Source organism: Puma concolor, chromosome E2, assembly GCF_028749965.1.
Source record: "Puma concolor isolate L17-30 chromosome E2, mPumCon1.1.hap2, whole genome shotgun sequence".
NCBI classification, from domain to species: Eukaryota; Metazoa; Chordata; class Mammalia; order Carnivora; family Felidae; genus Puma; species Puma concolor.
Genome location: NC_141681.1, coordinates 52,200,118 through 52,332,573, shown reverse-complemented (window position 1 = coordinate 52,332,573; position 132,456 = coordinate 52,200,118). Strand labels below are relative to the sequence as shown.

The 132,456-nt window shown below is 52.3% G+C and overlaps 3 protein-coding genes and 1 long non-coding RNA gene across 13 annotated transcripts; 1 reads left to right on the top strand and 3 right to left on the bottom strand.

The window, feature by feature from the left end:
• Positions 1-39,766: 39,766 nt before the first annotated feature.
• Positions 39,767-63,399, bottom strand: PPP5C (protein phosphatase 5 catalytic subunit). Its single transcript, XM_086690173.1, has 13 exons — positions 63,196-63,399; positions 57,163-57,404; positions 48,817-48,964; positions 48,014-48,135; positions 45,127-45,192; positions 44,711-44,809; positions 43,806-43,911; positions 42,841-42,983; positions 42,620-42,707; positions 41,797-41,837; positions 41,530-41,708; positions 40,486-40,567; positions 39,767-40,293 (listed from the first exon to the last, which is right to left on the bottom strand). The coding sequence occupies exons 1-13, from the start codon at positions 63,314-63,316 to the stop codon at positions 40,231-40,233; spliced, it is 1,500 nt and encodes a 499-aa protein (XP_086546299.1). The 5' UTR covers positions 63,317-63,399; the 3' UTR covers positions 39,767-40,230.
• Positions 63,400-65,833: 2,434 nt separating this feature from the next.
• Positions 65,834-96,634, bottom strand: HIF3A (hypoxia inducible factor 3 subunit alpha). 8 transcript variants are annotated; one of them, XM_086690168.1, is made up of 15 exons: positions 96,562-96,634; positions 91,174-91,364; positions 90,019-90,164; positions 88,260-88,344; positions 87,887-87,999; positions 87,258-87,466; positions 85,553-85,659; positions 85,191-85,338; positions 81,137-81,255; positions 79,924-80,114; positions 79,281-79,385; positions 74,219-74,490; positions 72,502-72,619; positions 70,919-71,000; positions 65,834-68,110 (listed from the first exon to the last, which is right to left on the bottom strand). In XM_086690168.1, the coding sequence occupies exons 1-15, from the start codon at positions 96,585-96,587 to the stop codon at positions 68,013-68,015; spliced, it is 2,010 nt and encodes a 669-aa protein (XP_086546294.1). In that variant the 5' UTR covers positions 96,588-96,634; the 3' UTR covers positions 65,834-68,012. The 8 variants fall into 8 exon arrangements, 7 of the variants coding, with proteins under 7 accessions (XP_086546294.1, XP_086546297.1, XP_086546292.1 ...); XM_086690171.1 differs by lacking the exon at positions 96,562-96,634 and adding an exon at positions 95,203-95,419; XM_086690166.1 differs by lacking the exon at positions 96,562-96,634 and having other exon boundaries at positions 91,174-92,445.
• A 7,062-nt stretch (positions 96,635-103,696) lies between these two features.
• On the bottom strand, positions 103,697-132,041 carry LOC147573680 (uncharacterized). Of its 2 annotated transcripts, XR_015244962.1 has the most exons (4): positions 131,863-132,041; positions 128,823-129,059; positions 116,007-116,077; positions 103,697-103,876 (listed from the first exon to the last, which is right to left on the bottom strand). It is a non-coding gene; the product is annotated as an uncharacterized LOC147573680 (long non-coding RNA). The 2 variants fall into 2 exon arrangements; XR_015244963.1 differs by lacking the exons at positions 103,697-103,876; positions 116,007-116,077 and adding an exon at positions 125,431-126,057.
• Positions 122,270-130,946, top strand: LOC112851394 (insulin growth factor-like family member 3). 2 transcript variants are annotated; one of them, XM_025914932.2, is made up of 4 exons: positions 122,271-122,408; positions 129,937-129,990; positions 130,127-130,394; positions 130,580-130,946. In XM_025914932.2, exons 1-4 carry the CDS (start codon positions 122,390-122,392, stop codon positions 130,611-130,613), a joined length of 375 nt encoding a protein of 124 aa, XP_025770717.1. In that variant the 5' UTR covers positions 122,271-122,389; the 3' UTR covers positions 130,614-130,946. The 2 variants fall into 2 exon arrangements, with proteins under 2 accessions (XP_025770718.1, XP_025770717.1); XM_025914933.2 differs by lacking the exon at positions 129,937-129,990 and having other exon boundaries at positions 122,270-122,408.
• Positions 132,042-132,456: the final 415 nt, after the last annotated feature.

Below are 132,456 nucleotides of genomic sequence, written 5' to 3'. Positions count from 1 at the left end.
GGGAGCCTCCAGAAATCAGAGGGCGAGAGGAAAGGGCAGCTTTAACCCCCCATGAGGTCCTCTAACAAAACCACAACTCCTGCCAGCTCTTTTGGCTACAGTTCCCAGGTTCCGGAAATATCCAGAAACTTCTAGAAACTCCCGGCTTCTGCCCACACGTGCGCTGCAGGCCTGGATATAGTGCCTCATTTGCCTTGCTGGTTTCCTCAACTTGCTGCCCAGGGGCAGCACCTTTGTTGTTAGTTGATGAAACACTCCTCAGTGACTCTTAGAGCGGCTGTTTCCTGGTCAGGCCCTCGCTGACATATCTAGAATGCTGCTTACTGGCTGTGCAGTCTCGGACATATTGAGCTCTCCAAGCTCCTTCCTCTTCTCCCCAAAGGAGTATCAATAAAAACCACCCTGACCTGGAAGGGATATCATATGTGATGCATGCACTGAAGTACAGTTTGGGCCTGAGTATTCAACTTGAATGCTATTTGAATCCCATTTTGGAACTGGCCTTTGCAAGACCAAATAGCCAAAATGCGTGTTCCACTCATCTCTAGCATCCCTGAACTTGGGTGGGATCGATACCTTGATGTAGCAGTATGTGTGTGATTGCCCCAGTTCCCATGATGTTTCATGCCAAAAAAAAAAAAAAAAAAAGACCTGTCATTCACATTGTTAAATCTGAATATCACGTTCCAATAAACACTCAAGCTATAACTAGAGTTTAAAAAGCTCATGCACTTTACCTGTTGGAGTTCTATGAATCAACTGAAGAATGAATGTATTTCATCATGCAGCGGCTTTCAAACACGGCCATAATTCTTTGATGTTCCTGTGGAAAAGTGGTGATCTCTGTCCTTCTTACTGAATCTGAGCTGGCTTGTAAATTCTTTGACTAATAAAGAGTGTGGTCAAAGGGAAAAGATTGAACCAAGAGTATCATGGAAGGAAAACCATGTGACTTCTCAGGCTATGTTATAAAGGGCCATGCAACTTTTTCCTTGTTCATTGGGACACTCATTCTTGGATCGCTGAGCTCCAAGGAGGAAAGTCAACTTTCCTCTGGCTTCCATGTTGTGAGGAAGCTCAAGCCAGCTGGAGAAGCCACATGTGTGTGCTCCAGTCAACAATTCCCAGCTTAGCCCCTCCTGCAACTGATCACAGCCCAGGCACCAGACAGGGGAGTAAGGAAACTTCTAGGTGACTCCAGCTCCCAAACGTTTGACTCACTCCCCAACCATTGACATTTTCCTGGTGGAGACCCAGCCACCATGTAGCAGAAACAAGCCATCACTGCTGTAGCCTGTGTGAATTCCTGACCCAGAGAGTCAATGAGTGTAAGCAAACAGTTGTTCGACATCACTACGTCTTAGGATTGCTTATTAGGCAGCAATCAATAACTTGAAGATACTGCAGAGGTGGAATGTGGCGAGAATCAATGACAATTGACAAACCATTACTATAAAAGAAAACATGGGGCGCCTGGGTGGCTCAGTCGGTTACGCGTCCAATTTCCACTCAGGTCATGATCTCGCAGCTCGTGAATTCGAGATCTGTGCTGACGGTTCAGAGCCTGGAGCCTGCTTCAGATTTTGTCTTCCTTTTCCTTTGCCCCTCTCCCACTCTTGCTCTCTCTCTTCCCCTCTCTCTCAAAAATAAATAAACATTAAAAAAGAAAAGAAAAGAAAACAGAGCAACAATCTTAAAATAGGGGCGCCTGGGTGGCTCAGCTGGTTAAGCATCTGACTTCGGCTCAGGTCATGACCTCACTGCTCTTGAGTTCGAGCCCCGTGTTGGGCTCTGTGCTGACAGCTCGGAGCCTGGAGCTTGCTTCGGATTCTGTGTCTCCCTCGCTCTCTGCCCCTCCCCTGCTCACACTCTGTCTCTCTCTCTCCTTCAAAAATAAATAAACATTTAAAAATTTTTAATTACAAAAATAAAATTGTGATACAAATTTAAAAGTTTTGATACAATTTCAGATTTATTCCTATATTCCCTAAAGTTTATTCTATAATGGCGATCTTTGCCTGTGACCAAATAGCCATTCGATATTTTGTTAAAATGTGTATTTGGTCCTAACACAGAGCGAGCTGTTATTATTATTGTAATGGCAAGAGTTTCCAGGGGCCTCCCCAGTGTTGAGCAAACTTCTTTTAGGCTCTTTCCAGCGACCCGGAGTTTGTTCTGGGATGGTTGAACCAGTGGGTGCAACACTCTTCCTAATAGGTAGAATCTAGAAGCTATCCAAATGCCAACAACAGAGGAATAGATAATTGTGACGTGTTCACACCATAGAATACTAAGTGATTAGAAAACTGATCTACAACTACGCACAACATTATAGACGAATCTCGCAACTATGATTTGTTTTTAGTTTATTTATTTATTTTGGTGGGTGGAGGGGCAGAGAGAGAGAGGGGGAGAGAGAGAGAGAATCCCGAGCAGGCTCCGCTCTGTCAGTGCAGAGTCCGATGCGGGGCTCGACCCCACGAACCTGTGAGATCAAGACCTGAGCTGAAATCAAGAATTGGACAACAGGTGACCGACTGAGTCACCCAGGTGCCCCAAGAGCCAGTCAGTTCTTTGGGATGTGCAGGTTTGCACAACCCAGGCCTGCCGAGTTAATCCTTTACTGCACAGATGCCTAGGCAGTATCCATCAGGAATCAATCAGAGAAGCAGATTGCTATGGGTTAATTAGGCATTCCAAAAGAGTGAAAGATAAATATTGAAGAGATAAGAATTTTAAGCTTGTTTATACATATCAAAAGGGATATATACATATATATTTGTAAATGTACAATGATGTGTATTATACATGTGCATGTATATATGTGTGTGTGTGTGTGTGTGTGCGCGTGTGTGTACGTGGGTGGGTGAGCGTGTGTGTCTGTGTGTGTGTGTATTAAGTGGAGTCAGCCACCTGATTTCTCTCCAAGCAAGGAGCCACCCTGATTACCAGCAGATCTAAAAATAGTTTTGAAGCGCTCTTGACGGAAGCCGGTGCTGTGGTTTCCATGACAACACATCCCCGCAGCCCAAATCCTTCGACCCATCTCTGCACTTCCGGTCTGGGGGTCACCTTTCCATCGTCTTCCTTTCTGTTTCACCTTTGGGTGTTTATCTGGTGTCCGGGCCCTCGGTTTTATTTATTCACTTATTTATTTTTGAAGTTTATTTATTTATTTTGAGGGAGACAGAGACAGCATGAGTGGGGGCGGGGCCGAGAGAGCGAGGGAGAGAGAGAGAGAGAGAGACCGTGCTGTCAGCGCAGAGCCCAATGTGGGGCTCGAACCCGTGAACCAGGAGATCATAACCTGAGTGGCAGGCAGTCAGACGCTCAACTGACTGAGCCGCCCAGATGCCCGATGGTTCTAGGTTTAAAAATAAATAGATTTAAAGATAAATAGCCATAATCTCTCTTAAAAAATTATTGTCAAAATACTCCAGAAAAAAAAAAAAAAGAGAGGTAGAGATGAAATGAGATTGGCCCTGAGTTGATCATTGTTACAGCTGGAAGCTACTATACTGTTCTCTCTGCTGATGTATATATTTTAAATTTTCCATAATGAAATTTTTTTAAAAAAAGAAGGGAAGAGGTGCCTCTGTCTTTGGGATTTTCTTTTTCTTTTTGCTAACATGGTTTACAGAGTGACATACACCCCCCCCCCATGATTTTATTGTTTTAATCCTAAATCTTATAAAATGTATTCCATCCCGTAACTTTTTTTTTTTTTCAACGTTTATTTATTTTTGAGACAGAGAGAGACAGAGCATGAACGGGGAGGGGCAGAGAGAGAGGGAGACACAGAATCGGAAACAGGCTCCAGGCTCTGAGCCATCAGCCCAGAGCCTGACGCGGGGCTCGAACTCACGGACCGCGAGATCGTGACCTGGCTGAAGTCGGACGCTTAACCGACTGCGCCACCCAGGCGCCCCCATAAGGGCACCTGCGTGGCTCAATTGGTCAAGCGGCCAGCTCTTGATTTCTGCTCAGGCCATGATCTCACGGTTCATGGGCTGGAGCCCCGAGTCGGGCTCCTCGCTGAGAGCCTGGAGCCTGCTTGGGATTCTCTCTCTCTCCCTCTCTCTGCCCCTCCCTCACTTGCACTCTCTCCCTCTCAAAATAAATAAATAGACTTTTTTAAAAAGTAAAATTTATATTGTTAACTGACAAGAAAGAGGCACCCCCATCCCTCCTTATCTTATTCAAATAGTTAACCAAATGAATGTGTACTGGGTTCTCTATTCGAACAATTATTCTGAATCATTTTTGAACACTGCCATTATCAAATATTTAATTCGATGAAGAAAGGTATGAATAATAACAGCATGAGCACCTGGGTGCACGCTTCCCCACCCACCTGCCTCCCCTGCTTAAGAGTGGAAGCATTTCCTGGTCACTTAGGTCTTTCTCAGCCATGATCTTCTGTGCTTCTTACCTTAGGATGTTTGCACTTGCTGTTTCCTGTGCCTTTCGTGTGGTTCCTTTCTTGTCATTTCAAACTGGTCCAAATGTCACTGCCTCTGAGAAGTCTTACCAGACCCCACCTACCAACCACAAAAGTAGTTTTCCCCTCACGCACACTCACAAAAATCATTATCACAGTACATTGGCTTATTACTGTATCAGTTAGCATTCGCTGCGTAACAAACAGCCCCCAACCAAAGTGGTTTAAAGATGGGGCTTACACTACCTAAAATTGTAGTCCTCGTGGCGATGGAAGCCACCCAAGGGTAGACACCTTCTCTCTCTTGTTCGTTGTTACATTCCCAGTACAAAAGACAGTGTTTGCCACAGAGAGACGTTTAATCACTATTTGTTGAGTGAATAAATGAATGTGTCCACTGAGTTGGAAATGGAGCAGGCCACTTGGACAATCACTGTAATTCTAACTAAAGCCAGAGAGTGAGATGCTCTTTTAAAAAAAAAGAAGAGAGGTGTCTAGGTGGCTCAGTCAGTTAAGCGTCTGAGTCTTGGTTTCAGCTCAGGTCATGATCTCACTATCGTGGGATTGAGCCCCGCATTGGGCTCTGTGCTGAGTATGGAGCCTGCTTAAGATTCTCTCTCTCTCTCTCTCTCTCTGCTCCTCTCACCTGATCATGCATGTTCTCTCTCTCTAAAATAAAAATTAAAAACTAAAAATAAAAAAAGAAGAAGAGGAAAAAGAAAGAGAGAAGGTTGCCTGTGTCTGCAGCACTGGGAAAAAAGCGAGAACAAAGGGGAGCTTATTCATCAGTGTAGACGGGTAAATAGTAAACTCCACGGGAGAAACTCCTGCCCTCCCTCTGCCTTGGGAGGGTTTTTTTTTTTTCCCAGTGCCAGTCAACGAGGCCAGTCACTCCAGATGGTCACGAGTCGTGTGGGTGGCCATTCTCGGGAAGACGTCCAATCTGATCTCTCTCTACTGCCTCTCCCTACACTTAGGTCCCCTAGGCACACGGAGTGTGCCATTGATGGCTACCAGCTCCCACCCAAGACACGCACATTTTCACAAAACTCCATCGCTTGTATCTGGCCTTACCACAAACATTTATTTTTTTAGCCTGGTGAACTGGTGAGAGGGATTTCTTCAATTCCCTCTCCCTAACAGTCCAGATGGAAAAAAAAAATCGCTAGATGGTAAGAGCCAAGGAGAGCCATCTTCTAGGAAAATGTTGGCCTGGCTACAGGGTGGGCTAGGATGCAGAGAAAGGGAGGACTTGAGTTAGGAGGGTAAATCTTGGATGGGGCTGAGATCTTGAATGCCCCTAGGGGCTCTTGAAATATTTATCACCATCATCATCATCACCATCATCACCACCATCACCATCATCGTCACTATCATCGTCATCATCATCATCATCACCACCATCATCACCATCATCACCATCATCATCATCACCATCATTGTCATCATCACCATCATCATCACCATCATCACCACCATCATCATCATCACCATCATCATCATCACCATCATTGTCATCATCACCATCATCATCACCATCATCACCACCATCATCATCATCACCATCATCATCACCATCACCATCATTGTCACCATCATCATCACCATCATTGTCATCATCACCATCATCACCATCATCACCACCATCATCATCATCACCATCATCATCACCATCACCATCATCGTCACCATCATCATCACCATCATCATCATCACCATCACCATCATCGTCACCATCATCATCACCATCACCACCATCATCACCATCATCATCATCATCACCATCATCACCACCATCATCACCACCGTCATCACCATCATCATCATCACCATCATCATCATCACCATCATCAGTATATTCATATATTCAGATAGTGTAATATAACATGACTGCTATTCTTTTTTAAACATGGTTCTAGCACTGAGGATTCAGCCGTGAGCCTTTAGTGGAGGAGACAAACAATAAACAAATAAATGGAACGTCATGCCGGGGATGAGAGGCGCCATGAAGAAGTATGAGGCAGTGGAGAGTGACGAGAAAGTCTATTTTCAACAGAGTAGTCAGAGAAGGCTTTTCTAAGGAGCTGACTTCTTTTTTTAATTAAAAAATTTTTTATGTTTATTTATTTTTTGAGAGCGAGAGAGACAGAGCATGAGTGGGAGAGGGGTAGAGGGACAGGGAGACACAGAATCCGAAGCAGGTTCCCGGCTCCGAGCTGTCAGCACAGAGCCCCATGCAGGGCTCGAACCCACGGACCACGAGATCATGACCTGAGCCAAAGTTGGACGCTGAACCGACTGAGCCACCCAGGTGCCCTGAGGAGGTGACTTTTAAATGGACACCTGAATGAAGCGAGAGAATGAGCTTTAGAGATGCGTGCAGGAAGGGCTTTCCAGGTGGGGGAAACTGCCCGTGCAAAGGCCCTGAGGCTGGAGCTTGTGCGACGCTTAAGAAGCAGCGAGGAGACCCGTCTGGCTGGTGCAGAGCGAGGGAGGGGGCGAGGGAGGGAGAGGTAGTCAGAGAGGGAACAAAGCAGGGTTTTGTAGGGCTTTGGGAGGACTTGGCTTTTTCTCAGAGGAACACAGGAGCCACTGGCCATCTGAGCAGAGGTGTAACCTGGTCTGCAGAGACTGAATAGAGATTATGAACCCATTCTATAGATGAGGATACTGAGGCTCAGAGACTACACATCCACTTTGTACCGTTTGTATATAGTTTGTATAGATGCAGGATTCGAACCTGCATCTATCCGGCTTCCTGTGCCCCTAACTGGGGACTTGGGCCCCAAACAAAGGGAATAAAGTCAGCTTGGTGACACTGGCTCTGGAACTGAGCAGAGAAGACAGGAAGAGCGGCCCAAGCAGGGCTGGGCCTGATACAGACAGACAGCTGCTGTCATCGAGATGCTCCTCTATTCCACCACCCGCCAGTCTGAGACCAAGCCTCAAAGCCCAGGCCTCAAATATGTGATTACTTAGCGTAGTTCTGGAGAGGCTCTGGAATGTTCTTCTACTGTTTGACTTGGACGTTTACATTTACTGTAAATTTTTGAAGCCCCTTGGGCCTTCTCTCTGTAAAGCATTGGTCACTCTTGGCCCGGGTCACATCTCCTCGCCCTTCAGACCTCAGCTTATGTACCTCCTCCTCCAGGAAGCCCTCCCTGACCACCCCCAAGCTGGGTCCGGCGTCCCCTATAGGTTCCTTTGTCTTATCTCTACCCACTCTGGGCCATCACTGTCGGAGGATGGGTCTGTCTCCCCCACTGGACTGTGAGCCCACGGAGGGCAGGGCCAGGACGGTCACCGGTTGCCTCTGTGTCCCCAGCACAGGCTGGCCACAGAGAAAGGGCTCAGGGATTCTTTTCATTGGATGGATTTGCCATAAATTCTCCAAAGACACAAATGCGAGCAGGGAGGAGGTTTAAGGTGACGGCCAAGACAACCTGCTCAAGGCTCAGATTTGCCTCTGGGCTCCGTGACGTCAGAGGTTGTGAAACTTTGAGCACACCGCCCCATCTCTCCGAGCCTCAGTCCCTCTGTCTGTCGAACGGGGCGTTGGGGGGTTCTGGAGACAACGTGAATGAATCGTGGGGCCTGGCATGTGCCAGAACGGGGCAGTTTTCACCGGTATTTATTATCCAAGATGGGGAGAGAAACGATACGAATGCTCTTCGCGACAAGCATCCGGTTTTTTGTCTTTTCCTGATTTGAGGGGGGCGGAGGGAAGCAGGTATGAATAGCATTTTTGTCTGATTATAGAATACCCAAAAAGAGAGCAAGGTATACCTGTTATGAAGAAGTGACAAAAAAAATAACCGAAGAGAATACAAATCTCTCACAAAGCCACGTTGCCCGGAGAACTTCATTGTCGTGTTTTTTTAAGTAGACATCACGCCCAGCGTGGGGCCCATTGCGGGGACTCGAACTCATGACCCTGAGATCAAGACCCGAGCTGAGATCCAGGGTGGAGAGTCGGACGCTTAACTGACTGAGCCACGCAGGCGCCTCTGTTGCCACTTTTTTAAAAAGTGGGGCGCCTGGGTGGCTCAGTCAGTTAAGCCTCTGACTTTGGCTCAGGTCATGATCTTGCGGTTCGTGGGTTTGAGCCCCGTGTCGGGTGATGTGCTGACAGCTTGGAGCCTGGAGTTTGCTTCAGAGTCTGTGTGTCCCTCTCTCTCTCTGCCCCTCCCCTCTCTGTTCACACTCTGTCTCTCGCTCTCTCAACAGTAAAACATTAAAAAAAATAAAAGTTGGGGCGCCTGCGTGGCTCAGTTGGCTAAGCATCTGACTTCAGCTCAGGTCATGATCTCATAGTTCGTGAGTTCGAGCCCCACACTTGGGATCCTCTTTCCACCCCCCCTTTCTCAGCCCGTCCCCTGCTCTCTCTCTGTCTCTCTCTCAAAAAGAAATAAATATTAAAAAAAATAAAAAATAATAAAAGTAAAATGAAACAACAGAAGACCAAATATCTGTATTCATCTCACATAGCAGTATTTTAGGAAGCTTGGGTGTGTGTGTGTGTGTGTGTGTGTATCCTAGGTCACAATAAAATGCATTTCTTTTTTTTTTTTTTTTAATAAAATGCATTTCTTACCATGGATTGGTTCATTAGCTCCCCCCCCATGGATGGATCTGCAGGCTTTTTTAAAATTAAATAATTTAATTAAATATAACTAAATATTTAAAATTAAATTAAAAATTAAATAATTTAATTTATTTATTTTGAGAGAGACAAAGTACAAGTTGGGGGGGGGCAGAGAGAGAGAGAGAGGGAGACGCAGAATCGGAAGCAGGCTCCAGGCTCTGAGCTGTCAGCACACAGCCCGACTCGGGGCTTGAACTCACGGACCGCGAGATCATGACCTAAGCCAAAGTCGAACACTCAACCAGCTGAACCACCCAGGCGCCCCTGTAGGCTTTTTTCCAGTTCTTCGCCATTTCAAATGAAGAGCTGACATTTGTTGGTGGGGGGGCCGGTGCCCTTAACTTTCTATGTTGTTTGCATTCAGAGGTGGGTCTTTAATTTGTTTGAAATGATGATTTTTTTTTTTTAAGGGCTCCTGGGTGGCTCAGTTAAGCGTCTGGCTTCAGCTCAGGTAATGATCTCAGGGTTAGTGAGTTCAAGTCCCGCAACCAGCTCTCTGCCCCTCTCTGCCCCTCCCCCCACTTCTCTCTCTCTCAAAAATAAATATTTCAAAAAAAAAAAAAAAAAGGAATGATGATGTTTTTAAAAGACACAGCGTCTGGTTTGTACATTTTTATATCATTGCACAGAACAGGAATCTAACATACAGCCTCATGCTTCATTACCACGGGCCCTATGTCCCCCGGGGGGACCGTTCTGAGTTCTTTCTCTCTCCCTCTCTGGAAATAACCACAAAACCTTGGGATTCTGCGGAGGGAGAAGAGAAGCACTCTCTTCCAAGCTGGGCTCAGGTTACAGCGGCCAGCTGCAGGCCCTGGCGAAAAGTCCCCTGCGGTCGCCTCCACCCTGCAGCAGGGGAACGGGGTTCCAAGCGAGGAAACGTGGCCAGGAAACCCAGAGGCCCCACGTTCTTTTTCTCCGCTTAATTTATTTTTCCTAAAAAACAGCCGCACGGCAAAATAATCTGTAGGGCAAGATTGCATTAACGTGGGGTTCAACACAGTCAATTCCGCAGTGTTGAGAAATGCATCGTGTGGCAATAAGGATCCATCTCTCTGGAAAATCAAGTTTTTGTTTTTCCTAAAACAGGGTATTATTTACCCTGGGGGAGGGAGGAGTTTGTGATGAGCAGGACACATGAGGCTCTTCTGAGCTATTTCCTGGTGGGTTGAGTATCATGGAATTCGCTATATAATTATTTGTTACAGTGTATGTTTCCGTGGGGGGCACATTTCCATATGGGTGCGACACAGTCCACTGTGTTTTTTCAAATGTTTTTTAAAAAACAGTCACACACTGAGAGAGCGGCAGTGAGAAAATAAATGCTCTATCTATTTTCCAGAATGTTCCGCAGGCGAAAACCTGAACCCGGTGGAACAAACGTGCATTTTGAAAAGACTCCCAAACAAAAGGCACAGCAGAGTCAGGTGAAGCTTCTCTCGTTTATGTTATGGAGGCTGATCATGTTTCTTCCTGGTGTCTGGAAAGTGTCACGTGGGCGAAAAAGCCTTGGCTGGAGACTAATCCTGCTTTTTGTCCGAAGCCTTTCACCGAAGAAAAAAGAAAGAGAATGAACTATTTCACTTAATTTTTATTTTAAACATTTTTTTTAAGGTTTATTTTTGAGACAGAGACAGAGCGTGAGTGGGGGAGGAGCAGAGAGAGAGGGAGACACAGGATCCAAAGCACGTTCCAGGCTTCGAGCTGTCAGCGCAGAGCCCCTCGCGGGCCTTGAACCCATGAACCGGGAGATCATGACCGGAGCCGAAGTCGGACGCTCAACGGACTGAGCCACCCAGGCGCCCCTATTTTGCTTAATTTTTAAAAACAAGATGTGGATTATGGTCTTTAAACTCTGTGTATTTATGTTGGACAAAACACTGCAGAGAAACAAACCAGTAAACCAAATTTAATAAACATAATGAAGAGAGGGTCTCTCTGCCATTTTTGTAATTAAAAATATTTATGTTTATTTTGAGAGAGAGAGCATGCGCGAGCAGGGGAGGGGCAGAGAGAGGAGGAGACAGAGAATCTGAAGCAGGCTCTGCGCGACCAGTGCGAAGCTCAGGTGGGGCTCGAACTCACGAACCGTGAGATCATGACCTGAGCCAAAGTCAGAGGCTCAACCGACTAAGCGACCAAGGCGCCCTTTTTTTTTTTGCCACTTGTTAAGGAAAGAGATCATATTCTCTTGTGGGCCCAGAAGATACGTGGAGGGAACAAAAATCACGTCTATTTAAGGCCTAAACGTAAAGAAATATGCAGGATGTTAGGAAGGGATTGTCTTGCTGAGGAACATGCCTGTAAGTCAGGAGATTTTATTCCAACTGAAATAAGGTTTACACAGAAATAAGGCTGCACTCCGGGGCCACCCACTCACACACTGGGAAGGTTTCTAGCTTAGAGGTTGAAGGGAAAAATGAATCATTTGTACATATTTCTTCCTTCCTTTCTTTCTTTCTTTTTTTTTTTTTTTTTCTGGCTAGAGGTAGCATTTCCATTAAAGTGCTCCGTCCGTCCCGCCATACTTTGCTTGTTTTGGACTTTTTCCCCCAGTGCTGTTTATATGGACATTCCTCACCGGCCTATAAAAGTAATTACGATTGCTGCAGAAAACCCTCAGTAAATATGAAAAAACCACCCATCATCTTGCCCTACATATAACTAACCTTTTACTGCGGAACAATTTAATTTTACTTTTTTTTTGAGAGAGAGAGAGAAAGCACACACATACACACACGTGTAAGTGGGGAAGGGACAGAGGGAGAAAGAGAATCTTTTTTTTTTTTTTTAAGTTTATTCAAACAGGCTCCGCGGTGTCAGCACAGAGCCCGATGCAGGGCTCGATCCCACGAACCATGAGATGATGACCTGAGCTGAAATCAAGAATCAGACTCTGAACTGACCGAGCCACCCAGGCACCCTGAGCATTTTGCTTCTTAAAGTTAGAATGCTGGTTTTAATTCGAAGAGTATGGAAGACTTAAAAAATTTTTTCTTAACGCTTATTTATTTTTGAGACAGAGAGAGACAAAGCATGAGTGGGGGAGGGTCAGAGAGAGGGAGACACAGAATCTGAAACAGGCGCCAGGCTCTGAGCTGTCAGCACAGAGCCCGATGCGGGGCTCGAACTCATGGACCGTGAGATCATGACCTGAGCCGAAGTCGGCCGCTTAACCGACTGAGCCACCCAGGCGCCCCAGAATATGGAAGCATTTAAAGTAAGCCATTAGCGGGACTCCCATGGCATATTAACAACGATAATAGTAACGTCAGGGTCCAGGGGTGACATGTGTAATACAAAGAAGGTGTTTTTTAAAAATGTTTATTTATTTTTGAGAGAGAGAGAGAGAGAGAGAGAGAGAGAGAGTCCCAAGCAGGCTCCACGCTGTCCGACGTGGGGCTCCAACCCATGAACCATGAGATCATGACCTGAGCCGAAGTCAAGAGTTAGACGATTAGTGGACTGAACCACCCAGGCGCCCCCGTGTCCTGCAAAGAAGTTTCGAGTGGGAATCAAGACTCCTGAGTTCTACCCCCTCTCTGTCACCCATGTGCCCTGTGACCTCAGCTAATTCCTTCCCCAATCTGGCTTCAGCTTCTTGCCTAGAAAATGGGGGGATTGGAGTAGAAATGGTTTCTAATGGTCGGCCACACCCCCAACCAACAGCTTCAAACTCTGCGGGTCCGGCAGGGCATCCCAATTTCTTAAACACTCCCCAGGGGATTCGAACGTGTAGCCGAGGTTGAGAACCACTGTCCTTTTCTGGGGTTCTGAGTCAGTAGTTTCTGCGAAGAGGGGTACCCAGGCCATTGCCGCTGCTCGGGGGAACACACTTTGAGAACCTCTGCCTCCCCTGTTAGGTCACTGTTTCCCTGCTATGACAACCCTACAAGTTCGTGGGTGTCACACGACCGGATTCTTGGGTGAGTACAGGTTTTTCTTTTTTTTTTTCTTTTAAAAATTTTTTAATGTTTATTTTTTTCTCACTTCTGTAGTTGCCTTTTGTTTCGTTTTGTTTTTACTTATAAGTCAAGTTTATTTTTTAATATGAAATTTATTGTCAAATTGGTTTTTTTTTTTTTAATGTTTATTTTTGAGAGACAGAGAAAGAGAGAGTAGAGAGGGGCTGCGGTATGTGGAATAGAGTCCTCCAACGTTCGTGTCCACCCAGAACCCCGGTTAAGGTGAGCCCATCCTGGATTCAGGGTTGGCCCTGAATTCGGTGATCAGTGTCCTGATAGGAGAAGAGACACAGATACACAGGGAAGAAGACCACGTGATGACAGGGCACATGACGATGATGTGGCTCTGAACTGAAGGGTTCTCGGGATCGTGGCCAATACCAGATGCCGGCAGAGGCAGGGGACAATCCTCTCCCAGAGGAGCATGGTCCTGCCCACACCTTGATTTCAGATTTCCGGCCTCCGGAACGTCAAGAGAACACATTCTGTTGTTTTAAGCCACACGGTTTGGGACGGGGCCTGAGTCCATCTCTGTGATTGGCTGTGGCCAGCACACTGGCTTCTGATGGCCCCAGTGTTCCCAGGCTCATGGCTGCATCACTCTGTTGGGTCTGTACTTCTGTCTCCACTGGCCTCTCTTGTCTGGGTTTCTCTCGCCCCAGTATCCCTCTCTTTTCTTTTCTTTTCTTTTTTTTTTTTATTTCTTTATTTTGAGAATAAATACAGAGAAGAGAAGGAGAGAGAGAGTCCCAAGCAGGCTCCACACTCCCAGCAGGGATCCCCACACAGGGCTCGAACTCATAAACCATGAGATCATGACCCAAGGCAAAACCAAGAGTCCAATGCTTAAACAACTGAGCTACCCAGGCGCCCTTCTACTTAGCTTCACACATATAACTTTACATGACTAGGCAAATGTTATCACATGGATGGTGATCTTTTATGGTCTTTGTAATCTGGATCCACCTCCCATCCCCCCCACAAACCCCATCTCCCTACATAACCAGGTTAACTTCCTGCATCTTGTATTTATTGAGTACTTACTGTATGCCAGGAGCTGTTAGAAGCCCTTTACATCTTGCAAAGCAGATATTATCATCTCCATTTTACAGATGAGGACACTGAGGCCCAGAGAGGTCACAAAACCCAGCCACGAAGCCAGGATCTGGCTGTTCTCCTGCCCTTGAGTCCCTCTTTAGCCCCACACTGCCTTCACATTTTCGCTTTGTTCAGTAAAGCCTAATATGGACACATACAGAGATACAGAGGTTATTTGGGGTATAGTCTTTTTTGACCAGAAAAGGAGACCATACTGCATACATACAACTTCTCTGGCCTCTCGCCGTGTTTACTAAAAAGGACCCCGTGGAAACTATCCGTGCTGCATGGAGCCCATGGGCGGCTACACCCTCCAATCAATGGGCAGCCCCAGGCGGATGGACGGTCTGCCCCGCAGGTCAGCCGTCCTGACACTCCAAACCTGAAGCCAGAGCCAACCTGCAGTGAGCTGAAATCCTTACTCTTTCCTGCGGCCCACTGATTGTGCACAGCAGTAATTGTGTCACCTGACGTGTTTATTTCCGCTTTCGCTTGTTACACGTAACTGATCAAATTATACCACCAGGTATCTTGTGCTCAAAATGTTTCCACACGTCTTCATTTTTTTAATGCACCAGGAGACGTTTTTTAAAAGTGAAGTGATCCCGACTTTTCTGGTGGGCTACGAGGGAGCCTGGAGAGTCACCTGAGCCTCCGTGTCCAGGGTTTTTATTGGGGGTGGGTCCCGTAGGTATGGAGCACCCACGTGGTTGACCTTAGTGCCTCAGCCTTCGTTCCCTCCAGCGGGCAGATCGATGCAGGGAGGCTGGAGGCGGAAACAAGTGTTCAGCATAAATCACATTGTTGGCGCAGGTGACATGTCTGGCCCAGGGCCCTGGGTAAACAGACTGTTATCAGGAGGACATTCCTTCCGGGGACTTAAAGGTTCCCTCCCAGGGGGCCAGTCTGGGTTTTTTGGCTTTTTGGGGAATGTGCAGGAGCCTCGGTTACCTCTTTACTGCACAGGGGACATCTGTGGAGCTGTCTGTAGAGAAGGCTTGGGTGCCTGGATGGGGGCAGGGAGGGTGCACTGTCGGCCACAGACTAAGGAGGGCTCACCTATTTGGGGATCTGCAAGGTGGGAGGGGATGGGAGAAGCCGAGATAGTAGGAGACGCTGGGAAGAGTCCAGAGAGCCAGGAGGCGGACCCCCGCCCCCACCCCCAGGGGCTCAGCGAGGACCAAACACTATGGCGTTTTCCAATAAACCTTGTTCAAAGCCAGCTGCGTGTGTCTTCCTGTCCCTTGGTCACTTGAGCCCACCCTTGTTACTATTTTTTTAATACTTCTTTAATGTTTCTTTATTTTGAGAGAGAGAGCACGAGACGGGAAGGGCAGAGAGAGAGAGTCCCAAGCAGACTCTGCACGGTCAGCACAGAGCCCAACACGGGACTTGAGCTCATGAACCATGAGATCATGACCTGAGCCGAAATCGAGAGTCAGATACTTAACTGACTGAGCCACTGAGGTGTCCCCCACCCTTGTCATTCTTGCAACTCCCCGACGAGTCTGCTTCTGAGTCTGTGTCTCCTTGAGGAGACCGTTCATACACACACACACACACACACACACACACACACACACACACACAGAGGCATGCGTGCAACTCACACACAGGGTTTTTATCCTCAGACCCCTGGTGGGTAGCCCTGAGACTTGGGACAAGTTTGTTTTCTACTGAGTCTCAGTTTGTCCCTCCCTTGAGTGGGCACAGCCGTCTCTGCCCTCCCTTCCCCAGAGTCCCCAGCACGCAGCCCCAGAAGCAGGAGGATGTTTGGGTCACCCGAGATGGTTCTAGGGCCGTCAACATTATTTTTAACTTGAGGGGGCTTCAAATGGTGCCTGCAGGGCTCAGTCCCCAGATGCAGCCTGCTGGCGTCTCCAGCATTGTGATTTCAAATGTTCCAGGATTTCCAGGGAGGATTTCCAGGGAACCTAAACGGTCCTTTGTCTGGAATAACCCAGCTGCCCTCGACCATTAGCAAGGAGGAAAACACTGAAACACGGAGGAGGAGGGGAGAGATGCCACCCCATACAGATGGGGACCCCTTATCAGACCCCATGATGGGGTGACAAACAGGGACCCATTAGGGGGACAGGGCGAGGAGGGATTTGGAGCCCGGATCACCCCCCCCCCCCCCCACCCCGGCCCCCAGCACTGCCATTTACAAGCTGTATCATTTTCAGCTGCTTACTTAACCTCTCTGTGCCTGCAATCAATTTATCTTCCAAGAGGGGGGATTATAATAGAGCTTTCCTCCCAGGGCTGGTGAAGGACTGAAGGAGATGTAATGTGTTGGAATTCAAATCCGCCCCAATGGACATCATCTGTCCTATTCCTGTTACACACCAGAGGCGGTCAGTTCCTCACGAGACATCTCAGCCCTGATTGGGGCCCCGGGGACGGTGGTTTCCCCATCCTGGCTGGTGTGGAATGACCCGGGAGCTTTCAAACACCCCCGCCCAGCCCTCGCGCTCAGAGACGCTCACCGAACTGGGCAGGTATGGCTGGGGCATCCAGAGCCCTAAGGCCTCCAGATGATTCCACCGTGCACCCGGGACTGCGAACGGATCCCCCCAGGGCTCCGGGAGATAATCAGACCCCACAGCAGGCCCGGCTCAAGCTGGGCGTGCATCAGAATCATCTGGAAGGCCTTCTAAGACACAGACTGCAGGATCCCAACCCCAAGTCATTCCTTCCGTCTGGGGTGGGCTCAAGGATATGCATCTCTAGCTCCAGCGTTGGCTGATACTGCTGATCTCGGGACCTCCCTTGACGGGCCGCTGCCTGACGTTCAAAGGCCACGTGGAACTTTGGCCCTTTAAGGTCCTGGGCCAGTGGCTGCAGCCTCCGGCGCCCTCCGGGGGAGCCCGCGCCGCGCGCCGTTAACCAGCGGTCCTGGGGCGCCCCCTGGCGGGAGGCGCGGGAGCCGCAGGTCGTGCGGGCTCTCTCCCCTCTGGCGAGGGGTGGGACGTGGGCAGGGGGCGGCGCCGGCCGGGCCCGGAGCCCTCCACCTCCACTCCGGAAGATGTGGGAGCCGACCCCATTCCCAGGAGTGCCGGGACCCGAGCTGGCCGACGGGGCGGACGGGTCCGGCCCGAGCGTGCGGGCCGAGGTGGGGTCGGGGACGGGGTAAAGGGACACCGCGGCCACGTGGTCTGGAACGGTTCCGCGGTTCCGCGAGGGAGCCCCGGAGGAGGACGAATCCGGGTTCGAGCTCCCTTGCCCCGCCCCGGAGCCTCCCTTTCCTCGTCTGGGAAATGGCAGTGAAAACCTGCCTTCCTCCAATTCCGCCACGCCTGTTCTGTGCGCAGAATCCAATAAGGACGCACACGACGGCCCGAATCTCTCCCCCACCAACTGACCCCGCGGGGACACAAACAGCGCGGGAGGCTGGCCCCGGTGGGGACCGTGATCCCACGTGAGCGACCCCTAGATTCGCGCCTCCCGAAGGAGCCTCCCTCGGGCACCGGCCCGCCCCAGCCCTCACCTCTTGGGGTCTTCGCTCAAAGGTCGCCTTGTCAGCAAGGGCTGCCTGGCCCCCCGCCCCCCGAACTAGGCGCTAGTTGCAAACCCTGCGCCGCGCATGCTCGTCCCGCGGCCTCCCGGTGTGGTGCATCAGCGTGCACTTCTCCGGCAGCGTCTTTTGTCCGTCCCCGGGCCCACGACGCTCCGCAAGGGTCTGCACTTGGCGTGCGTCCTGCCGCCGCGCCAGCGCCGAGCACCGGGCCTGGCTCCGGGTCCCGCGCGGCCCGCCCCGTCCCTCCCGCCTCCTCCGGCCGCCACCGAGAGGTGTCCTCGGGGCCGTGGGCCCTCGGGCGCGGGGGACAGCGGGAAGGCGGGGGGCGGGGGACGCTCTCCGGGAGCCGCTCGCGCTGCGGCGTGGGCGGCAGGGACGCGGGCCCGGGACTCCCGGGTCCCTCCTCGGGGAAGTCTGCTGCTTGGTGGAACCCTTCAGCGTGGCGACCTGGGCTCCGGGCTGCGGCGGTACCTCCCCCGGGGGCCCCTGGGCCACCTGCCCTGTCCTTCTGCACTTTGGCCCGCGATGGCCGCGTCACCCATTCCCTCCACGAACCCCCCTTCCCGACAGATACAGTCAGTGGGTCATCAGGAAACACGTGGGTGTGGCAGGTGGCTGTCAGAGCTCTGAAAAAGGGGGCATGTGAGGGGCGGGTTACAGTTTTCGCGGGGTGGTCAGGGAAGCCCTCCCTGGGACAGGGACAGTTGAACAAAGGCTGGAATGAAGTGAAGGATGGAGCCGTGCAAACATCCTGGGGAGAAGCACTCCAGGCCGCGGAAGGGGTGGGGGTGGGGTGGGCAGCAGGTGCAAAGGCTCTGAGGCAGGAACAGGTCCCCAGTGTTCCCTGAACAGTGAGGAGATCTGGGTGTCTGAAGCCATGGGAGAGTGGTGGGCACTGAGGCAGATCACATGGGGACAGAGAAGCCGAGCGGTGCTGTCCAAGAGAACTTTCCGTGATGGCAGACATGTCCTATACTTTCCCTGCGATGGTAACCAGCCGCCCCATGTGGCTCTTGAGCACCTATAACATCACTGATATGGCTGAGGAAGTGCATGTTCAATCTTACACTTAACCAATTCAATCAATTCAATTTTAAATTGTCCCGATTGCCCAGTGGTGTTGGACAGAACATGTCCAACCATTATGAGTTTTGCTTTGGCCTTTAGAGATCTAGGAAAACATCAGAGGGTTTGGGGAAAGGAGTGATTGGGTGGGACTTGACTTCTCGGTGAAACCGAGTCAGAAGGCCAGCCCAGATTCAAACGGAGCAGAAAAAGACCCCACGTCTCCATGTGGAAAGGACCAGGCGCTTGATGGCAAGTGAGCTGGCAAGTGGAGGGGGAGAGGCCATTTTGGAGACAGATGGGGGCACTTTCGGTCCCCCATCCTTACGGGGTCGGGGGGAGCAGGGCGAGATGCTGAAACGATGCAGCAGGAGTACAGGTGTTTGGAATGGGGCTGCTGGGGGTCACTGCCACTCTCTGCCCACCCTCCGCCTGACCCTCGGCTGGTTACTGACCTCGCAGGGGGTCTCGGTTGACCCACCTGAAAATGGGTATCATGTTCTCCTAGCGCCCTCTGGCGGGCGGGAGAGGCGGTGAATCGCTCCTTCTTAGAGAGCGGCGGCCCTAGGCTGAGCTGGAGTCCCCTCCCCCTCCCGCCCCCCCCCCCCCCCCGCCGGAAGCGAGTCTCACCCACAGGCGGCATACCGGCCTCTTCCTGGTGACTCAGGGCCCTCCCGATCTATCCCAGCTCACCTCAGGCAGCACCCCTAAACCCCCACGCTTTCCCCCTTCCGCGGGAAACCTGCGGGGGGTCGGGTGGGGGGGGGACCCCAAGGGAGAAACATCACGGATTCTGGAGTCACACAGATGTAGACCGCCTGCTTTCACACTCCTGCGCCGTGTGACCTTAGGCAAAATCATCTACCTTCTCTGGGTCTGTTTCCTCATGGGCAAACTGTGAACAGTAAGGGCCCAAAGCTGCACGAGGACGATCTGAACGTAACCGCCACGACACGGCAGGAAGCCGCGTGTCCGGCCAAATGTGTAATATACATACAATGGGATAGTCTTCAGCCTTAACAAGGAAGTTAATTCTGCCCCGCGCTCCAAGTGGATGAACCCTGAGGACATTACGCTCCAGGCAATAAGCCAGCCACGAAAAAGGCAAACGCTGTCTGACTCCACGTAGATGAGGTGCCGCGAGTGGTCAAAATCATAAAGACAGAAAGTATATCGGTGGGTTGGAAGGGGTAGGGAGGGCAGGGAGAATGTGGAATTGCCGTTCAACAAGTCTAGAGGCAGATTTACAGCTGGAAAGTTCTCGGATGGACGGTGACGACGGCTCCACCACAGTGTGGATGTAAATACCACTGAAGTGTACAAGTAAAAGTGGCTCTGGAGGTCAAGTTTGTGCCACGTGTGTTTTAACCAACCAAACAAAACCCCTAAAATAAAGGTAAAAAGCATTTGGAGCACTGCACGCGGTACCTGGAATGTAGCAAGAGCTACAGAAGAAACAGCTGGTGCTATTTTTGTCATCGGTGTTGAATCTCAACCCCAATTCGGAGCCGAATCGATCCTGGCACGGAATTTCGACTGCACCCCTGCGCGCTCCGAAGCCTCCAGGGCCAGCGGCCAGGGAGCGCCCCCTGGTGGGGATCCCGGGAACCGCAACTTGCGTGGACTTGGCGTCCGGGATCTTGCAGGCTGGGGGAAGAAGGGTGGCGGGAGGGGGTCGCCTTCTACCCCCAGGAGCCTCATTTGGTCCCTCCGGCTGTTCTGAGACCTGGTCGCACCCCCAGGAGTCTCGGAGCGCCGCACCGGTTGGTGAGAACGCGCAGAAGCCTGAAGGAGCTGAGTTAGGAAGTAGCGTCTGGATAAATACGAACGTGGATTTCCTGGGAAAGAATAGCTGTCTGAGATCATCACCACCCACCCTTGGGCTTTGTGGTTTTCGGTCTTCACAGGGCTTGTGTTGCTATGTTTGTTTCTGTTTATTTTGCGGTTATTTGCTTTAGGAGCACAGGAGTCAGTGACCCTGTACTTGAGAATCTCCAGGATGCGGGGGATTACAAGAGGGTGACGTCTAAACGCTGGGAGCCGGTCAGGCGGTGCAAGCTCCCAGTGGCCCCTCCTCTCACAGACGCAGGGAGGTTTGGGGACTCCAAGGTGCGGAGTAGGCTCGTGTCCGCTTCGTCGCAATCACACTAACACGCTCACACACACAGGCTCACAAAACGCAACCCACTCATAAGATACCCACTCGGTCACAACTCACACTTTCTTTTTTTTGTTTGTTTTTTCAACGTTTATTTATTTTTTGGGGGGAACAGAGAGAGACAGAGCATGAACGGGGGAGGGGCAGAGAGAGAGGGAGACACAGAATCGGAAACAGGCTCCAGTCTCTGAGCCATCAGCCCAGAGCCTGACGCGGGGCTCGAACCCACGGACCGCGAGATCGTGACCTGGCTGAAGTCGGACGCTTAACCGACTGCGCCACCCAGGCGCCCCAACAACTCACACTTTCTAACAGACACCGAGGCGCATTCACGCTCTCACATATACACCAGCCCACCCAGGGAGACACAGAGCCCGGCTCCTTCCTCATCATGGCCCAGGAGGTCTGGAGAGGTCTGGCCTGTATTGTACCCGGGTCTCATTCCAGCCTGACGGGCCTGGACCCCATCAGTCAGGTGGCCCCTCTGGACTGTCACTAATGTCTCAGCCTCTGAACTGTGAGCCCCAGGAGGGCGGGCCCAGGACTATTACGGGCATTAATGGGTCTCCAGCACCACCCCGCAGGCAGAAGGGGTTCCAGGAAGTTCGCTGAATGAAGGAACTGGATTAATTCTCGCCTTAAACGTAGGTTCCATATTCCCTTTCCTTGAGCTGTGGTTTCCTGTGCCCACCAGAGGGCGCTCTGACCCAAAAAATATCTAATTCGGCGTGTCCACCTCCAGCCTTGAGAGAGGAGGAACAATTATCAACCATTGCTAACTTCAGCCCCGCTGCCTGCCAGGCCCCTGCTCAGCGTTCCACACACCCGCCCTTGGCATCAACAGCGAGATGAGACCTAACTAACCAAGATGGATGGAGGAAAGCAAGGCACAGAAAGACTGTTTCATTTTCCTAAGTCACACAGCATCTAAACTACAGATAAGCTTCCAATCCGGCCTCTGTGACTTCACAGCTCTTTACTCTGCTGTTGGCCAAGGTTCCCAAAAGAGACGGTAGCGACAAGGTGCTGTTCCCCTTAATGAGAATGGGGGCAGAGACCTCCGGCCAGGCAGACTTCCCCCCACCCCCCAGCCCCTAACAGGGCCTTCAGGCCATAAGGCATGTCCTTCACAGCCTTAGATGCTGACCTATATAATTCAGCAGCTGGGGATGTGGGTTCTATTATTAACCCCGTTATACAGATGAGGAAACAGCTTCAGGGAAGTTGAGGGACATGTCCAGTGGAACCTGCCCAGGGTGACAGGGTCTGGAGGTGGCAGAGCTATGACACCAGAACTGGGAGGAGGAAATGGAAGTCCTTTCTTTCTTTCTTTTTTTAAGTTTATTTACTTATTTTGAGAGAGAGAGAGAGAGAGAGAACTCGAGCGTGAGAATGGGGAGGAAGGGAGAGAGAGAGGGAGAGAGAATCCCAAACAGACTCCAAGCTACCAGCACGGAGCCTGACTCGGGGCTGGAACTCACGAACCACAAGATCATGATCTGAGCCAGAATCAAGAGTCCCTTGCTTAACCGACTGAGCCATCGAGGCGCTCCAAGGAAGTCCTTTCTGAGAGGAAGAGAAGTCACTAAAGGGTGAGGGTCTGAGGGGAGAAGGAGAACCTATTTTAAGGGGGAGGCAAAGCAATCCTTTGTAAGTCTGCAGCAAAGGTTCAAGGGAACCCCAGGAAAGTTGACTTCTCTGAAGTTTACTTTAAAAAGAGCCTGAAGTAGGGGCACCTGGCTGGCTCAGTCAGTGGAGCACGCAACTCTTGATCTTGGGGTGGTGAGTTTGAGCCCCACGCTGGGTACAGACATTTACTTAAAAAAAAAAAAAAAAAAAAAGAACCCAAAGGATGCAGAGTGAGGAAAAAGGAAGTAACCGTCAAACTGCACAGCCACTGGAAAGAAGAATCTACGTCCTTTAAGGGCTGACCTGGAAAAAACGTCCAGGTAATATTATTAAGTGAAGAAAACAAGCCATTGGTGGCAATATGAGTGTTGAATGACTCCATTTTGGTTCACGAAAGAAATAAATTTATAAATCTGAAATCCATTGCCTTTAACGACATGCCGGGAATGGTCTGAGAATTTTACCTGAACTTGTCTCGTTAATTTCCATCACCTTTATGATTCCCGTTTGATGGGCAAAGAAGTTCCAAGAAGTCCAAGAGTGGCAAGGGGAGGCTGCAGACATAGGTCTTCTGATCCCAGAACCCCAGCTCTCAATCCCTGTGCAGCCCCAAACTTGCTCTGGGCATGGGCTCTTAATGTTTCGGTCATGTTTCCGTGGTGCCCCCAAATAAATACCTAACAGCTTCATTTATTATCCAGTTCGGTCCAAACAACCTGGTAAGTCCTTATGTCCTAACAGCTTAGTAACCATATGAAAAGAAATAAATATATTTATATATAAGTTGAAAGAAAAAGCCAGTATTTTAATTTCATTCTTAAATAAGCATAATTATTTACTAATGGGATGTGTGCGCCGGTGGGGGCACTGCACAACTTCTCAAACCTTGAGATCGAACTGAGCACCGCCGCTTTCGTTCAGTGTCGCATTGATCTTCGCCCGGGGTTTGCTTTTTACTCTCTGCAACCCAGGAAAACGCAGCTTCACGAACATATGACGTCATCGAAAGGCCTGGAGCGAAGCGGTCAAGCCGCAACTACCTGAGCTGGTAGTTCGCACAGTGTCCGACAGATGGCGCTGTGTTTCAATAAAAAATTCACAGTAGCTCCTGGTTTGGGAACCACAATACTGGTGCTTTTTAAGGTATAAACAGATAACTGTCAGAGGAGGTTTTTGTTTGAAAAGCGCAGATGGTTCACAAAAAGATGAGTAAATATATTTTATTTTATAATAATAAATTAATATATTTATTAATTCCCTAATTAATTAAATTAATATATTTATATCATGTATAATATATAAATAATAAATATAAACAATAAATAAATATATATAATATAAATATAAAATAAATAGATTTATATTATGTATAATATATAAATAATAAATACAGTATAATATATATTATATATTTATATTTATTAATTCCCTAATTAAATCAATTAATTAATATATTTATATTATGTATACTATATAAATAATAAATATAAATAAATATATTATACATAATATAAATGTGGTTATATTATGTATAATATATAAATAAAATAAAAATAAATAAATATAATATATATTATATATTTATAATAAAATATATTTATTAATTCCCTAATTAAATTGATTAAATTAATTAATATATTTATATCACGTATCATATATAATAAATATAAATAAATAATAAATAAATATATTATATATAATATAAATATAAAATAAATATATTTACATTATGTATAATATATAATTATTATAATATGATATATTTATATTTATATTATATTATATATTTATTAATTCCCTAATTAAATTAATTTAATTAATTAATATATTTATATTATGTATAATATATAAATAATAAATATAAGTATATTATATATAATATAAATATAAAATAAATATATTTATATTAAATAAAATATATTAATAATAAATATAAATAAATAATAAATATAATATTATATATTATATATTTATAATACTTATATTATAAATACATTTATTAATTCCCTAATTAAATAAATTAAATAAATTCCCTAATCAAATCCCTAATTCACACTGCTCTGCACAAAGGTGGACTCTAGAACTCTATGCAAACCCCGCCCCCCTCTCCCCCCCCCCCCAAAACCATCTAGCTCAGAAGACTAGGATGCAGGGAACTATCCTGATGAACTTGGGGATTTGGGGTAAGCAAGAAGTACATCTTAAACAAAACTTCAAAATATAAGCCATCAGGCAAAATCCAGGTGAAATCTGATTATATCAAAATTAAGGGTTTCTAAGAGAGTAACAGCTCTTAAAAGTTTTCACCACACACACACAACAAAATAAATGGTAACTATGTGAAGTGATGGGTGTGTTAACTAACCTTATTGTATACACGTTCTGCAGTGTATACATATACTAAATCATCCCATTGCACACTTTAAACTTACACAATGCTATATATCAATTATATCTCAATAAAGCTGGACAAAAATTCTAAAGATCAAGCGTTTCTGTTAATGTCTCATTATAGACACAGTAAAGGCACAGAATAGAAGAGGAGCACCACAAATTGCTACATGTTGGGAACACACTACAAGAAATGTACATGGCATTCATGCAAATCAAGGAGAAAAAGAAGGCAAATACAAGACAAAAATGGGTGAGAATACGAACAGGCAATGTAAAAGAGAGGGCAGCTCAAAGGCTCATCTGAACATGGTTAGATGCTCAAAAATCATTGAAATTAGAGATATATGAAAGAAATAACAACGAGCTATTGCTTTACACCTGTGAGACTGGAGAAATGAGAAAGCTGGGTGATGCTATTAATACACCCATATTCCAGATGACAAATCTGAGGCTTGGTAGGGAGAAGGGTGGGGGAGCTTGCCAAGTCCACTAAGCTGGGAAGTGGAAGGACAGGAAGTCATGGGTCTCACATACTCAAACTCCAAACTCTTTTTTAAATTTTTTTTTTTTCAACGTTTATTTTTATTTTTGGGACAGAGAGAGAGCATGAACGGGCGAGGGGCAGAGAGAGAGGGAGACACAGAATCGGAAACAGGCTCCAGGCTCTGAGCCATCAGCCCAGAGCCCGACGCGGGGCTCGAACTCACGGACCGCGAGATCGTGACCTGGCTGAAGTCGGACGCTTAACCAACTGCGCCACCCAGGCGCCCCATCAAACTCCAAACTCTTAAAAGTCATGTCAGGCAGGCTTCAGCAGCACCACTCCTGCCATTCGTTGATTCATCGAGTAATTAATTCATTGATTCTTCCATCAGTCCGTCCATCCATCCATCCATCCATCCTTCCAAGAGAGCACCCACCATTGGTGGACACCACTGTGATGTATATAGGTCTGGTTTCAGTTGACAATGTTAATCACAAAAAAAAACAGCTGTTTAACTATAGCAGTTTAGTTACTACCTGTAAACTCCATGGACTGTTGCATGACCATTAAAAAATCATGAGCTGGGGGGCGCCTGGGAGGCTCAGTTGGTTAAGTGCCCAACTCTTGATTTCAGCTCAGGTCATGATCTCAGTTTGTGGGTTTGAGCCCCGCATTGGGCTCCATGCTGACAGCTCAGAGCCTGGAGCCTACTTTGGATTCTGTCTCCCTCTTTGTTTCTGCTCCTCCCGCCTTGTGTGTGCTTGCTCTGTCTCTCAAAAATAAAAAAAAATAAATTTAAAAATAAATAATAATAAAAAAAAATAAAACAACCTTGGGTCCCTGGGTGGCTCAGTGGGTTAAGCATCTGACTCTTGGTTTCAGTTCAGGTCATGATCTCATGGTTCATGAGATTGAGCCCTGCGTGGGGCTCTGCACTGATAGCACGGAGCTTGCTTGCGATTCTCTCTCTCTCCCCCTCTCTCTCTGCCCCTCCACCACCAGTCATAGTGGGTTAGGGTCCACCCTACTGATTTCATTTAACCACCTCTCACTTTCCCCGTTTGCTCACATTCAGAGGTGCTAGGGGTTAGGATTTCAACATACGAACTCGGAGGGGTCGCAAGTCAACCCCTCACATGTGGTAAGTCTGTTTTACCTCTTGGGGAACTGCCAGACTCTTTTCCACAGCAGTATTTTTATTTAAGTTTGGCTCTGTTTCTCTGCAGTCACCCTGCCCTCTCAAGAATTCTTGCGGACTGAGGCAAAGCTAACCTAAATTGTTCTCAAATGTAGAGACATGTAGGCATATTTAATGGTTACTTGACTGTCGGGCATTTATTATTTTTTTCATGTTTATTTTTGAGAGACAGAGAGAGACAGAACACGAGTAGAGGAGGAGCAGAGAGAGAGGGGGACAGACGATCCATGCTGACAGTAGAGAGTCCAACTCGGGCTCAGACTCAGGAACCGCGAGATCATGACTGAGCCAAAGTGGGACGCTCACCAGACGGAGCCACCCAGGCGCCCCTCACTGTCAGGCATTTAAAGGAGCATTCACTAACTTTGCTTTGGTGGTTTCTTTCCCGATTTAGGGAATCCATACTTTTTTTTTTTTCTGGCTTACACATTTTGGGGAGGGGCTCGAAAAAGTTGCTACTGTCCACGGACCTTGCGGACAAAGTAGTAAGGCAACGCGGCATGAACATGTTAAGTTGTCAATTTGGGTTTGATCCTTAGAGCCCTGGGGAGCTCAGCATCCCTCCTGGTGGCTGAGAGGAGAACATTGCCATCCTTCCTGCTACAGTTTAACTTTTTTTTTTTTAATGTTTATTCATTTTTTGAGAGAGACAGAGTGTGAACAGGGGAGGGGCGGAGAGAGAGGGAGACACAGAATCCAAAGTAGGCTCCACACCATCAGCACAGAGCCCGATGCGGGGCTCGAACCCACGAACCGTGAGATCATGACCCGAGCCGAAGTCGGCCGCTTAACCGACTGTGCCACCCCGGTGACCCTGCAGCTCAACTATTAATAAAGTCATTTTGGATAGTTCCTGGCACGCAAAAATAATGACAAGATGTTTATTTTGTAGATTTCACATATTCCTGGTTTTTTTTTTTTAATATTTATTTTTGACAGAGTTATGAGTGGGGGGAGGGGCAGAGAGCAAGGGAGACAGAGGATCTGTAGCGGGCTCTGCACCGACGGCAGCGAGTCTGATGTGGGGTTCGAACCCACCAACGGTGAGTTCATGACCTGAGCTGAAGTCCGACGCTAAACCGCCTGAGCCACCCAGGGGCCCCTCTGTTGCTAATTTTTAAATTATGCTTTTGGGCACAGGAAAAAGAAATGTGGCGGTACCTACATCAAAATGTTAGCGGCGTTCCTCTCCGGGTTGGGGGGTGTGGGGGGGGCGGCATACGAGGGTCATCTGTTTAAACTATCCATAACCACCAGCCAAAGCTTTGGCCTTGAAACAGTAATGATTGTTAACAATCGTATTTACATGACCCAGTTATTACCCAATTCCAACTGGGTTCACTGGGTGGTTCTTCGGTGGGTCTCACCTGTGGCTGCGGTCAGCTGGCGACGGGGTGGGGGCGGGAGGGGGGTTGCTGGTGGCCAGCATGCTCGAGCTGGGTCTCCTCCACCTGGTCTCTCTCCCTGCAAGGGATCTTTCATTATTCAGTCTGGAAGCCCAAGCTGCCGCGCAAAATGGCAGCTGGTTTCCAAGATGGCAATGGTAGGAGTGGCCAGGCCTGGTAAGGCCTAGGCCCCACGTTGACATAGTATCACTTCCGATATTCTTTTGGTCAAAACAAGTCACAAGGAACCTCCCAGAGTCAAGGGAGGGGAAATAGACTGCCCCTAGTGGTAGGGGGAGTGACATTCGGGTACTGGCCAGGAAGGACTTGTTAGCAGCAATGTTTGCGAGCAGTGGAGAGCACTTTCTGTATTTTCTAGGGCGTCTGCACTGGGCCAGTATTATATTTTATAATGGGAAAGGTGTTTTCTAAATAGTACAATAAACTGTGGGAAGAGCTTAGCTTGAATAAGATTCTGTAGACATAGATAAGAATTCTTGAGTGCCTGGGTGGCTCAGTTGAGCGTCTGACTCTTGATTTCGGCTCAGATCATGGTCTCACAGTTGTCAGATCAAGCCCCCCCTCCACCCCTTTCTTAAAAAAAAAACAAAAAAACAAACAAACAAAAAAACAACCAGGGGCGCCTGGGTGGCTCAGTCGGTTAAGCATCCGACTTCGGCTCAGGTCACGATCTCGCGGTTCATGGGTTCGAGCCCCGCGTTGGGCCCTGGGCTGACAGCTCAGAGCCTGGAGCCTGCTTTGGATTCTGTGTCTCCCTCGCTCTCTCTGCCCCTCCCCTGCTCATACTCCGTCTTGCAAAAATAAATAAACGTTAAAAAATTGCTTAATAAAGAAAATAATAAGAATTCAGAAACAAAAACAATAACAACAACAAAAAAAGAGGACTATAGGCCACAGCAGTAAGGTCGCTCTGATGAAAAGCTGGCAAATCATCTCCCGTGAACCGCTCTGTTCACATCTTCGACCAGGCAGCTAGCAACTAAAGGATATAATGGACAAGAAAAGGTGGATTTGTTTCAAAACTCTTCTGTTGGTTCCATTCGCCTGGAAGCCCACGGTCTCTCATTACCATGACAGCGTCTCGTCAAATTATTTTTTTCTTTATATTCTTACTTGACTCCCCAAGCTCGCCCCTCTAAGTTTTGTGTAGATGATGGAAGAAAGTGTTTGCTGACTGAAGCCAGAGGGGAAAACTAGCCCCGACTTTCTTCAGGGGTTAACGGACCGCTGTTGCCAAGCGTGTCCCACGACAGGAAAATGACAGTGACTGTGGACTCTTTGCTCTCGCCCTACGAGCGCTGGGCCTGAGACCAGACTCCCCATCTGCAGAAGAGGCGTGGGGAAGAGGGTTTCCAAGGAGCTGTGAGCGCCAGCTCCTGGGCTGAGACCCAGCAGGCTTCTGGGAAGTCTGACCAGATCAGAGCAGATGCTTTGTTACTTGAATCTCCAAACACTTATTTGAATTTTTACAGATATTTCTGATTGGTGGGGTTGGGCCACGATTGGTACCTCGCGTTTAGTTTTGGCCTCATTCATTTCTCTAGCTTTATTATTATTATTATTATTATTATTTGTATTCTTTTTTGAGAAAGAGAGAGAATTCGAGCTGGAGAGGGGCAGAGAGAGAGACAATCTTAAGAAGGCTCCACGCTCAGCAAGGAGCCTGATGCGGGACTCGATCCCACAACCCTGGGAATCAGGATACTCAACTGGAAATCAAGAGTCAGATCTTCAACCGACTGAGCCACTCAGGCGCCCCAGCTACTGTATTATTTTTTAACGTTCAGTTTGGTTTCGCTCTGAATTTGATGGATTCCACGCACCCCCTCTCCCCCATATTTAATATATCCAAACACATGCCAATGGACACGTGCAATGCAGAGTATTTTTTTTAGAGCCTAAAAACAAAATAAGCTATAGATATAAAAGACTCAAGTTATTGAATTTAGCTATAACCGGGGTTAGGGGGTTTGTGGCAGGATGAGGCCAGACTGTGCCCAATCCTTCTGAGCTCTGCTAGGGGTTTATCCTGAGCACACCGTGCAGGTTTCTCTGTATTCCTCAAAAGAGTGACAGATTTCTTTTTTTTTTTTTTATTACGAAACGAACATATACTCTTCGAAAGGATTTCGATAAACACAAAATCATAAAAAGACAAATCAGCTAGGATCCTTCAACCACAAATAAGATAATTCCTCTTGTTATTTGATTGTATACTTATAACCTTGGTCACATAGACACAGGGATATAGATACAGATACGGGTAATAATGTGCATATAGACAAGGATAGGCTTGGAGATATGAATACTGCTGTAGATGCGTATTTGGATCCAGATAAGGATGTCACAACGGCTATAGACATAGGCATATATATTACAGTGGGTTGAATGATGATCCATGCCCCAAACATACATCCACATCTGTTAGGTTACTGACCCCTCGAACCCGCGACTGGGACCTCATTTGGAATAAAGGTCTTTGCCAATGTAATGAAGGATCTCAAAATGAGATCATCCTGGATTGTCTGAGTGGGCCCTGAATCCAGTGACAAGCGTCATCATGACACGGAGAAGAGAAGACACAGAGGAGACAAAGACAGAGGCAGAGGTGGGAGCCAAGAAATGCCAGGAGCCGCAGAAGCTGGAAAAGGCAAGGAAGAATGGTCCCCAGAGCCTTGGGATGGAGAGTGGCCCTGCTAACATGATTTCAAACCTCTGGCCTCTAGAATTGGGAGGGAAACACACACACACACACACACACACACACACACACACGTCTGTTGCTTCATGCCAACCAGTTCGTGGGGATTAGGTAGGGCAGCCCCAGGAGATGAACACAGACGAGTCTGGAAGGCGGCAGGGGTGAGGGTATGGCCGCAGACGTGACATGCAGGGTAGAAACGGAGCTAGATGTCTATGGACACATAACGCGCTGTGGCTGCGGACACAGAGACAACATGGACCTCGAGGGAAGCCCCGATGAAGGTACAGAGCCAGCACGGGTGGACTGTGGGCTGCCACCAAAGTGAGGCCACCGCTGATGTCACCCGCACAGCCTCCCCTAAAATGCCTCGCAGCTGAACCTGCGAGGTTTTCTGGAAAATCCTAAACATCCTGTAAATTGTTTTCATGCCCCCAGCAAGCCGGCTCGTTCCTGGCTTCTAGATAATCATTTTGTTCCCCCCCCCCCAAAATGTAAAAACAAAACCCTTTCCTGGACTGTTTGCAGGTTTCTTGCTTTTTCTTTCTCGTTTCTTTTTATTTTTTTTAAATGTTTTTTTAATGTTTATTTTTGAGAGAGAGAGAGAGAGAGAGAGAGAGAGCGCGCGCGCGTGATTGGGGGGAGGGGCAGAGAGAGAGAGACACTGAATCTGAAGCAAGCTCCAGGCTCTGAGCTGTTATCACAGAACTCCAGGCAGGTCTCAAACTCATGAACCATGAGATCATGGTCACGCTTAACCCACTGAGCCACCCAGGGGCTCCTCCTTTCTCATTTAAATCCTGTTTTGGGAATGCAAACTGGTGCAGCCACTCTGGAAAACAGTATGGAGGTTCCTCAAAAACCCAAAAATAGAACTACCCTACGACCCAGCCATTGCACTACTGGGCATTGATCCACGGGATACAGGGGTGCTGTTTCGAAGGGACACATGTGCCCCCATGTTTCTAGCAGCCCTATTGACAATAGCCAAGTACGGAAAGAGCCCAAATGTCCATCGATGGATGAATGGATAAAGAAGATGTGGTATATATACACAATGGAGCATTACTCGGCAACCAAAAAGAATGAAATCTTGCCATCTGCAACTACGTGGATGGAACTGGGGGGTATCATGCTAAGCGAGATTAGTCAGTCAGAGAAAGACACAAATCATACGACTTCACTCCTATGAGGACTTTAAAAGAGACAAAACAGATGAACACAAGGGAAGGGAAACAAAAATAATATAAAAACAGGGAGGGGGACCAAACAGAAGAGACTCATAAATACGGAGAACAAACCGAGGGTTACGGGAGGGGTTGTGTGTGTGTGGGGGGCTAAATGGGGGAGGGGCATTAAGGAACCTACTCCCGAAATCATTGTTGCACTCGATGCTAATTTGGATGTAAATTAAAAACAATAAAAAGGGAAATAAAAAAAAGTCCTGTTTGCCTTGGCGCTTGATAGTGGTTCAGTGGCCACCTCCCTCCTCTCCACGTGTGCATAACTGTCTTAGAATCGGGGCTTTGGAGCCCAGGAACGAGGAGAGAGCCAGAAAGGGCTAGAAGAGAGGGCGGGCGGGGCCAGTAAGGAAGGAATGGAGGGGAGTGTGCGCACTGCCATCTGGGATCCAGCAGCCTTTACAGCAGCTTCACGCTCCAGAGAAACCGCCCCACGTGCGTCAAAGGGCAGCTGTGGGAAAGAGACCCCTGAAAACTCCTTTCAACATCCCTGTCTTCCTGATGGGAAGACTGAGGCCCAGACGGAAGGGGCAACAGAAAAGCGTGAGCCCCAAATGCTTTGAGTCAAGATTAGTTAAAATTGGTAGGTGAACCAAGTTACACAAATTAGAAATATGTGTTCCTGGGGCGCCTGGGTGGCTCAGTCGGCTAAGCATCCGACTTCGGCTCAGGTCATGATCTTCTGCTCTATGAGTTTGAGCCCCGCATCAGGCTCTGTGCTGACAGCTCAGAGCCTGGAGTCTGCTTTGGATTCTGTGTCTCCCTCTTTCTCTCTCCCCCTCCCCTACTTGTGCTCTGTCTCTCTCTCAAAAATAAATATTAAAAATGTTTAGTTTTTTGTTTTTTTTTAAGTAGGCTCTACATCCAATGTGGGGCTTGAACTCACGACCTTGAGATCAAGGGTCATGTGCTCTACCAACTGAGCCAGCCAGGTGCCCCCGGGGGAAATTACTTTCTAAGAGTTGCCTGTTAAGAGGAGGAAACCAGCCAGCACTGGTGTTGGGGGTCCTTGAAGCCCTTCCCTCAGGGAGGATGGAGTGAGGTGGGAGGGAGCCCACGGGACTCACCGGGTTGTCATCCACCCAGGGTCTCTGCAAGGCCAGGGGGAGCGGTGTTCCTGAGCTGCCTGACTTCCGTCCCCCAATGTCTTCATCCTATGTCCCTGTTTGTTTTTTTAATTAAAAAAAATTTGTTTAACGTTTATTTTTGAGACAATGCGAGACACAGAGTGCAAGCAGTGGAGGGGCAGACAGAGGGAGACACAGAATCTGAAGCAGGCTCCAGGCTGTCAACCCAGAGCTGGACGCAGGGCTTGAACTCACGAACCGTGAGATCATGACTTGAGCCGAAGTCCGACGCTTAACCATCTGAGCCACCCAGGTGCCCCCTACATCCCTGTTTTTAAGCGCATGCCTGTTTTGGTTTTTGCAAATGCCGGCCCCATGTGTTTATTTTTTTATCATGGCGAAATACACATAAAATTTACTGTGTAAGCCATCTTACTTATGTTATTATTTTTTTAAATTTTTATTTATTTTGGGGGGGGGGACAGAGAGAGAGAGGAGAGAGAATCCCAAGCAGGTTCCGTGCTGTCAATGCAGAGCCCAACGTGGGGCTTGATCCTACAAATAGATCATGACCTGGGCCAAAACCCAGAGTGTCCGGGACCCTTAACCGACTGAGCCCGCCAGGCGCCCCTCATGCAAGCTGTTGTAAAGTGCACAATTTGGGGGCACCTGGGGGGCTCAGTCAGTTAAGCGTCCGACTCTTGGTTTCGGCTCAGGTCACGATCTCATGGTTGTGAGCTGGAGCCCCGCGTCGGCTCGAGGCTGGACGTGGAGGCTGCTTACGATTCTCTCCGTCTCCGTCTGCCCTTCCCCGGCTCACCCGGGCGTGCGCTCAATCAATCAAGTGCACAATCCGCACGCGTTTAGTACATTCAGAATGTTATACAACTATCAGATCTTTCTACTTCCAAAGCATCCCCTGGCCCGAAAGAAACCCTGCCCCATTAGCAGTCACCCCCGTCATCCCCTCCCCGAGCCCTGGCCACCCCCAATCTGCTCTCTGTCTCCAGGGACGTACCTGTCCTGGGAGTTTCCTACTACTGGGATCCTACTGTATGTGGCCTTCTGTGTCTGGCTTCTTTGCTTAGCGTGCTTTCAAGGTTCACGTCGTAGCTCGTGTGGAAACTCTGTGCCTTTTAGTGGCCTAGTTCATAGTTCCCGGTCTGGATCCACATTTTGTTCACCCGCCCACCACCGATGCTGTTCGCCTTGTGCCGGCCTTTTGGCCACTGTGAACAGTGCTGCTGCGAGTGTTCGAGTGTTTGCATGAACACCTGTCTTCACTTCTTTCGCACAGTCACCGGGCAGTGGGGCTGCTGGGCGTCAGGAGCTGCTAAGCCAGTTCCCAGAGGCGCTGTGACAGTCCTGCTTTACCCCCCCTGCCCCCCCAGCAGTGTCTGAGGCTTCCTCGAGCTCCCCAGGACCCTGGAAGGTTCATCCTGAGGTAGACCCTCACACTCTGCACCCTCTCCCCTCCCCCCTCCCCGTTCCTGGCCACCGCTTCCACCCACATTCATTTTCAAGTTCCTCAAGCTGGCTCCTCTCACCCTTTGGGCCTCTAGCCTTGTGGTTGTTAACCTGGATTTAGGCAGACCTGCGGCTCAAATCCTGACTCTGCTGCTGTGTGCCCTGAGGCGAATGGCTCCACCTCTCTGTTTCCTCAGCTGGTACACACAGAAGGCTGTGGAGAAGCAGGGCCATGCCAGAAGGAGAGCAATCTGGGGCACGGATCACGGCAGTGACTCGTTCTCAAGCAACACTCGTTCTCATCCACACTGTGCTGGGGGCTGTTCCAGCACAGAGGACACAGCTGTGGACAAGACAGAAAGCCCTTGCCCTTGGAGGCCAATGCTCTAGTCGGGACGCAAGCCACAAACGTGAGCAGCAAACGTTGGACAGTATGTTGGAAGGTGGCGAGGGTGGGGCACTGTCGCCGTTTCAGTTGGTACAATCAGAGCAGACTTCTCTGAACAGAGACTGAAGGACAGGGGGGAGATATTTAAGTAGGTGAGAAAGAGCACCGTGGAAAAGGACAGAACAAATGCAAAGGCTCTGAGGCAAGCGTGCCTGGAAGGTTCCAGAACACCAAGGAGCCCTGTAGGAACCTGGCTTTTACCGAGATGGGAGCTACGGCAGGGTTATGAGCAGAGGGCCCCACAGGCGCAGCGTGTGGTGGTTGGGGAGCGGGGGCGATCTGTCACTTTGGCTGCTGAGCACCTGATGTCCCCTGACATCAGCACATCCCACCCACCCTGTGCTGTGGGGGCCAATAAACTTTCCTTGTCCCTGGTGGCCAGAGCTTGGGCCTATGACCTAATCATGCCTGTGACAGATGGGGGTTGGGGGAAAGGGAGGAGTGAAGGGGAAGAGAAGACAGCTTGAAAGGAACCAAGAGAAAGAGAAACACCCAGGTGCTGTCACCTCCTAGTCTCAACTCTGTCCAACGGGGCAGCTGCCTGAGTCCGCTGCGGCCAGCGGGGGTGGGAGGCTTCTCCTTTGCAGCCAACCCCCAGTCCGGCGGGCCCTCCTCAGGTAGTGAGGTATCTTAGGGGCCTCTCATTCACGCCCATGACTCCAGGGGCCCCACCTTTGTTCCTGCTCAAACCCCAAGACCTTCCAGTGGCCTCTGACATGACCACAGGTCACGGTGTCTACACCTGACCTCAATGCCTTCCCCCTCCACCACCCCTGTGTGCCTCCCGTGTCCCCAGCTCGGGGACCCTGACCGAATCTCTAACCAGAATCTCAGCATCTGCAGCCCTGCGTCTTAATTACTTGTTTTCATGGGCATCTATTGGCCAAACTCCTTTTCAGAATTTAGACATTGGTGAGTTTTCTGTTGTTCAACTAACTGCCTTGAACCTCTGCAGACCTCATATACATCTGTCCCTACTGATTCCTTAAAATTTACAGACTTACTGGGGCGCCTGGGTGGCTCAGACAGTTAAGTGTCTGATTTTGGCTCAGGTAGTGATCTCACAGTCCGTGAGTTTGAACCCCACATTGGGTTTTTGCTAACAGCTCAGAGCCCGGAGCCTGCTTTGGATTCTTTGTCTCTGTCTCTCTGTCCCTCCCCTGCTCGTGCGCTCTGTCTCTCTCTCTCTCAAAAATAAATGATTAAAAAACAAACAAACACTTATGGACTTCCTGAGATCTTCCCCCAACAACACATCTCTCCTCTGTCCTTCCTGCTGTCACAACCCCACCTCTGTCATGCTGATGTTTACAGCTTTAGTTCCTGCTGTGGATGTATCTCCTGATGTTGCTCACTGGATCACTGGATCTTCCCATATTCCTTGCAGCCTCTCCTGAATTGGTTTCTTTTTTCATTTAAAAAACTCCTCTCATAGCCACTCGGAGAAACGGAACACCCCACATCCAAGAATAAACTCCAAAGAGACCCGAGATCCAGATGTAATATATGAAGTTGTACAAATATTAGAAGAAAGCCATGGGGATTTCTGTGAGACCCGGGTGTAGAGAAAGTTCTAACCCTGACTCACAATGCAGAGACAGTAAAAGGAAAACCAATACATTTGATTTCCTCAAAACAAACTTTTGCACGGCAAACGCACCCCAAAGTCTAAAGGGAAAAGATTGGGATATAAACTGAAATATGGTTAAGACTTAGAAGTTTTATGTTCTGGGTAAAATTTTAGCACAATAAAGAGAGAGAGAGAGAGAGAGAGAGAGAGAGAGACCAGGGGGAAATTATTTGCCAACATATTTGACAAACACATCGTCTTTCGGCACGTCCCTTCCATGCTGTTCTAGCTAGAGATCCACAACCAGAATCTCATGAAGAAACACCAGACAAACCCCAGTAAACATTCTTTACAGGGCAGGATGGGGGAAGGATCGTATTCGTCGTGTCGATGTCATCGAAGACCAAGAGACTGAGGGAATATTCCAGATTGAAGAAGACCAAAAAGAGGACAGCTAAGTACAACATGGGGCATGACTGGGTCAGCCAACACACACGGATATGTACACAGCGGGTGGCCGTTAAGTACACACATCCCATCGCTGTGAAACTGAAGTTCCACAGTAAGTGAAGTGGGGTGAGTGGTGGCTACGTGTAGTGTGGGTCTGTGAGGATAACCTTATTCTTGTAAGTTTATTTTTATTTGAGAGAGACAGAAAGAGCAAGTTGGGGAGGGGCCGAGAGAGTGGGAGAGAGAGAATCCCAAGCAGGCTCTGGGCCATCAGCACAGAATCCAGGGTGGGGCTGGAGTTCATGAACGTGAGATCGTGAGATCGTGACCTGAGCGGAAGTCAAGAGTTGAAGCCTGACCAAGTGAGCCACCCAGGCACCGCTCCCCACCCCCCACCCCTGGCCCTATTGAGACAACCCTTATTCGTAGGAGAATCACACGGAACCACACCAGGGTAAAGGCCCATGACGTATGTGCGCTATGCAACTTTCTCCCAAGTAGCTCAGGGACAAAACGGTGCGCGTGCACACAACACACACACATAGTGTCAAGCCCACGGCACCCAATGGTTTGTGCGTAGGTGAATCTAGGTCAAGGGTATACAGGCGTGTTTGCACTTCTCTTGCAACTCTTTGTTAAGCTTAAATTCGTTTCCAAATAAAAGGTTAAAAAAAAGGAAAAAAAGGAAAGAAACCAAGCAGGATTTCATGAGGAATGCCAGTAATACACAATCTAGAATCGAGCCACCCTTAACATATAAAGCCAGGAAGCAGACACATGAAAGAGCTAGCTATGGGCGTCTTTCCACAGGAAAAACTGCATCTCTGGGCTTAAAGTTAATTCTGGCATCTTGAGCTCAACCAAGAAAACCTACTTTGAATAATCAGGCATTTGCATAAACAAATGCATTTATTTCTATTTCCCTGCCCCCTTGTATCTGGGTCGGCCTTAGGGGCTTGACGGCAGGCAGAATGCGGCGGCAGCGACGCAGGGCAGCTTCCGAGACCAGCTCACGAAGACGTGTGGGCTTCCACCTGGACCCGTGGGGTGCGCGCGGCCCCGTGGGACCCGGCCACCATGCCACGAGAAGCCCAAGCCACGTGGAGACCGTGTGTGGGTGGTCCAGTGACAGGCCCCAGCCGGCAGCCTACACTGGCGGCCAGGCCTTGGAATAAGCCACCTCGGACGTGCAGCTAGGCTGGTCTTCGGGTGACGGTAGCCCCAGATGTCACCTGACCGCAAATGCCTAAGACTTCAAGTGGAGAACCGCACAGCCCAGCCCCGTCAACCCACAGAACCGTGGCAAACACATGGGCGTCTAAGGCCAGTAAGTTGTTTGTTGCACAGCTGTGCAATAAAGGACTCACCTTGCCCGAAGAAAGGTTTGGCCCTTGCCCAGCTCCCGGGAGGGGATCTTGAAGCCCTGGGAATGTCCTCCCTGATGAGGGTCTTTGTTTACCCAGGGCTTTGGGCCACTCGAGGTGGCCTATACTTACATGTGATTTGTGTTTGGGGACCCTGGGACACGGGACATCAGCTTGTGTCTCCCGAGACTAGGGTCAGTCATGGGGGCGAGGCAGTGAACACGACCAACCCCAATAAAGCCCCTAGACACCAAGGCTTGAGCGAACTTCTGTGCTGGGTGACTCTACCACGTGGAGGACACCTGTGGGCTCCGGGCCGGTCCCTCCTGATCTCCCTCCGTGCGCCTCTTGTCTTTGCAGATTTTAATCTGGGCTGTAATAAACTGGAACCACGATAACTTTTCTGAGTCCCGTGAGTTCTTCTAGCACAGTATTGAACGTGAGGGGCGGCCTGGGGACTCCTGACTGCAGCTCTCAGCGACTCAAAGCCCCAGCGCGCCTGCAGAGGGCAGCTTCTCAGCAGGCGGGATCCCCCCCGCAGGCCTGCAGGCCTCCCACAACACAGCCCATGGGACACCCCTGGGGTCGGCAAACGGGGATTCACGCCTACCTTCCTCGAGATATTCTAACCCCCAGTGCTCGGCCCCCAGGAAGGGCATTCATATGCCACGATGCTGACTTCCTTCAGAGAGAGGATCCTACCGCGGGGCCTTCCCAGATGTCACTGTGGAATTAGCAATGCCATCTGCTCATCTCTGCCCTGGGGGAGGCAACCCAGGGGGTCAAAGTGCTCACAGGACTCAACCCTCCTACTGTTGTCACCTGCCCGTAGACAATACCCCAGGTCTACATCTCCCTGGAAAAAGGTGGGTCCAGAGGAGTTCAAACCTGAAAACAGGCCTCTCTCCATAGGCCCAGGGCCAGGCAGAGCAGCTGGGGTAAGATTCGATATTAATCTTTGATGGAGAAGGAAAGCAGAGCGGTAGACGGTACCTCTGGTCTTCCTTGGTGGGGGAGTCGGCTCCATCGGGTGCTGCAGGAACCAGGGTGGGGTCTGCCCTGGCGGGCTGTGCGCGACAGAAGGCAGGCTGCAGACCCAGCATACACTCACTGACAGGATCGTCGGTGGGGGGGGAAGGTGGGGGAGGCGGGAAGAACGAGTCTCCTCCAGCTTCTGCTCCCGCCGGGCCTCGCCGGCCCAGCCGGCGCTGTTCCCCGGAGCGCACCCTGTGCCGCTGCCCGGGGCTCTCCCTCCCAGGCGGCAAGGGTGGCAAGTCGCTCCCTCAAGAGCCCACCGTGAGGGCAGACACTAGGGCAGCTGGGCTGGTCGAGCCCCCAGCCCCAGGGCACCCCAAGGAGGTGGGAGATGAGGGGGGTGGAGCTTCGAACCCCCCCCCCACCCCTCTGGATGATGTGGTCATCCCAATCCCAGCAGCTCCACCATCTGAGACAAGCTGACTTACAATAATGACTTTATTTTAACATATTTAATTACAGACATAAAATAGCTGGGGAAGGGGGTGAACCCCAGCCTAGCCCCGTCTCGGGGCCGCCAGGAGGGGGAGACGCAGGCGAGGCCTCCCTGATGACCCTCCTTCTGGGGGGGGGTCTTCCTATGGCGGGGCCCTATTGCTTCAGGGGGGAGGGGCCATGCAAACGAGGGAGGCGGGGACGCCTCTGGGCCCCGCCCACCCCACCCGCCGCGGCCTCCCTCTGCAATGCCCGGACGTGCCCCAACCCTGGCCTCTCCACCTCCTTTCTCTTTCTCCAGGGAGCGGACCCTCTGGCCGGCCCCCCACCCCCTCTGCAAACCTAAAGGGGAATAAATACAAACTTTACAAAGTAAAAGGGGGTCCAACGTTGCCCTGGGCTGGGCCTGGGGTCAGATGGGGAGCAGGCCCTGGGATGCGGGCCTCATATCACATCATCCCTAACTGCAGCAGCGTGCTGGCGTAGGCCATGGGCTTGACGTCGGGATGAGGCTGGGACACGAGAGCACACACACACGGCAAGGGAGACAGAAACAGGGCAGCTTCAGGGAGGTTGTCTGAACACCAGATGCAGAGACCAGCCCTCCCCCCAAGAGCTGCTGAGCACTGCACTCTGTCCTCGACTGGGCCTCAGCCTTGTGCTCCCCAGGCCAGGGACAGCAGGGGACAGAGGGGGTGACTCACCACTGCTGTGAACTGGTGGAACTGGGGCCGCAGGTCAGAGCCCCGGAGGTGGATATAGGAGGCTTTATTCCCCATCTGGTCACTGTGGGGACAGGGGCAGAGCAGCTGGTCAGGGGTGGGGAGCAGGGGGGAAACACAAGGAAGGGCTGGGGAGGGGCCTGGAGGGAAGTGACCCAAGGAGACTGGATGGCAGAAAGTCCCAGTGAAGAGGGAGACACAGACGGACAGAGCCCATCAGAGACACTGACAGAAGTGGAGTCAGAGACGTTGAGAGCAGAGAGAGAGAGGCATGGACACAGACAGCTCCAGACACAGAAGTGAGAGAGGCCAACTGGGAAAGGCAGGAATCCAGGGGAAAGGAGGGGGGCCCAGGAGGTTCAGGTAGGAGGGGAGCAGAGGCGGAAGGGGAAGCAGGGGACAGGTGGGGGGCACATGTGCCCCCACGGAGGCAGGACGCTTGCCAAAGCCTGGACTCTGACCCAAGCACACCCTGGCTCTAACCACCAAGAAACAGAGGATAGAGGAACATGGTGACCGGCACCCGCAGGGTGTAGGCGGCCTGGTCCAGAGCACAGGCAACTCTGGGGGACAAGGGGCCTGGTTTCTTCAACCAAAAGCCTACAAGTGACAGGTGAGGAGGGACAGGGAACCGAAACACCAAGAATGTGTCCCGTTACTCGGAAGAAATCAAACCAACAAGAGCCATTTTTGAGAGACACGAGGAAACGGGACTCTGCGTTCAGGTGATCCCATCTGACACTTGACAGAGTGACAGTGGAATTCCGGTTGCACGAAAAGGTTCAGGGGCACCAGGGGGTGTCGGAGCACGGAAGTGGTGATGCCCAGGGTGGGGGTGGCCGGAGGCCGGCCCGGGTTGGCAACTGCTGAACCCGGGTGACGAGGACGTGGGTGTTCCTTGTACGATTTTACCTGCTCTCGTGTGTCTCTGAAACTTTCTACCGCAAAAAGTTAAAGGAAAAACCAGCAACACAAGCAACAGCGGGTGGGGAAGGGAGGCCCGGATGGGTCGGAGGCGGGACCCACCAGTAGTTGGGGGCGGAAAAGACGGTGACGCAGCGGCCGCCATGTGCCACCTCGTAGCCCTCGGCCTTGACCTCGTGGCTGCGGATGATGTAGTCCAGGTGGTTGTCCTCCAGGAAGGCCTTGGTGACGTCGGGGCCAAACTGGCAGCTCACGCCCCGCTTGCTGACCGAGCGTCCATTCTGGGGAGACAGGGGGCTCAGGGTGCCGCCCGCCCCACCCCCTCTGCCCACAGCCCGCACCCGCCGGCCCAGCCTGGGGAACACTGACCTGCGGCTGTGGGTCTGACCAGAGCAGGTCGCACATGGGACCTGGGCGGGGGAAGGAGAGGGGACATCAGCGCAGTTGGGCTGGAGGCCGGGCAGGGGCAAGTGAAATGGGGTTCTGAGCCCCGTGACCGCCCCGCCAGATCCAGCCAATGTATTACGGCCCCGCAGGGGGAGGACCCTTTAACAGTGCTATTCGGATCACACCCCTCTGCTACTCAAAGCCTTCTGGGGCTCCCGCTGCCCTAGGAACAAAGCCCAAGCTCCTCCCCCAGGCCTCTGAGGCTCTGCAGGGCCTCATCAACCCCCTTTAAGTACATCCCCACTCACCCCAAAACCACTGCCCCGCCAGCTGTTCCTCCCGTGTGCGAAGCTCACACCTGCCTCAAGCCCCTCTGTGCTTGCCCGGGGCAATTCTGCGTGGCGGGTGCCTCCTTCCCAGTCAGTCCTTGGTGTGACTCCCTAGAGAGGCCATCCAGACCCCCAGCACCCCACCCTCCCCATGCCCTGTGCAACACTTCCCACAGTCGTGCGTGTGTGTGTGTGTGTGTGTGTGTGTGTGAGTACTCGGCCACCTGTCCTCACTAGCACGGGAACCCCGGTAAGTCACTCTCCAGAACTCACAAACAAGTGACCAGAGCGCGCCCCACGTGGTGTGCGAGAACACTCCCTTGCAGGCACAGCCCCGTGGGGAAGTGCGCCAACCCGAGTCACAGGCGAGGACGCAGAGGCTCAGCCCTGCCATCCTCGCCAAGGGCAGGAAGCCCACGCAGGAGGTGCCGCGGCCCCAGGAGGGAAGGGGCTGTCACCCGGCCCACCACCCTCACCTGAATCCGGGGGCTGCCGGTTCCGCTCAATCTTCCTGATGTCGTCCAGGGTGACGCCATCTTCACTGAACAAGCCCCCGTGCATGATCTGGGGTGTAGTGCGGGGACAGCTGTGTGAGCGGAGGCACCGGCCACACCCCAACCCTCCAGCTCGCTTCAGGGCGGCCCTCGTGGGCGCGGGCGCGGGAAGGGGCCCGAGGGGTCCCGCCTGCCGCCCTCACCAGCACTTTGCCGTTGATACACTGGGCCAGCGGGAGCCACTCGAACACCTCGCTGAAGAGTTCGTACATCTGGGCTGTGTATTTGGCCTTCACTTCGCCCTCGAAGCCATAGATCTGGTTCATGTTGTCCGTCTCATGGTTGCCTGGCCAGGAGCAGAGCGAAGTGGTCAGCACCCCCTGCACGGGCACCCCCGGGCCCGGGTCCAGGGGCCTGAGGCCAACAACACACACGCACGCCAGAAACCCAGTGAGGTGGAGACACTGTTCTTAGCCCCTTCTCTGAGAGGCACACACTGGGCAGGTGGCCACAAGGCCTAGGCCTGGCCCAGCCTGGAGTGACCATGGGTATGTCCCTTGCCCCCTGGGCCCTGGGCTCCTTTCTGGAGAACCTGCGTGCCTTCCAGGCTGGAAGGGCGCAGGTCGGAACAAAAAACAGGCCCCTCCAAGATGCCTGCCGTGGGCCCGCCCCTCGCTGTGCCTCTAACTTCCCGCACACAACCTCGTTCTGCCCTCCCGGGACTCCCAGGGCTCGGGGCAGACAAGGAAGCTGCCCGGGCCCCCGTGTCTGCCGAGTCTGCCAAGTCTGGCGTCATCAACTCTTTTGCTGGGGCTCGCTCTTCTCACCTCCCGCAGGGAAGCCCACAGCAGACAGTCACCGAGCACCTACCATGTGCCGAGCGCTGACGCTCAGGTCCCCGGGAGCCCCCAACCCAGCCCAATTCCCCACCTCTCAATGGAGCCCCCAACCCGGCCCCATTCCCCACCTCTCAATGGATCCCCCAGCCCGGCCCCATTCCCCACGTCTCAATGGAGCCCTCAACCCAGACCAATTCTCCACCTCTTAATGGACATGTGCCCCTGCCCACCCACCCCCCCCACCCGCCCCCCAGTGGCCCTTGTTCCCTGGTGAGCTCATCTTGCACCAGGCCACACTGACCCCAAGCCTTCCTGCCACCCAAGCTCACCTCGAAGCAAGTGAAAGTGATCTGGGTACAGGAGCTTAAAGCCAAAAAGGGTGAGGATCACTTCTACGGAGAAGGAGCCGCGGTCCACAAAGTCGCCATTAAATATCTGCTCTGCTAAGGAAAACAAGGAGTGGGGGGCACTGCTCCTTCCCCAGCCTCCCCATGTCCCACGGCTCCTGCCGGTGCCACCCTAGGAGTGGGGATGTCAGCGGGGCTAGGGGATCAGGGCTGTGGTCTTCTTCCTTGCTGTTGGCTCTGGCCCAGCCGCCCAGCCTCTTGGAGCCTCAGCGGGATGGTCCTGACATCCCCAACCTCACCAGTTTCTCAGGGAAGTGGACGGTGGAGGGTGACATGAGGCGGTCAGTCTGCCATAGGGGCAACGGAACATGGACCGTCCCACCCGATATTCACAGGCCTGGTGGCCATTCATCAAGCAACGGTCATCACATCAGCAATCACTTACACAGCTCTGACTGTGGGCCACGCAGCTCTTCACACAGATGAACCCATTTACCCATCTCAACAACCCAGTGAGTCAGACCCCATTATCCCTATTTTGCAAATGAGGAATCTGACGCACCAAGAGGTGACGTCACTGCTATGGTCACGCAGCTGGGGAGTGGCAGTGCCTGGGGCCGTTACGTGTCTGATCTTGTAGCAGCCCCATTTCAAGATGAAGAGAGGCTGGGGTCCAGAGGGACTGAGCCACATGCCCCGGGCACACAGCGCAGGGCGACCTGCCCTGGCCGCTCTGACGCTGGCCGGCCACTCCACCCACATCCCCGTGCCTGAGCAACTGTTCAGGCTTCTCCCTTCGCGGGTTCCCACTGTGCTCTCTGGCTGCGGTGCCTCCCCGAAATCCAGGTGGAGGGACAGGGAGGGTCTGCTCTTCTGAGGAAGGATACATAGGGGTTGGTCTCCGAGGGTAAACCGTTGAGCTCAAATATATTGAGGAGGTCATAGAACTGGCCGTGGGTGTCCCCGCACACCGTAATCTTCTCTGTCTGGAAGAAAAGAGGCCACCGGAGAGGGAGGGGCCCAGAGAGAGACGTGGGGAGGGGGCAGGGGTGAGGGGAGGGGCAAGAGGTCATGGCAGACCGAGAAGAACCATGCAACAGACACAGGCAGGGGACACAGAAATGAAAAGGGTGGGACAGAGACCAGGAGAAGAGAGGGACATCCAGGGGAGAGACACAGGGTAGGGGGAGAGGGAAGGCAGACCAAGCCAGGTGGGCCTGTGAGTTTCTGAGCTCCACAGCCCCTCCCCAGCCAGGGAGCCCCCCACCTCCAGCCCGTCCACACACCGCCCCACGGCACGCACCTCTTTAAGCGTGGTCTCCACGAGTGTGCTCAGCTTGGAGAGGACCTCTTTGACCTGTACCAGAATCTGGAAGGCAGGGTGGGCTGTGAGTGGGGCCTGGGGGAGGGCCTGCTGTCCGCCCGGGCCCCGGAGAGCCTGGGCTGACCAAGAGACACTGCCGAGCGGAGGGTGAGGGAGAGGCAGGCGAGGAACGGGCAGCAGAGGCCAGACAAGTGAGCGCTGGCAGGAGCCACAGCATTTAAACGTTAGAATTACTGGGGCGCCTGGGTGGCTCAGTCGGTTAAGCGACCGACTTCAGCTCAGGTCATGATCTCGCGGTTCGTGGGTTTGAGCCCCGCGTCAGGCTCTGTGCTGACAGCTCGGAGCCTAGAGCCTGCTTCGGATTCTGTGTCTCCCTCTTTCCCTGCCCCTCCCCTATTCTCTCTCTCTCAAGAATAAATAAAAACATTACAAAATTTAACATTTGTTTTAATGTTTATTTATTCTTGAGAAAGAGAGGGACACATAGTGTGAGCGGGGAAGGGGCAGAGAGAGAGGGAGACACAGAATCTGAAGCAGGCTCCAGGCTCTGAACTGTCAGTACAGAGCCTGACGCAGGGCTCTAACCCACGGACCGCGAGATCATGACCCGAGCTGAAGTCGGACGCTCAACCGACTGAGCCACCCAGGTGCCCCAAAACATTAAAAAAATTGAAACATTACGATTATTATTTTTTTTAAAGCTTATTTGAGAGTGAGGACATAAGTGAGGGAGGAGCAGACAGGGAGGGAGAGAAAGAGAATCCCAAGCAGGCTCCACACTGTTAGCACGGAGACCATCTTGGGGCTCGAACTCACGCACTGTGAGATCATGACCAGAGCTGAAGTCAGACGTGTAACCAACTGAGCCACCCAGGCGCCCCTAAACATCAGTGTTATTTTACATGGAAACAGAGATTCTGGGTTCCTCTTAAGATAATCAGCATCATGAAGAAACATAGATGAATCCAGATGTGGCACATTTCATAAAACAACTGGCCTGGACATGTCTAAAATGTGTCGTGAAAGAGTCTCCCCAAAAGGGCAGGAGACCGTTCTAGACGAAAGGAGATAAAAATGCAGTATTTGATCCGTCAATGGATTCTGGATTTTGAAAAAACCAACAACACAGGGGCGCTTGGCTGGCTCAGTCAGCGGGGCATGTGATTCTTGATCTTGGGGTCGTTTAGTTCGAGCCCCATATTGGGTACAGAGATTACTTAAAAAAAAAACAAACAAACAAAAAAAAAAACTTTAAAACAACAAACAAAAAATCCCACAAAAAAACCAAAACCACAAAACAGGTAATTTGGGGAAACCTGGGTAAGCTAAAGAGTTAAAGTATTTGTCTGGAAATGTAGATAATACTAGTTTTTGCTATGTGAAGATTAAAGATGACCTTGACCTTGTCATATAGATTTGTCAGTGTTTCCAGATTTTGTGGATGGCCTGTGGACTGTCTGCATTGGTCGGTATTACTTTATCAACGCTAAATTTCTAAGGTGAGACACCTGAACTGTGGTCACATAGAATATCCTGGTTTTAGGAGATACAGGTTATGATGCAACTTACTTCTGGCTCATGAAAAGAAAAGAAAACCAAGAAAAGAGAAGGAAAGAAAAAGAAGTGTGTGTGCATACACACACATATGTAGAGAAAGAAAGTAAACGTGTCAAAATGTTAATTGGTGCAATTTGGTGAAGGGGGCAAGAATATTAACTATACTGTTCTTCTGATTTTTCTGCAGGTTTGACAGTTTTCACAGGTAAGAGGTAGGGGGAAAACCCCCAAATGTTAAACAAAGCAGAAGGCGTCCACTTCTGGTCAGAATGGAGAAAGCTGTAAACTACGGTCATTCTTGCGCTAATGACAACAGGCCCCGAACCCACAAAATCCAATCTTACGAAAACCATCTGAGAGCCGAGCATGCGCTCAAATCTAAATCAGTCAACGGCAGACAGCAACCTTCCCTGGGGCTTTTATCCCGGCAGTGCGGCAGGAGGGCAAGAGGCCAAGGGGCGCCGAGGCCCAGAGTGAGGGAAGCCGGCGGTATGTTGGTGACAGCGGACAGACCGGAGAAGCCCCCGCCTCCGAACGCCTCTCCCCTCACCTGCCAGCTTGCTCACACGGCCGTCGCGGAAGGCGGGGTGCAAGGCAGCACAAAAGTGGGGGCGGAAAGGGAGAGCACAGAACTCCCCCGGCACACCAAAAATCTGGCCGCGAGGCTGAAAATCAGAGAGCTCTCCCACAGTTCCAGAAGCTGGAGACGTCACAACGTCAAGACATCCCTGGAATTTTGCCAGGGCTAAAGGGAGAGTCTCGACTCCAGTCTGAAAACACCACAAGCCCGTGGTGGGCTAACTCCAGCAAAATGCCCGAGACGGCAGATCAGACGGACACAGCCCCTCGCGCCAGCGGCCCGATGGAAGAAAGGGCCTCCATCTTCCGTAGAAACTCCTTATTTAGCTCAGTCTCTACTGTTCTTTTGCACAAGATGTCTGGCATCCAACAAAAACTGGTGAGACACGTGAGGAACAGACCACAGAAGCAGACCCAGAGATGACCCAGATGGTACAATTACCAGAGACTTTAAAATAACTGTGACAAATGTGTACAGGATCTAGTGGAAGAGACGACATGCGTGAACATATGGGGCAGGGAGAGGAAAACTATTAATAAAAGTAACTAAATGGCAATGCTCGCCGTGAGAACGCAGCGTCGGGAATAAGGACCGCATCCGCACGGTGCTCAGCAGCGTCGGCTGCCGTGACCACCCTCTGCCTCGAGCCGGTGGCCGAGTCTGGGCCCCGCCAGCGCCGCGATGCTATCCTGGGCTCACAGGTGTGTGCAGCAGCTGACGGGGCCTTACCTGGTAGGCGCATTTCCGGTGCAGTTTCTTCTGGCCCTTGTACCACTGCATGAGCTCCTTCATGAAGGTGACCGTCACCTTGCCATCCTCAAGCTTGGGCCCGCTGTACTCATCCTCAATGGCTGGGGTGAATGGGGGAGGTGGGGGACAAGGCTCAGTGGCCACGGCCACCGTGAGGCCGAGAGGAGGCACGGGGCAGACAGGGTGAGAGGACGACGGAGGGTGAAGGTTCCTCTCCCCGGCCAGGTGCTTCCGTTCAGGCTGCCGTGCCTGGCCTCTCTGTGCAGTGCACCCCCTCTTCCAGCACCCCCTCTCCCCGCTGCCTGCGTGGTTTTACAGCACTCGACACCGTCTAGTCCCCTCTCTCCCCACCAGGGCATCGGCTCCACGAGGGCTGAGAGTATTTTATTCACAGCTGTACCCCCGGTGCCTGGAACAGCGCTTGGCACATAGAAGGCGCTCGATAATTATCGGTGGAACGAAGGACTGAATCATCTGAGCGCCTAGAGGACCTACACAAATCCGGCGGGGGCGGGGGGGGGGGGGGAGGGAGGGAGGGGGGCCGTGAGGGCGGGGCGGGCGGTACAGATGTCGCTAGGGAGCTAGGCCCCGATGGCGGGACGAGGGGCTCGTCCACCTCGCCTGAACCGCGGGAACCCAAGCCCCAGCGCTGGACTGTGGAGCTCCCAGGAATGCAGGAGCAACAGACCGCGGCCGCCCCTGCCCGCATCCCCCAGCGCGCACAGGGCCCGGAGAGGGCTTGCAAGAACGTGGAATGTTCTAGGCACCCAGGCCTGACTCACTCATGCTCTCGATGTCCAGCGAGTCCACAACGGAGCGCTTGTGCTCGTCGCCGGCGATGGCCCGCTCGAAGGCTTTCTGCTTCACAATCTTGTTGCACTCCTGGTACTTCATCTTGGCGTCCTTGTCGTGGGGCTTCACCTTCACCACCTGGGAGGGCCGGGGGAGGAGGGGGGGGAGGGAGAAAAGAGGCATCAACGCCCAGGCACAGCCCGCCTGGCGCAGAGGAGCAGACAGGACGGGGGAACGCCACGGCTGCCCGGCCCCGGGCTCCACGAACACGGAAGCCAGACCACTCGGCCTCCGCTGTAGGTTGAGCGTCCGACTCTTGGTGTCGGCTCAAGTCATGATCTCACAGTTCGTGGGTTCGAGCCCCACGTCGGGCTCTGTGCTGACAATGCGGAGCCTGCTTAGGATTCTCTCCCTCGCTCTCTGCCCCTCCCCCAATCTCTCTCTCTCTCTCAAAATAAATAAATAAACATTAAAAAAAAAAAATCTTAGCTCTGTCGTTAAAAGTGTCCCATCTGAGGAGCACGAGTTCAGCTTTAGGTTCCTCGTGGGAGCCACACCGGCCGAGGCTCACTTTACTGACGTTCCAGTCAATACGAGTGGGGAGGGGATTAAGAGGAAAGGGGGGGGGCTGGGTCTATCGTGGCAATGAACAGCCCAGACCCAGCAGAAGAACCAAGGACTTGCTGGGGAACCTGGACTCCCTGAGCCTCAGTTTTCTCTCATCTATGAAAGGGGGGACGGGATACGCCCCACCTGGCAGGGCAGCTGGAAGGACAAGTAATGAAGACGGGGCTCAGCACACAGCGGCTAGCACCTAGCGGCGTCCCCTCAGTCTCCTCCGAAGGGCGGTCAAGACCACGGGCCACAGAGCCAGGCCGCCTGTTTCCAATCCCGGCCCCGGCAACCCTCGGTGGAGGAACGCCGGGCGGCGAGTCCCTCCCTCTCTATGGGAGGGAAGTTCTGACAGCGGCCCCGTCAGAGGGTGGCTGTGAGGGTCACAGGAGCGGACACGCACGAAGTGTGTGCAGCGCGCCATCAGGAGTAAAGTCCACACGGGCGTCGGCTTCTAGTCACGGCCCCTTTCCTGGGCCGCTGTGCTCGAAATGGGATCATACGCAATAAAGCCCCGGGCACATGACTCTGGGGTACAGTAAGTTCTCAATAAAAGGAGCCTGTGCCCACCCCTCCCTCCACCTTCTATCCTGCTTTCTACAAACTCGGATCCTCCCAAGTTCAGCAGCAGACAGGGCTGGATCCGAATCCCGGCTCTGCCGCTTCGTCACCGTGTGACCTTTGGCAAGGACGTCACCCGTCCAGGACTCAGTTTAGTTATCTGTAACTGTGATTGCTCTGAGTGGACCCCGCCGGGCCTGCCCATTCTGCTGGCCACCCGAGGAGCTAGGTCCCTGCGGCTCCTGTGCTGGGGGCGTGAAGAGAAGTGTCAAAGCAGGCCCTCAAGCGTGGGGACGCCACCCCCGGGGAAAGCCTGGCAGAGTGAACCAGAAGCCTGTGCAAAGGCCCTTGCTAACCCCTGTGGGTCACCGTGGCTCATCCACCCCGGGAACGGGTGCACAGACCCGGTGGACGGCAGGAAGCCGGGCCGTGGCAGGCGACGGCTTCCTCCCTGACTGGGCAGGCTCACGCCCGGGTATCCTGCCAGGCCGCTCCACCTGGAGTGTGGGTGTGGCGCGAGGCCCGGGAGGGAGGCAGCACCCCCTGGAGTCCTTCCCAGTGGGGACAGGGTTTGAGTCCACACCCTGGGGTTAAGTCCAGGCCTGGCTTAAGTTATTGGCCTGGCACACAAGGGCCTGCCCACCCCTGCTTTCTGTTTGCCCGGCACCACCCGGCCAGACCGAACTCACAAGTGTCCAATGTGCCAGCTCCCTGTCACCTGGCACAGGCTGCCCCCTGGCCCAGAACACCTCACGTCCGTCTCCAACCCCTTCCTGGTTCCTCTCCTCCAGCTGTCAGCTCCGCTGTCCCCTCCTCGAGGAGCACCCCACACCCCCCCAGCTTGGGTCAGACACCCCTCTGGACTCCCACAAGCCCCTGGCTCACCTGCCCCAGCCCTAAGCACGGCTGGAGATGGCTCTCTCCCCACTGGAAGGCGGCCCCGCGAGGCTGCGGCTGTGTCCCAGGAGGGAATGAATCCCCCCCCCACCCCCCACCCCCCCCCCGCCGAAAGGAAATGATGAAGCACTCAGCATTTCCCCTGGCCGGTCCCCTGTTCTCACAGAACTCGCAGGATGGCTGGAGGATGGGGACAAATACCAACAAGGCCGGAAAAAGAGGAGCAGCAGCAGTAACAACACACGGCTCACTCCCTGAGCACCTACTATGTGCCGGAGGACGGCAAACTTGCTCCCTTTACCTGCAGAGCAGCTCTGTTGGGTGTTACCACAAGCCCCATTTGATGGATGGGGAATCTGAGGCCCAAGAAGCCAGAGTTCCGTCTTCTCCCTGCCTAGGATCCTGACTTCCACCAGCACGGTGGGTGCTCCCTCCCTGCCCACCGCCACTCGGCCACTCGTCCCCACAGCACCTCGCATGCCCTCCAGGGACGTACAGGGCCAGGCCTCCAGGGGCTGAAGGCAGGCCCTCCCCGTCCTGAGCCCCGCCTCAGCCTCTAGGACGAGGGCAGAGGGCTCCGTCGGCCAGAGTGCTCATTCCAGGCCCGGTGGCCGCTGCTGTAGGACTCACTATGGGGCTGGGAAAGCGGAAGTGGCCCTGCTGGGCCTCCCTGCTCCCGCGGGGGGTCATTTGCTCCCGACTGGAGGGGCCTGGTGGTTCAGAACTCAACACTAGACTCTTCCGTAAAAAGTGATATGTGGACCGTGTCGGGGTCCATATCCTGACTGTGGTGTCTGTGTGGTCACGCCAGAGGTGCTGCGGGGGAAACCGGGAGCACGGGATCTCTATTCCTCCTTACCACTGCACGTGAAGCTACGACGCTCTCCAAAAGCTGTCTCTAGGGGCGCCCGGGTGGCTCAGTTGGTTGAGCATCGACCTCGGCTCAGGCCATGAACTCGTGGTTCTTTGAGTTCAAGCCCCGCGTCGGGTTCTGCTCGGAGCCTGGAGCCTGCTTCGGATTCTGGGATCCTTCGGATTCTGGGATCTTTCGGATCCCTCTCTCTCTGCCCCTCCCCACCTCACGCTCTGTTTCTCTCTCTCTCTCAAAAATAAATCAGCTTAAAAAAAAAAAAAAAAAAAGCTGTTTCTAAAAAGTGCCACCTTCAGGGGCGCCTGGGTGGCGCAGTCGGTTAAACGTCTGACTTCAGCCAGGTCACGATCTCGCGGTCCGTGAGTTCGAGCGCCGCGTAGGGCTCTGGGCTGATGGCTCAGAGCCTGGAACCTGTTTCCGATTCTGTGTCTTCCTCTCTCTCTGCCCCTCCCCACCTCACGCTCTGTTTCTCTCTCTCTCTCAAAAATAAATCAGCTTAAAACAAAAAAAAAAAGCTGTTTCTAAAAAGTGCCACCTTCAGCTGGGCTTGTTCACAGGCAAGACCCATAGTGCTCGAGCTAGTGGCACAGTAACACAGGTTCGCACGTGTCGGGTAACCAGGAACAGCTATGTTACGTGACGCCCCGAGCAGATCCGAGGGGCACTGAGTAGTCACACATATTCCCACCACTGCAGCAAAGCCTCCGGTCACCCGACGTGGAGGCACCAAGACCATCAATGACCTCTCGTCAGTTCAGGTCAGATTTTGCCACCAGATGAGTTGCCCGAACTTAACTACAACGGTGGCCTTTTCAGGACGGCCCGAGTTTGGAACTGAGGGTGAGGGACTGTCGTCCAGCAGCAAGAGCCGGGCCCAGGCTGAGCGTTCCTGACCTCAGGGGACCCACGTGACTACGCGTGGCAGGTCATTTGGATGACCTACTCTGCATAGATGACGAGCTGTGCCCCAGAGAGGGGCCGTGCCCATCTGAGGCACACGGAGAGCTGGAGGAGAGCCAGGTTCCTAGGCCAGGCACTGCACAGTGACAGCCGTAAGCAGGACACAAGGGTTTTCACCCTACAGGGCGACACCCTCTAGTGAGTTAACTGAGGTCTTACTCAGTGTCCCTTTTATTCATAATAAAGCAGAAGAGAAGAGGGCCCGCCGGAGTGGGGCTGAGCCACAGGAGGATGCCAGGCCGAGACGCTTCTGCCCGTTGCGTGCCTCCAGGGGCCAGGTGCTTGACTCTGGTACGAGACCGTCACTTCCTGGCTGCGGGATCTCAGGGAGCAAACTACACTCTGGGCCTCGGTTTCCTCATCTGTAGGTCGGGGAGAACAGTCCCCACGCACAGGGTCGGCGTGACGACTCCGTTACGAGGGCAGGCAGGTCCCAATCGCGCCCCGCCCACGGCGAGCACCGTGCCAGGCCTTAGCTGACTGCTCCCCCAACCGTGGGGACAGCCACACCTTAGGTGTGCGGGCGCCTGCACGGGCTTGCAAGGCAAGACGCATTTCTGACTGACTGCGCTGGGCTATGCTGTGAGAAGAAACCCGAGGGCGAGCCGCACTGTGAACCAAACCCCCAAAATCCACGAAGCGGGGTGGGGACTGCGGGAGTCCCCCAGATCCAGCCAGGGCCCACACGACCATCTGAGCGCCAACCACAGACAGGAAAGAAGATGGTGGGGTGAGGGGGAAGGGCAGTCTTTCGACAAGAGGACCCAAAAATGGGACAGGGAATCCGGGAGCAAGGGTCCCTCTGAGAATACTAACCTGAGATGAGGGGGTGGAAAGGGGAGACTGTTCCTACTGAGGGGCCCTGGAAGGGCCCACCAGCAGAGGGAGACACACGTGGGCCCCCCCCACCCTGCCCGGGGCCCCTAACAAGGTCCTGGTACCTGCAAACAGCCCTTCCTGTGGGCCACGGGCTCCCCCCGCCCCGACACCCCCATGAGAAATGCCATCAAGTGTGTAGTGTGGGCAGGTCCCGCTGCAAAAGTACAAATCTCCCTGAATCGTCCCGAGAAGGCCCTGAGGTGGGCCCTTCTACAGATGAGGACACCGAGGGCAGAGAGCCAAAGCACTCCGGGCCACACGGCTTACAGCTGGGGTGTCCCGACCGTGCTGCCAGTACCAACTCCTACATTAGTGACCTTGAGGCTTTTGCCTATGACTCACGGTAAGGAATACATATTTTATATCACACGCCTGTGTTTACATAAGTGAAAACGAGCTTTTCACAAATACGTATACCCACTTCCTCCGAATGAACCGTTGTTTTCTTCTCTACTCTATTTGATGAAAGACAGAGGTGCTGGTCTCAAACCATTAAACTGACTTCACAGCTCACTCACAGCTACAGGCAGGAACTCTAGGTTCAGGGCCCAATTCGGCCAGGAGATCCGGGAGGAGGGGTTTCCCCCTCCAGACCTCAGTTTCCTGCCTGCACAATGGACTGAATTCACGCATGTAAAGAGCTCACACAGAGCTGGGCCCACAGTGAGCGTGTGGATGAGGAAACTGAGGCTGAGAAAGGAAAGGGCCAGGCCACAGAGAGGCAGAGCCTCAGGCTTGTTATTCAACCAAGGTCACATCTTGGCTCCGCCTCCGAGGATGCCAGGATCTGAGAGCGGGCCTGAGGCTCCAGCAAGCATGTCCCCAGACAGCTCTGGAAGGGAGGAGGGCAGGAGGTAGGGACCGGAGGGCGAACTGCCCCGCGCTGGCCCCTCTGCCCGTTGCCCACAGAGCCCGATGAGATGTGGCAGCGTGGAGAGGCAGACAGCCTGCAGGCACGTGGAGGGCCCACAAGGATCACAGGCTCGTGCGGGGACTCCCACGGCTGCTGGTGAAGCCACCACAGGGAAACAGGCTGTGACGATTTAAATGCTGAGCGTGGGGGCACCTGGGTGGCTCAGTCGGTTGAGCGGCCGACTTCGGCTCCGGTCATGATCTCGCGGTCCGTGAGTTCGAGCCCCACGTCGGGCTCTGGGCTGACAGCTCAGAGCCTGGAGCCTGTTTCAGATTCTGTGTCTCCCTCTCTCTGACCCTCCCCTGTTCATGCTCTGTCTCTCCCTGTCTCAAAAACAAATAAAACGTTTAAAAAAAAAAAAAAAATTAAAAAAAAATAAATAAATGCTGAGCGTGGCCCCCACCTCAGTTTGGTCCCCAAGAGGCTGTGGATCCCCCTCACCTGCCTTCCATGGCATAAAAGGCCTGGGCAGAAGTTCCGACGTGGTTATTTCTACAAGACGGCCAGAACTGACCATCTCAGCCTCACAGAGTAGGCGGGGTTAGGCCCCTGCCTGGGCCAGAGCCATGAGAAGGGTCCTTCCCCACCCCCCACCCCCCGCCCCGGGGAAGACTTCCCTACACCTCTGGGCACGGTGAAGACTGGCACAGGCCTGTGCGCAGGCTCATCAGCCCTCCACCCTGCCCGGCTCTTCCAGGCCTCTCCCCGCACCGCGAGCCCTGCAGAGAAACCCTGCCCCCATCCAACCCTGAGTGCCCTCCCAGGTTACTCATTACTGGACCCTGCGCCCCAATGACCTCTACTCACACCACTTCGCCAGAGCCCCATGGCCACTCCGGAGGTGGCCACTCCTCTTGCCACAATTCTCCAGATGAGGACACCAGGGGACAACAAGGGGAGGCTGGGCTGGGGAACGGCTTGGGACCCGAAGCTCGTAAGGACTCTGTTCTGGGGCTCCCTACACCATCCTGCCAGGGGGCACCCCACTCCCTCCTCCATTCTGACCCCAGTCTCTAAACTACCGCCTCTGGGGTGCCTGGGTGGCTCAGTCGGTTAAGCATCCGACTTCAGCTCAGGTCATGATCTCACAGTTCATGGGCTTGAGCCCCACATCAGGCTCTGTGCTGACACCTCAGAGCCTGGAGTCTGCTTTGGATTCTGTGTCTCCCTCTCTCTCTGCCCCCCCTCTGCTCGCACTCTGTCTCCCTCAAAATAAACATTAAAAAAAATTTTTTTAAGCCACCACCTCTTCCATGGCCCTGCCCCCACCCCAATACCGGTGTCCCCTGGCCCTGTCTTGGCTCAAGACTTCACTTGGCCTAAAATCCACCCTCCACCCAGGCTGGCGGCCAGCCCCGCTCCCTCTAACTGCAGTCTGTGGCTCTCAGCCCCCAGGCACCCTCCGCACCCAACAGAGGCTGCTCAGAGCGTATGGTGAACGAAATAAAGTAGTATGGGGGTGAGGGGAAAATAATAACACAGCACGCTCCGACTGAGCCCCTGAGGGTGCCAAGCACGGACCCAAAAAACCGAACAAGCAAAATCCTTCCTTTCAGGGGGCTCACTCTCTGAAGCCAGGGAGACACGGGGGCCTGGGTTCGAATCCCAGCTCTGCCACTGGCCAGCTGCACGCTGACGGGCAGGTAGCTGAACTCCCTGGGCCTCAGCCTCCCCATCCGCACAGTGGGGTTCATCACCATCCCTGCCCCGCCCTGGGCTGCCAGTCCCCATGGAGGGCATGGGACACGCCTGGAGTGAGCGCTGGCCCCCAGATGTCACAGCGCCTGCCGTTACCATCAGAGCAATCGTAGTGATGGGAGTGGCTGACGAGCGGGTGAACTAGTGACTTCCCGCGGTGCACTGGGTCCTCTCCCTTGTCACCTCATCACAACACGTGCCCCACCCGCTGCCCTCTACAGCTCATCGCCCCGTTCCGCCTTCTTCCGACCGTGTACCCCGCCTGCGAGGACTCTGTTGGCCTCAGCTAGGACACAGGTTTGTGTTTTGCCCTCCTCCAGACTAGAACTCCACCAGAATATGGGCTGCGTGGCTCTCATTCACCAACAGTGACAATAACCACAACAGCTCGTGGGTACAGAGCACAGACTACATGCCAGGCACTGATCTAAAGGCACGAAAAGCAGAAACTCATTTATTCTTCACAGCAACCCTTAGAGGCAGGTCTCAGTGTTCTCCCCATTTTGTGACGCAGACAAGAAGGCACTTGGGGCGCCCGGGGGGACTCAGTCGGTTGAGCGTCCAACCTCGGCTCAGGTCATGATCTCACGGTCCGTGAGTTCGAGCCCCGTGTCGGGCGGGCTCCGTGACGACGGCTCGGAGCCTGGAGCCTGCCTTGGATTCTGTGCCTCCCTCTCTCTCCGCCCCTCCCCTGCTCGTGCTCTGTCTCTCTTTCTCTCAAAAATAAACATTCAAAAACAATTAAAAGAAAAAAAAAGAAAAAAAGACGGCACAGCGAAGCCAGGTAACTTGTCACTTCACTAAGAAAGTGACAGCAGAGCCGGGATAGGAACCCACAAAGCGTGCTCCAGGCCGAGCCGCTGGACGAGTGAGGGGTGAGTGAACGCGGGCCCGGCCTCCTCACACCCTCCCGCCGCCTGCCAAGCACCCCGAGGCCCGGCTCACCGTCTCGTAGTCACGCAGGGCGGCCCGGAACTTGCCCAGCGCCATGTTGCTGGCGGCCCGGCGGTAGTAGCCCTTAATGTACTTCTTGTCGATCTCGACGGCCCGGGTGGCGTCGGCCAGCGCGTAGCCGTAGCACTCGGTGCGCAGGTAGGCCAGGCTGCGGTTCCCATAGTAGATGGCGCTGCTGGGGTTCAGCTCGATGGCCTGGCTGTAGAACTTGATGGCGTTCTCGTAGTCCTTGGCTGAGGAGACGGAGGAGCTGGCCTGAGGCAAGACCACCGCCACCCGGCAGGAGCGGCCCCTAGGCCGGGTCCTGGCCCGCTCCCCCCACTCACGGGTGGGAAAACCGAGGTCCGCAGCTGAGCTCAGAAACGTCTGTTTCGGCCCGCCCCCCTCCTCCCTGTTCCAACCGTCCCACCCCGGCACGGGCTTGGTCTTCTCAGGTTCGAATCCCCAGGACTCAAACTCACTTCCACACGACCACCCCCCACCACCCCCAGCCGTCAACCCCTTAAGGAGCCAACCGGGGCAATACTTCTTCCAGGCAGGACTTCCAGAGGGTCCTCCTCTGGTCCCACGGCCTGGAGAGGACAGATCAATGAGTGCCAGAGCCGAGATGTTGTGAATCCAGCACTGAGCCCTTTGCTTGGCCAGCCCCCACACTCACACAAGTAAACAAGCCCAAAGAAGGGGCCTAGAAGGAGAACAGGAAGTGGGAAAGGAGAAGGAACCTACTTAGGCCTCAAGGAGAAGGGGACACACCGGCAGAGACCCAAAGGAAGCAACAAACTGGACAGGAGGAAAAGCATTCCCAACAGAAGGAATAGGAGGTGCAAAGGCCCCGGGGTGGGAAGCGAGGGGGTGTGCTGCCAGCGCACGCCTGTGTCCTCGGACCACTGAGAGGCTGGTGTGGCTGGGGTGGAGGAGGCTGAGAGCAGGGAGGCTGGCAAGACAGATCCCGAAGGCCACAGCCACGGTAGGGTGTGGATATCGATGTTCTAGGCGTAGAGTGACAGGATGTGCCTGACCAAGGGGAAAAGGCTGATTTTGTTTGCAACGAGCTATGGCTGTGCCCCGCGCTTTACTTGTCACCCGTGGAATCCTCACATCTCCACGGCATAAGCACCATCTGGTGTTCACTTTAGAGATGAGCCACAGAAGCCTTGCTCAAGGTCAGACACCCAGTCTGTATCTGCAGAGCCAGGCTCGGACCCTTCCCACGTGCCCGTCTGACAGGCAGGAGAGCAAGGCTCAGAGGCTTGCCTGGTTTGGGGGGACCATGATGTGCCAGCTGCCGTGCGGGGCTCTTGGTACGCGAGTCCCTTCATTGAACCCTCACAACAACCCTGAGGACAGCTGCATTAGCCCCATTTTCCAGACGAGGGTACGGAGGCCCAGAGAGGGAGATCCCGTGCTTGCGATCACAAGGCAGGCGGCAGGTGGCAATTCCGAGCCAAGCCAAGCCCCAAACGCTCCCAGCCTCACCCTCACACCAGGGGACCCCTGAGAGGAAACCTAGCACAAGGAGCACGCAGACAGCGGCAGGTGGCCCGGGCCCAATCCTGGCCCCACCTCTTACCTGCTGGGTGTCTTGGGCAACTTACATACCCCCTCTGGACTGGAGTTTCAGAGTCCTTCTCCTAACACTTGGCTTAAAATGGGAATTCCTACCCTCACTCCCACCTCACTCTTCTCCAGTGTGGTTCCAGCACCACTGGATGAACCATGACTTTCCTTTGTTTTCTTTGCTTATAATCCACATCCCCAGTTTGAACCTCAGCCCTGTGAGGGCAGGACCCATTTGTCTTACTTCTTTGAGCCCCTGCTCAGTCTGAGGACACAGCAGTCCTTTGTCCTGCCCTCCTAGGGCTCACAGTCCAATGGGACACACACACACACACACACACACACACACACACACACACACACACACCCCTCCAGACAATGATGACCCAGAGTGCTTAGCACAGGGGCAGACCAAGATGATGCCAGAGCAGAGACCTAGAGGATGACAGTGAGTCTGGTGAAGAAGATGGAAGAAGAGGGTTCCAGGCTCCATGAATAGTTCTTGAATGAATGGGCGAAGGAAGGAAGACAGAGACAGACAGACAGAGAGACACAATGACAGCAGGAAAAGAAGTCAGGTCCTGGGGAGACGGCCAGAACAATAGAACGATCCCTCCTGCAGGCTAATATCTGGCAATCTGTCAAATGGCTCAGATGTCCCCTCTTTCAGGAAGCCCTCCTCCACTCTCAGGCTGGGTGAGGCACTCCTCTGGGCCGCCCCAGCCCCTGGGCTCCCCTATCCCAGCCCTGCCCGTCACCATTAGGTGATGGGTGTGTCTCTCCAGGACTGGGAGACCCGGAGGGCAAGCCCAGGACTTCCCAGAAACAAGCAAGGGCAGATCCAGACAGCCTAAGTCTGAGGGACCCTCCCTGGAATGCCAGTGCCTTCGAGGACTACTTCAGCCTCCTGGCTGCGTTCCAGAGGCCAGCTGGCCAGCTCTCTTGACGGCTGAGGTGTTACTCACGGGGCCCGTTCGGCCTGGGGTGGGGAGCCTGGTGTCTCAGAGCCCGATCGGCCCTGCCCTGCCTCATCTAGTGGCTCTGAGGGCTAAATAAACTCTCGCGTGAAATGCGGCTACAGCAGAGAAGGCGATCAGCAGATGCTTGCAAAAGAAGTGAGCAAAAAATGAGTGAACAAAGAGGAGAACCAAGCAGAGGAAACGGGAGGAGCTGCACTTCATGCACCTGCCCAACAACACCGGTTCCTGAACCTGTTCTATCTGCTTTACCAGTACGAGTGCATCCAGTCCTCCAGATTTTAGAGGAGGAGGACACCAGGGGAAAAAGAGGTTAAGCCATTTGCCCAGGGGTCACACAGCACGAAACAGGAAGAAACAAGATTTGAATCCAGGCAGCCTGAGCTCTTAACCATGTCGACAAAGCCAGAGACCCAGAGGCGTCTTTGGGGGTTAAATACAGGCCCTCCCGTTTCACAGAAGGGGGGCGATGAGGCCCAGAGAGAGGGGAAGAGAGCTGGGCAACGTCGGGGACCGGGCTCTGCCCCCTAGGGCTTCCGGAAGGGGCCTGAGCCCAGTCAGGGGCTATCCTCTTCGGCCTGCAAGCTCCAGGTAAGGACTCTGAACGGGGGCACCAAGCACGTGGCGAGGAAGGGGGATATCCGGGCTCACACTCTGCCCTTGGGCAAGCGGTTTCACTTCTGAGCCTCAGCTTCCTCTAAGAAACAAACAGGGCCGCTCCTCCCTCCCTCCCAGCGCCCCGGGGAAGATGAAGCGAGTACCTGGCCACCACTGGGGCTCAATTAAGGAGAGCGGTAATTATTCTTTTTATTGTTATTCCCACAGCCCCGGAGGCTGGGGCTCGGTGCCTGCCACCGCCTGCCAGACAGTGAGGGGCCTGGACCAGGAGGGCCCCTCTCCTCTCAGCCAGCTCAGTGCCAGTACCTCTGGCGGCCTGCCCAGCCCTCGGGCTTCCGAGGGCCCGGGGCCTGGAGGGCAAGGAGCCCCTCCCCGTGACTTACGGCTTCCCAGAAGTCCTACCTTGCCTCAGCACCCACCCTCCTATTTGCCGCTCTTCCGGAGCCCCATTTCAGGGATGGCCCCACCTTCCTCGCTGTCCCCCGGCTAGAGGCTGCGCCTTGTCCTGGACGCCTCTCCTGACCCCTCAACCCCCAAAGCCAGGCCAGTCCCCGTGTTCTGTCAGGCCGGCCTCCTGAACATCTCTCAAATCCGTCCACCATCCCTACGGCCCCGCCCTGCCCTGGTCTGGCCTCCATCCTGCCCGGCCCAGGTTCCTGCCCCAGCCTCCTCCCAGGTCTCCCAGGTCTCCCAGCCTCCGGTCCTGCCCCTCCGCAGGGGTCTTGCTAAAGCACAAACCTGACCCGGTCCCTCCCCTCCTCACGACTATCCATGGCTCCCTAGAGGCCGCAGCAGAAAGCTCAGCACCCTCTCCTGCCTCTTCCACTCCAGCCCCACCGACTTCCCTGGTGCCAGGTTCCGCTCCCCTTGCCAGGACAGGCCTCCCCGACCCCGTTCTCCTCGCCCGGTGGGGTTGGGGGGGGGGTCCCTCCTCCCTCTCTCCAGGCGGCCGCCCTCTTTTCCTCTCTGATGCATTTCTTGAGTCGCTTTCGGTCTCTGGTCAGCACCACCACCGCCTCTCACCTGTCGGCCATCCTAGTCTCCGTCTCTCGCATCCAATGTCAGCCAGGCAGCTGGGGGATCTCACCAGGCCTCTTCACCACCCCCAGGATGACATCCGCACCCCCCCCCCCCACCATCCAGCTGCCAAGGCTCCACCTCCAAGCCTCATCTCTCAAGGGTCCTTCCTACCTCCTTCTCGGTGCTGCAGCCTGACCCACGTTCCCACTCTGAATCCCTCTGTGCTCCCACTGAAGGCTGCGGAGGCTCTGGATCCCTCCTCTCCTCTCATCCCTAAGGATGAAACACTTCACTTGTCAACACTTGCTGTCCCTTCCTTACTTCCCAGTTTGCTCTTCGGTATTCTCCAGGCTGACGCCCACCCCCACTGGTCCCCAGAAACTGCTCCCGTCAAGGCTAGCCAGCACCAACATCCGTGGAGCCAAATCCCACGGGCACTGCTTGGTGCTCGCCTTGGCAGCATGTGACCCGGGCCACAGCCGCCCTCCTTCTAGAAGCACTCTCTTCTCTCATCTTTCCTGACTTTCCTTCCATTTCACGGACCACTTCTCCTCAGCTTCTTCCTCTTCTCTACACATTAGAATTCCTCAAGGTTCCGGCCCCTTTTCTCCCTGCAAGACCTCATCCATTCCGAGGGTGTTCTATTCCACTCATTGGCTGACCATGCCTGAATTCCTCTCCTCAGAGCTCCCGACTGGACCATCTATCTACTCAATGTCTCCTCTTGGACACCTGAGTAAAATCCAAACTAGCTTTGCAGTGACTTATGAAACCCTACCCGGGCCGGCCCCTGTCCTAAACTCATCTTGTATCAGTCTCCCTGCCGGTCCGCTAAAGTTTCAGCCACGCCAGTCTTTCATTTCCTACCTCAGGGCCTTTGCACATGTCTCTGCACCCACCTGGAACACTCCTTCGCGACTCTTCTCTACTTAAATGCCTTCTCCTCAGTTAAGGCCTTCCCTGACCACAGTAGCCTCCAGCCCGATCTCCACTTCACACCCTGTCGGGGGGGGGGGGGGGGGTTCAAAGCCCTCATCACAACTTCTAAGTATTTTATTATTTCTGGTGTTTTTACTCAATGTCTGATTCTCCTGCTAAATTACAAGCTATAAAAGGGCAGGGCCACATGTGGCTCATTCACTGCTATAACCCCAGAGCCCAGCAGAGTCCTTAGCGCATAGCAGGTGCTCAATACACATGCTGAATGAATGAATGAATGAATGCCCCCACATCTTACTCTTTCCCAAGATTCTATGTCATACTATTCTTGGGATTTCCCCCACCTTTACTCCCAGAGCCTCCCACGCATCCCTTTTCCTCGTGCAACCCCAAATCTCCTACCTCCTCGCCTTGCCACCTAATGATCGATCCCCCCCCTCCGCCCTTACAATTCCCTACTCAATTGGGACAGTGCCCCCCAGGCCCCACTTGGTGCCACCCACCCTAGACCTCCCCACTTGGTAGCACCATCACTCCGGAGCCCCCTGTCACTACTTGAAGGCGCCCTCTATAGGGCTCACCATAGCTAACACCTCTCAAGGACCTCACGTTTGGAAGTGCCCTCGTTCCCGTCCCCCTCCCGCCTCACACTTGGTAGCGCCCTCTCCGGCCTCCCCATTTAGCAGCACCCGCTCCGAACGCCACCTCTCGCTATCACCCCTTCTGTCAGAGCCCCCCCTCCCCCTGTCGCCCCCCGGGTCGCGCCATCCTGCCTCCCCACGCCCGGTCACTTGGTAGTGCCTGCCCCGCGCCCAGGCTGCCGCTCCGCGTTGCCATGGTTCCGCGCGGGCCGGGCACCCCTTGCCCTGGGCCGCTCTCCACCCCACCCCGGCCCCCTCCCGGGCGGGCGCACCTTTGAAGTAGTCGTTGGCCTGCGTCTTGAGCTCCTCTGCCCGCTTCAGGGCGCCATCGGCCGGGGGCTCGTCCCGGGGGGGCTCAGCACACTCAGTCCGCTCGCCCTCCGCCATCGCCATGCCGCAAAGCGACCCCCACCCTGGCAACGGCCGCCAGCGGCACCCGGCCGAATCGTCGCGAAGGAGTGCCGACTTGCCGCGGCCGCTGCTGCACAAGTGTCGTAAAGCGCGGGCCCCGAAGGCGCCCTCCGCGCGCCTGCGCAGGGCCCTTTCGCCGTAGAGCGCGCGCAGGACAAGGTGACCAGAGGGCCCCCAGACAGCGCCGTTCTTAGAATGAGCCATTGGAGGTGGGGGCGGGGGGTGCGGGGAGGAAGGGGGCTCGCGGGGCGGGGGGCCGGGAGGAAGGTCTGGCGTGGCCCCCCGCCCCAGAGTTACCGTGTCCCAAGGCGGCAGAAGGTCGGGGGGTTTTAGGGTGGGATTTCCCCGCCGTCTCCTCGGGTTGGTGGGTGTGGCTGCCAGGCAGCACCGTGCCCAGCGCAGAACCAGAGCCGGGAGGCTAGCCATACTGCCAGTTACTCGTGTGACCTTGAGCAAATCGGGGCAGTTACCAACCCCCCCCCCCCCCCCGAAAAACGCGTGGCTTCTCAAACCAACGGAATAAAGTTTCAACCTTGAGGTCAGTATTGCTAGCTGTTAACTGAAGGCGCCCCGGATGCCCTAGTCGGGAGCAAGACTCGGAAGTTTGGTTACATACACCCGTCTTCTTTCTTCATCCTCCGCTTCCCAGCCTTACGAGGTGCCTCAGTGCCCTTAGGAAAAAGCCGAAATTTCTGATGACCTAGGAAACCTCCCCAGATGCCACTCCCACTCCTGTCCCCACCCCCCAGCTGTACACCCTCGCAGGCCATCCTTTCCAAGCCCTCAGCCGCTACCCATGTGGGACTATGGCTCTAGATCCCTTTAAGGCTCTGCTGGGGCTCCCCATGTGGAGACACAAGCTAGACCACTCCCCCAGCCTCTTTGTCCTGGCGGCCTGACCTGACCCCACAACCTCCTATCACAGCCAACAATCAGCCTAGAAAGTAGATGCTAACATCAGCTCCATTTTACCGCTGAGGACTTTGACATTCGTAGAGGTCATCAAACTTGCCCAAGGTCATACAATGAGAGTGGCAGAGCCAGAACTTCAACTTGTCCCACCTTAATTCCTGCGCTCTTAAGGCCCTGCTCGACTGTCTCTGTGTTCCATCGCTCACCTTGTGGGTTCGATTTTTGAGATGTTTAGGGGTGTGTGTGGGAAGGCTGCCGTGATGGGTTTGGATCCAGGATCTGAATCCAGCTCAGCCCTTCCCTGCTGTGTGACCTTGACAAGTGACCATCCTCTCTGAACCTCAGTGTCATCCTCTGTAAAACGGGGACAATAACCATGCCTATTTGTATACAATTAGAGGAGAGTTTGAGAAGATCAAGTGTTTGGCACAGGGCCCAACACAGATCAAGTAGCTTTTATATCCACTCCATTGTAAATACCCAGACTGGGACTGAGTACCCAGAGCTGGGAGGGAAGCTCCCGGAGGGGCTCTCAGCAGGTCTTGGGAGGACATCACCCTGCAGGGTAGGCAGGGAAGACTTCCTGGAGGAGGGGAAGTCTGAACCAAGACTTGAAATAGGAGTAGGAGATAACCAAGTGAGAAGGCATTTAAGGTGAGGGGCCAAGTGCCAAGGCTTAAAAGTGTCTTCTTTCTTTGAAAAGATTTCTACGTCATGGGGGAGGTGCCTGGCTGGCTCAGTTGGTAGAGCACGTGACTCTTAATCTCAGGGTTGTGAGTTCAAGCCCCAGGTTGGGCGTAGAGATTACTTAAAAATAAAATGTTAATTGAATTAAAAAAAAAAAAAAAAAAGATTCCGGGGCGCCTGGGTGGCTCAGTCGGTTAAGCAACAGACTTCGGCTCGGGTCATGATCTGAGTCTGTGAGTTCAAGCCCCGCTGTGCTGACAGCTCGGAGCCCGGAGCCGGCTTCAGATTCTGTGTCTCCCTCTCTCTCTGCCCCCCCCCCCCCCCCGCTCATGCTCTGTCTCTCTCTCAAAAATAAAATAAAAACATAAGTTTAAAAAAAAAAAAGGTTCCTACATGGGAGAGGAGTTATGAGGTGATCTACGGAGACGGGACAGAACAGGCACACCCAACTGCACGTGAATCTGTAGACACGCAATCTCTCTGTGTCACATGTAACGCACATACGCTCAAGTACAGAGAGCACTGTGTCACACAGATATCCGTCTACGAAATGACAGTGTCAGAACAGTCCCATCCGTGCAGGCAAAATTGCAATACCACAAAACCTCCCACACTCAGGAACGCAGAAACCCCAGGTAGCCAGAAACCCCTAAAGCAGAATCCTTTCACTCCGATGCTAACACATAAAGGTAGAAGGGTTACGATCCCCCCCACCCCCGCCCCACAACCAGTTCACAGAATGATGTCACAAAGACACGTACACAGAATTCCAACATCACCGGACATGCACTGTTACGGACCCACGCAGGAACACAGAGTCACACGGACTCAAAGTGACACAGCCAGCCAGGATACCCACACACCGCGAAGCGACCCCGCGGATGAGTCAACACACAGAGCTCTGGTGCCTACCAAGGCGAAGTCTTTATGCTGGTGTACAGACTAGCGGGTTTCAGAGCCAGAGTGGCTGGACCAGTCCCTTCCCCTCCCCCAACCCCGTCCAGTTCCCTCCATCGAGGGCCCAGGTCACCCCCTGAGGGAAGGAGGGGCCAGAGCCTTCTTCCCCCATAGCACCAATCTGGACAGGCCATCCCCGGACAAAACAGAGAAGTGCCTTCCAAAGTGGGGGTGAACTGAGCTGAGAGAGGGAGGCCTTTTTGTGGGGGAGACCAAGAGTAGCACCGTCGTAGCAATGGGGTGGGGGGCAAAGAGGGATACACAGGTAGTGGCGGAGTACTGAGGAGTCCCAGCCTCTCTCCCCACCCGTGATATGCAGATAGGGCTGTGCGTGTGTCTGTGCGGCTGGGGAAATCTCCTGGATTGTAAGGGAGCCCCAGGTCCCCCAGGTACCTGGGGTCAAGTAAAGGGAAGTGCATCTCTGGAGAGCTGGGGGTGGGGCAGTGGTGGTGGTTCTAGGAGAGGGAAACTTCAGGGACATGAGATCAAGAACGGAGGGGCTTAGGCGTAAAGTCCACTAGCAGAGGCACTTGGAGGCTGAGTTCTAGAACCAAATGAATTTTGATCTGAAATCAGAGATGATGGGAGGCTGTGAGGCCTCGAACCAGAGGAATCTATAGACTATACAGAATGGAATTCAGAAGTCTGAGGACCGAGTTCTAGAACCAGAGAGATTTTGGAGACCAGAGAGATTTTGGAGTCAAGATCTAGAATCAGGAGCTGGGGGTTGTAGGGTCTAGAACCAGAAATTTTTTTAAAGGCAAGATCTAGAATTAGATGTTTGGAGGTTAAGTTCTAGATCTAGGGTAATTTGGAGTCATAAGATCTAGAGAGGGCATTGGAGATTGTGAGGTCTAGAACCAGGAGAATTTATAGGATGAAGTCTGGAATCAGAAGACATTTGAAGCCAAGTTCAAGAGTCAGGGGAAAATGAGATCATCAGATCTGGAATCAGAGGGTCCTGGAAATCGCAAGGTCTAATGGTTTTATAGCCTCGAACCAGTGAATGATGGAGGTCATGAGGTCTAGAGCAAAAGAGAACTGGTGTGTGGTCTGGAAGTGTTAGCGTGATTATAAGATCAAGACATAAAGCTCGCTTTACTTCTTTTTGATTGGAAAAGCAAGTCTTGAGTGTAGGAAGTTGAAAAGGAAGGAGCTGGGCATCATGAAGCATCATGATTTAGAAGCTTAAGGAGTCTGGATTTGGAACCAAATGTATTACAGGTCAGGAAGACTAGAACCAATATAAAGTTTAGGTTGTGAGGTCCAGAACGAGAAAGAGCTGGCCGTCGTGAGGTCTGGAATCAGAGGGGTTTGGAGCATGTGAGCTCGAAACCAGACTGTGTCCGGGGGGGCTGTGCGGTCTAGAACCGGAGAAGGCCAGGAATTGAGTGGCCTAGAACCGGAGAGAGCTGGAAGTCCTACGATCTGGAAGCAGCAGAAGTTGGAGGAAGCCCATGAATGAAGCCAGTGCCCAGGGGAGACTGAGGACAGCAGAAGCTCCCAGGGGAGGGGCAGGCAGAGTGGGGTGGCCACTTGGGAGGCTAAGGGGTTGATCTGAAGTTGCTAGGGGTGAGGTCTGCCCCAGAGGCCCCCCCCCCATTAACACCTGAAGAAGGGGGGGGGGGCGGGAATCAGAGTTCTGCATTCTTATGGGCCCCAGGCAATCCATAGCGATTAAAACCCTGTTGTGAAAACAACAAAAATGGATGGAAAGAAACGTGACTGTGGTTATCAATACTCCCCAGAGCCCAGAAGCACAGACCTGAGCCCCCACCTCCCCCACCCCTAATTACCCAAAATCAAGCCAGGAGAGTGGAGAAAGGGATGAGGTAACCAGTAGAGAGAACCGCAAGGGAAGTCCTGAGAGAAGGAGGAGGAGGGCGCCAGGGGCCCCCTCCCAGAGGTCACTGAGCTGAGACCACCCCAGAAAGCCCCCCAGACATGGAGGGGCAGAGGGGTGAGGGCTGAGGTAGGCCCGAGGTGGGCGGGGGCCACTGAAAGGAGAGAAGGAGCCCCTCTCCTGGTGCCCCATCCTGTGCTTTGGCTGCTGGCGTGGAGTGTGGCTGAGGTCCTTTCTGGGGAGTGGAAGGGCGCAGGGAAGAGGGCCCGCAGAGCTGGCTCAGTTGGCCTGGGCCAAGCCTGCCGCCGGTTGGAAGTGGCTCCTGGGCTCCACGGGGTCCTCGTCCGGGTAGAGAGAGAGCAGCGGGGGACCCAGGCCTGTGGGGAAAGATGAAGGGTCAACCAGTGGGGGTTCCCACCCAAAACCGCTTCTTCCCCTCCTGACATTTAAAAGCGTGCGTGGTGAGGCAGGCATGCCTGGGATCAAACAGCAAACTCTTGGGCCAGTTCTGTCCTCTGAACCTCAAGTGTCCAGGATGTTTAAGGCAGTAGTTAAGAAGGCTGGAGTCACGGGCACCTGGGTGGCTCAGCTGGTTAAATGTCCGACTTCGAATCCGGTCATGATCTCACGGTTTGGGAGTTCAAGCCCCGCATCGGGCTGTCTGCTCTCAGCATAGACCCCGCTTCAGATCCTCTGTCCACCCACCCCCACCCCCCCCCACCCCCCGCCCCCGGCCCCGGCCCTCCCCTGCTCATGCTTTCTCTCTCTCAAAAATAAAGAAGCATTAAACAACAAAACAAAAGGCTGGAGCCAGATGCTGCCTGAGTTGGGATGCAGGTCCTGCTGTTTACTTGCTGTGTGACCCAAGGTGGGTGATGTCACCTCTCTGTGCCTTGGCTACCTCGTATGTAAAATGGGCTAACAATACTTCCCCTCCGGGGGCTGTTGTGGGAAGGTAAATGAATCAATCCACGTGAAGCACTTTGGGCACTAACTAGCATTGGTAAGCTCCTAGTGAACTGTTGTTACCTAGAAAACAGGGACGCTTCTATCTGCCTCACGTGTGAGAATTTACCCACTCAGAAAATACTGTTGAGCTCCTGGTGTGTGCCAGGCACCAAGGACACAGCAGTTAACAGGACAGATGAACCTCCCAGCCCTGACATTCCAGCGAGAGGGATCAGTTGGGTCATGTACACAACATGCTTAGCCCAAAGAGTGGCACAGAGTGAGCGCCAGGTAAATGTTAGCTCTTCGTTTACAAATATGTACTGAGGCCCTGCTCTGTGCCCAGCCACTGCCCTGCCTCACACAGAGAGTATGGCAACCACAAGACAAGTCTGGCCCCTGCCTCCCACAGCGCACACCCCCCAGGGAGAGGACAGCCAAAAATCAAATAATGACATGAACGCTTATGTAAATATGATCTGTGATGAGTGTTATGAGCCATGAGCTTAGGAAGTTAGGGAGGGCTTCATGGAAGGGGTAATACTCGATCTGAGATCAGAAGGATGCAATAAATAGGCAAAGAATAGAAGAAAAGGCATGCCAGGCAGAAAGATCAGCATATGCAAAGGCCCTGAGGCTGTCTCCTCCAGCAAGATTACTTCAAAGTCAGCACAATGCAGAGTCCCCACTGCAGTCAGCCACCCACCTCCCTCCCCTCCTCTCTGCTTCAGCCCTACTGGCCCTGTCTTCCCCCAACTAAGACAGATGCTCTCCCACCTCAGGACCTTTGAACTTGCTGTTCCCTCTGCCTGGAGTGCTCATCCCCCCAGAAATTGTCACAGCTCACTCCCTTACTTCCTTCAGGTCTTTGCTCACATGTCACCTTCTCAATGAGACCACTCTTAATCATACTACTTGAAATCAAAATCCTACCACCCCAGAGTTCCCTTTTCCTTTGCATACATTATTGTTTCCAGAAGCGCTCTGTTCCTCTCTCGCGCCCTTAATTATATGTGTTTCTTCATTCTGGACCGTCTCCCCCGCTAGCATGTCAGCCCTATGACAGCAGGGATTTCTGTTTTGTACACAGTCATGTCTCCAGCCCCTAGGACAGTGCCTGGCACGTACTGTGTATTCGATAAATAAGTGTTCTATGTAAGAAGGACAGACTGAACCAAAAGACAGTCACTGTGGCTGAGACAAGGATGTGAGGCCGAGTGGGGTCTGTGAGGCACCGGGCAGACCCTACAGAGGCTGGAGTACAAGGTTGAGGAGCTTGGTCTTTCTCAGAAGGGCAGTAGGGAGCCATGGATGAGTTTGGAGCAGAGGGAGGTCAGGGTCAGATTCGTGCTTTGGAAAGATCTCCTAGCTAATGCCTGGACATTTTTTTGTTTTTGTTTTTAAGTTTACTTATTTATTTTGAGAGAGACAGGGAGAGAGAAAGAGAGAGAGCGAACGTGCACATGTGGGGGAGGGGCAGAGAGGAGAGACAGAATCCCAAGCAGGCTATGCGCCATCAGCGCAGAGCCTGATGCAGGGCTCGAACTCACAACCTGTGAGATCATGACCTGAGCTGAGATCAAGAATCAGACGTTTTAACCCGCTGCGCCACCCAGGTGCCCCTACACGGAGGTTTTGAGTGGAGCTCCGGCTCCTGATGGTTTTGCTGGAAGGTGAGGACAGTAGCTGTGGAACCAGCTTCGCGTGAGGGCAGACATTTCTTGAGTGTTTACTCCTCGGGTCTTGTGCTAGGCTCTTCCTGTGCTGCCCCCCCCCCCCCCCCGAGATCCTGAAAACCTCTCCTTCAGGTAAGAACTATTGCAATGGATCCTATTTGATGGAGGGGGGACTACTGAGGCTCCAGAAGCAGAAACTGTTTTCCAAAGCCACGCAGCTGGGAATGACCAAGGCAGGACAGCCCCCAAAGTGTAAGCAGACACAGGCTTCGGGAGATCTAGATTGGGCCTGGGCTCAGCTTCCACCCCAACGGGCCGCGTTGGCCAGCCCCTGCCCCCCTCGGAGCCTCTCTTTCCCCCCTCGGTGCCGCTGAGAGCAGGGAGGGGCTGTGTCTACCAAGGTCACAGCCAGGCGCTGACAGCCCCCCACCCTCACCCCTGCCACCTTCCGGATTGCCCCACCCCTCTCTCAACCATGGCGGGGCGGCGGGGCGGGGGGGGGGGGTGGCGTCCTAGGAGAGAAAGGGACCCAGGTCCTCTGTATACACAGGTGCTACTCACGGAGGGGCTCATTCAGTTCCAGGAGGTGGGTGCTGGGATCCTGCTGGCTCCCTGGAGCTGGCCCTCCTGTCAGAAGGAAACTCTGCAGGACAGAGACAAAGCTGCCACCACCACCACCGCCATCATCGTGAACATCCCAGAAGGCAGGATGGTGCGGCGGTTAGGAGCACTGTGGGGTTCAGCAGCCACTTGTGGGCTATGGGACTTTGGATTAAGCCAGGGTCCTAGACAGCTCTCCTCTGTGTGTCCCTCCAGAGCCTTGTTTGCCCCTTCCTCTGTGTCCCAGCAGGCCGACCTGGGCGGGTGGATTCCAGCAATATGCAGCCTTGTTCTAGGTATTCCTGTTGGGCTCACATAACGGGAGATGCTCTCAGGAGGGAGGAGGAAGCGGGGCGGTATTTGATCTCGCTGCTTCTCTGCTGGCTTGTCATGAGCTGGCAGTGTCCCTCCATGGAAGGTTTCTGCTCTTACAAGACCTACTCTCTCCAGGATCTGGCGACTGTGGCCCGCCCTGTGCCTTCAGACTGCGGACGGTGCCGGCTCCCCCACGCTGCTGGCCCCAGTGGGCGCTGCACCCCCTCCTGCCGATTCCCTATGCGCTGCCCACACCTTGGCCAGTAGTCCTGTTTTTAGACGCTCCTCCACACCCCCGTCTGAGCGCGCCGTTTCCTGCCCAGACTCTGACCGATGCGGTTGCTTGACCTCTTGTGGGTGAGTGTGAATCCCACCACCAATAATAATAATAATAAAAATAATAATAATAATAATAATAATAATAATAATAATAACAACAACCACAACATCTCAAGAGTGGTCATCAACCGCGCCTCTCGCGTTCAAATAGCCCTGCTCAGCGTGGGGAGCCAGAGACCTCTTTTGTGGGCATCAGAGAGCCATGGAAGGTCTTGGAGGGAGGCTCTGTGGAAGTGGCACAGCCTGGGCAGGTTTCGGAAAGGGTGCCCTGGTTGCCATTGTGCAGAAAAAGGACGGCAGAGGCAAGATGGAAGCGGGGAGACGGGAAGAAGGGGGGCGGGGGTTGCTGCTTCCGCTTGGTTGTTTTTATCCTGTTTATTGACAGGCACTAAGGATCAGCTCAGGACCTAATTTCATTTGCTTCTCATGGTAGCCCTGTGGGATGTCACCACCCCCCTTCCCAGATGAGGAAACTGAGGTTTAGAGTGGTCACCGTACCTGCCCAAGGTCTCACAGTTATCAGGTGGCAGACCTGGGACTTGAGCCCAAGTCCGTCTGACTCTAGTTAGTGTCTGGCCTCCTAATGCTACACTAATAATCCAAGGCCAAGACCTGTTCTAGGTCTGGGAGGGAGGCCCATGGGAGTGTAGGACGTCCCCATACCTACTAAACTTTGTCATTTCTCCCCTTTACCCTGCTTAATTTTTCTTCTTAGAACTTACCACCAACTTAGATAAATTTGCATGGCCTCACCTGGACGACTGACCTTCCATTTGACCTTCAGCCACCCCTTGCCCCTCTCTGGTTCCCCCCTCCCCCATACATAAAACAGTAGGTTTAAGCCTGCTAGGTTCTGAGGGCCAGAGAATCCCATTAATCCCCCAACATACCAGGCTGAGGGGAGGCAGCAGGAAGTTTTCGGGTTCTGGGCTGGGGGACCGTTTGGGGGGTTTCACTCCCAGCAGCTCCACCCCCTCGGCCTCGTCCTCTGAGCTCTGAGCCAGGGTCCTGGGGAAACACAGGTAAGAATCTCAGAATACAATAAACCTGAGCAAGTGTGGGCACCACTGTGAGGAGATGATGAGCATTCATTCATTCCCCTAAGTGTTTATTCCTTTACTCATACACTCACCCATCCATCCATCCACCTGTCTGATCATGTACCCACCCATCAATCTACCCAACCATCCATAGATCCATCCATCCATCCATCTTTCCATCCAAACATCCATTCATCCATTTATCCATCCATCCATCTATCCTTCCATCCATTCATCCATCCATCCTTCCATCCATCCATCCATCCTTCCATCCATCCATCCGCCCACCCGCCCACCCGCCCATCCATCCATCCATCCATCCATCCATCCACCCACCCACCCACCCATCCATTCATCCATCCATCCATCCATCCATCCATCCATCCATCCATCCATTCATCCACCCGCCCGCCCATCCATCCATCCATCCATCCATCCATCTACCCACCCACCCATCCATTCATCCATCCATCCATCCATCCATCCATCCATCCATCCATCTATCCACCCACCCACCCATCCACCCATCTATCCACCCACCCACCCATCCACCCATCCACTCACCCACCCATGTACCCACTCACCCATCCATTATCCATCCATCCATCCATCCATCCATCCATCCATCCCTCCCTCCATCCTCCCATCCATCCATCCATCCATCCATCCATCCATCCATCCACCTGTCTGATCATGTACCCACCCATCAATCTACCCAACCATCCATAGATCCATCCATCCATCCATCTTTCCATCCAAACATCCATTCATCCATTTATCCATCCATCCATCTATCCTTCCATCCATTCATCCATCCAACCTTCCATCCATTCATCCATCCATTCATCCATCCATCCATCCACCCACCTACCCATCCATCCATCCATCCATCCATCCACCTACCTACCATATTCATTAATTTCCTCCCTCCCTCATTCAATAAGTCTTTATTAGGCACTCACTATACATCCAGCACCAAGCTGAGAGCCTTGGGAAACAGTGAGATGTAGCCACAAAATCTCATAAGGATAGTAAAGGGACCATTCTGGACACCAATTGGGCACATGCCTACCACACAGAGTGCAAAAACTTGAGTATTAGTAATTTAATGTCCCTGGAAGGGGGACACAGACCCTCTGAAGTTATATGCACAACTGTGCATCTGTACGTGTATGAACGTTCTTGGGAAAGAGTCCATAGCTTTCAATAGATTCTCAAAGGTGTTAGGAAACTTAGTTCTAGACAGTTTCTTTGACACTGTTGCAATGTCCTCTTAACTGTGACAAAAATTGTCGCTAGGCCAGATATAAATATGTTCCAAAGGAGAGGGCCCTGGCAGGCTGGTGGGATTTGGATAAACAAGGAGAACAGTGGAGGGCATTCCAGAAGGAGGGCACAGCCTAGGCAAGGAGAGAGGTTGGAACAAGCATGGCATGGGCTGGGGACACTGAGGGCCTGGCGGGAGCAGAGGTCAGCAGGAGGAACGATGAAGGGTGAGGCTGAAACAGGAAGGCAGGAACAAGACAGGGGTTCACTCCCTTCATACCGTCCCTCTACTGTGGCTCACCTCTTCCGAGCCCCAGCCACGGGGGACGATGCCAAAGGGTCCCCTCTGGAAGGGCTGGAGCAGCTCAGCCGGGGGTCACTCCCCCAGCGGGGCAGCAGGGAGGGCTCAGGGGTTGGGGGCGACAGGCCATGGAAGCTCCGAGCGCGGGGCCGGGGGACAGCGCCTGGAGGTCTGCGGAAGGCCCTGGGTAGCTGCTCGCTGGAGTTGAGCTGGAAGTCATCATCCATGGAGATGTAGGGGGCCAGCATCTCCAAATCCAGAGCATCGACATCCTGCGGGAGGCAGGAGGAGGTTAAGAGCAAGAGCCTTGGCCTCAGTGGGCCCGGGCTGGAGTCCCAGCTCCGTCGCATCCGAGTTGTGTACCTGAAGCCAAGAGTCTGAGGGGCGCCCGGGTGGCTCAGTCGGTTAAGTGTCCGACTTCAGCTCAGGTCACGATCTCACGGTTCGTGAGTTCGAGCCCCACACTGTGTTCCCTGCTGTCAGCCCAGAGCCTGCTTCAGATCCTCTGTCGCCTTCTCTCTCTGCCCCTCCCCCTGCTCACGCTCTCTCTCTCTCTCTCTCAAAAGAAAAGTCTGAGCTTCAGTTTCCTCATCTGTAAAATGGGCGTAAGGACCCTGTGGTAACCAGTCACCAAGATGGCTCTCAAGCATCCCACCCTTGGTATTTGCGCCCCAGCGTAATCTCCTACTCCAGTGACTAGGGTTGATCTGGGAACAATAGGATATTGAGGGGATGATGGTGTGTGACTTCCAATGTTGGGTTGTGAAGAAACTGTGGCTTCTGTTTTTGCTGGTCCCTTGCTCTGGGGGATGCCCTCCGGAGAGGCCCCCATGGTGAGAAACGGAGGCCTGCTGCCTGCAGGCGCGTGAGTGATCTCGAAGGCGCATCTTCTCGCCCCTTTCAAGCCTTCAAGTGACGGCAACCCTGGATGACGTCTCGACTGCAAGATGTCTCGTGACATCTCTCCTGCACGAGACGCCAGGCAAAAGCCACCCAGTTAAGTGGCTCCCAGACCCCCCGGTCCCCAGAAATGATGTGAGGTAATACACACTTATTATTTTAAGCTTCAGAGTAGTAATCTGTTATCCAGAAACAGATGACAAGGTTTTGCCGCCGTAACGAAAAACCTAAAAGGCGGAGTGGCTTTAGCACAGGGCAGTGGGCGCGGGCTGGAAAGGCCCTGAAGAGCCTGTCAGAGCCGAGACCGCCTTGAACAAACTGTTGGTGTAAGCGTGAACCACGAGGAGCCAGCCCGTGAGGGCATAAAGGGAGGTGAGGGATGTGTTACGAGAAGCCTGAGGAAAGGAGGTTTTTGTTTTGTGGCAGCTAAAGTTGAACACCGGGCGTTGCGTGCAGTTTTCTGGAACAGAGAACACGTGACTCGTGAGCTGGGCCGTCTAGCTACGGGATTCCCAGCCACGGTGCGGGATGGCTGCCTGATTTCTTGCCACTTGGGAGTGAAGGCAAGAGGAGAGAAGAGCTAAAAGAGAAACGTTAAAACACGCAGGAGCTGGGACTGGAAAGTCTGGAAGATTCTCAACCTCCCCGTGAAGCGAAAAATTAACTTTCCCCAAAGCGGGGTGTGTCCTCTGTCAGGGCTCCTTGGGATTTCCTGGGGGGCAGGGGTGTCTTTGCTCCTGGCGGTGAGCCCCTGGTGCCACACCGGATACTTTCTGGCAACAAGATGACTCGGGCGGGGGGGCTGGTCGTGCCCGAAAGGCCAACTATGCCATGAGAGGGGTTGAGGCCACGTGAGATCAGCCTGACCTCCAGGGGAAGCGTGTGTAGAGATGGAGATCAAGGTCAGCCACATGAGCAACAGTCCAGCCATGCCGACAGAGTGAAAACTCCAGACACCACAGCTTGGGTGAGCTTCCTGGAGTGGGGCTACTCCGTGTGTGCCCCCCCCACACCGGTGCCAGGAGGGGAACACGTCCCCGGGGTCACGCAAGGCCTGCCTTTGGGAACCTCCTAGTCTCAGATTCCACCCTATGGATCTCTTCCTCTGGCTATAGTATTCTTTTGCTCCAACAAAACGATCGTCCTGGGGCACCTGGGTGGCTCAGTTGGTTAAGCGTCCAACTCTTGATTTCAGCTCAGGTCATGGTCTCACTGTTGGTGAGATCCAGCCCCACATTGGGCTCCAAGCTGATAGCAAAGAGCCTGCTTGGGATCCTCTCTCTCCCTGCTTAGCCCCTCCCTGGCTCATGCACTTGTGCACTCTCTCTCTCCCTCTCTCTCTCTCTCTCTCTCTCAAAATAAGTAAACCTTAAAAAAGTCATTAAAAGATCAACCTAAGTCCAGTGCTGTCCTAAGTCCTACAGCCAGCTCTAGCAAACTGTTGACACTGAGGGAGTCCGTGAGAATCTCTGAATTTGTAGGCAGCTGGTCTGAAGGGAGGGTGGCCTCACGGACCCCCAAGCTTGCGGCCGATGTCACAAGTCTTGGACAGAAGTGGCAGACTGGAGGACGGCGACCTTCACCTTGCATTTGGCTGACCCTGGGAGCTCCCCAGATGGTGAAGGACGCTAAAATTGAGAAATGGTTTCTGAGCAAAGGAGAGTGCTCTCCGGAAGGCATGGTCTAAAGATGAAGCCAGCGTGTGACTATAAAAGTCTTTGGTTAGACTTCAGGAAGATCAAAGGCGTTGCCTAGAACATCCTTCGGGCAGATAAACCAGAACTTAAGGATATGCTAGTCGATCTCAGACAAACTTCCTCACTCTGTCACTCATCATCTCCGCAAAATCCCAAGGCAGAGAAGGGCTTATCTCAAAGAGACCTATGAGTGTGACTTTTGTCTAATGCAGTGCATTCCGAAGAGATTCAGGTAAGACCCACACATTTTAAAATAAAGATTATTATATAAACAGAAACACTGCCAGCTTGGACTGGAAGGGACAGAGATCGTGCTAAATGGAAAGAGACCTTCGGGCCACCAAAGTTCCCTGACAAGCAGCAGGTTCTGAGCCCCCCCTCCCCCCCTGCCCTCAGCTGCAAATACATGTCACCTTTTATGAAAAAGGGAGGAGGATTCTGAGGGAGAAGCCCAGCGTCTACAGCGTGGAACCAAGAACCATGGAGAAAGCCTCTAGGAAGTACAGTAAAACCTTGGACTGCAAGGTAACTTGTTCTGCGAGTGTTCCACAAGACGAGTAAACATTTCTAATAAATTTTAACTCGATAAACGAGTGAGGTCTTGCAATACGAGTGTACATGATGGTGGATGTCACGTGATCACAAATGAGCCCGGTGGTTCTTGAAATTCGCTGATACGTGAGTACTTCATGTTACAAGCACGTTTTCGATGAATTATACGCGCAGACCGAGGTTCCACTTTAGTAGCAGTGGGTTCTGATCAAGGGACTTCCCATAGTTGCCCAACTGGATTTCAAAACTGCCACGGGCCAGCGTTACCTGTGCACTCTTCTCTCCCTCTTTTTTTTTTTTTTAACTTTAAAAAATGTTTATTTTTGAGAGACACCGAGACAGAGAACAAGTGGGGGAGGGGCAGAGACAGAGGGAGAGAGAATCCTAATCAGGCTCGAACCCACGAACCACAAGATCATGACCTGAGCCAGAGTCAGACACTTAACGGACCGAGCCACTCAGGTGCCCCTCCTCTCCCTCTTTTTGACCAGGAGGATACATGGCATCACTCCATGCCTGTCCCGCCACTGTGTGTGGGGCATGTGGCTGGCTCATCACTTGTCTCTTTAGTTCGCAGGCCAACAGAGGGGGAGCTTCACCACATCCGGACCTGATGTAGGTGATGAGATTCTGGACTCCAGGCTGACGCTGTCACGGGAAGACTTTGGGGACACTTCGGAAGGGGTTGAGTATATTTTGCAAGAGGAAGAGACATGCATTGGTGGGATCCCCGGTGGTCCTTGCCTTTTGGTGTTCACCCTCCCTGCGGATGCCTTCTGCATTGTACCAGCATTGGTCTGTATGACCAATACAATTCGGTGAAGTGATGGTATGCTGTTTCTGAGATTAAGTTATAATCTTCTGTCTTGGGCTCACTCTTGTTACCTCTTGGATTCCTTGCCTTGGGGGAAGCCAGCTGCCATGCTGTGGGGACACTCGGGCAGCCTGTGTGGTAAGGAACTGAGGCCTCCAGACAGAGCCAGTGAGGGACTGATGCCTGCCAACAACTACGTGTGTGAGTTTGGAAGTGGATCCTCTAGCCCCACATGACTCCCCTGATGGGAGAGCTTCACTTCAGCCTCATGAGAGACTCAGCAAAAACCATCCAGCTAAGCTGCTCCCAGATTCCCGAGTCTCAGAAATGGTGTGACATAATAAATGTTAGTCATTTAAGGTGCTCAGTTCTGGGGTTATTTGTTAGGCAGCAATAGGTAACTAATATATCATGTCACTGTCATTTATCTAGCCACTAAATCAGTCATCCAAACATTATCCATCCATCTATCATCTAATGAACCAATGGCCTGTCTGTCTAACTACCCAGCCAAACACGCATCATCCATCCATCCAATCCATCCATCCATCCAAATAGCTGTCTAACTATCACCCATCCATCTATCCACCAACATCCACCTAATGAATACAGTGGTCCATTCATTCATCCATCCACCCACCCATCCATCCACCCATCCATCCATCCATCCATCCAAATAGCTGTCTAACCATCACCCATCCATCTATCCACCATCATCCACCTAATGAATACAGTGGTCCATTCATTCATTCATCCATCCACCCACCCATCCATCCACCCACGCATCCATCCATCCATCCATCCAATCCATCCATCCATCCAAATAGCTGTCTAACCATCACCCATCCATCTATCCACCATCGTCCACCTAATGAATATAGTGGTCCATTCATTCATTCATCCATCCACCCATCCATCCATCCATCCAAAAAGCTATCTAACCATCACCCATCCATCTATCCACCTAATGGATACAATGGCCTTTCTATCCATCCATCCACTCATCCCCTCAACAATTCCACCAACCTTCTCTCAGGCTCATACATGTCCGCCCTCAGAGCAAAGAGGTGAAGACTGTTCCTTCCGTGCCAGCCCTTACCTGAGCTATATCTAGATCTGTCTCCACAGCCTCAAGGTCTTTCCCAGAGGCCAAGAGTTTGTGTGTATTCTCCATGTCCATGAGTGGTTCGTCTGGCAGATCGGCCTGTGGGAAGAGAGTAGACACTTAAGGAAATCTTGAGCCTAGAAAATATTAACAGTAAGGTAGTCCACACATTTGAGCTCAGAGGTAGGAGTGAGGGTCACATATCAGAGAGCTGGGGACCCTCACAATAACCAATGAGACGGCTACTTGTTACCATCCTAATTTTATGGGTGAAGAAACTGAGGGCCTGCTTGTCCAGGGTAACACAGCTGGTAAGTGGCAGAATCAGGATTTGAATCCAGGTTTGTGTAATTTAAGACATTAGATGTTCTTGACTCTTTGAGGTCAAAACTCAGAGAGCCTGGATGCTTGGCCACAAGCAAGGAGAGGGGTCACCCATGCCAGTCCCAAATATCCCAGGTTTTGGTCCAGGTAACAATTGAAGAATCTGGGATCTAGGTCTTAAACCCCAAACCCCATCTCACCCCAACCTCCCCACTGCACAGATGGAGAAACTGAGGCCCAGAGAATAGCAAGATTCAAGCCAAAGGCCAAAGCAGCCTGGATCCCAAGGGTTCACATGGGAGGTACCGCTTACCGGAAGAGGGCTTTGGGGGCGCCGTGTGGCTGGGGGTGCGCTGGGGGTGGCAGCTACTGAAGTCCCGTCCAAGATAGGTGCCAGGAGGCGACGGAGGTCAGGGCTACAGAAGCTGCGGGGGTCAGCGGCCAGGGTGGCCTCGCTCAGGGCAGGGGGGTGCAGGAAGGCCAGGATCCGGGGACCAGAGGCATCTATAGGACACATTGGTGGGGAGGACACAGTACGGTCATCCAGGGCTGAGGGGCAGAGCCCCCTCGCCCCCAAACCCCAGGGAGCCTAGTTGACATTTTCAACAACCAATCAGGGTAGACACTGTCCACAGTGCTGGGGAACTGAGTTCTGGAAAACCCTTGTGGGACCAGGTTCTGTCTCTTCAGCTGCCAGATTGTGGTGAGGCCCTGAAGGGTCCTAGAGGGGCCAGTGTGGGGGAGGGGGCACGCAGTAGGCTCGGGATAGTAGCAACTGCCCAACGAGGGGGAAACGTTTTAATCTTTAAAATCAATACTGCTGGACCAAGGCACATGACTGACCCGATTCTCCAGTGGCACAGAACAGCAATCAGCCACTCAGCTCTGGGGGGCTTGCATGTTAGGAGAAAAGACTGGCCCAAGGCCCTCAAGGAGGTTCTAAGGTCCCTGGAGGTCAGTTCTGAGCCAGAAAAGGAAAGGATATCAGTGACCCCACACCACACCCAAGAGCACGGGTTGCCAGCAACAGCTTGAAGAAGGTGACGGCCTTGAAGAACCAACAGGAAAAGAAGTTTGCCCAGGATTGAGGCATCAGGTGGGGGGAAGAAGGAAGAGGTAGAAAGGAGCCGGACTTGGGAGGGTAAGATTACTGGACGCCAATGAGCAGTGAGGTGGGAGCAGGGAACGAGCTGAAGGGTGGGGGCAATGGGGAGCCATGGCAGGATTCAGAGCAGAGGGGCAAAAAGACTGAAGCAATCATCCCGGGGACACAGAAGAGGAAGGATAGAAGAGAGAAGAGTGTTCTGGGCAGAGGAAACTGCCAGTGCAAAGGCCCTACGGCATGAGAATCTAGCATATTCCATGAGCACGAAGGAAGCTGGCACCACTCAGAGTGTGAGCGAGAAGGGGAGGGAGGCAGGAGGCAGGTCACACACGGCCCGGTGAGCCACACTATTAAAGCATTTGGGCTTTCCCTCCAGCATCCTGGGGCCACAACCCCTCCCAGTCCCAGCCCTGCCCCATACCAAGGCTGTCCCCAGGATCAGGGGCGTCCTTCTGGGAGGGGGTGCCCCGCTGAGCGGGTCTGCGGGAGTGTCGCTCGGTTTGCTCCAGGGACAGCACCACTCCGGTCTCTTCTACCCGGCTGGGGTACAGGGCAAGAAGAGGAAGTCAGGGAGGGTCCTCGGCCCCAGCCCAGGCAGCCCCCTCAGCTCATGTCCCGTCACGGGGAGGCAACCCCACGCAGGGGCAGGGCGGCATCGTGCAGAAAGTTATTTGCCACATTTACTTGTTTCTTTTAAGGATTTAATTTTTGTTGAGTGCTTTTTATTATAATAGCATTTAAAATAAAGTTATGTGTGTCTTCCCAAGCTCTCTCTGTGGAGGGAGACGGAAAAAACGAGTTGGCATTTAGCACAGCCTGGGTAAGGGAGGGGAGACAAGGATGGGGGCGGGGGGGGGAAGGAGGGACAGAGAAGGGGAGGGTGAAAAGGCATAAGAACAAAATATTCTCTTCATATTTACTTATAAAGATATTCTCATAGATGGATTGATGAAGTATATATAGTTGATGTTCTTACCTTACCAAATATGAAGAATTCAGAGGGGTACATTTTAATGAATAAGATTTTATTTATGAAGTTTCTATTCCTAGACATTTTTCATATTCAAGGGAATGGGTTTATAAATATATCCTTCTTATGTCCCCCGCGCCTCCCTTCCCCCCAATCGCTAGCTGCCGAGACAACCCAAATGTTCGCTGAGCGAATTGGCTTTTGGAGAATTGGTCTGGGGGCTGAGAACCAGGCCCTCATTTGCATAAAAATACCCAGGATGGCAGGTGGATGGTCCTCCCACGAGCCCGTTTGAGACACTAGGACCCTTCCCCACCCTCACGGAACCCCTTCTGGGCTGGAAACATCCCCATTTAGTCTGGACCAAAGCCACCCCATCCCCTTTGAAAAACACAAGGCCGCACAGCCACACCTATACACACACGGTACACACAAGCGCAAACAGGAACACTCATATACACCCAAGTGTATACACAAGACAGCTGTGCATAAGCCATGCTCTAAGGCTCACACGTGCGTATTTGGCACATTCGTTCATTCCGTAAACATTTCCTAGACAACGAGTATTGCCTGCTGGCTAAGAACAGCTGCTCGACAGCCTGAGGCCTGGGTTCAAATCTCAGCGGTGCCACGTTCAAGCTGTGCGGCCTTGAGCATGTGGCTGAACCTCTCTGTGCCTCATTTGCCTCCTCTGGAAAGAGGCAATAGCAATAACACCTTCTCCCCAGGTCGTTAGGAGGCTTAAATTGACCAACACACATAAAATGCAGAGAACCGGGCCTGGTACCTGGTGAGCGCTACATAAATATTTGCGATTCTTGTTTGTCGAACACCTACCAGGTGCCAGGCGCTGTTCTAGGTGCTGAAGATTCAGCGGGGCCGCGTAGGAATTTGTATTTTTTTTTTTTAAGTTTTGTGAGCGTTTGCGAGAGAGAGAGAGAGAGAGAGAGAGAGACAGAGACAGAGAGAGAGAGAGCGAGAGAGAGCGCACATGCGCACACGCGCGCACATGCGTACACGCGCGCACACACGCAGGGGAGGGGCGAGGGTGGAGAGAGAGAATCCCAAGCAGGCTCTGCCCTGCCAGCACAGAGCCCAACACGGGGCTCAGACCGACGAACCATGAGATCGTGACGCGAGCTGAAATCGAGACCCGGACACTTAACCGACTGAGCTACGCAGGCGCCCCTTGAGGCGTATTTTTGTAACGGAATCGCTTACTGCAGTGGAAGGAGGCTCAGGTCTGGAAGGGGAGGGATTTTTACACGACAGAATAGAAGTGCCCGCGTACACACAAATAGCTACCCAAGTGCACACCACACCACACGTGCGAAGAACAAGGATGATTAGTACCATAGGCTCCTTATGTCTCTGATATTAGGCAAACTCCTATTCATTCCTCACCCATTTCTGCCAACAAAACTGAACTTCCTGGGTCTGCTCTTTGCCTAGAGTGCAGAAGACTGGAATCACGGGGCCTGGCCACAGAAAGGCAAACCTTCACAATGAATGAAAGGGGTTTTGAGCAGAGAGGGGGGCAGGACCCCCTCTCCTTTGCAGTGACAAATGGCCAGACCTCTTTCCACATCTGCAAGTTATTCAAAGGTTCTGATTTGAAAAGGTGTGAAAGTGAGGGCATTCCAAAGGTAATCAGCCCCGTATTCTTGTGCAACACAAAAGACTTGTGCGGATGCACCTGTTACCCACTTCTGTTTTCTACCAGAACGCGTCCTTGATCAAAAAAGACACAGGGAAACTCCTGAGGCTTTAGAAACTGATACCATGAGCTGGAAGGTAATCTTCAGAGAAAAGCTGTAATTCACCCTGTCTTAGGTGCTCCCTTGCCGTCCTCGTCACAATGTTGTCACGGTGGGAAACTTCTAAATGCTTGATGCAGTGGGGGAAAGCCTGTACGCCCGGTAGAATGAAACAAAACGAGACAGAACCAGACAGAACGAAATGCTGGCAGCCGTGCAGAGGAACCTTCACGCTGCAGGTAGGAATGCAAAATGGCGCAGCCTTCTCGGGAGATGGAGTTAAACATACACTGACCATACGACCCATCCGTTCCACGCCTAGGTGTTTACCCGAGGCAAATGAAAACATGGGCTTACAAAATCTCGTAGGAGAACATTTACAGTAGCTTTCTTCGTAATCACTCAAAATTGGAAACGGCCCAAATGGCCTCCAACGGGTGAATGGATAAACCAACTGGTCTGTTGATATTCATACCACAGATCACCACTCAGCGCGAAAACGGAGCCACTGGGGCGCCTGGGTGGTTCAGTCAGTTGAGCGACGGACTCTTGATTCTGGCTCACGTCACGATCTCATGGTTCATGGGTTCGAGCCCCGTGTCAGGCTCTGTGCTGACAGCATGGAGCCTGCTTGGGATTTTCTCTCTCTCTCCCTCCCTCCCTCTCTCTCTCTCTCTCTGCCCCTCCCCCCTGCTCTCTCTAAACAAACATCTTAAAAAAGGAGCTACTGAGGGATACCTGGGTGGCTCGGTCGATCGAGCGTCCTGAGCATCCAACTTCAGCTCAGGTCACAATCTCACGGTTTGTGGGTTCAAGCCCCGCATCGGGCTCTGTGCTGACGGCTCGGAGCCTGGAGCCTGCTTCGGATTCTGTGCCACCCTCTCTCTCTACCCTTCCCCTGCTCAAACTCTGTCTGTATGTCTCTCTCAAGATAAATAAGCATTAAAAGAAATCTTTTTAAAAAGGAGCTACTGACAAATATAACATAGATACAATTTAAATATATTATGCTAACTGAAAAAAGCCAGAACCAAAAGGTTACATACTATAGGATTCCATGAACATGACATTCCGCAAAAGGCAAAATTCTAGGGTCAGAGAACAGTTCGGTGGTTGCCAGGGACTGAGGGTGGGTGGGGGGGTTCACTATGACAGAATGTTTTGGGGCAATTTTCTATAGCTTGATTGTGAAAGTGGTTACACAATCCCGGGCCTTTGTCAAAACTCATAGAACTGTATACCAAAAAGAGTGAATTTATTATATTCCATTTTTAAAACGTTTTTCTAATGTTTATTTTTGAGACAGAGAGAGAGAGAGAGAGCATGAACAGGGGAGGGTCAGAGAAAGAGGGAGACACAGAATCCGAAACAGGCTCCAGGCTCTGAGCTGTCAGCACAGAGCCTGACGCGGGGCTCGAACTCACGGACCGCAAGATCGTGACCTGAGCCGAAGTCGGACGCTTAACCGACTGAGCCACCCAGACACCCCTATACTTCAATTTTTAAAAGGCAGCAAAGCCCCCATGATTCTGCTAGATTTACTTTGATTTGAACGGACTCTTGTTTAATTTAAATTTAAATAGCAGGCACACCCACGCACATACCTGTGCACATTCGGTCACGCGTTCTGCGTACACGTACATGTGAATACTCCCTCTCACGGATGTGTGCCTGACACACGCACACACCTATCCACACACATGCAGGCCAGACCCACACACACAGCCGCCCCGCCCCCTCTCACTTACCTGATCAAAAAGTGGACGCAGACGATGCTCTCAGACTGGGGACCCCGGCCCCCTGACACCACTGTGGCCTGAGTCTGGGTCCACAGATAGCCACCACTCCGGGCCAGGAAGCGATACTGCCCCGTTACCGCCTGGCCCTTGCTCAGCACTGGGGAAGGGGGACGGGGAGGGGTCAGGGCCCCAGAAGGGGCAAACGGGGAGAGGAGGCTCTGGGGGCAGGGGGTTGGGGATGCGGGAGCCGGGGCAGAGAAGGTTCCTTGGGGCGTGGGGAGCAGGGAGCTGGTGTCTGGGTGGGGAGCGGGGCTCCCTGGAGCGTGGGGAGCTGGGGGGTCGGTCGCAGACTGCCGGGGAGTCTCACGTACAGGTGTGAATGCTCTGGCCAACGGCGTCCGAGTCCAGAGCGTGGATGTACTCGTAGGCGGAGCAGCCGATCAGGTCATCGGGGCTGTAGCCGGCCACCTCCGCGATCCTGGGGTGGGTGCAGTGGGGCCTGGTCAGTTGGACTGGCTGAGGTGGATGGTGGGTGGAGGGTGGGGCTGGGGGACACGGGGGACCAGCCAGCAAGACAGAGAGAGACAGGGTCGTAATGCAGAGAAAGGGAGAGTAAGAAATGGAAAAAGAGGCGTGCTGGGCTGAATGACGGCCCCGGGAGAGATCCACCTCCCCATCCCCGGACCCTGTGACTATGAGGCCTCACGTGGCAAAGGGGACCGTGCTGGGCACAGGGGATGATTAAGTGAAGGATCTTGAGATGTCGCGCTTCACCTGGATGATCCGGGTGTGCCCAGTGTGGCGACAGGGGCCCTCACAGAGGAATACTCTGTCCAGGGCAGGTGTTGATGGAGGCGGGGGGGGGGGGGGGGGGGGGCGGGCCGTGTGTTCTGAAGTTGGAGAAAGGGGCCCCAAACCAAGGAATGGAGGAAGATTCCGGAAGTTTTTAAGGCAAGGAGCCTCCAGAAGGAATGCAGCCCTCGACTTTAGCTCCATAAGACTCGTTTCAGGCTTCTGGACCTCCAGAACTCTGAGGTCGTGACTGTGTGTCGTTTTGAGCCACTTGGTTTTGTGGTGACCGCTACGGCAGCAGGAAATCAGTACGAGGTGGGGGTGGGGCAGGGAATGGGAAGAGTAAAGAGAGGGAGAGAGCGAAGGAGCAGGGAAGAGAAAGGAAGAAAGGAAATCACAGTAAGAGAGGAAAAACCCAATAGAAAGTAATAATGCTGCTGCTGATTAAACATAGACACGTCTAGGGGCACCTGGGTGGCTCAGTCAGTTGGACATCTGACTTCGGCTCAGGTCATGATCTCACAGTCCGTGAGTTCGAGCCCCACGTCGGGCTCTGGGCTGACAGCTCAGAGCCTGGAGCCTGCTTTGGATCCTGTGTCCCCGTCTCTCTCTGCCCCTCCCCCGCTCACACTCTGTCTCTCTCTGTCTCTGAAAAATAAATAAACCTTAAAAAAAATTTTTTTTTAAAATCCAGAAATAAACCTCAAAAACATTTTTTTAATCCAAAAATAAATAAACCTTAAAAAAATTTAAAAAAAAATAAATCCAAAAATAAACATTAACAAAAATTTTTTTTCAGTAAAACCAAAATACGCTTCTCTAGAACTCTCTCCCAGGCAACACACTGGGTGCTCGGAACAGGTGCTCTAAGGAGACTCTGGTCACTTTCCGGGACAGATGAGAGCGCGGCACAGAGATGCGATAGCCTCCGGCCAAGAGTACACAGCCAGGCTTTAAACCCAAGCCGTCTGAGCCCAGACTTGCCATTCCCGAGCACAACTCCAGGGTGAGGGAAGGAGGGAAGATGCCGAAACAGGAAGGAGAGGGAGGAACAAAGACTCAGAGACAGACCAGGAGAAAACCCAAGGCCAAAAGACCCACAGAGGATTCACAGACAGCCACACAGAGACAGAGATGGATGGCATCAGAGACAGACGGAAGTGGACCAGAGGGAGAACAGTGGGGGCAGGGCAGGGGGCGGTGGATGGGCCGGAGCTAGGCATGAAGGAAGAGGAGGAGCTGGGCCAGGGGAGGGGGTGGGGGGGCCGCGGGGCTCCTGCCCACCTCTCATCACAGTAGGTGAACTTCATGTCCAGGCTGTGGCGGCTGAGGAAGGCCCCCCGGCCCAGGGGGGGCTCCAGGCTGCCCGGGTGGGGGATGGCTTCACAGATGAGCACCAGGCATTGCAGGGGCGGCTCCAAGTTGGGGCTCCCTTCGGGGGAGGTCTGCACAGGGGGCTTGTAGGCCCTCATGTGTCCAGAGCAGTACAGCACCTAGTTGGGATGGGGGGAGGGGGGCAGGCAAAGGTGGTGATGCACATGGGCCTGGGGTTCCCATGGGCCTAGGAGATATGTCTCTAGGTGCCCCACCGGGAGCCGAGAACAAACCCCTGACCTAAGGAGGTTCTGATCCAGATTCTGAGACTCAGGGAGCTCTGAAGACCCCAGATTCCAGCCCCGTGGAGACTCCAGGCACCGAAGGCTGAGGACCCCCAGCCCCAGGCCCACAGGCTCAGAAAGGACACAAGGACTCCCAGCCTTCCGGCTCCACGGACACCCAGCCTTCTAGATTCAGCCTGAGGGTGCCCCACAGGATCCCCGCACTTGCAACATGCTGGGAGAATTTTCGGGCTCAGGCCCAGCCCCAGCAGGCCCCCAGGCCCCTCACCCTCCTCCAGGCCAGGCCCTGCCCACCTTCCAGGTGGCCGCCTTGAGGTTGAGGGTGCGCCCGCGGCTGGTGAGGGTACTCTTCATGCGCAAAGAGAAACACCGCTCGGTGGGGGCCTCTGGCTTCTTTTTGGACAGACCTGGGGAAGGGCCACGGGGAAGGGGGTGAGCAGGTTGCTGGGCGGCTCTGGACAGACTTGACTAAAGTCTCCCCGGCCTCATTCCCACAGTTGAGACCTGGAACCAGGGAGGGCCCCAGGGCTAGGGAGTGCTCCTTGCCGACACCCCAGGGCCGGGCCGGGTCCCCTCTTCCCATTTTTCGGAGTCTGGAGAAACGGGATATGCAGGGGGAAAGCCTCAGCTTCTATAACCAGGGGACAGAGGCCTCCAGGGAACTCACTCGGCCGGGGGGTCAGGGCGTCCTGGAGCTCCTGTTGGTCACAGGGGTGGATGAAATCAAAGATGCTGTGTCCGATGAGCTCCAGCTGCCAGGGAAGGAAGCAGGAGGTGTCTGGGAGGAGGCGCACTTTCACCAGGGCCTCTGACCCAACTCCTCTTTCCTGTCCTCACTGCCCTTCCCCTCCGATTCTCCCCCCCACCCAATTTGTGAGCCTGGATTACTTTCCCAGGCTTTTCTCTCACTCACTCACTCACTCACTCACTCACTCACTCACTCACTCACTCAGCAACTACTTCTTGAGGACCTGCTGTTTGCCAAGCCCTCTTCTAGATGGTAAGCAAAGCTGTGGCCACGCAGGCAAAATCCCTGCCTCTCGGAGCTTACTGGCTAGTAGGGGAGATGGCCGATGAGCAAACACATCAAACGCCACAGTTATAAAGCAAGAGAGGAAGTGATACGAAGAACATCAAGGTTAGGCAGTGAAATGGTGGGCTGCTATCTTAGAGGCAGTAGTCAGGGCCCGTGATAGTGAAACAAATCGCTGAGCCAAGCCAGCGAGGTGGTCGTGTGGCTCTCTGGAGTGTTCTGGAAAGAGGGAACCGCGAGTGCAAAGGCCCTGAGGTGAGACCCCATTCAAAGCCCACCTGTTTGGCAAGCCAAGGACTCAGCGTGTTGTTTCAGTTCAGGCAATGAGCCTGGCGCTGGCCGGAGGGGCATCAGATGGAGGCAGATCCACACAGCTCTCAATCCAGTGGTGGTGTGGACCAGGGGAAGAGAGCTCTCTCTCCTCTAACAGCCCCTTTGTAGCTGGATTCAAATCCTGGCCCTGCCACTTCCTAGCTTCGGGGCCTTGGGACATTCACCTCTCTGAACCCCCAAGCTCGGGCTGAAATGGTACCAAGAGTGGGATAACAAAGCAGGAGATAGGCTCCAAGTATGGAGTCCGTTTATGTGAAACAGGAAAAAGAAGGGTAACCCTCCCGTGGGGCAAGCTGTATGGATGAGCTGAAATCAGTTCCCCACCCGTATCTCCTGCCTCCCCATCCCCAGACCCCTGCTCAGGCTCCTCTTCTCTTACCCGGGGCCCCGCACCGCTCCCTGTGGGCCCTCAGCCCGTAATCCCAGCCTCCACCTCTACCTCTGGGCACACCTAGAGAGAGCTTTCCAAAACGTAAGTCCTGTTCTCACCTCTCCCACAGCCTCTCCCCTGCTGAAAATCCTTCTATGGCTCCCCAGTGCCCTGGCAGTAAACCTGCTTTGGTCCTAAATTACCTAGCTCTGTTGACCTCAGGATTTTTTTTTTTTACCTCTCACCCCTCCCCTTGCACTCTGCACTTAGCCAGGAGAAGCATCTCGATTTCCTCCAAATGCTCTGTTTTATCTCACCTCTGGGCCTTTGCATATTCTGTTCCCTCGGCCATGCACATTCCCAGCCTTCGCTGTTCCCGTCCATTCGCCCTACCTTCTGACTGGCTAAGTCCTTGGGGTTTCAGCTCAGGTGTCTTCTTTTCCAGGAGGCCCTCGATTCCCCCTGAGGCTGGGTCAGGTAACCCCCCCCCCACCCCTTCCCCTGGCTCACACAGCCCCCTAGGGTGCCCCATCCCAGCCCTGATCATTCTGAGTCCTCCTGTCTGGTGACACGTCTGCCTCCCCTCTGTATGGTGAACCCCGTCAGGGCAGGGCTAGGGCAGTCTCAGTCACCTCTGGATCCCGGCATCGCCTGCCCAGGGCCAGGCACAAGGCAGGCAGCGCCTCTCACCTGACTGAGGCCCAGGTGTTTGCTGACATTCTCCGACAGGTAAGCCATGTCTCCGTCGGCAGTGAGCACCATGACGAAGCCCTCCAGGGCCTTCAGGTAGCAGGCATCCAGAGCTTCTCCCCCTGCTCCCACCTGGTTCCACTCCCCTGGTGTCAGGGCCAGGGTGGGTGGGGTGTGTCTAGTCAGCCATGGACCCACCCTGGCCAGCCTCCCTCTGCCTTCCCTCACTCAGAAGAGCTTCTAGGTACCCCCAGGTGAGCAAGAAACATATGCCGGTGGCTTGGAGTCCCCAAGGAAGACGGCAGGGCCGCCAAGGATTGCAATCCTAAGGGGGCAGGGCTTGCCGGGGACACAGAATTCTAAGGCGGTGGGGGGTCTCCCATGGGAATAGAATTCTAAGGGGGGTAGGCTTCCGAGGAGGGCAGAATTCTAAAAAGATGGGATTCCCAGGAGATCAACATTGAAGGGGCTGGGAGCTCAAGGGTGTCAGAATTCTAAGGGGGCCGGAGACTCCCGGGGTGGGGGGGGGGGAGGGGGGTTCGGAATACTTGGGGCAGGACCTTCTAGATGGACAGAATTCTAAAGAAGCAAGGGCTTCCAGGTGACAGAATTCTAAGGGGGCAGTGCTTCCCAGAGAAATAAAATTCTTTGGGGGCAGTGAAGTCTTGTGGGCTCCACATTCCTCATAAAGTCCTGAGGATTCCAAAGTGTGTGTGTGTGTGTGTGTGTGTGTGTGTGTGTGTGTGTGTGTGTGTGTGTCAAAGCCTCCTGCAGGGTAGAATTCCAACTGGGTGGGAATTCAAGAGGATGGCTAAGGGGAGGGGTGATGGACCTAGGGAGCTGGGGAGGGTACTCTCTCAAGCAGGCATTAGAAATCGGGCAGCTAAGCCTCCCCGGGGGATTCGTTGCCAGAAGGTCTCCCAAATCCTAAGGGCTGAAGCACCACCCCAGGGAGTTAGCCGGCCTCCTATTCTTCAAGGAGGGCCACCTAGAAGGAGGTGGGGCTTTCCCAAGGGGCGGGGCCTCACGTGAGAGACTACGGAGAGGGCGGGGCCCCGCCGGGGAAGCACCTCCCAGGGGGTGGGGCCCCGCCGGGGAGACGTGGGGGCGGGGCCTCGCCGAGGTGGGACCCCCCCCCCGGGGGGCGTGGCTCACCTGCGGCGCAGAGGCGGTGCATGCGCAGGTAGCTGATGGTGAGGCGCATGATGGAAGCCTTGTCCAGGTGGGCGCTGACCCCGCGCGCGAAGGGCAGCGTGTGCGCTAGCTGGTACAGCACCTCGGTCTCCTGGCTGCGCCGGCTGCGGGCCGCATCCCGGGACTTCTCCTTGCGCAGCTCGGTGCTCGACCTGCGGGCATCGGCAGCGGTCACTGGCGGCGCCCCCGGAAGGGAAAGAGTTGGATGGGACATGCGCGCGGGGCGCTGCCACACGGGGCTCGGGCTCACAGAGGGCAGGGCCGCGACCGTGCAGGTCCCGCTGTGTGGCCCGGGCGAGTTCCCGGAGCTCTCTAGGTCCGCGAGGGTTATACTCCGGGGCAGCTCCCCGGCCGCGGGTTTTATCTGTCCCCGCGCCGGCGCTTGCTGCCCCCAGCGCCTTGCTTCTCTCCGAGGCGTGCCTAAGGGCCGCTGTCCCCTCCCTGACTTATCTGCTGTCAATTCCCCGGGCCCGGGACGCCTGGGGGACAGGGTGGCCTCCTGCTGCGAGAGGGCCGGCGGAGCTGGCCCCCAGCCAGGGAAGGGAGGAGGCATGATGTCAGCAGCCTCCAGGCCCCCTACCCTACAGCCTCCCGGAACCCTCTCTCCTGCCCTTTCCCCTCCTCAGCTGAGCTGAATCCTAAGAATCTTAGAACACAGATCTCAAAGTCCAACCACCCACCACCAGGGGCCCTGCCGATGTGACACAGCAAACCAACCCCAGTGTTCTATGAAGCCAACGGCTAACCACTCACCCCTGCCCTTTAATCCATTTCAAATGCCTGACTTCTGCACGTGGGGTTGGGGGTAGACGGATGAGTACTGTGTTGTCACAAATATCTGCCACTTATCCCGCATGTACTGTCAGTCCCCAGGCCAAGGAGGTAAAAGACCTGAACCCACTTAGACCTCAGACAACCCCAGCAAGAAGGCAATAACATTATCCCCATTGAACAGACGAGGAAACCAAGGCACAGAGAGGCACAGCGCTTGCCCCTAACGAGTGAAGCCAGGTTTGAACAATGGTGGGCCTGAACTCTTCACGTTTCTCTGTTCTGTGGCTCTGGGTTTATCTCCAGGTTAGTGCTTCTCTCTGCTACCGCCACTGTCTTAAGTGTCCAAATCCAAACTGCATGGTTTTTTGAAAAAAGAAAAATTATAGAGTATATTACATATAGTATATATAATCTTCTCCCTCTCTGAATACACACACAAACACACACGTGTATATATGTGTGTGTATATATATATCTCAAACTCGCAAACTGTGAGATCATGACCTGAGTCGAAGTCAGACATGTAACTGACTGAGCCACCCAGGTGCCCCTATATATATATGTAATTTTTTTTAAGTAGGCTTTAGGCCCAGCACGGAGCCCAGTGCAGGGCTTGAACTCACGACCCTGAGATCAAGACCTGAGCTGAGATCAGGAGTCAGATGCTTAACCGACTGAGCCATCCAGGCGCCCCTAATCTTCTCTGTACTTATCATATTGAGAGAGCCATTAATAAGCAGCTATAATTTGCTAAACATGCATGTGTCTTGCACTGTCCTAAGTACTCTGCCTATGTGTACTCATTCAATTCCAGGAGGCACTTTAAACCTCCATGTCGCAGAGTGGAAACTGGGGCTCTGACAGGGAAAGTCCTTTGCCCCAAAAGTCACAAAGCCAGTAACTGGGAGAGCCGGGATTTGAACTTAGGCAGTGAGGTTCCAATGCCTTCATTCTCTGATCCCTTCCTGGTGACCCAGCCCAGGGAAGCAGAACTAACTCTAGGAAGGGAGGTTGTCCCTTCCAAAAACCAGAGGCCACTCCTGGGGATGGCATCAACCTCGCCCCCCAAGCAGACCTGAAGCCCCACCCACAGGCACGGATGGGGAGAGGAAAGGGGACTGTCCTGTCAGGCTGCTGGGGGAAAAAAACTGCAGCCAGTAGGAAGCACAGAAGGGGGCAGGCTGGGTGGAGGGGTGGAGGGAGCCAGCAATCACCCCCCCCATTCCCTCCCTCCTGGCTGGTGGGAGGCAGGGGCCTCCAGTCCTGCTCTGCCCAGAGGACATTCCGTCCTGTCCCGTTCTGTTCCAGCCCTGTTTGTCTTCCTGCCCAGAGGGTGGGGGTGGGCGGGCCTCCCTGAGCTGGGGGCCCAGATGGAGGGAAGAGGGAGTAGGAACAGGAATGGGGGTGGGGCTGGCCCCCCACCTCCCGGGCAGCTGGGCTCTGTAATCCTGTCTGTGGCAGACTTCGATAGAAGGAGCCAGCTGGTGGCTGCGGCAGGACCCTCCTTCTAGCTCCCAGCCTGTTCTCTGGATGTTCTTCTGACGGGAAGTGTGGGCCTCTCACTGGCTTCAGAGCTGCCTAGGTCTCCGGGCCTGGGTCTCCGGCCTTTCGTTAAATGGGGTAGGGACTTGTTCAGCCTTTCATTAAACAGAGTAGGGACTCGTTCCTCAGGTTTGGGACTCCCACTATGTCCTAGCTGTGTAACTTTGGACAAGTCGCAGGGCTTCCCCCGAGCATCACAATACAACCTCACAGGGTTGTTTTAAAGATGAAATGAATTACCATACGGCAAGGACTCAGAAGGGGGCCTGGCGATTGGGGAGTGCCAGGAGAGACTTAAACTTTCTGTTATCCCCTCTTGGTCCACATCAGGAACGGAAGGCTGAGGAGCCTCTTGCGCACCAGGGAGGCCTGTGGTGTGGTGTGTGTGTGTGTGTGTGTGTGTGTGTGTAATTACACACGTGACTTTCACACACCTAGGGGGTATCCTGCCCCAAAGATGGGTTCCCTCACTGCTCCTCATCCTGAGGGGGTGCAGTGGAGGGGAGGGATGATCCCCATCTTCCAGGATATGTGACTGAGGCTCAGAGAGGCAGTCACTGACACAAGGCCACGCACCCAGGAAGCAGATGAGCTGGGATTCGAACCTGACTCGGGCCTGTGCTCTTAGATGCCATGGCTTGGGGGGCATGTCCACCCCAGGGGCCCCTGCCCTGACCCTCCTTGGCCCCGTGGCCTCAGTCCCTTCCCCGTGTCCCACCTCTGCTGCCTCCGGATTTCCCCAGCTGGCCAGTCTCCCCAGCTGGCCCCATGCCCAGCCCTGGTCCAGCCCCCTGGCACTCTGCCCGGCTTGGGACGTGCAGCTGGAACCCGGCCACCCTTCCTCTGTGTTCCAGCAGAGAACAGGGGGTGGGGCCAGGGCCTGGAGGCCCCAGGGTGAGGCCTGGGAATGGGGGCTGGGGCCCAGTTCCCCCCCACACACACACAACCAAGAGAGGGAGAAGCCCACCTCTGAAGAACTTGCCACCCAAGAACACAGGCATGAGAAAGTAGGGAGACCCTGTGCACACTAAGGGCTGCCCTTGGCCCTCTCTCTTCTGACACTGAGTTGGGTATTGGGGGTCTTGCAAAAAGTGTAGCGGATCTAGGGGGGCTTTGGTTGTATCTGGGCAGGGACCCTTCTTTTTTTTAAAAATTTTTTTTTCAACGTTTATTTATTTTGGGGACAGAGAGAGACAGAGCATGAACGGGGGAGGGACAGAGAGAGAGGGAGACACAGAATCGGAAACAGGCTCCAGGCTCTGAGCCATCAGCCCAGAGCCTGACGCGGGGCTCGAACTCACGGACCGCGAGATCGTGACCTGGCTGAAGTCGGACGCTTAACCGACTGAGCCACCCAGGCGCCCCTGGGCAGGGACCCTTCTTGACATTGTGAGGCCAGAGGCAGGGTTTGGGTTTGAGAAGGGACTCGGGGTGGGGGCCAGTCAGGAGGAGTCTCTCTGCCTCTCCCGAGGATGTGGTAATCCAGTGGGGTGCCTGTACCCAAGTTTCCTATCTTCTCAAGGAACCCTCTGATCTGGGGCGTGGTGGGGGGAGGGCACCCGGGCCCTTATACCCATCAGGAACTTCCCAAGAACATCCCTTCCCAGGGTGGGATGGCAGTAAGCCTGAGCTGGAGGAAGGGAAGGGGGTGACGAGGTATGGGGGCCCACTCACCATCACCTAGGCCCCCTTTGGCCCAAGTGCCATCCTAGGGGTGCAGGAGGGGACGGAGCATGGCTGGGATCCGGGTGCGAGTTATGAGAGGGTGGTGCACAGCACTGGGATGACACCACAGGAAAGGGTTGGCCTTGGTGGGGAAGGGGAGCGCCCCAGCTCAGCCAAGGGGGCCCCCACCCAGCCAGGAGGGGGCGCTGGGAGGGGCTGGGCTGAGGCTGGCCCAGAAGGGGTGGGATGGAGTTCCCTGGCAGGCCCCGAGCCAGAGACTGGAATAGAACTGAGGGGGGAACGGCTTGGGGTGGGGGGTGGTAAAAAACATGGGGGTGTGGACAGATCCAATCAGACCTGTGAAGCCAGGGAGGAGGGAAGGGGGTGAGGCTTCCTGGATGCTTCAGATTGGACAAGGGAAACCGAGGGCCTGCAAGATTTTCCAGGGTCCCATGAAAACATGGCCAGATAGACCCCCCCGGGCAGCAGACCCAGAGCACCCAGCGGATCTGCACCTGCTGGGAGGGGGTCACGGAAACCTACGCTCCGGCCAGGAGGACCCAGCTGAACACTCCCTGCTTGCACAGAATCAGACACAGCACCCTCTGGGGTGGAGTGGGGGGGGATTCCCTAAATAAGGCTGTGCCATGGTCACAGGCACTGAGTAGGGGTGGAGGAGGGAGAGAAGGGGCTAGGCTTTGGGAAGTGGGTCGAGCTGTTTCCTTGTTATGAAAAGGAGTGCCTCTACCTTTACCAAAAGGTCCCCGGGAAGGTTCCCAGATAGCTTCTGAAAGGAGACCCACCTCTGCTTATTTCTAGGGGACCCAAGGTTCGCAAGACTGGCGGGGGGAGGGGGGGAAGCATCCAATTATAGGAGATGTCTCTTCTTTTGAACTCAGAATCTGACTTCCCATTCCAAGGGGCTGTCTATATCTGTAATAGCTGTATACACCCCAAGATCCCAGGGATCCGGTTGCAAAGAACCACCTCAATTCTGGGAATTCGGAGGCCGGTAATGTCAACATGTGGAGGGAGAATGCCTTACGTAGAAGCCCGGGAACTGCTCGAACACCAGCACCCCCAGTTCCGTGGGGGACCCCAACCAGGTGGGAAAGCGAACTCGGGGCAGCAAGAAAGTGGGGATCACGGCCCTGAAGTCACTCCAGGCTAGAGGGGCGGGGCAGCCGGGGACTTGGAGAAATCCCCCTCGCCTGCACTCGGGTAGGGTGTAGGGTGCGGCGGGGATGTGCCTCCAACCGCGCGTCCCGGGGCGTCCTTGGCCGGCACCCGCACATCCCCCGCCCGGCTCAGGGGTCCCTAGAAGGAAAGCCCCCCGACTTCCATCATCCCCGCCCCGAACCCCCGTACCTTGCGCGCTGCAGCCCCAGCGCCATGGCTCGCCGTCGCCGCTCCGGAGCCCTTCGAGGCCCCTCGCCCCCTCCCCTGGCCCTGCGAGCCCCCTCCCCAGCTCCGCCCCCCGCCGCACCGTTGGCGGCGGCGTGCCCGGCCCGCGGCTCTGGTTGGACGATGGGTCTGTCACTTCCGAGAAAGAGGCGGGACCAGAGGCGAGGACCTAGAACTCCGGAGGGGGGGGGGGGTATACCGCGGCACACACCGCCCCCCAGCCACACCCCTCGCCGCGGACTTCCTCGCCAGTGTCGCCCGCAGGGTCCCCGGGCCGCGCCTCCCGGCCCAGCCTCTCTCGCCAAGTTCCCACACCAACCCTCTCCCGAATCCACCCAATTCACTCCGACTCTTACACCGCACCCCCCAACTCTCACCCCCGGCCCGGCCCTCCATTTCCCACCCCCGGTGGGGCCCCTCAGACCACCGTCCCACCCACTCCCAAGTCGCCCAGCTCTGCCCTTATCCACTGGCGAGAACCCCCGCCTCTCGCCACCCCCCACTGCCAACCGCACCCCAGCTCTCCAATCCCTCCCCCAATGGACCCCACCATTCCCTCTCGTCCGCAGCCCCCTGTGCCCCAATCCCTGCAGCCAGTATCTCCACCTCACCCCCACTCCTCCAGTCTGGCACCCTCTGCACCCTCAGCCCCACCTTCTTGCCTCCCTAACTCCTTTTTCAAGTTCCCACTGCTGAATGATCAAGTTTATGCCAAGTAAATATGTACAACTCAATCACACCAACTTTTTAAAAGAGCAGAGAAATGCGATCTACTAGCGAAGTAAGACGGGAAGGGTACAAAGTCACCAAGGAGTGGCTAAAGCATTAGGATCGGACTGGGAACAGACTGTGTGTGTGTGTGTGTGTGTGTGTGTGTGCGCGCGCGCGCGCGCGCATGTGTGTCTGTGTGTTGGAGGGGAGCGGTTTACTAATCCACGGCCGACCAGTATTCCAGATGCAGCTTTGGACAGGGAAAAGGATACTATGGCCCAAGTTTATAGGGTTTGCCCCTTCCCAGCATCTCACTCAGTTTACAAGCGGGGAACCACTTCTCTCCCTTCTTACTCTATTTAAATTTGAATAGGGCTGGCCCTAACCCTCCCCGCACAGGCTCGGGGACAGGAGGATCCAAACCTAGCCAATCAGTTTATTCTGTTTCCCTGGTCACCGTGATTGGTTCAGGGAAGACATGGGACCTAACCCTAGCCCAGTGAGAACCAACCCAGAGACATTTGCTGCAAGGAAAGAAAAAGGTTCTGTATTTCTGCTGGAGTTGCCTAGCTGGTGGGAGGTGACCCTGGAGCAGATGGGGCTCACCCTGTCCCCAGGAAAGAAGAGGCTTTGTGAGATGAAAGTCAATACAGAAGAAAATGAAAGTTTGCGAAAGACAGTCTTGACATCAGCATCTGGGTGCCTGGATCCAGCCATTCCTGAACTCCAAGTTAATCTCAGAACCATTATGGTGTTTGGGGCTGTGCCTGTTGTTAAATATAACCTTATTCGTTGACTTTGTGCTTAGATTAGTATGAGTTGATTTCAGCTGCTTTCACTCAAAAGAATCTTGATCAACAGAGAAAATATCTCCCAGGCTCCAGTATGGAGGCACGTGGGGTATGAGAAAACAAGAGGCCTAAATTAGAAAGGGCGGCAGGGGAAGCAGTGTCCTACATGCGGAAGCAGGGGCTGTGCAAGTCATAGCAGAGAGCCAATGCGAGGGATTGACAGAGCCCAAGGGAAGCTGGCACTTGGTAAATACACATCAAAACAGAATTTAAAAATACGTACGGATGCACCAGGCATCTCCAATCTAGGTTAGCATTAACTTGGCGGTTCCTGGCAGCTAAGGCAATGTTTGAAGTGGGCTCCGACTACAACCCGGAGCGTAAAGAGAAGAGGTGGGAGCTGGTGGTGGAGGGGTGCAGGCAGGTGAAATCCAACCAGATCTGAAAACCATGAAAGAAGGCTGGGCAATCTCCTGAAGGCACTAGGGAGCCATGGCAGAGTTTTGAGCAGGACAGGAACACAATGTGTGCCTTATAAAGATTCCTCTGGCTGCTCTGTGGAGCGTGGATGGATGAATACAACACAATGGCAATCGTAGAACCTAGGTGACACGGTTCGTGTTCGTCACCATGAAATCTTTCAAATTTTCTATATCTTTGAAAATGCTCATAAAGAAACGTTGGGAGAAACAAATGTTCAGGAGGCCAGAGGGACATGGCTTGGAGATTGATTATTTGGTTGTATGGATGAAGTTGTGGTTTTGTTGTTGTTGTTTTGTTTTGTTTTGTTTTATTTTGAATATGCTCTGCCTTGGGCAAAGGGAATCCTCTGTTTTCAAGGTGAGTTGAAGTCTTTTCTGTCCTTCTCTTCCCTCTCCCCTGGATCTATTTATCCTACAATACACCCACCCCCTCATTCATTCATTCATTCATTCCATTTATCCCACACATTTCCACGGAATGACAAACATACCGTTGTAGGCATTGGGGATACAGTGGTGAACAAGACAGGTCAAGGTCTCTGACCTGCCTTCACGGAATTTACACTCTGGGCAGACAGACTATACAAAGAGATATAAGTGACATACATAGTACGTTATATTGTGACAAGTGCTCTAGAGAGATGTAACCCAGAGAATGGAGGGAGATAGTGATTTTTGGCGGGGGGGGGGGGAACTATAATTTTATATAGTTTGATCATGGAAGAGCTTAGTGAGAAGGTGACATTTGAGCAAAGACTTGAAGATGAAGGGGAAAACCCTGTGGATTTCTGGGAGAAGACTGTGCTAAACTAAGAGAACAGCAAATGCAAAGGTCCTGAGGTTGGACCGTTCAGGGCTCAGCAAGGAGGCCGGTGTGGCTGGAGCTGAAGAATGGATGGGGAGAGTGGGAGATGAAGTCAGAGAGGTGGGGTAGGGTGTAGGGTGGGTTTTTAGGTTTTCCCTGGATTTGGCCTTTTGCTGTGAGGGAGATGGGAGCATGGGAGGCTTTCGTACAGGGAAGTGGCATCGGAGTTAGGTCTGAATGAAGTCCTCTTTCCCTTCCCTTAAACGAAAGAACGAACTATAAGCTCTCTAGTTTCCGAAACAAACCACCGCCCAAGGTTTATTTTGCTCGTGAACTGCCATCCGAGCAGGACTGGCGTAGACAGCCGTCTCTGCCCTACCTGGCCTCGGCTGGGGCAGCTCAAGGGCTGTGGGCGGGAAGGATCTGAAGCGTCCCCACCCACCTGCCCGGCAGTGGATGCCGCTGTCAGCTGAGACCTCATCGGCGGGCTGGGGCCGGAACACCTACAAATGACCTTTCCACGTGGCAGCTTGGGCTTTCTCACATCATGGCTTATTAATTTATCTTGAGAGAAAGAGAGGAGCAGAGACGGAGAGAGAGAATCCCAAGCAGGCTCTGCGCGGTCAGTGCGGAGACCCGGGCGGGGCTCGAACCACGAACCCTGATCAGGTCATGATCTGAGCGGAAATCGAGAGGCAGACGCTTCACTGACTGAGCCAGCCAGGTGCCCCTGCCACACTCTTCATAAGACGGTGTCTTGGGGACTCAGCACGAGCAGGGGAAGGACAGAGAGAGAGAGGGAGACACAGAATCCGAAGCAGGCTCCATCCAGGCTCTGAGCTGTCAGCACAGAGCCCCATGCGGGGCTTGAACCCACGAACTGTGAGATCATGGCCTGAGCTGAAGTCAGATGTTTATCGGACTGAGCCACCCAGGCGCCCCAGAGAGTCGTTTCTTAAAAAAAAAAAAAAAAAAAAAAAAAAAAAAAAAAAATATATATATATATATATATATATATATATATATATATATACATATATATATATATATATGCATTTGATAGAAAATAATATCACCCAGGATAGATTGGATTATTGTTTTCCAGTCTCCATTCCCTCCTTGTTATAGAACCACCCGTCCATGATTTTCCCATGTGACCATGAAGGCTCTCCTAAGCAAATCGAACGCATTCCCTGGCCCATTTGGTCACGTGACATCGCTTGGCCAATCAGAGGGGAAAGATGCTGTTGCCGGTATACACACACAAGACTCCACGGAATGTGGTGTGCCCCCTGTTGGGAGGACACAGCACCGATGAAATACTTCCACCAGAATAACAGAACCTGCATCTGATTAAGCTCCCGGATGTAACCATCCGTTTACAGGAAAGGCAGTGGACGAACGAACACATTAAACAACACTGTGAAAGAACAATCAGCCAGATGTAGACTGCAGGCAACTCTAGACCAGCATTGCCCAACAGAAGTTTCTAAGTTGATGGAAATGTTCTAGATCCCTGCCGGCCCAAATGACAGCCACTGGTCCTGTGCGACTACTGAGCACTTGAAATGTGCTCAGGGTGATTGGGGAACTGAATTTTTTTATTTTCAGTTTCTGGGGTAGCTCTTTTTCTTCTTTCTTTTCTTTTTTTCTTTTTTCAATGTTTATTTATTTTTGAGAGAGAGAGAGAGCACGAGCAGGGGAAGGACAGAGAGAGAGGGAGGCATAGAATCCGAAGCAGGCTCCAGGCCTGGAGCTGTCAGCACAGAGCCTGATGTGGGGCTTGAACTCACAAACCATGATATCGTGACCTGAGTCGAAGTCCGGACACTCAATAGACTCAGCCACGCAGGTGCCCTTCTTTTTTTTTTTTCCCATTGAGGCAAAATTCACATAATGGAAAATTAACCGGTTTACGATGTATATAGTTCAGTGACATTTAGTATATTCACTGTGTTGTGGAACCATCACTTGTATCTACTTCAAAAACATTTTCATCAGCCCCAAAGAAAACTTGTCACTCACTTGTCACTCTTGTCTCTGCCCTCTCCAGCTCCTGGCAACCACCACCCTACTTTTTGTCTCTATGGATTTATGTATTTTAGATATTTCATGTAAGTGGAACTGTACATTATGTGGCCTTTTGAATCTGGCTTCTTTAACTTAGCACTATGTTTGCAAGGTTCAGACAGTAACCCAGGGTGAGCTTGTATCTCTACTTCATTTCTTTCTATGGGTGAATATTAGTCCATTGTATGGCTACACCACAGTTTGCTTACTCATTCATCAGTTGATAGACATTTGGGTTGCTTCTGTCCTTTGGTTGTTATGAATGATGAACATTCATGGACAAGTATTTGCTTGAACACCCATTTTCAATTCTTTGGGGTATATGCCTAGAAGGCGGAATTGCTGGTAATTTCTAACCTTTTGAGGAACTGTCAAGCTGTTTTCCACAGTGGTTGTACCACTTTATATTCCCACCAGCAATGAACAAGGGTTCCAATATGTGCACATCCTCACTAACATAAGGACTATGGGTCCATGATGATGAGGAAGGGAGAGGAGCCCCCCCCCCCACCTACTTCTACCTGAAAGTTAGTTGTCCACTGGACCCCACCCCCACAGGGACACGTGTTTCTAGATTAAATTGGGATTAAAGTATATCTACTGGGGCACTCGGGTGGCTCAGTCAGTTGAGCATCTGACTCTTGATTTTGGCTGGGGTCGTGATCTCCGGTTCGTGAGACTGAGCCCCACATCTCTGCTTGAGATTCTGTCCCTCTCTCTCTGCCTCTCCCCTGTTCTCACTCTTTCTCTCTCTCAAAATAAATAAGCATTTAAAAAAAAACCGAAGTGTATCTTTGGTTTCTTTTCTTCTCTGAATTGATAATAGAAAGCTGCTTGCCTTCTGCTCTTCTAGCTTGCTGAGTGCCTGCCCTGGAAGGATGGCAGTGTGTCCCAGGAATTGGGGGAGGGGACTCTCCCCTCACAATTAGAGGCCAGTGGTTAAGGACGCTCGGTTTGGAGTTTGGGAGGCCTGGGTCAAATCCAGGGTCTGGGTCAAATCCAGGGTCTGCCACGTACATGATGTATGACTTTGGGAAAGTTACGTAGTGTCCTGATATCTCAGTTTTCCTCGTCTGTATGGTGGGGATCATAATAGTCCCTACGTCTTAAATTTTTTTTTTTTTCAACGTTTATTTATTTTTGGGACAGAGAGAGACAGAGCATGAACGGGGGAGGGGCAGAGAGAGAGGGAGACACAGAATCGGAAGCAGGCTCCAGGCTCTGAGCCATCAGCCCAGAGCCCGACGCGGGGCTCGAACTCACGGACCGCGAGATCGTGACCTGGCTGAAGTCGGACGCTTAACCGACTGCGCCACCCAGGCGCCCCAGTCCCTACGTCTTAGACTGTGGTGTGGATTGGGGGTGGGGGGCAGAGGGAAAGAAAGAAAGAATCTCAAGCAGGCTCCATGTTCAGCGCAGCGTCCCACACGGGCCTCGATCCCACAACCCTGGTATCCCACCTGAGCCGAAATCAAGAGTTGGACGCCCAACCCCCTGAGCCACCCAGGCGCCCCTGTGGTGAGGATTTGACGAGAGCAGGCATGTGAGTGTTTCGCACAGTGCCCGCCACCTGGCGAGTTCGCGGTATTAGTTATCATTCACTCGATCATTTACACGAGCTTTAATGATACATTTACTCTCTGCCCGGTGGAGCGTCGGAGAATTTCACCGGAACTGTCCCTGCTGGCCAAGGGGCTCCAGCCTGGAGGGTGGACGAGAAAGGCTCAGACGGGCGCTTTCACTACCCATGTACGTGTCCACGCGCATACGTGTCACGTGGATGTCGGGGTCGCACAGGTAGGGGTCACAAGACAGGCTGGCGTTAATGCACGTCAGTAACAAGCCACGTGGCGTAGACCTTAAGACTGAGATCTGTGTCTTAGCCTTAGACAGGCCTTGGTATGCGCAGGCTTGTCGACGTGGGCGCGCGGGTGAGCGTTGGCACGAGTGCGCATCTGGGTTCCGTAAAGAAGGGCACCTGGCATCAGTGAAATGGGAGACAGCTCGCGCGCGTGCCTGTATGGTCACACGCACGGAAAGGTCTCACGCACGTCCCAGGTCCCTGTACAGATGCTCGTGTGCATGTCTGTGTCGGTGCAGGTAACTGCCCCGGGCCGTGGGATGATGGGTGGATGCTGTGGCCCAGGTCCCCCTCTGGCTCCCTCAATACCCCGCCGCCCCCCGCAAGAGAATCTCCCAGGGCCCTGAGCCCCCAGCTCACCTGCTGATACTTCGAGCAGCCAGGGCGTCCCAGGAGGGGTATGTACGTGTGTAAGGTTTCTGGCCATTGGTGGCCGGGGCCAGGGGCTCCCAGCTCTTGCGATGCCGTTGCACGGCCCTGACGAGGAAGGGTTTCCTGGGTCCTCCTAGAATCGGTACGTGCAGGAAGAATCTGTGACTGTCAGAGGCTACAGCGACTCCTGTTTCATAGACAAACGGCAGGAATTTGGGGCGCGTGGGTGGCTTAGTCAGTTAAGCGGCTTCCTGAGTCTGAGCCCCGCTGTCAGCTCAGAGCCCGCTTCGGATCCTCTGTCCCCCCACCCCCACCCCGTGGCCCTCCCCCCTCTCAAAAATAAATACACATTAAAAAGAAAAAGAATCTGGATCTTTAAAAAAAAAAAAAAAAGCAAGAATTTAGTTCTATTTTTAATATGCTGTGAATTTTCCAGAAAAGCAAGTCCATGTGAATCAAGGGAAGATCATACCCTGTTTGGGACAGCAGTTGCTATTGGGGAGCGTTGACTGTCTCAGAGAATCACATCACCAACATCCCCCCTCATCATGATATTTGAATCCCAGACAACAGAGCTGACCCCTCTGCTTTGGCTTCTCCTGCAACCCACATGGACATACGAATCGTCTAATTTAGCCCTTATTCCAAAATGTCAACGGTAAAGAAAAAAATAGACATTTGACTAAATCTTGTCCTCTTCACCTTAAATCTGAACCTGTAATTCACCACGGGGCGCCTGGGTGGCTCAGTGGGTTAAGCGGCTGACTTCAGCTCAGGTCATGATCTTAGGGTGCATGAGTTCGAGCCCCGGGTCGGGCTCTGTGCTGGCAGCTCGGAGCCTGGAGCCCGCTTCGGATTCTGTGTGTCTCCCGCTCTCTCTCTCTGCCCCTCCCCCGCTCATGCTCCGTCCGTCTCCGACTCTTCAAAAATAAAGAGACGGTTAAAAAAAAAAAAAAGTTAAACTTCCAATTCGCCAAAAGCAGGAGCATCTGGCTGTGTTATGGCTGTGAGCACTGACCTAATGGAGCACCTTGCATTTCTTGTAAATTACAGGCTCCCTCCCCATCGGTCATTCACAATCCCCAGATCCAAACAACTGAAAAGGAAAGGCTTGTCTGAGTGGATGGCAAAGCCTGACCTGATGCTATTTTTGGTAATCGGTATTTATCCCACTTTGATGTGGCCAGCCCGCATTTCCCTGCAGAAATACTAAAGTGCCACCCTGACCCCAGCTGGGCTGTCACAGTAATGCACCATATATGTGCGACACCTTTCTAAAACCTAACCACCTACCCCCTCAGTTCTTAAACACGCGCATCTGTGAAGGACTGTACGTGGTAGTTTTTCCTTTGCTTCTTTTTTTTTTTTAATTTTTTTTGATGTTTATTTATTTTTGAGACAGAGACAGAGTCTGAACAGGGGAGGGGCAGACAGAGAGGGAGACACAGAATCTGAGACAGGCTCCAGGCTCTGAGCTGTCTGTCAGCACAGAACCCGACGCGGGGCTGGAACCCACGAACCGTGAGATCACGGCCTGAGCCGAAGTCGGACGTTTAACTGACTGAGCCACCCAGGCGCCCCTCCTTTGTTTCTTTATATACAGACAACTTCTCACAAGGCATTTCAGTTAGAGATGATATGCACGGGTAAATTATGCTGCGCGTGAACTGAATTTCATGATAATAAAAGGGTATCTAAAGTATTTTTTTAATTTTAAGTTTATTGATTTATTTTGAGAGAGAGAGAGAGAGAGATCATGAATGGGGGAGAGAGATCATGATCTCAGAGAGAGATCAGAAAGAGAGAGAAGAATCCCAAGCAGGTTCTGCACTGTCATCGCAGAGCCTGACGCAGGGCTCGAACTCACAAACCATTAAATCATGACCTAAGCCGAAAAGAGAGCCGGACGCTCAACCGCCCCTAAAATATCTATTTTTTTTTTTTGTTAATTTTTTTTTTCAACGTTTTTATTTATTTTTGGGACAGAGAGAGACAGAGCATGAACGGGGGAGGGGCAGAGAGAGAGGGAGACACAGAATCGGAAACAGGCTCCAGGCTCCGAGCCATCAGCCCAGAGCCCGACGCGGGGCTCGAACTCACGGACCGCGAGATCGTGACCTGGCTGAAGTCGGACACTTAACCGACTGCGCCACCCAGGCGCCCCTCTATTTTTTTTTAAGAAGGGCACTGGATTGAATGAAGAACTGAAATTCTAACCCAGAGGTTCCCAAAGCACGGTCTGCAGACCCCTGGGGGTCTCTAAGATCCTTTCGTGGGGTCCACAAGGGCAAAACCATTCCCATAATAATTCCAAGATGTTATTTGCCTGTTCTTTTCCCCAGAGTCCGGTGAACTTTTTCAGAGGCCATGTGACTGGGGATGATGTCACTGCTCTGATATTAACACGTAGTGGGTTTATTATTGCTATTTCAAAACGAATAACTAAATCTTTTAAAAATTTGTTTAAATTTATGTAAGGTAATTTTCAGGATCATGGGAGCCAGTTTTTAAAACTTGAGTAGCTTGAAATGGGCCGTGGCGGGAGTATTTACACCATGGAAACACCTCATCACCGGGTTACTTTTCCTTCAGACAGCTGCTTTACCAGTATGCTACGCTATATATATCTAGCCCGCATAAATGAAAACTCTTTGGGGAGCCTCAATAATTTTTTTCAGCTTATTTATTCATTATTGAGAGTGATTTTACCTATGAATCACCATCCATCGAAAGGTTACATGCAAAGGACTGTTACAAGCTATCACACATCCTATCACTCAATCCTCACATCTCCCCTACGAGGGAATATTATTTCCTCACTTTTGTTTCCTGAACCGTTTGAGAGTAAGTGGCCAGCATCACCCCTCACCGCCTCATCTCTGAATCTCTGGCCTGTAACTTCTGGAAACAAAGGCCCCTCTCCTATGTATAGTCTTTTGACTTCTACACTGTTCGGGTCTCCTTCTCTTGTCCTGTCCATCCCAAAACACTCCACTCGAGCCTGTGCTCTCGCCTCTGGGACAGGACGAGACAGAATAGCGTGATTTAAATAATGAAAGAGGGAGGCAGCTGTTAGAAACTTTGAACCTGTCGAGGGAATCACATGGGTGGCTGTCCTCCTCCCTCAGGGGACCCTCACTGTCCACTATGACCTCATGGCCCTGTCTCTGGGTGGGCCTGGGAGGCCCAACTGGCTGGCCCTGGGATATTCTGATGTTGAATTCTTCTTGCACTGTCATCAGCGAGGGCCACAGGGCAGAGCCCCAGGATCTAAGGACCCGGGAGCTGAGACCTGGGAGTCCCTGCCCTGTTCACCTTCGAGCCGGGGGCAGGGAGGGTGCAGCAAGGCTGGGGTGGCTCAGAGAGGTGAGGCCTCCCTGAGCCTGCAGATACCCCACACTTGGGTGCGAGAGAAGACACACGCTCTGGGCTGAAGTCTTGTTGGGCAGAGGAGGTCAGGGACAGTGAGGTGACAGGTCACTGCCTGGGGTGGGGCCTGCAGGATGGGATGCTGCCTGATTGATAAATCATTGAATAAAGCCCATGAGATTTTTAAATTTTACTCAGTTGGATTTTATTTCCTTTTTTTTTTTTTTTAAGATTTTATTTATTTTTTTAAATTTTTTAAACGTTTTTATTTATTTTTGAGACAGAGAGAGACAGAGCATGAACAGGGGAGGGGCCGACAGAGAGGGAGACACAGAATCGGAAGCAGGCTCCAGGCTCTGAGCCATCAGCCCAGAGCCCGACATGGGGCTCGAACTCAGGGACCAGGAGATCGTGACCTGAGCCAAAGTCAGACGCTTAACCGACTGAGTCACCCAGGCGCCCCAGATTTTATTTATTTTGGAGAGAGCACAAGCGAGGGAGGGGCGGGGGGGGGGGGACAGAGGATCTGAAGCGGGCTCTGTGCTGACAGCAGGGAACCAGATGTGGGGCTTGAACTCACAAATCTGGAGATCATGACCTGAGGCAAAGTCTGAGGCTCAACTGACTGTGCCCCTGGATTTTGTTTCTTAACCTTTTCTTCCTCCAGGGACAGGAGAGGATCAGACAAGCCCTCTTCCTGTTACGGGATCGAGGAACTAGGTCGGTATTACGAAAATTGGTCCTCCCACCCCCCAGAAAAAAGATAATGAATTCAGCATCTATCCTGCCTTTTACGCAAGAACTGGACCGCAGTGTAGACAATTAGCTGAGAAAGACAAGTATTTCTTTCTAGAGGTAGTCCAAATAGGGACACCTGGGTGGCTCAGGCCAGTTAAGCGTCTGACCCTTGCTTTTGTCTCAGGTGGTGATCTCACGGTTCGTGGGGTTGAGCCCCACGTCAGGCTCTGTGCTGACCGCACGGAGCCTGCTTGGGGTTCTCTCTCTGCTTCTGTCTCTGCCCCTCCCCTGCTCGCGTGCTCTCTCTTTCTCTCTCCAAATAAATAAATAGACTTAAAGAAAAATTAGTCCAACCAATAAAGGTAGAAAAAGGGGGCAGTTACATTATTACTATTTTGCGACTCTGAATGAATGAATAGATCTAAGCGGCAGCTCAGCCGCCCTCATAGCAGCGTGGAGGTGGTGGGGATGGCGGGGGGGGGGGGGGGGGGGGGGGGGGGGGCGGGGCAAGTGGATAGGATGCGCCTCCTGGTGGAAGTCCTGCGCACTACACGTGATGTGTCCCTCCCTTCCCTGGAAACAGGAGGAATCTCGCTCCGAGCGCAGGCCCTTGGCAGAGGCCGAGATTGTGCTCCAGACTGTGGAAAACCGCAGGACAAACAACCTTGTTCCTTCATCACGTAAACTGCCAGGAAACAAACAAAAAAGATGTAGGGGGGATCGACAGGCTAAAAGGCATTTAAGAGACATACTAACCAATCACAGCGTCTGGACCTGATTTGGTGGGGGGGGGGGGGGGGGGAGGTTTGTTTGTTTTTTGTTTCTTTTTACTTTTTTCAGTTTTGTCGAGATATAAATGACATCCAGCACCGTATAAACAAGTGTAAGGCATACAGCGTAATGATGTGACTTACATGTATCGTGAAATGAGGACCACGATAAGCTTAGTTAACATCTGTCATGTCGGGGTCCCTGGCCGGCTCAGTTGGAAGAGCACGTGACTCTTGATCTTGGGATCGTGAGTTCGAGCCCCACATTGGGTGTAGAAATTACTTAAATAAATTAAAACTTTTTTTTTTTTTTAATGCTGTCATTTCATACAGATAGAAGAAAAAATTTCTTTCTCGTGATGAGGAAACGTTTAGGATGCACTCTTGGCAACTTTCAAATATCCCACACGGCAGTCTAGCTACATAGAACTGTGGTCATGTCCTAGGTTATACTGCAGTACTCATCTGTCTTGTAACCAGAAATTTGAATCTTTTGATTACCTTCGTCCAACCTCTCCATCCTCCCCTCCCACCATCTGGACCTAATTTGGATTTTGATTTCACACTTGCAGACTGCCGTGGAGGGAGGCTTTAAGAAACACCAACTGGGGTGCCTGGGTGGCTCAGTCGGTTAAGCGTCTGACTTTGGCTCTGGTCATGATCTCGCGGTTTGTGAATTCGAGCCCCGTGTTGGGCTCTGTGCTGACAGCTCAGAGCCTGGAGCCCGTTTCGGATTCTGTGTCTCTGTCCTTCTCTGCCCCTCCCCGGCTCACACTCTGTCTGTCTCTCTCTCTCAAAATTAAATAAACATTAAAAAAATTAAAAAAAAATAAAAAAAGGCAACACCAACCATGTCAGCACTTGATCCTGGACTTCTGGCCTCCAGAATCATGAGGAAGTCAGTTTCTGTCGTTTAAGCTCCTCTCAGCCTGTGGTACCTTGTTATGGCTGCCTTGGAAAATGGATACAAAAGGACAAAAGGAAAAGAGAAAGGGGAACCAAGAACAGGGCCATGACTGGGGGAGGCAACAGCGTCTCCTGTGGAATGGGGTTGGCTTGAGACTCACTGAAATACCACAGGACACAGAGTCCCCTCAGCCCCCAGGAGACCCGTGGGACCCCCCAGAGGGCAAGGCCCTGGGGAAGAGCAGGCTCTGGAGGGAGGCCTCTGTTCTGGATGCCAAAGGAGGGCATGACCTCCTTGTGCCTCAGTTTCCTTATCTGTACAAGAGGGATCACATGGTACCTACTTGTCAGGGCTGACGTGAGACTTAAGGATCAAGGAGAACACAGGTTTTTTAACGTTTATTTATTTTGAGAGAGAGAGAGACTGCAGGGGAGGGGCATCGAGAGAGGGAGAAAGAATCCCAAGGAGGCTCCACACTGTCAGCACAGAGCCCAACATGGGGCTTGATCCCACGAACCATGAGATCATGACCTGCGCTAAAATCAAGAGTTGGACGCTTAACCGACTGAGCCACCCAGGTGCCCCAAGGGGTATAAGCCTTGAATGGCTCTTAGCACATAATCACTCACTAAACTTGCGTGATAATATTTCCTCTCCCTTGAGAAGAAGGAGAACGAGGTGGGGCGCAACGAAGCATGCTGCACAAAGACAACCAGAGACAAGACCCTCCCACAACTGTCAGGCACAAGGGCACACTGGAAGTCACATTCTTTTTTTTTTTTTTTTTTTAATGTTTCTTTATTTTTGAGAGACAGGGAGAGAGAGAGCACAAGCAGGGGAGGAGCAGAGAGAGGGAGACACAGAGTCCTAAGCAGGCTCCAAGCTCTGAGCTGTCAGCACAGAGCTTGACACTGGGCTCAAACTCACAAACGGCAAGATCATGACCTGAGCCAAAGTCAACACTCAACCAACTGAGCCACCCAGGCGCCACTGGAAGTCACGTTCTTGACAATGGCCACCGTGGAGCCCCTGATGTAGGCCTGAGGAGGGAGCAGTGAACTAAGGGATGCCACACCCTCCTTGACTTCAGTCACAATGCCTCGATGGTGTCTCAGTTACCTCCTAGTGCCTAACGATACGCCCCAAACTCAGTGCTGCCGAACAACCACTGTGCTTGCTTCCCACCGAATCACAGCCAAATGGTTAGTGAACTCGGGGTGGAGAAGGCTTTGGGCGGGGGCTCACTGGCCCCTTTGCCAAGAGCCATTGACTCGAAGTCAAGTCTTCCCCGGAAGGAGTCTACCTCTCCTAACCTCTGTCCAGGTGTTTCCTGGCGAGGCTGGAGGTGGGCTGGGCTCCAGGCCTGGTCGTGTTTACCAAAGAAGAGGGCGAGGTCAGGGCACAAGAGGAAACCATGCTACCCAGGACAGGGCTGAGTTTGGTGTCTCTGAGACGGGAGGAGGCTGGCCGGCTTTCCGGGGCCCGGAACATGGTGTCACAGGGCAGCTGAGCGAGGCCCTCGGGTAGGAGGAGGAGGGAGATCGGGACAAGGTACGGAAGTGGGGGTGGGGGTGGGTCTTGGAGGCCGTGCTGGGGGTGGGGCCAGGGCTCTCGGACACTGGAGGCCGCCAATCTGACAGCAGTGAGGCTTTGGGGTCAGACAGCCCCGAGTCTCAATCCTGTCCCCATACCTTCCGAAGGCGCCAAGATGCCGTTCGCAGGTAGTATGACCCACCTCCATTTTTGATGTCAGGTCCTGACGGCTTCAGGCCCCATACCCCCGGCTTCTGCTTCGCGTGGGCAGACGGACCTATGAGAGAGCCAATACTTTCCCTCTCTTGGCACCGGCAGGAAGTTCCAGGCGCTTAAACCCGTCCCACATCCAGGAACCCTCATCCGCCCCAAGTCCTAGCCCAAAGGAAGGCCAAAGCCACCCACTTCAGTCATCTCACGTGGACTTCCCTCCGGACTGCTCATGAGCCCTGCCCTGTACCGTTGCTCTCTGTGTGCACGATCAACTCTATTTTGTACGGGTGTCATCTGTCCCACATCAATATAAATTCCCCGGGAAGGGGCTGTCCAGCCTCCAACAGGAGACACTAGATACTCAAATAAAAAGTTCCACCACCAGGGGCGCGGGAATGGTTCAGTCAGGTAAGCCTCCGACTTCAGCTCTGGTCATGATCTCAAAGGTCGTGGGTTCGAGTCCTGCATCGATCGGGCTCTGTGCTGACAGCTCAGAGCCTGGAACCTGCTTTGGATTCTATATCTCCCTCTCTCTCCTCCCTCCTCTTGCACTCTCTCTCCCTCTCAAACAAAAATAAAAAACATTAAACATTAAAAAAAAAAAGTTTCACAACCAGCTGCCTTCTTGTCCCCCATCCCAGCCCTGGCCACTCTTGTCCAGGGATGAGTCAACCATCTGTAATGGTCCTAGAGTTCTACGGGGAAACAGACTAGGGCTGCCGTGGCCAACGCCACGTACCCAGTTGTCGGGACTCTGTCTCTTTCCCCCTCAGGATGCTCAGGGTCTCACAGGAAGTCAGAGTATCTCCCACCCCCACCCTGGGTCCCAGGATACAGGAAAGACCCCAGCAAAGGGACCCACCGCAGGTCACAGACGCAGTCTGGACTGACCTCCCGGCCCACCTCCATCAGTCCTTGGCCAGCTCCTCCAGAAAGGACAGGAAGGTCCTGCCCTCAGCCCTTCCTGAGGGAGAGGCCCCGGGTGCCGTGTTCCCACACCTCTTGGGTACCGCTGGCAAATCTGTACCTTCTGGAATGTGCAACAGAAAAGGACATTTCCGTTCCTCCTGTCACCGGCTTCCGACTTCGCTCCAGGACAAAATACCTGCGTCTCCCTCCTGGCATCCTGAGGGCATTCTTTCCATCGTTGTTCAGAAGGCCCTCCCAGGTGAAAAGCAGGAAATACCTCCTCCCATCCACTTGTACAAGAATATCTGTAGCAGAGTTATTCATAATAGCCTCAAGCTGGGAACAACCCGAATGTCTATCAGCTGGTGAATGGGTGTGGTGTGGGTCTCAGCCGTTATCTGCTGGCAACGCCTGAAGGGCTCACCCGGGCGCCCGTGCCATTGTGGTGAGTCCCCACTGGCATTTCCCCAACCGCAACCAGTGTGGTGGCTGGATCTGCCTTTGTGGGTTTTTTTTTTTTTTTCAGGTTTATTTACTTTTGAGAGAGAGAGAGGAGAAAGAGTGTGAGCGAGGGAGGGGCAGACAGAGAGGGAGACAGAGAATCTGAAGCAGGCTCTGAGCCGTCAGCACAAGGCCCAACGTGGGGCTTGAACCCACAAACCGTGAGATCATGACCCGAGCTGAGGTCGGACACTCAACGAACTGCTGAGCCACCCCGGTGCCCCCATCCTTGTATTTCTTATTATGATCCCAGAACACGCGTCGGCAACAACCACCAGGGAACTATGAATAAGACTGATCACGCACAAGTCATAGAGGGTACGCGGCATGCCCAGGGACACACGGCGAGGTCCCAGGTAGCGAGAGAGGGAAGATGCACGCACCTGGGGCTCTGCTTCTACTAGGGGCCGAGGATGCGGTGTCTAGGGTTTCACAGGTTCACTCTTTCTGGGTGAATTTAAAGCATAAGAGCAGGGGGCACTTGGGTGGCTCAGTCGGTTAAGCATCTGACTCTTGATTTCGGCTCCGGTCATGATCTCACAGTTCGTGAGTTTGAGCCCCGCGTCAGGCTCCACACCGACAATCCAGAACCTGCTTCGGGTTCTGTCTCTCCCTCTCTCTCTGCCCCACCCCGGCTCGTGCGCACGCTCTCTCTCTCCCTCTCTCAAAATAAATAAAGCATAACATCAAGACTTGCACTCAACCCGTCAATTATATAGGTTACCCCAGACTTTCTAAAGAGGAATTTCATGGGGAGGGGGGTGGCCTGGTTCCTTAGCCGGTTATTTTTTTCCCCTCTGCAATTCCATATTGCTAATTTCATTCTCCCACATAAAAACCATGGTTCCTCCCTGAACATCCACAGATGTTGTCATCCGCTCAGTTCTACCCACAAAACGATTATACCATAAAAAGATTTTGGTTTGGATAAGAGTCTGAATCACTGAATTTCTCATATGTCATCACGACGCAATTATTACCACTGTGTTTTAAGCTTATTACCCTGTATTTTCCTTTTTTTATGTTTCTTTACTTCTTTTGAAAGAGACAGAGAAAGAGAGAGAGAGAGAAGGAAAGAGTGTGAGCAGGGAAGGAGCAGAGAGAGAGGGAGACAGAGAATCCCAAGCAGGTTCCGTGCTGTCAGTGCAGAGCGTGACTCAGGGCTCAAACTCACGAACCGAGATCACGGCCTGAACCAAAACCCAGAGTTAGACACTTAACCGACGGAGCCACCGAGGCGCCCCAGGAACACAATACACTTTAAAATGTTTACTGAGATATTCATGGCCTTGTAACTGGGAAACGTTATGTGGTACACTACACTGAAAAAAGTGAGATGTTTTCATTTCTCTCTCTCCGTATACAGGTGTGGATTTTTTTTTAAAAAAGCACTTAGTACGTTTGCAAGCACGTTCTGCACCAGTGGCCACCATTTCATCGTGAAGCCGGGTGAGGGGAGTATGGAGCTCATGAGCTGAACAAATCATGGGGATGTGGATGGAGCAAGGAGGGTCGGCACTGCAAAAGCGTCTCCCCCGCATCATCCCCTCCCCGGTCACCTCCACCCCTCGAGAATGAGAATCTTCTCTCCAACCCAATGAGTTCATCATCTCACAAGCAAGGTTGACCCGGCTATGATCTCATTCACGGCCCTGTGGGCCCAGAAATGCATCAACTGGGGCCATTTCAAGTCCTGTTGAGGACTTGTTGTCCTGTTGTCCTGTCCTGTTGTCCTGAGGGACAGCCCCCTCCCCCCAACCTGAGCCCAGGTTCAGAGTCCCTCCTCCACCCCCCGGCCCACAGGAAAAGAGGAAGAGAACTGAGTGCCAATCCTTAGTCCCAGTGCTTGCCCTTGCCCATGATCCCCCCGCATCTGACCCAGAAGGGATGGTGTCAAAACCCTGATGTGAAACTGGAAACTGGTCGTGAGGCTACATACGGGTGGATCTGAACCCAGAGGACATAGCATAAAAAAGAGAGGAAATTGGGAAGGTCACAGAAGTGGCAGGATAAAGGAGAGCCTAGAGAGACCCCAGGGGCTAAATGAAGACTTGATTCTGATTCTGCCGTATTCCAAGTGTCCCCAGAGCCTGCCTCACCCCCGGCTGTGTCCACCCAGCACTTGATCTGCTAGTCTGAGAACTGGCCCCGTGTTTCCTGGGGCGGGGGGCCCCGTATGGCCACACTCCGAGTGCCCCACCTCCCACTTCTGATCTTCTCCAGCTCAGTTCCGAGCAGAGCTGCACCCAACCCCCTCCCGGAGAGAAGTTCTGGTGAGGGATGGTTTGAAATGGCGTCCAGATCCCCCTTTTCAGTCTGGAATGAACCTCCTTCCCCTCTCCTTCCCTTCCTGATCCCAGGGTTTGTGGGATAATGCACTTTTCAAATTGTGAAAGACATTAGGGACCCTTGGGTGGCTCAGTCTGCTAAGCATCCGACTCATGATTTCAGTGCAGGTCATGATCCCAGGATCATGGGATCGAGCCCCGCGTGAGGCTCTGTGCTGACAGCACAGAACCTGCTGGGGATTCTCTCTCTCCCCCCCTCTCTCTCTGGCCTTCCCCCAGATGCACACACTCTCTCTCAAAATAAATAAACTTAAAAAAGAATAAATTCTGAGACCTTAAAATTATTTTCTATGTATTAATTTCATTTTTCAACACTTATATCAAAATTGGGACAGAAAAGAGAGGTGCTCTGGGTCATTGAGGTGGTGTCTCCCCAAACAGGGTGCAAATAGGCGCCTCCCTCCCGGGCTTTCTCAAAGGTTCCAGACCTTTGGCTCACTGACTGAGCCACCCAGGTGCACCTGAGATGACATTTAGTTCAAACATCCCAGCCTCCCATCCATCAACGTTGATTCAGGAGGTCCCTGAAGAGTCCTCTGAGGGGGAAGGTCAGAGTCTTATGGATTGTCCACTTTGACCGTGTCCTCTATGTTGTGTTACTAAGTCCAGATCTGTCAGTTTCCAGAATCTCATAATGCCGACATGTTTGGTTTATTCCAAAGAAATCATTTTGGAGGCAAATAAATTCTTCCCGTGTGAGCGTCCAAACTCCCACACCACTGCTTACTGGCCGTGGGACCAAGGGGTGAGTCCAGCCCTGGGTTTGGGATTCCAGGAGAGGCGAATTTTTGCTCCCTGGGGGTGGCCGTTCCCGCCTGGTCCACGCTCGCGCAGCCCTGCCCCATCCCCGATGCCCTCCAGGGGGCGCAGCGGTCCGGTCCTCCCTCCTCCGGGCAAGAGGAGTCAGGAGGTACTCGGTACTGACCACTCCTCCTTCTCTATGGATGGTGGCCCAACCCCCTGTCCCACACCCTGGCGAGGTCGATGCAAGAACCCCAGGCTTTGTGATAAAGATGGGATTTTACTCACTGAAACCAGGAGACCATGGTGAGTATCTTGAAATGCGTTCATACGTTGAAAAAGCAGGCATACCTCGCCACCTGTGAGAGCAGAGAAACGCCCCAGGTCCACCATTTATGGCCTTCCCAAACTGTCAAGCTCCCCTGATGACAATCTAGGTAAAATTGTAGGATGTGTGGAGTCTCTTGCGTTTTGCATCTGGCCAGAAAAGGGCCTAAGGTCTTGAAAAATATGTCAGGGCAGTGTCCCCAGGGCCAGCCTGGGGATTGTACCTAATGATACTGTGTAGGGGTAAGGGTGAGGGGTCAGGGCCCCGGGGACTTCCCAGAGCACAATAATCTCTCAGGATTGTCCAGAATCATAGAAAGGGGACCAGTCAGCCTATGCAGGAGAGAGTCAGGCTGAGCGTCTCCTGTCCCCAAACACAACTCCATGTTCCACACCCAACTCAACGACAGACCCCTCTCTCCAGGGTCATTCAGGAAGCAGAGTCCAGCAGTCAGCGGACACTGAAGAGGGACAGAGAAGGTGAGCAGGAGAGAGACAGGCAGAGATGGAGGGACAGACAGAATGTGGGCAGAGGAGTGGAAGAGAGAGCCCCACATCGCCCCCTTTCGGGCCTGCTTCCTCTGCCAGCGGCATTCTCCACGGTGGGTCTCACCACCTCGGTAGCGGGCCGTACAACCCCTTGAGTCAGTCTTGAGTGATATGTTTTATAATCAAAATCGATGAGAAAATGGTTATTAGGTGCCTCACAGAATCGTATCAAATGCTGTTTACCGAAACTCCTCAGGGCCGTTGTAAACCTTGGCGGCCAAATGGTTCGATACTCAGTAATGGAGTGGGCTCCAGGCGAGAGCCCCGCTTTCAGGCTGGGCTGCCCGTCTTGTTTCCCAGTTGAGGGCCCACCTCTCGAGGCCTGGATTCGACGCACTTCCTGGGGAGACGCAGGGCAGGCCTGGACGCCTCACCAACGTCCAAAGTACAGTAGAGGCATGGAGACCAGCCAGGGTGATGGCGACAGCACAGACCACGGGGCATGGCTTGGAGAGGTCTCTGAGGAGGGACAGCCGAGCAAGGCCCCAGCCGCGTGCTCCAGGGCCCAGAGCCTCATCTCTCAAAGGAGCTGAGTCACAAAAGGGCAGGGAGGTGGAGGGAGATACAGACAGGACTGATTTGCTTATTTTTGATTTTTCATATTGTTAGAATAATACTGGGCGGCTCAGTCGGTTAAACATCCGACTCTTGATTTCAGCTCAGGTCATGATCTCACAGTTCGCGAGATCAAGCCTTACATTGGGCCCTGCGCTGACCGCGGGAGCCTGCTTGGGATTCTCTCTCTCCCTCTCTCTCTGCCCCTCCCCCAGGCTCTCTCTCAAAATAAATAAATGAACTTTAAAAAAATACGAATACAATACGTGGTCCTCTGCTTTGTCTGGCTTCTTTCACCTGTTTTCAAGAGGCATCCGGGTTGTTGTGTGTATCGGTATCTTGTGTATGTTGTGAGGAACAAGATTTCATTATACGGATACATCGCATTCAGTTTATCCACCCGTCAACTGATGGACATTCGTGATATTTGCACCTTCTGACTCTTGGGAATCCTCCCACTGTGAACGAGTGATTGTCTGAACAACTACTTCAGTTCTTTTGGGTATCTACCCAGGAGCATAATTGCTGGTTCACGCGGTAATTCTCTGCTTAATAACTTATTGAAGGACAGACAGTTTGGGGTGCAATTTCTCCAAACCCTCTAATACCTTTCCCCCCACTTAAAAAAATCATCACCATTCTCGTGGGTGCATAGTGACAGATAATTCCTAGTAGTTTTGATTTGCATTTCCTGAATAAAAATGACTTTGCGCATCTTTTCATGTGCGTGTTGGGGACATTTGGATATCTTCTTTGGAGAAATATTTATCCAAGTCCTTTGCCAATTTTTAAATTGTCTTGTCTGTCTTTTTGCAAGAGTTCTATATATATTCTGGATATGATATTCTTGATCACTGTCAGATTATGATTTGCAAATACTTTCTCCCATTCTGTGGGCTGTATTTTCGCGCTTCTTGATAGAGAGAGGTCCAGTTTCATTATTCTGCCTGTAGATATCCATTTGTCTCAGCACCACATGTTGAAAACTATTCTTTCCACATTAAATGGCCTTGGTGCTCTCATCAAAAATCAACTGGGGGCGCCTGGGTGGCTCAGTCAGTTGAGCATCCAACTCTTGATTTTGGCGCAGGTCATAATCTCCCAGTTGTGGGATCAAGCCCCCAAGTCAGGCTCTGAGCTGAGCATGGACGCTGCTTGGGATTCTCTCTCCTTCTGTTCCCCTCCCATGCTTGCTTGCTCTCTCAACATAAACAAACAAACATTAAAAAAATCAATTGGCCATAGGGGTACCTAGTTGGCACAGTCAGAGCGTGCAACTCTTGATCTTGGGGTTGTGAGTTAGAGCCCCATGTTGGGTGTGATGATTACTTAAAAATAAAATCTTAAATCAACTGGCCATAGATGTATGGATTTATTTCTAGAACCTCAATTACATTCCGTCGATCTGTATGTCTTCCCTTATGTCAGTACCATACTGTTTTGATTACTGTATCTTTATTTTTTTTTTATTTTTTTAATGTTTATTTATTTTTGAGACAGAGAGAGACAGAGCATGAGCAGGGGAAGGGCAGAGAGAGAGGGCAACATAGAATCTGAAGCAGGCTCCAGGCTCTGAGCCGTCAGCACAGAGCCCGACGCGGGGCTCAAACTCACGGACCGCGAGATCATGACCCGAGCCGAAGTCGGCCGCTTAACCGACTGAGCCACCCAGGCGCCCCGATTACTGTATCTTTATAGTAAGTTTAAAATCAGGATGTGTGGGGTTGTCTGGGTGGCTCAGTCAGTTAAGCATCTGACTCAGTCGGTTAAGTGTCCGACTTTGGCTCAGGTCATGATCTCTCAGTCCGTGAGTTCGAGCCCCACGGAGCCCCACGGAGCCTGGAGCCTGCTTCAGATTTTGTCTCCCGCTCTCTGCCCCTCCCCCACTCATGCTATGTCTCTGTCTCTCTCTCAAAAATAAACATTAAAAACAACTTTTTTTTAAATAAGTAAAATCAGGATGTTTGAATCTTCCAACTTCGTTCTCCTTTTTCAAGATTCTTTTAGCTATTCAGGGCCCCTTGAAATTCCATATGAATTTGAGAATGAGCTTTTACATTTCTGGAAAAAGAAGGAGGAGGAGGAGATGGAGAGGGAGAGAAAGAGGAAGAGGAAGAAGGAGAAGGAGAAGGAGAAGGAAGGAGGAGGAGGAGGAGGAGGAGGAGGAGGAGGAGGAGGAGGAGGGGAAAAGGCCATTGGGATTTTGCTAGGGATTGAATAGAATCTATAGATTGCTTTGGGAGGCAATAAGCTTAACAATCTAAATGAAACTGATTTTGGGGGTGAGGATGGGACCTTGCTATGGAAGGAGATGAGGGCAGGGAAAGGAAGAGGCTGGGGTAGAAGATGAGGTTCGCTTGGGAGTGGCTGTGACTGGAGATGGGGTTCTGTCCTCTGTCCCCTGGAGGCTGCACTGAGATAGTCACATCTCTGGGGTTGCCATTGGTTCAGTCGATGGTCAAGCAGCAGATTCCGCAGGTCCCTTTATCTCTAGAGAACGAATGGTGATGGCAGATCTCCAGTCCTCTTCCCTGGCCCCCCAGGGGTATTGCTCAGCTCTGGAGCTGGGGCAGATGTCAGACAGGATAGCTGTCACTTTGGAACTTGATGTCAGATTCTTTAAGAGCCAGGAGAGGAGAGATGACCCCTTCATTCCCCTAAATGCCTCCAGTAATAACGCCACTTGAGCAAAAAGGAAGGTGTGGCATATACTTCAGAGCCATCCCCACTCTCCCAAGTTGAAATAGTGAATAATGCCTTATCGATGTGACCCTGCAAATCTTTTTCCAGGTTCTTCTGTATGTGACTACCTGCCCTGCCCGTCCACTCCCTGACCTCACACTCCCAGCCCAAGGACCAGAGTGTAGTAACCGCAGCTGATATTATTCAGGTGCAAGAGACTGTGACAGGCAGTGACATTTTCTTTCCAGATTTGGAAATTCTTATTTGAATGAGTCGGCAAAACGGGAAATTTGCCAGGTTTCTGGGGGTCACTTGTGAAGCCAAGACAGGGACTCAAATGCCACAGGGATACCATGCCAACTTCCATATCAGCTTTTTAGTCATTTATTCGAGGACACACAACTTGTACATCGCAGGCACTGATCTTAGGTTCAGGATCTGAGAGTCAGTGTGGAGGCTGACCCCGCAAAACTCACTGTTCTCATCAGGCTCAGAGGGGAGAGAGACCGGGAGAGATGGAAGGGCCCAGGAGAGGAGAGAGAATATAAATGAGAGTACAGGAAGAAGTTGGGCTGGGCACTAGGTGAGTGATCAATGGCTTTGGAGTTGATTGATGTGATATCAGTGTCATTATCCTACTTGTTTCATTGATGTGCTGGATGAAAAAGCCCACAACCATCACTAGACCCTCAGGTAGACCATGGCCTCATTAGGATGAAGACAACAGGATGGATAAATGTTTTCACTCATCTCCTTCATGGAAATAAATCAGCTTTGTGCCTGACTATGCTTGATCTGAGAGACAGGGGGGTAGCTCTTCCTCAGTGAGAAGCCACTTGGGACCAGAACGTGGAGCCACTTCCCTTAGGGAGGCTGACAGTGCATTTTATTGCCCATTTTTCTTTTCGTTTTCTTTTCAGACTGAGTGTAAGCTGCACAGTGATGTACGATCCATTTTCCCCAGTGGACACAGGCCAGTGGTTAGTAAAATCGGGAACAGAGAAGGCTCTGAGCCCAAGATCAACTCTCTCGGTCCTGGCAGGGCCCCCATGCTGTTGGTGGCCTGAATTTCCGGCCCCCAGCACAGGGCTGAGTCTGATGTGTATGGGGTGGAGGAGCTGGGGAGTGGGGAGTTGTGAGGGAGGCTACCCAGGAGAGAGGGCCTGAGACCGCCCCCAGGGCATGAAATCCCACAGGACCCACATGAGCAACAGCATTACAGGCAGGGCAGAGAGGCTGCCTGGGGTGGGAGAGGCTCGAGCTTCAGGCTGATTTCTGACCAATTCACAGAAAGCCATTATGTCAAGACAGACATGTGGAGTTAGATACACCCTGAACACAGGGCTTTCATCATGCATGCATCCATTCATCCATCCATCCATACATCCGTCCATCCATCCATCCATCCATCCATCTATCCATTCCATATTCCTCAGGCACCTGCTCTGTCACCAGCCCTATGGTAATCAGTGCTAAAGACACAGTGGTGACTTAGTCCCAGGACCTATCCTTCTGGTACTTATGTCCAATGGGGAACATAAATCATCCCAAACAATAGTGACTCACAGTGAGTAGGGCTGGAACAGAGGGTCAAGGGGATCACGATGGCTTCCTGGAGGAAGGGACATCAGAGCTATGACTCTAAGAATGAGCGAGAACTGACTGTTTCAAGGAGGCTCAGCCCTGGGAGGGCATAGGGTGGGGCAAATCACCCTGTGGGCCTCTGAGAGGATTCTGGACTTAACCTCATGGGGTCCTATGCAGAAATGGAAGTGGTGAGATTTGAGTCTGTGGAAGATCCTAGCATTTGTCTCCTGTGAGGGGGGTGGTCAGAGGGTTGAGACGGAGGCAGGAGGCCAAGGAGGAGGCTTCTGAAGCAGACACTGTGGAGTAACCAGAGTCCTAAATGTCTGCTCCCTCCAAGGGATGGGGGATGGCACGCTGTCCTGCCAGTACATTCTCCCCCGCTCTTCAGGCCTCTCCTCTCCTCAGCGAGCCGCAAGGTAGAGAAGTGTTCTCAAAACTGTGGATCATGACACTTGCCCAGGATGTAAGACCAACGAGTTTGTCACAACGGGTGCTTTAAACATTAAATTCTTGACTTGGATTCAGGTCATGATCTTGTAGTTCGTGGGTTCGAGCCCTGGCACCAGGCTCTGCGCTGGCAGCAAGGAGCCTGCTTGGGAGTCAGTCTCTCTCCTCCTCCTCCTCCTCCTCCTCCTCCTCTCTGTTTCTGTCCCTCCCCCGCTTGTTCTCTCTCTCCCTCTTTCTCTCTGCCTCTGAATAAATAAACTTTAAAAAAATTGAAAAATAAAAAATGGATTCAGCTCCTCCATCCTTAGTCCCAGGTGTTTCCTGGGGAGGCTGAAGATAGGCTCCACTCACCTGGAGTCTTCATGCCCCTCCTCTTTTAGCAGCACTGCCTCCTATGTTGCAATGGGAGATGAGTAGGTTCCCCAGGTGTGGGTAACGGTGTCTATCGAAGTCTCTGTATAAGGCCCCAGACCCAGCTCTTCTGCTGCCCTGCCATCGACTGCCCTGGAGCTGCATCGAGAACCATGGTGCCCAGGACCCTTGGTAAGGGCACTCCAACCCCAAGCTTCTGTGACATCACACCCCTAATGCACCTCTGAACCTCAGACCTAATGCTCTCCTGCCCACCCATGCTTGGCTTCCTACTTGGTAATCACCCCCAGGTTATCTCTGACTTCATCGGTCCTAACCTGCAAAAATATTAGACTCAGCTCTTCCCCTGGCCCTCCGTGCCACCCTGAGTCAACATCCACCCTGAGCTGTTCCCAACAGCGAAAGGAGGTCAGTGACGTCACGTTGTGCACCCTGGTGGCGACCAGAAGGCTCCTCTCTCGCATTATTCGCGTTCCCCTTCTGCTTCTCAGCTGCTGTCTGGATTTCTGAACTCCTGAGCTCAGGCTCAGAGGGAATCGCAGGTGAGAGCAGGCGTAGCGAGAAGGGAAGAAGGGACGGTACTATGGATGGAGGTCCCAGACTAATCCTTGGAATCCAATCCAGCTCTGAGTCCCCCAGATCCTGGACTGTGGATGTCACAGCTAGTGCTCAGGTGTAGAGACCCCTGTTACCCCGTGGAGCAGTGCTGTGGTGAGGGGGCCTGACTCGGGGGTTCCAGGTGAACCTGCTGACTTTGCTTCCAGCACTGTTTTCCCAAGTCCTTGAGCTCTCAGAACAGGCTGCTGGGAGGTTGAAGGTCCCAGGCATGAGGCTCGATTGCACCAGGATCTGTGCCCATGTGAGGGGTCTATTCACATTCAGGCCCAGGGAGGAAGGAGAAGTGGATGGAGTTTTGTCATCTATGGTCCATTCAGATGAGCAATGCCTGCTGTGTTCATAACACTTCCTTTTGGGTAACTATGAGTCTCCAGCATCTCCTTCTGTGTACTTCCTGCCCCTCCCCCCTTCTCCTTCCCCTCTCTTCTCCTCTCGCTCAAGTTGAATGAAGAGTAGCCCAACCACCTTCCAGAATTGCTTTTTATCCAAGCCACCCTAGGAATCCAGCGAGAGCCCACCCCACACCCATTTAGCTGCTCATTCGTTCTCATCCCCACCCCTGACAACCACCAATGTGCATTCTGTCTCCATGGATTTTCCTACTAGTTTAGATATTTCGTTTAAATGGAATCAATCAGGGGCGCCTGGGTGGTTCAGTCGGTTGAGCATCTGACTCTTGGTTTCAGCTCAGGTCATGATCTCATGGTTTGTGGGTTTGAGCCCCACATCGGGCTCTGCATAGACAGTGCAGAGCCTGCTTGGGGTTTCCCTCTCCCCCCCGCTCTGCCCCTCCCCAGCTTGATCTGTGTCTCAAAAAATAAACATAAAAATTAAAGGGAATCAATCATACCATACATGACTTTTTATGTTACTTTCATCTTCCCCTTTGCATAATATTTTTGAGGCTTATTGACACTGTAGAATTTACCAGTACTAATTCCTTTTTTAAAAAGTGTATTTATTTTGAGGGGGGGGGGTTGGGGAGGGGCAGAGAGTGAGGGAGAGAGACAGAATCCCAAGCAGGCTCTTTGCACTTAGCACTCAGAGCCTGACACGGGTCTTGAACTCATGAACCAGGAGATCATGACCTGGGCAGAGATCAAGAATCAGATGTTTAACCAACTGAGCCATCCAGGTGCCCCTACTTCATTCCTTTTTAGAGCTGAATAATATTCCACCCTGTCTATATACCACAATTTGTTTATCCATGCATCTTTTAATGGGCATTTGGGCTGTTCCCATCTTTTGGCCACTGGGAATAGTACTGTTATGAACATGTGTATATGTGTATTTGAGTACCTGTTCTCACGTCTTCAGGGTATATACCTAGGAGTAGAATTTCTGGGTCAAATGGTAATTCTATGTTTAGCTCTTTAAGGAGCTGTCAAACTGTTTTCCACGGTTGCTAAACCATTTTATATTCCTATCAGCAATGTACGAGGGTTCAGATTTCTCCACCTCCTTCCCTATCCTTGTGATTTCCCACTTTTCTTTTTATTACAGCCACCCTCGTGGATGTGAAGAGATAGCCTATAGTTTTAATTTGCATTCCCTTAATGAACAGTGATGAGCATCTCTTCATGTGCTGACTGGCTGTCTGTATGTCCTTTTGGAAAAGTGGATACTTTTTCCACTTTTAAACTGGGGTGTCTTTTATTATTGAGCTGTAGGAGTTTTTCAACAAATTCTGGATACTTACCTCTTATCATATATGTGATTTACAAATACTTCCTCCCATTACGTGATTGTCTTTTCACTTCCTTGATATTTTTGTGTGCAGCACACAGGTTTTCATTTTCATAAATTCTATTTTTTTTCTTGGTCTCTTGTGCTTTTGATGTCATAGCCAAGAAAACATGGCCTAAACCCAAGGTCATTAAGATTTACTCCACTGTTTTCTGCTAATGATTTTATGGTGTTAGCTCTTATATTTAGGTCTATGATCAATGTGAAGTTAATCTTTGTGTATGGTATGGGAGAGATCCTTCTTTCTCTCCTTCTCCACATCCTTCTTATTCTCTTTTGCACACAGACACCCAGTTTTCCCAGCACCATTTGTTGAAAAGATTATTCTTTTCCCCAGTTCATTGTCATAGCACTTTTGTTGAAATTTAATTGACTGTAATTACATTGGTTTATTTCTCGACTGTCGATTCGGCCCATTGATCTACATGTGAGTCCCTTAGGTCAATACCACACGGAATTAACTAGTATAGCTTTGGAGTAAGCTTTGAAATGATGGCGCATCAGTTCAACAACTTTGTTCTTTGCTTTGGCTACTCTGGGTCCCTTGTATTTCAGTCTGAATCTTAGGATCAGCTTGCTCATTTCTGCAAAGAAACCAGCTAGCATTTTGACAGGAATGGCGTTGAACTTATAGGTCAATTGGGAGCACTGACGTCTTACCAGTATTACATTTTTCAACTCATGTACATTTATGGAGCTCGATTTATTTACATGTTCTTGAAATTCTTTCAACAGCTGTATTGTTTTCAGTGTGCCCGTTCTGCACTCCCCTTGTTAAATTTATTAACAAGCATTTTATTATTGTTGGTACTATTGTAAGTAGAATTTTTTTTTTAATGTTTATTTATTTTTGAGAGAGAGACAGAGTGTGAGCAGGGGAGGGGCAGAGAGAGAGGGGGAGACAGAATCCGAAGCAGGCTCCAGGCTCCGAGTTGTCAGCACAGAGCCTAACACTGGGCTCAAACTCATGGACCATGAGATCATGACCTGGGCTGAAGTCGGATGCTTAACCGATTGAACCACCCAGGCACCCCCGTAAGTAGAATTATTTTCTTAATTTCAATTTCAGATGGCTCTTTGCTAATGTGTACAATGGGCTTTTATATGTTGGCCTTGCATCTTGAAACCTTGCTTAATTCATCTGTTAGTTCTGTAGTGGCCTGAGTAGCTTCCTTAAGCATTGTTAACGTACTAGATGATCGTGGTACTTGAAAACAGAAATCATTTCACATCTTCTTTTCCAATTTGAATGTTTTTTCTCTTGCGGAATTTCTCTGGCTTGAACTTCTAGTGCAATGTTAAATCGAGTGGTGAGGGTGAATGTACTTGTCCTGTTCCAGACGTTGGGAAGAGGTGCATGCAGTCTTTTGCCATTAGGTACAGTAAGCTGTGGGTTTTCTTGTAGATCAGGTTGAGGAAGATCTCTGGCTTCCCAATTTGTTCTTTGTTGTTGTTACTATTTTAATCACAAAAGAGTATGAATTTTGTCAAATGCCTTTTCTGTATCATTTGAGATAATCATGTTTCCCTCTGCCCATATTCTACTAATAAGGTTTATTACATTGAATGATTGTCATATGTTGAACCAACCTTGCATTCCTGGGATAAATCCCACTTGGTCATGGTGTAAAATCCTTTATATAAGCTGTTGGATTTTGTTTGTTAGTATTTTTTCTTGAGAATTTCTTAATTTATATTCATAAGAGATGTTGGTCTATAGGTTTCTTTTCTTGTGATGTCTTTGGTTTTGATAGTAGGGTAATATTAGCCTCATAAACTGAGTTGGGAAGTTCTGTTGTTTTATTTTTTGAAATTTATGGGGCACCTGAATGGCTCAGTCGGTTAAGTGTCTGACTTCAGCTCAGGTCATGATCTCATGGCTCGTGAGTTTGAGCCCCATGTCGGGCTCGGTACTGACAGCTCAGAGCCTGGAGCCTGCTTCGAATTCTGTGTCTCCCTCTCTCTCTGCCCCTCCCCTGCTCATGCTCTCTCTGTCTCAAAAAAACAAAAAAAACAACCCAACATTCTTTTTCGAAGTTTATGAATGATTGGCATTAATTTAAGGATGGTTTTTTTCTTGGTCATTTTAGCTACAGTTTTGTCGACTCTGTTAATCTTTTCAAAGAACACACTTTTAATTCTATTGATTTTCCGTGTTGTTTTTTCTATTCTCCATTTCATTTACTTTCCTTGGTATCATCACTGTTTCCTTGGTTCTGCTCCCCTGGGTTTGTTTGCTCTTATTTTTCCAGTCAGAAGACTGAATTATTGCTTTGAGATCTTTCTTCTCTTATCAAATAGGCGTTACGTCTATAAGTTCTCTGCCATCACTGCTGTAAGCTGTATGCCATATGTTTTGATACATGGTGTTTTCGTTTTCATTTGTCTCAAACCATTTTTGAATTTCCTTTGTGACTTTAGATTTCCTTGACCCACTGGTTATTTTACTTAGGAACTGGCTCTTATATTGCTGCATATTTGTGAGCCTCCCAAATTTCCTTCTGTTATTTACTGCTCCTTGAATTCCACTGTGGTCAGAGAACGTACTTGGTATGGTTTCAATCCTTTTATATTATTGAGGCTTTTCCTATGGCTTAGAATATGGTAGAGCTTATAGAATGTTACACGTGTACTTGAAAGAATGTGTATTTTGCTATTTTGAAGTGTTCTACAGATGTTTGTTAGGTTTAATTGGCTTCTAGTGCTTTTACAAGTATCCTATATTCTTTTTTTTTTTAAGAGAAAGAGAGCAGGAGTTGGGGAGAGGGGCAGAGGGAGAAAGAGAGAGAGAGAGAGAGAGAGAGAGAGAGCACGACAAAATCTCAAGCAGCTCCATGTTCAGCTCAGAGGCCCATGCAGGGCTCGATCCCATGACCCTGGGATCATGACCTGAGCTGAAATCAAGAGTCGGACACTCAACAGACTGAACCACCCAGATACCCCCAAGTATTCTATACTCTTGATGACCATCTATCTGCTGTTTTGTTCTATTATTGAAAATGGGGTGTTGAAGTCTCCAGCTATTGCTGGATTATCTATCTTTTTTTGTTTGTTTGTTTGTTTAGAACTCAAAACCTTTATTTGCACTGCAAAAGGGAAGAAAAGTGATTGGTAACCGCGTGTGTGATGCAACAGAATTAGTTCTTACCATAGAGAGCAACACATCAGCACTCTAACCACCTACTCTTATAACTCTGATTTCACAAGAGCATACATACCCAAACATATTTCCCCACACGTGCATGACTAATACTCGCTAAGTTCCAGTGACAATAACTGTATTACACCTAGGTCACTGGTAAAGAACTGAAATATCAGGCCAATATTTTTAAACATTAAAAAAAAAAAAAAAAGGCCCAGAAGGCAGAAAAATCCCAAGGGAAAAAAGTATTGGGGATTTTAAATTTTTTAAGTGAAATTTGTTTAAAAATTTATTATGTTTATTTACTCTCTCAATAGAGACAGACAGAGCGTGAATGGGGGAGGAGCAGAGAAAAGGGAGACACAGAAGCTGAAGCAGGCTCCAGGTTCTGAGCCGTCATCACAGAGCCCGATCTGGGGCTCGAACTCACAAACCGCGAGATCGTGACCTGAGCTGAAGTCAGACTCCCAACCGACTGAGTCACCCAGGTGCCCCAGGTGCCCCAATTTTTAAAATGAAATTTAAAGGGACGAAGGACATGACAAAAAGCCACTGGTATTACTTTACCAATTCAATAGATGCATCTCAGAAATGACTATTATCATAAAGGGGTTTCAGATCTTTCCCTGAATTTTTATAAGCAGACCACATCTGGTAAAGGTCCCACTGCTCCAGTTTTGCTTTACTCCCTAAACTGATTTTGGCCAGTAGTTTCCCCTCTAGTACTGGGTCATCTCAGAAGTACCTTAGGGCCACCTCGGTGGCTCAGATGGTTAAGTGTCCGACCCCTGGCTTAGGCTCAGGTCATGATCTCACAGTTCATGAGTTCGAGCCCTGCATGGGACTCTGCGCTGACAGCACAGAGACTACCTGGGATTCTCTCTCTCCCTCTCTCTCTGCCCCTCTGCCCCCTCTGAAAATAAATAAGTAAACATTTTTTTAAAAAGCACATTAGACACACAAGCTGACAGGTGGGGCCCATCGGGAGTGTCCAGATCCAAAGACCTCAGTTTACTCTAAGCTTCCCTCTACCTGGGTTGCACGCTCAAGTGCCACCTCACATGCCATCCGTTACTTACCGTTAACATTATTATGATCTGCCCTTGAGCCATATGCTCTTCGGATCCTCACAACAATCCATGGGGGGAGAAATCCGCAAACTGTCACTCTCCTCTGGTTCCCTGCCTCGAGTTCATGGAGCCTGCGCCCTTCTGCTAGATCACGTGATGACCGTGAGCAGGGTCCCAAATAGCTCTCCAGAGAGTAAATAAAGTGGTTTGGGACAGAGTTGCTTGAAAGTTCTAAGGATAAGGTACCTGGGAGACACAGAAATGGCAGGTGTTTTGTAGGGGAGGAAACTTAAAACAAATGGAGAAGCCATCCTCTCTGCATCTTCACTAATGCTGGGGCCACCACGCGGAGGAAACCGCACTCGCTACCTGATATGCGGTAGCCCAGGAGGTGGGGGCTCAGGTTATGGAGGAACAGGACACTTTCCATCTGCAAGTCGTAGAAGATGGACCCAGACCTTTGCCTCCTGTTTTATCCGTATGATCTCATGGTTACCTGCCTCTGTGTGCTTTCAAAGCAAGTACAGCTGTGGAATGTGTGAACTTGGGCACTAACCCGGTCACGTGATTGCATTTATAAACACCCTTCGGGTCGCCTCCGTTCTTTCCCATTTCCTGCATCTCTCCAACTCCATCCCTAGTCGTGGGGGGGGGGGGGGAGGGGGGGCGGGCAGAAGGCGCAATACAGGTAAGGGGAGCTCCAAGTCCAAGACCCTTTCAAGCCCAGCCGTATCCCCAAAGCAGCCCTGCACCCAAATTCTCTCCTTGTCAATCTTACCCCAGCTTCCTTCCTCTTCCTTTCCATCCTCTGGATATCTTTAACACCTACCCCACCCCCTCTCCCACCTGGGAAACTCCACTGCATTCTTAGAATCCTAAGCTATGGCATCCCAAGTTTTTCTTGCATTCACTCCCCTTTAAAGGGTCCAGACTGCTCGGACCCAGCTGTCTAGACTCTTACATGCATCAGGAACTAGCCCTTAGGCAGAGGTGGCCCCAAACCCAAGCCTGTAGAGCAAATCTGGAGCCAAGCCTTCCCCATACTGGCCTGCCCTCCCTGAGGCCAGTCAACCCAGTGGCCGCACTCCCGCCCCATCCTCAACCTCCTTTCCCTCTCCTCCAGCTCCTGTGTGTGTATTAGTCTTTCTTCTCCTCCAGCACTCAAAGACTGTCACTGGTGAGTACCAGGATGGGGAAGAATGAAGAGGGACGAGGCTCCCCTTGGGAAGTGGGGTCACGGTTCACAGAGGGCTCCTGACTGGGGGAGTTAGTGCCGGGACCTCCTTGGGCTCACACCAGCAATCTCTGCCCAGATGCCCCCATGGGCCCAGGGCTGTGGCTATGTCAGCAGGCACCCAGGTGTGGGGACAAGATCTACAACCCTCTGGAGCAGTGCTGTAATGACGACACCATCCTGCCCCTGAATCGGACCAACCTCTGTGGCCCTAATTGCACCTTCTGGCCCTGCTTTGAGCTCTGCTGTCCTGAGTCCTTTGACCCCAAGAAGTATGTTGTGAAGTTGAAGGTTCTGGGTGTGAAGTCTCGATGCTATTCCTCCCCCATCTCCGGGGACTGTGCCAGGTAAGAACCTTGCCCCTGGCTGAGGAAAAGAGGGTAGGGATGAGGAGAAAGGAGGAAGGGAGTGTGGGTGTCTAGGCCATTCCTTTTGAGGACACCCTGCTCACTTAATCTCCAGCAGTGACTCAAATCTTATCATTCATCCCCTTGTCTGTGCTTCATAACTTATTGGTCCTCCTTCTTTGCAGCAGAAAGATGTTTTCTCATTTGGAAAGATATTGAAGAAAATAAATTTCCACTAAGGCAGCTTGGAAAGGAAGGCTGGGGCAGCCATCAGCATCTGTGCAATGAAGAGCCTGGGATTTCCACCTTGGAGAGACCTTAGCTGACTGCCACTTGGTTTTCCCAGTGTGCTCCATTTTAACGTCTGCCCATTATCTCTGTCATTGCTCCCTTGTCCTTCGGTCCCTCTGTCCTGATTCACCACCCTTGCTGATACGTGTTAACCAATCACCTCACGGAGGTGCCGTGTACCATAGGCACCCGTGATTCTTTGGTTGCTCTATGAAACCCCTTTTGCTATTAAATATCCATGGGATTCTGTTGCAAAAATAATGTGCTCTTCAGACTCGTAACTTCTCTGGAGAAGATTTTCCAGCATGTATCAGACTTGCTTGTACTTCTGTATGGCCTCCTAACTTAAGAGATATGACAGATGCCAGTAGGCCTATTGGGCAACTCCTAGCTGCTGAGTTCATTATGGTTCAAGTTGCTAATGGCATGTGGGAAAGAGTCTTCATTCTTGCAAGAGCAGAGTAGAAGGATCTAGTAAGGCTCATAGGCTTCACCCTTAGAGATAACGCCCAAGAGAGATTACTACATTGTTCTGTGTCCAGCCCTTGGGAAAGAGGATTTCTGATTGCCTTAAGTTACCTGAAGGAGTAACAGAAGTGTCATCAAAATGGTGAAATGGAAGTTTTCTACCATCTTCCCCTCAAAGAGCATTGATTTTGACGATCACCTACCATTCAAGAGTTTAGCTCAGCCACTCCACGGTGTCGGTGCCTCAAAATCCTTTTGATTTGGCCAAGCAGCCTTCAGGGAACCTTCAACTGGCACCCTCCCCCATTCCCCCGTGCAAGTGCATACCCCACATAAAAGCCCTCTGAGTCAGAAGCAAATCTAAGTTCCTGATTTACCTAACAGCACTTAAGGTCAACAGTCTCCCTTACCCCGCAGGGCCTTCCCCTGGGTGCCCCTTAGATAAGATCCCTGTGGACCTTACCGAAACACTGCCCTTTATGGTTTAAATGGACCAATCTGGCCTTAGCCCAGGGACCCCAAAACATTCCACTCAGACCTAAATAAAGGCATGTGCCCAGAGTCCTGCCTCTCTCTCTCTCTCTCTGCCTGCACCCTGCCTTGACCACCTCATGTGGCCCCTTGCGTCTTGCCATGTACTTCTTCTAGAACCTGTAACAAATTATTTATTTCAATTTCTCTTGTGATCTTTAATTGAACCTTGGCTTACCAGCTAGTTGGCCCTCCATGCTCCGCTTAACAACTGTTAATTTAACAAAGTCGTAACACCCACAAACAAGGCTGCCTTTGTGGAAATCTGGGGTCCAACACAGAAGTTCCAGCACACCACTGGAGGGGAAAGAAAGAAAGAAAGAAAGAAAGAAAGAAAGAAAGAAAGAAAGAAAGAAAGAAAGGAAGGAAGGAAGGAAGGAAGAAAGAAAGAAAGAGAGGGAAGAAGGAAGGAAGGAAGGAAGGAAGGAAGGAAGGAAGGAAGGAAGGGGAAAGGAAAGCTAAGATTGGCCACACTGGAAAGGGTAAGAGAAACCATTTCACCCGATTCTCATTACACCTCCCCAAAGGCAGCACAGTTGAGCGCCTGGAGAGACCTTCTCAGGCTGTGGTTTCTCCCATGGGGAAGGTGAGAGCCTGTGAGTAAGCACGTGGCTTCCCCAGCTGTGTGGAATGGTGCCAAAGAGATTAACCTCTTCCTTACCCCATCCAGAGATCGGAGGTGTGCTACATGACTGGGGAACGGGGAGAGGCTGGGAGAAGAGAAGCTAGGGTCTTGAGGGCATAAAGGTGCTACAGATCCTACGAATTACTT

Coding starts and splice junctions, on each gene's coding strand:
- PPP5C (XM_086690173.1), bottom strand. CDS start 63,316: ATGGCGATGGCGGAGGGCGAGCGGACTGAGTGTGCTGAGCCCCCCCGG. Junction 48,136..48,816: donor GCTGGACATCGAGAGCATGA/GTGAGTCAGGCC, acceptor CATTCACCCCAG/CCATTGAGGATGAGTACAGC. Junction 43,912..44,710: donor CCTCGGAGACCAACCCCTAT/GTATCCTTCCTC, acceptor TTAGCAGAGCAG/ATATTTAATGGCGACTTTGT.
- HIF3A (XM_086690166.1), bottom strand. CDS start 91,765: ATGCCTCCTCCCTTCCCTGGCTGGGGGCCAGCTCCGCCGGCCCTCTCG. Junction 90,165..91,173: donor GCACCGCCTCTGCGCCGCAG/GTGAGCCACGCC, acceptor CCCTGACACCAG/GGGAGTGGAACCAGGTGGGA. Junction 81,256..85,190: donor TGCGTCCACTTTTTGATCAG/GTAAGTGAGAGG, acceptor CCTGTACCCCAG/CCGGGTAGAAGAGACCGGAG.
- LOC112851394 (XM_025914932.2), top strand. Junction 129,991..130,126: donor GCACTCAAAGACTGTCACTG/GTGAGTACCAGG, acceptor ATCTCTGCCCAG/ATGCCCCCATGGGCCCAGGG. Junction 130,395..130,579: donor ATCTCCGGGGACTGTGCCAG/GTAAGAACCTTG, acceptor CCTTCTTTGCAG/CAGAAAGATGTTTTCTCATT.